Source organism: Episyrphus balteatus, chromosome 3, assembly GCF_945859705.1.
Source record: "Episyrphus balteatus chromosome 3, idEpiBalt1.1, whole genome shotgun sequence".
NCBI classification, from domain to species: domain Eukaryota; kingdom Metazoa; phylum Arthropoda; class Insecta; order Diptera; family Syrphidae; genus Episyrphus; species Episyrphus balteatus.
In genome coordinates, this window is record NC_079136.1 from 42,296,586 (window position 1) to 42,440,764 (window position 144,179).

The 144,179-nt window shown below is 28.9% G+C and overlaps 1 non-coding gene across 1 annotated transcript; it reads right to left on the reverse strand.

Moving 5' to 3' along the window:
* Positions 1–107,018: 107,018 nt before the first annotated feature.
* Trnas-gcu (transfer RNA serine (anticodon GCU)) lies at positions 107,019–107,100 on the reverse strand. Its single transcript has one exon. It is a non-coding gene; the product is annotated as a tRNA-Ser (tRNA).
* Between the last annotated feature and the right edge of the window lie 37,079 nt (positions 107,101–144,179).

Genomic DNA, 144,179 nt, shown 5'->3' on the forward strand with positions numbered 1-144,179 from the left:
AGGATCTTAATAATTGTGACCTTTGCTTTCATAAGAGTTCTAAAGAAGTTTATAGTTGTAATTGAAACCAAGGAAATACTTTTCATTAATTTCTAAAAATAAATTCTTCATTTTCAATTTCGGACAAAAAAAAAATGAATTGTACTTAAAACTGTCAACATGTTATGGATTTTTTATTGTTGTTGGCAAAATAAAAAACCCGGTAGCTTGTTTGTTTAGATGCAATGCGCTTGTTAACAATAAAAACAATTAAACAGCCACATTATTTAAGCTCCAGCAAATAAAGCAAAATAAACACAAAACCATCTGTCAGAATTCCAACTCATCTATCAACTTGTTGAGACGAACTCTTTACCCCTATCATCATGCCCGCCAATGTATAAAAGTACCCGCATTTGCTTGCTCATTAAAAAACATCAAACTCTTCGATTGTTTAATCGATCCATTAGATGTAAGGGCAAATTACGGCACGAAAATCAACAATAAATAATGATTGCTGCTCAAACAAGGCAATAACACTTTTTTATTGTTTGATTAACATTAAAATTGGTTTACTCTATTTACATACATGGCACTTTTAATTGATCTGATATATACGACGAGTATCTGCTATTATCTTATAGCTTGACAGTTAATTTATGCATTGGAACACTTGAACTTCTCAAGTAGATGATACAGACGACATATAGGCAAGACAAACCCCCTTCTGGCAAGTTTGCTATTCTATTGAAGAACCCCCGTTAAAGCTTGTGTGAGTCAGCTTAATGACTATCAACGTAATGTTTGATGTTAATTTCCCACCGACAACAATTGTATTTGTATTTCTGTTGACACAGATGTTTACAGTTAATACGCCAACAAATTACTATTTGCTTTAACCTAATACAAAAAATAATAATTACATGTGAGTTGATAGGTCTTTTGATATCTTTGGTGTTATTACTGCATCACTGTGATACCGCTTTCCACCCCTCTGCCCGCCGCCGTCAATAAATCACTTTTTTTTTTCCTACAACTTTACATGGTCAAGGTAAATTTATAGCTTTTATATTTTCCTCAAAAAGCAATAAAAGGAATTAGTGTTGGCCATTAAACTTTTATTTGTTTGTTTTTGTAATAAAAATCAAAATAAAATTTCATAATCATCCAAGATCAATGATAGAAATAATTAAAATCGTGTAATTAGATTTAAAATTAAAATACACTGAGTAGAGTAGAGGTCGAAGAAATTAAAAATGTCTGTAGTAAAGTTTGTGGTGGCAGTAAATTAACATTAACTTAATGTCAGAGATAGACAATTAGGAAAATATTTAATTTTTATAGCTTAGTATGACTGTTTTACGTATCCATTTTAGATACTTCAGAATTTTGGGTAATCAAAAATAGAAAAATAAAATTGAGAATTTAATGTGTATTTAGTGTGTAGTTTTCTATTTCTTTGTTAAAATTGTGTAAATAAGATGAGTTCTGAAATTCCTTGTAAAAATCTTCACTTCTCAATTCTATTCAATAGTGAAAAGCATTTACAAAATCGGTGTACATTACACAAGATTAAAAAGAACTTGTTTATGACCTTTCTCTCTATTGGGCTAGATATTGGATAGTTTTTGATATTTTGTTTCATTTTCTCCTTTTCTATTAATAGTCTATTTAATAGACCCGAGCTCCAGAGCAAAAATAGAACAAATTCGTTCAAGACTTTTTATTGGCGATTATGATTCCTTGGCATACAAGAATACTCCAGCCAAAAGTGCTACTAAATCCATTGGTGCATTTCTGAGAAAACGGTAACACTGGTCGGTTTTCAGTTTTTTTGATTTAACTCGAAAACCAAGCCTGACTTTGAAATGGTTCAAAGACACTTTTCATAGCAAATTAAATTGTCTGTCAAGTTAAGATATTTAAAAAATTTTAAAAATTATTTTTGACTAAAATTCTAACCTAAAATCAAAGAAAAAAAAGTTAAAAAATTGACAATTTTATTTTTTTTACCAAATCAAGGGGCATTTTGTGTATGTAGCCGGGACGTCCAAACTTTGTACTAATGAAATAAAGTAGAGGTAAAATCCTTTGATAATATGCAATTTTTAATATTTTTTGTCAAGAAACAACTTAAATGTACCTATTCAAAAATTAGCACTTTTTCTAAATTTTTGACTTTTTTAGTTAAAAGCAAGTTTTTAAAACTCGATAAAATCGTATTAATTGGTAACTTTAAGACTTTTAAAGTAAACATACTTCGAGGGATTGATTTAATATAAACTAAATATGACAAACAAAAAAAATTATTTGCATCCTTATGGCCTTTAGTGCAACTTTGTGTATGTGCATTTTTATAAATTCGGGTCGAATGGATGGACGGAGAGCCATTAGCTTTGGTCTATTGCATAGAAGAACATTAAATACCAACTCTTTTACTGTTTTCAATGGCCTGAAAAACAATTCTTGTAAAATCCGCGACCAACGAAAAGTTTCTCTTGAAAAACGAAAAAAATACTCTTATGAGTTTGAAACAAAATAGCTCAGGCAAATTATTAAATCAAATTGCACTTTTCGCGGGACAAATTTTTTTCATGGAACGTGTTTAGGTGAATGTCCTTAAATCATAAAAGTGAATTTTTTGGGATGATAAGATATCGGGAACAGCCGCCATCTTGGAAAAGAGGTCGGTGCCGTTTTTATTTTATAACTCCATTTTTACTCATTTAAACCAAAAATGTCCGAGGATAGACTTATTATCAATTAAATTATCTAAAAAATGATATACAAATGAATTCCGTGAGTTAGTTAAATTCAATTTTATAGTCGGTCAAAGTCCGGGTTCTTCTCGCAAGGTTAGCCACAATATGACATTTTTTCAAATATCTGAAGAACTTTTTATTTGTTTGGGATTTTCTTAAATAATGAATTATAGCACTTTTAATTTATCTATAAAATGAGCCCTTTATCGTAACTGTAACCAACATAATGTATAAGCCATCTAACGTCGAAGTTCACATTCTACTAGTCAAAAGTGAGAAAATAACAAGTTTTCTTCTATTAGACCGAGCAAATTTTTGAAGTGGAGGTATAACTAAAATATAAGTTAACAGTTTTTTAACTATATTCGTCTAAATATTGAATTCAAAGTTTGAAATCTTTAATGTTAACCTTTATATAGTTTTAGAGGTTTTCAATGAAGTGAATTTTCCAATTAATGTGAATAAGCTAAAGTGACACTATTTAAAATTCTAAATATAAGAACTGATGCCCTGTCATTTTTTCTAAACATGAACACCTCAATCTCAGCATTACGATAAGTATAACTCAAGATATGAGGTGTGTAAGCCGTTATGTTTTCGAGACTATTGTGTTTAATTTTTGATTGTTTATTTGAACTATTGAAATCCCAAATATGTTCAGTTTAAAAATCGTATATCATGACTTCGACGTTTGTTGCTTCTACAATGTGATGGTTACAAAAACAATAAAGGGTTCATTTTATAGATAATTAAAAGTGCTATAATTCATTCTTTAAGAAAATCCCAAACAAATAAAAAGTTCTTCAGATATTTGAAAAAATGTCATATTGTCTTAACCTTGCGAGAAGAACCCGGACTTTGACCGACTATAAAATTGAATTGAACTAACTCACGGAATTCATTTGTATATCATTTTTTAGATAATTTAATTGATAATAAGTCTATCCTCGGACATTTTTGGTTTAAATGAGTAAAAATGGAGTTATAAAATAAAAACGGCACCGACCTCTTTTCCAAGATGGCGGCTGTTCCCGATATCTTATCATCCCAAAAAATTCACTTTTATGATTTAAGGACATTCACCTAAACACGTTCCATGAAAAAAATTTGTCCCGCGAAAAGTGCAATTTGATTTAATAATTTGCCTGAGCTATTTTGTTTCAAACTCATAAGAGTATTTTTTTCGTTTTTCAAGAGAAACTTTTCGTTGGTCGCGGATTTTACAAGAATTGTTTTTCAGGCCATTGAAAACAGTAAAAGAGTTGGTATTTAATGTTCTTCTATGCAATAGACCAAAGCTAATGGCTCTCCGTCCATCCATTCGATCCGAATTTATAAAAATGCACATACACAAAATTGCACTAAAGGCCATAAGGATGCAAATAATTTTTTTTGTTTGTCATATTTAGTTTATATTAAATCAATCCCTCGAAGTATGTTTACTTTAAAAGTCTTAAAGTTACCAATTAATACGATTTTATCGAGTTTTAAAAACTTGCTTTTAACTAAAAAAGTCAAAAATTTAGAAAAAGTGCTAATTTTTGAATAGGTACATTTAAGTTGTTTCTTGACAAAAAAAATTAAAAATTGCATATTATCAAAGGATTTTACCTCTACTTTATTTCATTAGTACAAAGTTTGGACGTCCCGGCTACATACACAAAATGCCCCTTGATTTGGTAAAAAAAATAAAATTGTCAATTTTTTAACTTTTTTTTCTTTGATTTTAGGTTAGAATTTTAGTCAAAAATAATTTTTAAAATTTTTTAAATATCTTAACTTGACAGACAATTTAATTTGCTATGAAAAGTGTCTTTGAACCATTTCAAAGTCAGGCTTGGTTTTCGAGTTAAATCAAAAAAACTGAAAACCTACCAGTGTTGCCGTTTTCTCAGAAATGCACCAACGTATTTAGTAGCACTTTTGGCTGGAGTATTCTTGTATGCCAAAGAATCATAATCAGCAATAAAAACTCTTGAACGAATTTGTTCCATCCAAAAGGGTCTATTCAATAGACTATAAATCCTTAAAGCCGATATAATTTTTATCCGCTTTGTAGTAAAATTTTTAAAAATTAAAAAAAAAAACTATTAACCCTCTACTGCATACGAAGCCAAATATGGTTTTGTCTATTTGTATGCACTTTTCTCTTCTCTGTCACAAAAAAATTATAAAGATTCAATACAATCCTCTTCTTTGTGTTTCTGAGAACCCATAAGGATAGTTTTTTCGTGTGTCCGACACAAAATAAAGGTGTATTTTATGATCACAGGTGAGTCGATCAGTCGTGTGCATTGAAATCGAAAGTGTAGAATATATTCATACTTTAAGTGTTAATTAGTGCGTTTGTTTGGAAAGAAAAGTGGAATTAAAAATTTATTTTTGATCGATTGTCTAATTGTGTATGCTATGAACCAATTTTTGTTGAAAAAAAATGATTGGCCTGGTCTTGGGAGGGCAAAAAGTACGGAAGCCATATTTGGCTTCGTATGCATTAAGGGGTTTTAAATCTACACAATTTGTTAAATTTTTTTGTTGGAAAATTTTGTTCCTTTACATTTTTTTTTTGCTTGGAAGCTTCAGAAATGAAGCCCCTTCAATTTTAGAGACATTTTTTTTACGTTAACCCCATTTCCAGGGGCGTAACCACAAAAAATTTAGGTTGAGGGAGGCTTACCTATAATATTTTTCAATCATTTTATTACTTTTTAGTTTTTTTTAAGATCTGGGAGTGGGTGAAAATGTTGGAGCAAGACTAACTTTGACTTTGGAAAGAATGTGAACCAGAAAAAAATATATATAACGGAAAAAAGAAATTGCTTTTCTCGGTTCCATGGCTTAAAATGAGCCAAATTTGAATTAATTCTTAACCTTTTGTAATGCAATGTATTTATTTTACTTTATTTTGTTTTAAATTATGAATATTTATCTTTTGATTTTTTAAATTTTATTCTTTACATAATCTGAATAAATAAAATTAGTAAAATTTCTTACCCCTTAATGCATACGAAGCCAAATTTGGCTTATAAACAAATTTTTTAAACAAATTAATTTAAACAAATTTTTTAAATGTAAACCGTTTTGAAACAACCCAAAGAACCCATGTAAAGCATTTTTTAATTTTTTCGTCCGCTAATATTAATTCATGCAGTAGCGAGGGTTAAAACAAAAAATTCTATGCAATAAGAAAATAACGTTTAAAAAATTCATTGGTCCATTTTCAAAAAGTTGATTTTCCAAAAAACTTTAAATTTTTGTTTTTTATTTTTTTTCTTCATTTAACCATTTAGGTTACTAAAATATCTTGCAATTCTATCTGGTTGGCTGTAAGTTTGTCTATCTCTATCTAATAACTACACTTCTACAGTACAAACCACTGAATATCTTCTATATAGTTAAAGCAATCAATTTGATGTTAAGGAATTATTTGTAGAACGTTTAAGCCCCTACAAGAATATATGTTTCTAATTTGAAAATAATGAATTTTCAGTGAATTGGAAAATTTTAAAAAGTAAACAATGCTTTTATAATTTTTTTTAAACTTGAACCTCGAATATCTTTAGAATGGTTAGATAAATGCAAAAAGTTAATAACACCTTTTTTGTCGAACAATCTATTTCCTACAAGAATATGTCTTTGCCAGTTTCATTATTATAATTTTTTAATTTTTTACAAAATTAAGAACAAAAAAATGAATTTTTAAAGATTTTCTCGATTTTTGGACCTCAAATATCTATTAAACGGTTAGATAAACGAAAAAAGTTTAGAAGGCCTTTTTTGTAGAGCGTTGAATTTCCTACAATAGTATGTAAAGAAATTTGCTAAAAAGTCAATTAATAAAAAAATGATTTTTTTTAGTAGAAGCTTGATGTAAAAATGGAAAATTGCGAAGCGGAGGACCTTCCCATTATTATAAAGAGCTCATATTTGGTGTGTATATTCTAGGGGTGTCTAGCAATCGATTTTTTGGAGTACAAAATCAAAAAAAAGAATTTCGATTTTTTTGACCCACCCTAATGTACATGGAAAAAGTTGTTTCCTCAAAAACGACTCTTATAATGGGGAGCGAATGTCAATTTGGGGCTGGTGAAGATGTAAACAAACGTTTTTTTTTGTACTAAAAAACAGCTTTTTTTTTGTTGTAATTAGCATTGGTAAAAATGTTTATTTACCTCTTCACCAGTGTAAAATGACCAATCAGAGAGAAGTCGAAAAGCCCCAATGGTTTGAAAAATACGTTTTAGTACTGGGTCCTACTTTTAAAATTAAAAAAAAAATAGTTTTTGAACCCGTATTAACGGTACCTGCTGTAGAACCGTTTAACAAAAGTGTTTTAATTTTTAAATAAAAAAAAAATCAAGGCAATCATTTTTGGATTAAAAAAACATATCAATTTTTTTCCGTAGAGCATCAATATTTTCAAAACTATAGTGTCAAAATTTTCTTGAAATTTTGATTTTATGTGAATACCAATTTTTTTTTTGAAAATGTTTATTATTTTATTTAAAACACCTCCAAAAAATTTTTAATTCTTAACTCTTTTTTACTTGCGATAAAGGTACTGAAAGGCAAGTTTAGGATTCGTAGATAAAATCGAACTCGAGATAACAATGACATTACAATGATGGAGAATGCCGAAAAATTGGGTCTGGCAATTCTGTCTGTCTGTACCTCGAACTACCGCCTTAACTGGTGGAGCGATTTGCATCAAAGTTGGTAGTAAATAGCTAGTGAGAAATTCAAACTTTTTTAGGACCAAAAATAACGGTACCTGTCATATATAACGGAAATAGAAAAGTTGATTTATTTCAAAAACGGCTATAACGATTTTGATTAAAATTTTTCTCTTTAGTGTTACACATAAGTGCCTCCTTTAGGAATAAAAAAATATTTTTTGTACCGCTATTTTATTTATGAATTTCTCAACAAACATCAAAGCCGATTTCAACCAAAATTTTTACACACGTTAATATGTATTTTGTTGGAAAAAATAAAATCAAAAAACACATTTTTGGATTTTTAAAAATATTTCAAAATTTATTTTTTGAAAAATCAATATATACTTTGAAAACCGGTTGATGAATTTTATTAAAACTTCTTTTTGTTTTTTTAAATGTTGGAAAATTTTTATATACATAAACATATATGTATATAAAAACTATTTTCTTTATATATGTACATACATACAAGAAATCTTTTTTTGACTTGGTCCGTTTCAGCTGTGAGATGTTGTTTTTCTCAAAAAACAACATCCTACGTTTTCACAGCAAAAATATTTATTTTATATGAGTATTGTTTTCTTTTTTTTTTCTTTAAAAAATAAAGTTTTTTTTTTGCTGAAATAGTTAAAATAATTATGTTTTAAAATCTCATAGTGCAAAACAGCCTACAATCTATTCATAACGAATATAATACAGAAGCATTGAATTCTGTACAAATAATATAATCACAATGGCTTGTCTATTATACAATGGATATTTAAACAAAATTAAATTTCTTTTGATAAAAGTGGAAACGAGTGTGGCTGAATGATGATGCTTCGTATTGTGTAGTTGCATTATCTTATTTTATAGTTCTCATTGTTCCAATGTGTGCATTGGATTTTGGTTAAATATCCATTGTGAGTGAAATTCAATTATTATGATTAGTATTCTTAAATAATCGTGTCTAATAAAGAACGTGTGCCTGTTTCTTTTGAAACTTTTCAGTACATATTAAAAAAAAAGTAATAATAATAAAATAAATGCTGTCATTTTAAAATAATCACAACAAAAACATTACTGTTAAAAAAGGAGCCAAGTTCTTCTATGTTGAAATTATGCTGGCACAAAAAGTACTGAGATGTAAAAGTGTACCAAGTTCTAAAATTTGGGTTCAAATTCGTATCAATAAAATTTTGATTGTTCTCTTGACAATTTTTCTTTTAATTACCGATTTTTAAAGTTATTTCAAAAATTGCCAAGTAAACAATCAAAATTTTATTGATACGAATTTGAACCCAAACTTTAGAACTTGGTACACTTTTTACTTTTTGTGCCAGCATAATTTAAACATAGGAGAACTTGGCTCCTTTTTTAACAGTAATGTTTTTGTTGTGATTTCACTACTTTTTGCAATTTATGGCTGTAGAATTAAAAATCTCTATATTTGATGAAAATTCAGTGAAAATGGGCGGTTGCCACGCCCCCTGGCTGAAATTTTCAAACTTTAAATTTTTTTCTTTGTATAAACTACCATCTCTACCATTCTACCAAATTTCAAGATTCTACGATAATCAGAAGTGCTCTATTATATTTAATGAAAGTTCAGCGGAAATGGGCGGTTGCCACGCCCCTTGGCTGAAATTTTCAAACTTTAAATTTTTTTCTTTGTATAAACTACCATCTCTACCATTCTACCAAATTTCAAGATTCTACGATAAAATCAGAAGTGCTCTATAATATTTGATGATAATTCAGCGGAAATGGGCGGATGCCACGCCCCCTGAATTGAAAATCTCAAATTTGAGATTTTTCCCTTTGTATACACCACAAGCCCTATCACCGTGTAAAATTTCAAGTTTCTACGTTAACGGGAAGTTCTCCCTAATTTTGATGATCTGTCAGTGAGTGAGTGAGTGAGTGAGTGAGTGAGTGAGTGAGTGAGTGAGTGAGTGAGTCAGTCAGTTACGGTTTTTGCGATTTTTGAAGCCCTATATCTCAGAAACTACTCATCGGAAAAGGCTGAAATTTTGTCAGGAGTTTTGTTTTGACAAGCGCAATAAATGTAGCGAGTATGAAATTTCTAGCATCTTTGGTGTGGAAGTTAGAATGGGGTCAAAAATGGCCTGAGTTGTTTCCTGTAAATAAGGGTGTAGTGCCAAAGTTGCTAGAGAACTTGGCTGGGCACTACCGTGCCCCTTGATAACCCCTACACCCCAAAGTTTAATATACTACATTCAACCGACTTGTAGAAAAATAGTTCGATTTTTTCAGGAATATAAGAAAATCTTAAATCTTTTTTTTTTTTTTAATATGTACTTAATCACCGCTTTCAATAAGTTTAAGAACACAGACAAAATTGAAAATGTTAACCAATTCATTTTTTAAAATATTTTTTTTTAAATACAAAAATGTTCTAAAAATTTTGATAAAAAAAAGTTTGTACCTATGCCATTTTAAGAAAATCAACAACAATCATTTTTCACAAAATACAATTTGAAATATTTTTAAAAATTCAAAAATGTGTTTCTAAAACCTTTTATTACACTTACTTACGCATATCTTCATTTATTATTTTCATTAATTTTTTTTTTTTTTTTTGAAATCCTTAAAAATATCAAATTGTAATATTTAATGCAAAAAAAAAAAAATAGTTTGAATAAAAGCTTTAAAAATAGATTAGAAATGATAATGATTTGTAAATTTTGTAAATTAAAAAAAAAAAATAATTAAAAAAAAAATTATTATTACGCAATGAGGAAGCATCATTCAATAATATAACAATAATTATTGCTTAAATATTTATTATCCAGCTGTGACCTAAATACAAAAACCAAAATTATCGGTCTGTTTTAATATGAAAGAAATAATAAAAATAAAAGTACGTATTTTGAATCAAAAGAATTCTAACTGTAGACTTTTATTTTAATGCAAACACATCATGTTGACTTGAATTTTCTATATAAACAAAAACCACAAATCAACTAATATTTTTAATTGCCAAACAACAAAGAATGTTGTGTGACGACACGCAAGAAAAAATATCAAATAATGTAGTACATATTCAATTATATACATTAAACAAGGGAAGTAAATATGAATGCTCACAATGGCCGGGCGCATTGCTTTATCCATTTGTGTTGTTTATGTTTTAGTTTTATTTATGGCTCATTTTTATTCCAAAGAAATAATTTTTAATCAAACATTTTCATCAGTCCAATTTGATCATTTCTCATTTCAGAAAAATATAATAGACACACAAAAAAATATGTTTTCCGTTACGATTTGAATTTATTTGTTCTGGCGTTTAAATGTTGTCTGTTAGCAATAGGTACTTTCTAATTATTATAAATTATTACATTAATTACTTATGACATAAAATTGCAAAGACTCTTTTGCAACATATGTAAGTACATCTTCACGGTATTGGATGTTTTGGCACCAAGGACAAAGTTGTTATTTGCATTATTCATACGTTGTCCACGTACACTGTGGCGTATACGTGTTCTAATTTGAATACAAAAAAACACACAAAAAAAGATTGATACTTTTTATACTTTGGGTATGCTTATATATATTTAACGATCGTTTAAGAAAAAACAAGGAAATGTAATTTAATTTCTTAATTGAGAAGATATATTTGAGGATAATGAGAGGATTTGCAATTTTAAATTTTAAAATTGAACTGTACACAAAAATATCTTTTTATTTTATACATTTAGATTTTATTAAAGTAAAATAACAAGTTCAATTCCGCTTCTGTGGAAATTGTTAAGTTATTTACAAAGAAGTAAAGGTTCATGAAAAAACTTTTATGACAAATACCGTTAATAGATAACACTTTGCAACAAAAACGAACTTAAAAAAATAATGCTTTTCTCGAGAAACAATTTATATGCCGCATTACTTTGTCTACAAAATTTCGACCTTCAGCCTTCCAAGAATTCTAGCATCGTCAATTTGTATCTATTTTAGAAAGATATCAAGTAAGTATAAAACGTGCAGATTTCATAGGAATTTTTACGAGATCGTAGTTTTTTTTCTTTTGTCTAAGGAAAATCTAATTGTTTTAATATGATTTATTATTTGGAGGAAAACTAAATAGAAATCTTTTTGTTTTGAATTATTCCTATCTTCGTGACCTTTTTTAAATTCAAATTAAATCCTGAAGAAGACTTTAAGCACAGTTGAAACGTCGGAGAAAAGATAAAAGGCAAAAATGTATAACCAAAACCTCAAGCCCACTAAGGATCGAACTTTTCTTTTTGTTTAGTTTTTTTTTTTTTTTTTTTCTAAGTGGTCCATTTTTCTTTGTCTAGGAAACAATTCAAAACTCTTAAAGGACGGAACTAATTGTCGTCACTCAGGTTAGGTTAGGTAGTAGTGGCTGTCAGGCAAATTACCCGACACACTTAGACCCTTATGGATCCATTGTGATACCACAAAAGACTAGCAAGTTGGGACTCACTAGCCGAACCACTCGGTGCTTCTTATGAATGAAGATAGACTTTTAACGTCCGTTTTCACTAGATCACTAGTGTAATCGTAGAAGAATTCTCCTAGATAGAGTTTTCTTCTATTAGAGAGAGCAGGGCAGGTGCACAGAAGATGTTGAACAGTTTCCTCTTCTTCTTCATCCATGCAACTTCTGCAGAAATCGTTAGAGAACACGCCCATTCTTTTTGCGTGTCTACCTATTAGACAGTGTCCTGTAAGGACACCTATGGTGCAGCTAATATGCTTTCTGTTTAAATTTAACAAACCCTTTGAACGTTTCAAGTCTATACAAGGCCATATTTGTTTAGTAGCTAGGCAAGTATTACTCTGAGTCCATCTGAGGTTGGTTTTCTTTAAAGCGTCCTGCTTTAGCATAAGTTTGCATGTAGCGATAGGTGTTCCTATATTGTTCCTTTCTGGTTGAAGAGGAGTAATTGTTCCTAGTTTGGCAAGTTCGTCTGCCCTGCAGTTGCCTGGGATGTCTCTATGTCCCGGCACCCATACGAGGTGAATGTTAAACTGCTCAGACATCTCCCTTAGAGATGTTTGACAGTCGAGGACCGTGATTGAGTTTGTAGAGACGGAGGCAAGAGATTTAATGGCTGCTTGACTGTCCGAGAAGATCCGAATATCCGTGTTGGATATTACGTTTTCTCTGAGCCAAGAGAGAACCTCCTTAATCGCCAGAATTTCTGCTTGGAACACGCTACATTGGTCTGGTAAGCGGAAGAAGAGACTGAGATTCAGTTTTTCCGAAAATATGCCACTTCCTACACCTTCATTGGTTTTTGAACCATCAGTATAGAAGTGTAAAGAGTCATTATCCAGAGTACTAAGGTTCTCCCATTCAGTTCTGGAGGGAATGGAGTTCTGGAAATTATTATCGAACACCAGTTGAGGTGTGGTATAGTCTAGACGATCCGGAAGGAATCCGAAGTTGTTTAGAATGTTTGTGTGGCCAATATGATTACTGGTCCACTGAGAGGTTGCTTTTAGACGAGTAGCTGAGCTAGCTGCTACTTGTTTGCTGAAGATGTCTAGGGGTGTGAGATTTAGAAGTATGTCTAGGGCGTCAGAAGGGGTTGACCTCAGCGCACCGCTTATGCACATACTTGCTGACCTTTGGACTTTGATAAGCTTGTTTAAGTTTATCGTTTTGTCCAGTGCGGTCCACCAAACTACCATCCCATATGTAAGTATTGGTCTTATGACCGATGTGTACAGCCAGTGTGCAATGTTAGGAGAGAATCCCCATTTGCCACCAATGGCTTTTTTGCATGAAAAGAGTGCCACATTGGCTTTTTTAACTCTTTCTTCAATATTGAGCTTCCAGGTCAGTTTTTTATCAAAAATGAGTCCTAGGTATTTAGCTTGATCGGATAGAGTAAGTGTTACCTCTTTAATTGTAGGGAGTTTGAAGTCTGGAATCTTGTATTTCCTCGTGAAAAGGACAAGATCCGTTTTGTGGGGATTAATATCCAATCCACATCCTCTAGCCCAGTGAATTAGCTTGTTTAAAGCTGTTTGTAGAAGTTCTGCAAGTGTCTGTGGGTATTTGCCCGATACGGCAATTGCCACATCATCCGCGTAGGCGATAACCTTAAAACCTTCTCCCTCTAGGTCTAGCAGCAGTTCGTTGACTACTAAGTTCCATAGGAGAGGCGATAAGACCCCTCCTTGAGGGGTCCCTCTGTTGGCTGCTCTACGGGTTTTGAAGTTTCCCAACTCTGAACTGATAATCCTGCTACTAAGCATGATTTCTATCATGTTCTTAAGCGGGTCTTCTATTTTGAGATTGTCAAGAGCATTCATGATTGCTGAATTCCTGACATTATTGAAAGCACCCTCTATGTCTAAAAAGGCGACAAGAGTGTACTCTTTGTAGTGTAGAGAGTATTCAATGGTGCTAACCAGAGAATGGAGAGCAGTTTCCACCGATTTCCCTTTAGTGTAGGCATGTTGTGCCTTAGAGATCAGACATGGTTCAATTTCCTGTCTTAGATGGATATCTATCATTCTTTCTAGAGTTTTAAGCAGAAAGGATGATAGACTAATAGGTCTTAAATCTTTTGGAGTGACATGAGAGCATTTTCCCGCCTTTGGTATAAAAACCACCTTTGCTTCCCTCCAGGCCTTTGGAATATACGAGAAGCTTATGCAGCTTATCATTATAATTTCCAACTTTCGTAGTATGATATCTGAGACGTGTTGTCGTCACTCAAGTTGTGAAACATATTTTAACTATTCGCCTAAACGAAGTCGAAGTGATCACTCAAATTGATTTTTTTTTTTTCACCTAAAATTTTAATTTGTTATATGTTTTGCAGTAAACGAAGGAGTTTTACCCTACAAAAGGTCCGGTAGTTACAAATTTTTAATATGTTGTCAGGTATGGTTGGTAGATGGAAAATTCAAATTCACACGTTTTTGGAAGCTTCATAGCTTCGTTATTTTTGGTTGTACAAAAATATACTACTACTAGCTGACCCGGCGGACTTCGTTCCGCCATTTTTTGTATTTATTTTTAATTTTCGACTCTATAATTAGTTAACATTTTAAATGAAAAAGGGAATCAAAACTTGAAAAGTTCGTAAAATGAGTTTAAAAATATTCACTTTTAAACTTTTAGCAAAAGTGGCCTATGTAAAATATGGCCTATGTTAAAAACGGCCAAAAAACTTGGGACAAAAAAACTTGTTTTTCCCGTTATTTTGTACATGCAAGCGCATGATTGAAACCTATATTTCCTATAAGTTTGAGATTTTTTGCAGACTTTAAAAAATTCCAAAAAAAATAAAAGACTACTCAAAAATGTCCCTAAAAATTAGGTTGTTTTTAAAAAATTTTTATTTCAAAATACAGAGCCTATGAAAAAAACCGTTTTAGACCCCTAATTTTTTTTTAATATCTTTCTCATTGTGTAACTCAAATTTCTGTGCAAAATTTTGAGTAGCTCTAATTAGTCTTTTGTCAAAGGTCTATGACTGCAAAAAAACCTCCACAACTTGGTTTTGAAATTTTTTTGAATTTTTTCAATACCTTTTTTAACTATTGAATAAATTTGTCTATCATTTAAAAGAAAACTCAACTCTTTACGACTTACCGTTTAGAAAATAGCCTCTTTTTTCAATGTCGTGTTACTCCTATTTACCCTATAAAATCTTAAATTTGTTTTGCCTTAAACCTTATACCTCTTTGATTAAAAAAAAAAAAATTAAGAAAATAAGTCAGCCGGTGTGGCCGGTTAGCAAACGTACACAAAACCAAACTTTAATATATATAATAGATTGTTATTTTTGTAGGAAATTTTGTTTTCTACAAGTCGGCTAACAGTTTTTTTTCAATAAAATCCGCCAGAAGAAAGTTATGGGCATAAAACTGAAAAAAGTTCCAAATTTCTATGGTTTTTCGGTGAAGCTGAAGGGGGCGAAAGGGATGCGGTTGTGTAAGTTTGGATTTTCCATCTAACCAAACCTAACAACACATCAAAAATTTAGAACTACCAGACCATTTGTAGGGTAGCCCCAATTATTTTTAGCTTCGTTTATTGGACTATGTAGGTACTTGTAATCCAAAACTTGTGAGCACATTTAAGTTTTATTATCACTCGTTTAAAATAGCTATGACGAAGGACATTTTTAATTTATCTTTTTTATTTGTAAATATGTACATATCCTTTAATCGCGACGAACAGAAAATAAAACTAATACCGAATACTGATGGGTCCCTTAGATTTCAAGTTGCTGCAATATTTTAAACTATTAATATACAAAGTTGGTTAATGCATATGAAAAAAAAAAAAATAAAAAAAAACACACATTGCTTTCATCAGAGAATAAATTAAAAACTGAGCTTAAAAAAAGTGTACAGTTAATTTTTTGAAAAAATTCAAAATCATATCATAAGAGTCGTTTTTTAAAAACTATTTTTTTTTTTAATTAAAATTGTTTTGACATTATGAAGCAATTACAAATCGTAGCCAACTACCAAAAATATCGTTTTGGAAAACTCGATTTTTTGATTTTTTTTACTATTTTTTAAATTCTTTTTTTTTTTTGTTTCTTTTATGTATATAAAAAATTATTGAAATTGAATTAGTTGTTTTGGAGAAAATCAGATTTTAAAAATCAGTTCTATGGCAGGTGCTGTTAGTAATAATTTCGAATTTCTTTGATTTTTGTTTTAACAAAATCGTTTGAGCTGTTTTCGAGAAATATAAACATGTTCAAAGTCGGTATACGACTGTGGTTCATACGATATTTTATCAAAAAAAAAAAAATAATAATTTCAAAAAAATCTTCGGAGACTCTCCAAATAACGCTACATACAAAGTTTGGAATTCGATTTTTTGTTGTAAGTAAGTACTTTTTAGAACAATATAAAAAATAAAAAGAAAAAACAATAAAAATAAACAATAAACTTTACAAGATTTATATTCTTATTATTTTAATTTTTATCAAAAATTTGTTATTTGCCCGATTTATTATTCCAATTTTTATATTCATAAAAATATATTATTTGTTAGAAAATGGATTCACAAATGACCTAATTCAAGATCACAAATTTATAAAACAAACAAAATGTGTGTCTATATAATCAATTTATTCAAAAAAAAAAAAAAACATAAAACAAAAAAAGAAAAAACAAAGAAGAAAACCTTCCCACTAAACAGCTTCAATATAATTTGTTTATTAATTGCAAGAACCTTTTTAAATTAAAATTTCTTTATTTGCTTTCAAAGAGCCTAATTTGAATATTTTGTATTTATATTTAAAAAAAAAAAGATAAAAATATCACAAAAATAACAAAAAAAATAATAAACTAATTCATTCGTGAATAATTCAAATAACATTAAAAAAAAAAAACAATAACAAAGAAGAAAACACCCAAAAATATTTCTATATCGTTTTCACGTTTGACTTCATAAATTAATTAACAACCTACAAAACCCAACCAACCATCAAATCTAAAAACCCAAAAAACCATTATATATATATCATATATTATATATTATTATTGGTATCAAAATATCATCATCAAACCAAATCAAATCAATTTAAATCATATTCCCTCAACGAATATAAATTTTTTATGATAAAATAGATAGAAGAAGAGAAAAAAAAAATACTAATTGATTTATTATTAATTTTGTGTTTTTATGATGAATTGGATGGAATGTGATAATCAAATTGATTATCATAATTTGATAATTTATGATGAAATAATTTTTTTTTATTGCTGAAATTTTTAATATAACCACAGAAATGGACAAAATACGTAATTTTATGATAATAAATGGTTTATGTTATTTTTTGATGCGCCAAACAGATCTATTGAAATTTTAAACCAAATACCAAATAGAATCTAATAGATTGAATGCCTAATTGGGTATAATAAAAATGGATGGAAAAACTCTGGTGGACAAAAATAATATTAATTTCAATTATATACAAATAATTCAAATAAACTTACATTTATTTTCATTCTGATGATGTTTCTATGTGTTTGTGTGTAAATTATCCTTTTTATATTATGTATAATATTTTTTTTTTTTTTGTATAAGACTAATCCACTTATTCAAATATTCATATGACACTTGATACTTTTGCTGCACACGATATGCACACAGGACACTCAATGCTAATTTATTGGATTTTTTGGATGATATTAAGGACGAAAAAATCCTTTTTTCGCACACAGGACTAATATAATTTCACTATGATATATCAAAAATGCGAGAGAGAACAATGATAATTTATTCAATAGGACACATCATGACACGTGAAATAATAAATTTTTATCAAATTTATTTGTGTGTTGTTGAATTTTATAATTTTTTTTTTTGGTATAAATAGAACTCGCTCGTTTCGAATAATTGATTTAATTTTATTTTTTTTTTAATTAAAAATTCAATGGATATATCTATTTTTTTTTTTTTTTTTGTATTCTCTTCAACAAGATGGGTAACCACAAGCTGATGTGAAGGTGTATATCAACAACATCAACATCATCCTTTTTGGTCGTCACATTCAACTGAACTCAACAAAAAAAACTTTTTTCACACAAACAATCGATAAAAAGGACTTTTTTTTATTTTCCTCATTGTTGCTCCTCTTCACTCATACAAAGCTTGATTTTCTAATATTTTTTTTTTTTTTATATTCTCGCACTGCACTGATGCACACACTTGAGCACACTCGGTGGGATGCACTTATCCTTTTTTTTTTTTTATTTTTTTTTATTCATCATTTATCTCACTCACTATCTCACACATCAATCATCGGGTGAGATGAGAATGCGAAATTCCATTAGTATGACAATATAATTTTTTTGTTTCGTCCTTTTTGCAGGACTTTTTTTTTTCTAATTTTTTTTTTATGTTACAAGGATTTGAAGCTGTAGGCGAGTTTTCGTTTTTCTATTTTCAATTCCAAGTACCACAGAACATCAGGATTACAACGACCGACATTTTGTTGAAATTTAAAATTTAAATTCAAATGCAACAGGATATATATATATTTTTTTTTTTCTGTAAAGGATGTGTGTATCTACATTTTCACTTTGAATGAGGGTCAGTCGGCCATATGAAGAGGATTAACCTTTATCATTTAAAATTGAAAGAAAAAAAAAATTAAATCCCCAAATCAATTTAAAAAAAAGGATGAAATTTTTCGTTATCCTTTTTTTTTTTTGAAAAACTCAAAAAAACGAACTACATTTAGTTTTGAAATCCAAGAACACTCGTCGCACTCTGCGCCTTGGATTGTGCTAGATAGACGAAAAGAAGAAACTAAAGTCAAGGGCATTCGTAACCTTGCCTCACATTTTTCAACTTAAGTTGACCTAGGACTGTCAAGGAGCCAGCTACCAGCACGGTTATATGAGAGTGTGGGGGGTTATATGAGGGGGTGGTAGGTCGCACTATTATCGAGGGTGGTTTTTATATTATACTCTCGTATATGTACAATTTTTTAAGGGATGTTGAGTTTAGTATTTTTTTAAGTTTTTTTAGTCGTTTTCAGCTGTTTTGGATTTTTGAAACATTTTTTGAATTTTTTTGAATTTGGGATTAGATTTTTTTTTTAATTATTTTTTTGCTTATGCTCGCGCGCGTGCTAGCGTTCTGTTATTAGAACAGCATTCACTGAACGACTCACAGTATTCAACTGGCTTGACTATTGTTTGGTTGCTATCGCCAGTAGAAAACCAGCTACGGCTATAGAGTCATCGACTTGTAGTAGTAGCAGCCAGTATAGTGGCGGCCAACAGCGAGCATGGTGAATATCTTGATGAGAGAGGGTAGATACATTTTTATTTTTTTTCGGTTTTTGGTGGTGCGCACAAATTCAGCGTTGCTGAGTTGAGAATGTATCTTATGGATTTTTTGATAAGAATTTTTTATTTTGAAACAAAAATAATGTTGATAAGTGAGATTTGAGAGGGTGGTAAATGTAGCTGATGGTATTTTTGGAAAATGTCTACAATATTTATTAACTTAAGATACCGGGTTGTTGTGTAGAGATATTTTTTTAGTGGTGGTTGATAACTGAGTGTGGTGAATTTGTTTGTATTTTGTTTTTTTTTTGTTTTTGTTTTGGTTAGGCAAGATAAAAACAAATAATATATTGACCAAGTCATATCGGAAAATGATGTTTGGTTTTTCTGAAGTGAAGTGCTTTCAATCTCAAAGAAAGTGTATCTAATTTTGTGCAAGAATAATGATAAATAAGAAAACAATTAATTATTTTTTTTACGTATAGTGATGCACATCATACTTAGAAGCATTCAATTTAAGGTACCGATGCATATTGATTAGTGATGGGAACTATCGAATGATTCCAACTATCGATAGTTAGTAACTGAATGATTTGAAGTATCGAATAGTTCATTCATTTATTGGAATTAAAACTATCGAATAAAACTATCGAATAAAAACTATCGAATAAATTATCAAATAAACTATCGGATAAAAAACTATTCAAATGAAAAAACTATCGTTTTAGAAAACTATTTGAATGATAAAACTATCGTTTAAGAAAACTATTCGAATAAATAAACTATCGAATAAAAAAACTATTCGAATGAATAAACTATCGAATACAAAAAAAACTATTCGAATGAAAAAAACTATCATATAAAAAACTATCGAATGAAAATAGTTACTAAATGAATGATTTAAAACTATCGAATGAATGAATATTTTACAACTATCGATAGTTTGATAGTTTTTATTCGATAGTTCCCATCACTAATTATTGATGTCGATTTTTTTTTTATTTTACTTTTTTTGGAAAAGATAAAAAAGCAGTTTTATTGCAATAGGTTTGAATATTATGTCTGCAAAGTTTAATCAAAATCGTTAGAGCCGTTTTCGAGTTATTTGGTTAAATTGAAAAATATGTATGGGAGGTACACTTTCTTAGCGAGATATAAAAAAACCCAAAAAAAAAAAAAAAACATTCAGAATTCCATAAAAAATCATCTGTACCAAATGATGATGCCACAGATGCCACAGATGAACATTCATACATACAACATAGCGATTAGAGCTGTAGCAAATCGTATGTATTCGTTACTAAAAAGCGGGTATTCACTTCAGTAACGAGTAACGAAACGATACTTTCTAAACAGTATCGTTACTCGTATGTTTCGTTACTGGGTACTGAAGTAACGAAACATACGAAACATACGAGATACGAAACATACGAGTAACGACGCGATTCCAGTTTCAATACTAAATCCGATGTAAGAGATACGAAATGAAGTGATACACTCAATTTGTCGCATTTCGCATCTCGTGTCGGTATCGTAACCATAGTCAGAATGCTAAATGCAGATAATTATCTGGAGTTTACTTTTGTTTTTTTTGTTACTTTGGAGATTAAAACAGTAGTGCCAAGGTTCAATAATCATTGTGTTATCGATAATTTATACAGAAATATCAAAAGAGACGTTTTTGTATTTTCTCTATTTGGCCGAAATATGTATAGTATATCCACGACGCAACCAATCTGTTTATGGCCTTGGTGTTAATGGTATTGATATTTAGCTTAAGAATGTACAAAAGTTTTTTGGTTTTTCAAAAAATTAGTTTATTTTCGGTGCAAAATTTTCAAAACAAAAAAAGCAGAGAAAACTCTCAATAGAAAAAATAAATGAAAAATTGTTCGACATGGTTGTATTGAAGTGTTAATATTTCGAGATCTGCGCGTTGCACTTTTGAAATAAAGGTCTCTAAAGAATTGTGATAAGATTACTGAAAGAATATAAACAAAAAATTACCAAAGTTTTGTATAAAAATTTGGAAAAAAAAAATCAAAAAAGTTTCCATGTTTGATTAAAAAAGAAACGAAAAAAATTCAATATAACTACCTTTAAACTCTTATAACATGAGAATGCTGCAACTAATTTTAATGTTTATGACCTTAAAATGTAGCTTAGATTATAGAAATTGTTTTTGGTTTTTTTTCAAAAAAAAAAATGTTTACACCCTTATACCAATGTACGAAACATACTTAAAATACCAAACATACGAAACGTATCAAATACATGAAATATACGAAATGTACGAAACACACGAAGCATGCGAAAGTAACGAAACATGCGAAACACACGAAACATACGAAATATGCGAAAAATGCGAAACATACGAAAGTAACGAGTAACGATATTATTGATGCGGGTACTAGTATCAAAAGTAACGTATACATGCGGGTACTCATTTTGTCGTTACTTTTACAGCCCTAATAGCGATGAAACACGTTACTCTCCTTTTTCGATTGCAGATATTTTATAGTTGTTAAAAGTGCATCCCATGAGTATTTTTTTTTTTTTTTTTTTTTTTTGAAAAGTCAAAAAAGCAATGCCACCATAACAATGCAAAATACTTTTGACAATAGTTCGTGCTATAAAGGTTTTTTACAGAGAAAATAATTGCAAAATATTGTAAAATGGCATCCTTAAAGTAAATCTCTGAACGCAACATTAAGCAGTTTTAAATATTTCAACTAGAAACTCGGTACAAATCTTTAACACATTATTCAGCACAGAAACTAGCACAAAATCACTTAAATTAAGGTTGCTATTTTCTTTAAAAAAAGACCTACTACTTTTGTCAAATTAGTGGCAAAAACTGTAATTTTAATATTTTTAATCCATTTTTCAATACATTTTTACAAAATTTCAAGCTAAAATATTCAAAACTGTTGTTTACAAAGCAGGTATATTCACTGTAAGGATGCTATTTCATTATGAAAATATAATGAACATTTTTGTATTTACACTTTAAAAATGCCGTACTTAGCAAAAAGGGCATATGCGCAAAAAATCCAAAATTAAGTTAAAGGCATATTTGACATCCTGAAACAATGCCCTATTTATATGTTAACTGAAAACAACGCATTTGCAATTCTAAGTTGCAAAGAATAGTCAAGTTGCTTAAAATCATTATTGGAATTGATTATATTTCAAATTCTCAACTCTTTTTCCTGTTATTAAAATGCATTTATCTCAAAACTACAAAAATTGATATACCTACGCCCTTTTTGCTTAGCAAGGCAGTATAGTACCTATTCCCAAAAAATTGTTTCCTGCCACTTTTCTTTTAATAAAAAAAAAAGTAAAAAAAAAACACCCTTCCATCCAAAATTATTGTATCAGTTACCATTTTTTAAACAGATTTTTGGTATATTACTTCAATAAAAATCACCCTTTCAAATAAAAAAATTGTTTGAAGTCTCGTAATTTTTGATTTTTGACTCAAATGTTCTAATTTTCTTATTCGCAATAAAAAAAAACACCTTCTTTCACTCAAGAAAATTTAGCAAACACTTAAAATTCTTAGTTCTTAAAACAAACCCTCTTCTACATGAACTATACACTGGCCAACTTAATTTACACATCTTTTTTAATTATTTCAGATTAAATAGAGGGTGGTGATTTTCTCTAGAAGTTCATATTTTTTAAAATTATTCTACCAAACGAAATGCGAAAAATAGTACGCATACGCCATAGTGCACGAAATACAAATTAATTATACTTCAAGCAAGAACTATACAAAAGTGATAATTAGGCCCCTAAGGCAAAAAATGTTTTACTTATGTAATTATTTGTTCTCAAATATTAACTAATGGTTAAGTAAAATATTTTTGAAAAATAAAAATAAATTATGAGCAGAAAAAGCATATTACTAGACATTTCACAAGAACTTAATTTAATAAATTCGGGATCAACAAGTTAGCGAATTCTGAGAGGCTTTAAGTAAGCTTTCCAGCATATTCTGTTTGGACTATTATTTTTGGAACACCTTGTATGCATGTTAAAAAATTTGTTAAAATAAAAAAATGCAATGAACTGCTAGAGAAAATCACCACCATTGTAGGGAAGTTCATTTTGTTTTAAAGTTTTCTTATTAGAACTATGTAATCGGAAAGCAAATACATTAATTATACATTAAATTACAATTTCATTAATACACGAGAAAAAATTCACAGTGTTAAATATACTTAAGAAAACACACTAAATTCAAGAATATCATTTTAATCAGAAAGTATTAAAAAAAAAAGAAAAAGTACCACAGTATCATAAATTCAAGAAAAAATGAAGCACAGAAGATAACTTAAATGTTCGTTCATCAATTTATCTAACTCAAATATAATTCAAATTTTACTGACGTATTACTTCACTTAAAGATAAATCTAAAAAAAAAAATAATTCAAATCAAGTTTATAAGTTATCTTTCAAAAATATATCTTGTTTAATGTCAACTCGTTTAAAAATCTAGATAATTTTTTTTTTTTGCATCTCGAAAGCAATTTATAACAAAAAATTAAAGCTGTCCATTTCCACAATATTAATAACAAGCACCAGCTGTTAATATACACAAACATACCAGTAATAGCAGTCAGGCAGACAGAATTTCTTTTTTTTTTATTATTAAATATTTTTATCTTCTCTCTAATGTTTTTTCTGTCTCAGTTCAAGGTCGATTTCTTTTTTAGGAATCCATAATTTGTACATTGAACCTCTCTCTACTTACTTACCTTTCCTGTGCAAGTAAAAATATATTATTTGAGTTAAGTGCCAAACAAATTTCAAATGCAACAGGTGTTCTATTCTATTGGACCGAGGAATTAGATTTCTAATGTGAACAAAAAATTTACATACACACGAAAATAGGTACATTTTATTAATTTTGTTTTTGATTTATTTGTGAATATTGTTAAATGGATTTTTTTGTTTGTTTTCAATTAATTTTGAATGGCGTTTTTCCGTTTGAGTTATATACCTTTCATTTCAATATTTATAATTTTGAGAAACAAATTATTTTGTAGGTATTTATTTTTTAGGTATTTTTTTTTTTAGCTTTTGTGCAAAGTTTTCTAATTTCGCTTGAATTAATTTTCATGGTCCATTTGAATTTAATTGTCTCAAGGCTAAAACGAAAAAATTAAACTCAAACGAAATGTTTAAAAAAGTGGAAGAAACCCATTAGATTATTTTCTAAGGCTATTATCAACATTTTTGTCTTCAATTAGATTCAGACAAAACTGTTTTTTTTTTTTTCAAATTCTAAAAATATAAAAAAAAAAAAATGCACGGTATTGTCCCATGTTTTGCAACAGTTTTTAATCCAGTTTTAGGGGGTACTAAATTTTGTGTTTTTAAACTGTAAACTCTGACACTAAATTAATTTTTTTTTCTATTTTTTAAATGTGGTGAAAAAGTAAAGTTTCTTTTATATAGAATTAAGAAGTTAAATAGTCTATAAAAATATTTCTTTTTTTTTTTTAAGATGAAATTCAGAAGAAGTAGGGGAAGGTGGCCTAAAATGACCCCCCTAAGGAAAATGTCCTATATCTCGAAAAACAGTAGCATTCAAACTTAAATGCTATATACTTTTCAAAGTTTAATATATTACTCTCACATTTTTTTCATTTGCGAGTTGAAAAAGTTCCAAAAAGTATTTATTTTTTTTAATTTTCAAGACGTCTACAAATTTCACTGATCAAATTTACCCGGGTAAAATGGCACACTGTCCAAACATACGTTATTTTAAATGCAAAATTGAATCAAAGGGCTTCTTTTCCATTTTCTTTCAAAACCCAGTTCTTGTTGGTTGCTCGTCTCTTTTTTGTAGTTTTTGCAACTTTGAGTGTTTTGGAAGCCTTTTTCTAGGTTTTTGACGGAATCAAGGGCTTTTCTCAGTCCACTACTTCCTCTCTGTACATCGTTCATAAAAAGCAACTATTTTCACTTTAAAAAAATGAAAATGTGAAAAAAAAATTTAAAATGACATGTGAAATAGGTATGCCATTTTACCCGAGCACTAAGTAGGCCATTTTGCCCATTTTGAGTTTTTTTCAATTTAATTTTTACACCAAAAAATTTTAAATGGTTTTAAACCAACTTATTTCAGTTAATTAATAAGAAATACTTCATGCGTACACACTTTAAATTCTTTTTCCAAAATACAATGTTTTTTATACTTTTTTTTTGCAAAAAAAAATTTCACAAAATTTTAACGAGTGTACTTTTTGATGTGGATAGAGACAGTTTGACCTGTCAAATTTCAAATAATGGCTTGAAGTTCCTGAAATTTCGTATATGTTGGTTTTGCCTGATAAACTAAAGAATCGCGTTCATAAAACTTTCTAATTATTTTCGATTCTACGATTTCTAGCAAGGGGACCATTTTACCTTGGGGTGCCATTTTAGGCCACTTTCCCCTACCTATCTAAAAAAAAATAATACATATTACAAAAATGGTACCCCAGTGAAAATTGGTGTTTCCTTTAGGAAATATGTATGTCCGATAAAATAAATGGTAGAAATAGTACTCTTACCTTATTTAAATGTTGTTTTAACCATTGAAACCTAACGAATAAGCGTATACATTTTTTTTTCTTCAGATGATAGGGTAATTTTTTGAGGTGTAGAGAACATGTTGGTTTATTGCAATAACTTAAGCAAGAATCGATAATGTCTTTAAGAATATCAAGGGTGTTTTTTTTTTTTATAAAAAAAATGTACCACCCTAATGACATTTTTTTGCATTTTTTTTTTAAGAAATGGCATTAGTTTGAAAAAATTCTTTTGTTCCAAAAACAAAATTGGGTGAAAAAAGACCATAAAATCGTAAAATTTTATAATGTATTTCAAAATACGTACTTCACTATTAGGTAATTGTTAATCTTCACAAAAAATCTCAGCCCACTTTTTTAAAAACTGTAGGAGTTAGTTGGTCGCCCGATGGGAGCACAGCAGTTTACGATCATCCTGAACTACGCTGCCATTTAAAAAATTTCAATACATTAAAAAATTTTACATTAGCCTATTCTGTTACCTATTGATATACTTAAACAAACTAAACAAACTCCAAAACTTTGATGAAAATAGTGTAACGATTTCGTGTCTACAAAGTGTTATTAACCCTTAAGTTCGAATTTTGTTTACAATTTTTTGTAATTTTTTTTTTTTTTTTTCAAAGTCTTGATTTTGAATATAAAATTGAATTTAAACAACATAAAATAAAAGTTATAACACGTTATTTTAAGTGCAACCGCTGATTTTGAGTAATTTTTTTATCCAAGCTAATTAAATTTTTAAGAGACTATGAGAACAATAGTGGCGTAAGCCATAAAATTAAGTTTTGAGCTACGAGAGATTTAAGATACAGGTTTTTTAAAACTTCTTATGCCTTATTCCGTGACCTTTCTTTATTAAATAAATTGTATCTTCTTCGCTGGCTATAGGTCTTGTTTCGATTTTATCTAAACTTCTTTGTCGACGTTTCACGTGTGCTTACACGCTTCTTCAGGACTAAGAAAAAATAATTCTAAAAAATGCTAAAACGTATAGAATAAATACTTATCTTTAATCAATTAATTGGAGATCAAAAGATTAAAGATAAGTATTTATTCTATACGTTTTAGCATTTTTTAGAATTATTTTTTCTTAGTCCTGAAGAAGCGTGTAAGCACACGTGAAACGTCGACAAAGAAGTTTAGATAAAATCGAAACAAGACCTATAGCCAGCGAAGAAGATACAATTGGTTTTTTAAAACAACAATTTTTTGAGTGTCATCTAGTTTTGAGTGTATCTAGCTGCATAAATCTTTTTTTTTTTAATTAAAATAGATATATTAAGAGACCCATTTTTATGAAAAACTCATTTAAAAAAATAATCATTTTTATCAAAAAACTAAACCGACTTCCATGGCTAAAACTGGGTTTTAGTTCCTATGGCCAGAACTGAACGAAATTAAAATGGGACCACATTGCGGCCACCAGCTATCCAATTCAAAAAGAATTATCAAAATTGGTTCACTCAGTCCAAAGTTATGAGGTAACAAACACAAAAAAAAAAAAATTAAGTTTTTGGAAGTCGGTAAAAAAAAGTGGGTTAAGCGTTACGCCACTTTTGCTCTCATAGCCTCAATTGACCTTCCCTCCTATTAGACCTTTTTATTGTCACAACACAACTAACACTCTCAAACTTTTTTTCAAATTTCTCGTCAATTACCTTGTATACAAAGATATTCAAATCTCAGGGCGTTTTTGGATAACTTGATGACAGCATTTATTTCTCAAATTGATATAGGCTCCATTATTCTATAAATAACTTCCAAACCCTGTTATTTATTACTTACCCTTTTCTTCATATACCTAGCAGTTGTTTGACTTGGGAAACTTTAAATATCAATTTTTTCGAATAGTGGAGTAACTAAAGCTCAAAAATTGGCAATATTAGGGAACCCGGCCGAACAGCTTAGATTTTGATGATCTTTTTTTTCAAACGTCGGTAATTAAAAATACTTTAAAGTCTATAGATTAAAAATTGCCGGTGTTGCCGTTTTGATTTTTTAAATTTAATTGAAGATTTTTGTGAACAAAAACAATTTTTTTTCAAAAATTTTTCTAAAATTTCATAAATTAATTGATGCCAAAAGATTGTCTAGGAAATTTAAGGAAAAAAAAATAGATGGGTGTGAGGGACAATCTTCCATAGTTCAAGCGATAGATGCAATTTTCTTTTTAATTGACTTCAAACACAAAAAAATATATTTGAACACAACGGCAACACCTACAATATTCAAATATACAAAAGCTGGAAGCTTAGTCATATATGTAAAATTAAAATTAAGTTAATTGAATGAACGGCTTTTGAAAGAATGGTAATTGAACTCAGATTTTTGAAAAAAAAAAAATTATTGAAAAAATTTTAACATGTCGTTTTTTAAACTTGGTCGTAATATAAAATGCATTTATTTTCAAATTTTTTTGGCCGCATTTATTATGATTTCAAATTATAAAAGGAAATGTCAATATGTATTACGGTTTATGAAAAAAGTTAAAAAGTATTTCATTTTCGAAGAACTTTTTTTAATAAAATTTTTGAAAAAAAATGTAACTTATTTTTTTTTTTTTTTAAAGTTCAACATCTAAACATAAAATTATTTTTTATTCATTTAATAACCCTTACTGTTGAAAGTTAAATAGCAAAAATTTAAAGTTCCTATTTACCACAGTCTTTGAGAAAATTAATTATTTCAATGCAAAAATTCAGTTTTAATAAAAAAAAAACCATTAGAATTGAAGTAATTTTTCATTTTTTTTTTTTTTTCAAAAGTGTGATATATTTTACATTTTTTGCTTCGAAATTCAACTGATAATATTTATGGCCAAAATTTTTTTAAAAATAAATTCATATTTTATTAGAAAAAGTTTGGAAAAAAGTCATTTTAAATTTTTCTAATAACATTTTTTTTTCTGAGTTTGAGGACCATTTTCTTGATTAAATTTAGTGGATTTAAATTTAAGAGATAAGAATGAGCTTCTGGCTTTTTAAAAATGTATTTTAAAATATTGTAGGTGTTGCCGTTGTTTTCAAAATAATTTTTTTGTGTTTGAGGTCAGAATGTTAGAAAATTGCATTTATCGCTTAAACGATGGAAGATTGTCCGGTACTGCCTTTTATTTATTTTCCTTAAATTACCTAGAGAATCTTTTGCTATGAAATTTTATGAAATTTAAGCAAAAAAAAAATGGTTTTGTTAAAAAAAATTAATTTTAATTTAAAAAAACAATACGGCAACACCGGCAATTTTTAATCTATAGACTTTAAAGTATTTTTAATTACCTACTTTTGAAAAAAAAAATCGTCAAAATCAGAGCTGTTCGGCCGGGTTCCCTAATAATTTGTTTTAGTTACTCTACTATAACTATGTATAACTTCAAATCAACAAGTTTATTTATCATACAAACTCACACGTATTCCATCTATTTTCAGATTTTTTTTTTTATTTTTTTTCTGTGAAAAGATTCTTTCACACAACTCAAGTCCTCAACTTCTTTTCCCATTACAACAGTCGTCTTATATGTTGATTGCCTTCCTTATAACTGTCAACATTATCCATCTTCCTTCATGAATGTTTTCTGTATTAAAACTAATATCTCGACAGAAATGGATAAACCCCAGCATTTGATAAACATTTACTAGATATTTTGTCTGGTAAGAAGTTAAAAAGGGGAATATAACTAAAAGAATGAGGGTAAAAGCACGTTCATATGGGAAATAGATACTTTATTAAATATGTCACGTATTCAACATTAGCATAGCAATGTCTAGTAGTAGATTTTTTTTTCTTTTTTTTTTTTTGTCTATCGAACTCAAAGAAAATGCGTTCGAGCTTAAAGCAAACATATCTAAAGGGAAAATTGTTTTTCCATCTGTTTCTTGTCAATAAAATTATGCAAGAATAAACACTTTTTAAAGAAAAACAACTTTTTTTTTTCGTTTTTGGAAATTTGAATATTTTTGTTCTTATCTTTTTTAGACAGAAAACAACAAAGTAAAATCAATCCCAACAAAAACATTACTGTTAAAAAAAGAGCCAAGTTCTCCTATGTTGAAATTATGCTTTCACAAAAAGTACTGAGATGTAAAAGTGTACCAAGTTCTAATGTTTGGGTTCAAATTCGTATCAATAAAATTTTGATTGTTCTCTTGACAATTTTTCTTTTAATTTCCGATTTTTAAAGTTATTTCAAAAATTGCCAAGTAAACAATCAAAATTTTATTGATACGAATTTGAACCCAAACATTAGAACTTGGTACACTTTTACATCTCAGTACTTTTTGTGAAAGCATAATTTCAACATAGGAGAACTTGGCTCTTTTTTTAACAGTAATGTTTTTGTTGGGATTTCACTACTTTTTGCAAGGTAAGGCTGTAGAATTGAAAATCTCTATATTCACCTTAAAATTAGGTGAAAATGGGCGGTTGCCACGCCCCCTGGCTGAAATTCTCAAATTATAAATTTTTTCCTTTGTATAAACTACCATCTCTACCATTCTACCAAATTTCAAGATTCTAAGATAATCAGAAGTGCTTTATAATATTTGATGAAAATTCAGCGGAAATGGGCGGATGCCACGCCCCCTGAATTGAAAATCTCAAATTTTCGATTTTTTCCTTTGTATACACCACAAGTTCTATCACCGTGTAAAATTTCAAGTTTCTACGATAACGGGAAGTTCTCCATAATTTTGATGATCTGTCAGTGAGTGAATCAGTCAGCCCCTCAGTTGAAAATCATGAATTTCATATATTATTCTTTGTATCTATTGCACGTTGTACTTGTATGCCAAATTTCATGATTCTACTGTACTCCAAAGTGCTCCATATAATTTATACTAATAATATAAAAGAAGGCGGCTACCACGCCCCCTGATTGAAAAATTTCAAATTTTAGAATTTTTTCTTTGTATGTACCACATGACTTATCACTGTCCCAAATTTCATGATTCTACTGCACTCCAAAGTGCTCCATATAATTTATACTAATAATATAAAAGAAGGCGGCTACCACGCCCCCTGATTGAAAAATGTCAAATTTTCGATTTTTTCCTTTGTATGTACCACATGGCCTATCACTGTGCCAAATTTCATGATTCTACTGCACTCCAAAGTGCTCCATATAATTTATACTAATAATATAAAAGAAGGCGGCTACCACGCCCCCTGGTTGAAAAATTTCAAATTTTCGATTTTTTCCTTTGTAGGTATGTACCACATGGCCTATCACTGTGCCAAATTTCAAGTTTCTAGGACAACGGGAAGTGCTTCATAATTTTGATGATCTGTCAGTGAGTGAATCAGTCAGTCAGTCAGTCAGTCAGTCAGTCAGTCAGTCAGTCAGTCAGTCAGTCAGTCAGTCAGTTACGGTTTTCGTGATTTTTGGAACGTTGTATCTTAGAAACTACTTATGCTAAATATCTGAAATTTACTGAGGTGCTTCTTCTTGACTAGCTTAACAAATAATGTGAGTTTGAAACTTTTGGCTTCTTTGGTATAGAAGTTAGAGGGGTGTGGAAAATGCCCTGAGTTGTATCCTGTAAATAAGGGTGTAGTGCCAAAGTTGCTAGAGAACTTGGCTGGGCACTACCGTGCCCCTTGATCAAATATTCTCAACTTTGGAAGACTTCTTAATCTACTCATGAATCTTGATAGAGTTTGTGTATTTTTTTTTAGTCCATACAAATTTGTTTTTGATATTGGATATTGCAAAATAATAGAAGATCTTTTTTTTTTCTAGAATAAACCAAAGCCAAAAATTAGAAAATGCCAGTCAAAAGAAAACAAAATGTTAAAAGTCTAAGTACTGCGTGTATGTGGCATCATGTGCGAGTGATGTGTTTCATGCTGCCATTTCTTTGTGACCTTCTTCAATCCGTTACGACCAAATCTTGTCAATGTCACTCCAAATAATCTTTTAATACACATCAATCATTTGATCCTAAAGGACAACATTGTATATGGTTATTGCTTTGGGTGAAGGGTACCCACTTGGACATGGATATCATGTTTTGTAGGGGAGAATGGGGTGGCAATAAATTTGGAGAAGATTATTGCTTCAAATAATTTAGGATCTTTTATAGATCTTTTATGGTCAAAAAATTGAGGGAAAATATATAGACTATGTTCATCCTGGAACCGAAATTTATATCTTGACTTTTTTATCACATTGTCCTTACAAAAAGAAAAAGTTTTTTTAGTTTTTAATATTAAGTTAAACGAGAGCTAAAATAAGGCAATAAAAAATAAAAATAATAAATACAAAATAAGTTTTTGAAAAGAATTGAATAAGAATTTAAAAAATAAACTATGATTCAATTTACCCTTGTGTTCGCTAACCTAATTTGAAGTATGAGGAACACTTTTCAAAAAGATGACAAGAACAATGCGTGTTTGTGTATGCTTTCATCCCCGCTTTCACTACTTTAAAATATGACTTTTTGATGACTTCATACTGTAAACCGAACAAAGTGGAAGAAAATGACAAAAACAAATAGAAAAACACAACACCACACCACAAAATATATGAAAAAAAAACAATACAAGTTGTTTTTCCATTCTTGATGGTCGTCATAAATCTTGTACTATCACAATTTAGATTTTTGTGGAAAAAAAAAAAACACATGAATGGAAAATATTTGCATCCTAAAGGACTTTGAATCTTAAAGCGATATGTTTCAATAAATGTTTTATTCTTTAGAATGATTTTTCAGGATAAGTAGGATGTATTACATTACTGTATATCAATACGAGTATGTTATCAAATCAATATTATTTATTTGAAGTAAATAAATTTTCATGAAAAGTGTTTTTCATTTTCAAATCTTTAACAAATTCTACTGGTTTTAAATGTTTTGGTTTTATTCAAACAAAAATTGATAACACTGGTTTACCAAATTAATTTTTTTTTATCACAGAAACAGGAGCGTACACTCCATTGGGGCAAGCGGGGCGGCGACCCGGGGCCCCCGACCGACCCCAGGGCCCCCACTGGAGACAATGCAGAGAAGGAAACTGTTAGCATAAATTGATTTACGAAGTAAATTAAAATGTAATTGAATCACTTCGGATACAAAGAAAACAAATTATGTCATTAGTGTAATGTTTAATCCATTGGTAGCCACACAATTGTATGTATATTGATTTAATAAAATGGTTACTTTTTAAAAGGAAAATTATAATTTTATCTTAGGAGCCCAAAAAATATTACTTGAAAAATCTTTGCAACCACAAATAAAATATTAGGGGGCCCAAAAAAGCAAAAAACAACTTCAGGCCAGGGGCCCCAAATGCCTTTACTTCAGGGCATCAAAAAAAATTAAATTAAAAAAAATTTTTTTTAAATTAAATTACATTTGTTGATGGATTACTAATTACTAAATATTACTTAGGAACCATAAAAAATATGACTTCGGGGCTCCAAAAATATTATATGAAGGGTCCCAAAATATAATTTTTCAGGAACCCCGTTAATTTAGAGGCAATCAAATATTAATTTGGAGCCCCAAAATCTATTACTAAAGACCCCAAAAATATTCATCAAATTTTCTGATGGCATGACAAATATTATTTGAGGATCCTCAAATGCTGTGGTGGTTCAAAACAATCAAATGGAAAATTAAATATCAATTCAAAATAAATACATCAGGGCCCAAAATAAAAACATTACGTTATTGGTGGCATTTGGAATATTACTTCAGAACAGAGGCCCCAATACCTATTAATTCTTTGCTCTAAAAAAATTATATTATATTAAAGGGGCCTCTAAGCACTTAATTTTGAGGCCCCAAAAGAAATAAACTATGTTTGATGATGGAAAATCAAATGTGTACAATGTACATATGTATTACTTCAGAACAGAGGCCCCAAGAACTATCAATTCTAAGCTAAAAATAAATTATTTTAGGGGCCTCTAAATATTTAATTTTGGGGGCCCCAAAATTAATCTTTCAGGGGCCCCAAAATAAAAAAAATTATGTCTGATAATGGAAAATCAAATATGTATTTATTACTTCAGAACAGAGGCCCCAAAAAGTATCAATTCTAAGCTTCAAAAATTTTTATTTTAGGGGCCTCTAAATATTTAATTTTGGGTTCCTCAAAATTATTTTTTCAGGGGCCCCACAACAAAAAAAAAATTATGCTTGATGATGGAAAATCAAATATGTACAAGTACATGTACATATTACTTCAGAACAGAGGCCCCAAAAATTTTATTTTAGGAATCTCTAAATATTTAATTTTTGGGGCCCCTATGTACAAGTATTTATTACTTTTATGATAGAAATTTTTAGTAAGTATAGCATATAACATATTAAAACATTAAAATATTAAAATAAACCTAAAATTAAGCAAGCCAAACAAAAAAAAATGTATGGCGTATACGTACTTTTTTTGTATCTAAGGGGCCCCCAAATATCACCCTAAATTTAGTCTTGCCCCGGGGCCCCGGCTACTCAACGTACGCCACTGCACAGAAATCAAATTACATTTTTCTTAAGTTTTTTGGTGTTCTAAGCTAGAATCCGAATTTAGATTTCTTAAAGAAGAAAAGAGATATTGAAAAGATTCAAACGAATTTTAAAAGAAGAAATTTATTTTTTATTTTTTTGGAAATTGTCACAAATTTTTTTTAAAACAAATTACCACGCATGAAGACATAACCTCAAATACATTAATTTAATTTTGTTTCTGTAACATAAATTTTGTTGACTACTTTAACCAATTGAACTTTTTTCTGTTTATCTAGCAGTTTACGTAAATTTTTTTGTCAAAGAGGATTTTAATCTTTTTTAATTTTTTTCTAATTTCTTTTTTATTTTATCTAAAAAATGCCTTTTTTTATTACGAAAGATTTTTTTTGTATTGTAAAATAGAAATACCTATTTCAATTTTTAAATAAGTAATACAAAATTAAGTAAGACACAAAAAAAAGATAATTTTTCAAAAATAATTTATTTTTAACTTCTTTAACAATTTTAAAATTGATTTCATAATTTTAAGTTTCTTAGCTTAGTTGTATCGTTTTAATATTTTTTTTTTTTAAGAAAAAAATTGAAATGCATAACCTCACTTTTGCAAAGCCAAAAAAAAAAAGTTATTATTGATAGCCCTCACGTTTTGTCATCTGTTTCATAATAATTTCTCATTTATTCATCGTTGTAAAAAGTGTATCGTTGAAAGCGTGTAACTTTTCTGCTGGTAATGAATTATGTGACTTCCTATTAAATTGAGTATGGTGCCCTTTAGAGGCAAAAATTATAAACTTAACTACATTGTTGAAAATAATTTTGAATTTAATGTCGTTTTCGATTGGCTCTCCGGAATGGAGATAGTGTTTTATTCGCACGAATTTGACAGCTAGAACGCTTCTGAGAAGAAAAATTCTCTTCTCGATTTCAAATCAGAATTCAAATCGGAATTCACTCACATGTAAAAAAAAAAAAACACTCAATCAATGTTTTTTGTTTTTGATTCAATAATTTATTGTTTTCTGAAATTTAAATTAATTACAAATCAAAAATTGATACAATAATGGATAAATTACCACTTTCTTCGAACATTATGTCGTTTTCGATTGGCAGTCCGGAAGCGTCCGGAATCATTCAGAAGCCTTCTGAAAGCGTTTTATTCACACAAAACTGACACACAGAACGCTTCTCAGAAGAGAAATTCTCTTCCTGATTTAAATTCAGAAGCACTAATACATAAACACTTAAATGTCAACAAAAAAATACTCAATCATTCTTTTTTTGTTGTCATTCAAAATTTTTTTTTTTTTGATATTAAAATTAATTAGATAATTAAAATTGGTACCTTAATGCAATGGAATGATTTGTTTACCATTTTCTTCTTCATCGCGGTCTTCAGATTTATAATTTTTATAATTTTTTTGTTTGGAAGAAAAAAACTAAAATCAATATTTGACATTTGAAAAATTTCACAAACACAAAAAAAAACAGAATTAAGTGGAAGCGACTTGACCTGTTTCATTGGATTTCAGAATGAGTGGATTCTTGAGTGAAACCAATCGAAAACGACATTAGTTTATAATTTTCCAACTCTAACGCCATGATTTTCATTTGCAAGAAAAAAAAATAATAAAATTAAAAATATTTGACATTTGAAATTTCACAGAAATAAAATAAAAATAGAATTGAGTGGAAGCGATTTGACCTGTTCCATTCGATTTTATAATGTGTCAATTCTTGAGTGAAACCAATCGAAAACGACATAAGAAAATACATTTTTTTTTTTGAAAATTAATTTTTTTAAAACGGGTCAGTAAATTTTTTGAAATTTCGAAATTCTCTTCTCAATTTCAAATCAGAATCCACTCAAAAAGTACTAATACATAAATATTCAAATGCAAAAAAAAAAAACTCAATCAGTGTGTTTTTTTTAATTCAAGAATTAGGTACATAATTGTTTTCTGAAATTAAAATTCATTAAAAAATAGAAATGAATGCATTAAAGCGATGGAATAATTTATTACCATCATCTCCTTCGTCGTCGTCCTCATAATTGAATCGTTTATTTTCAAAACATGATAAGTCCACTTTTTTTCAAAATTCGTTTTTTTTTAACTGAATATGTTCTTGGGGGATAACCACACCTGCCTTCAAAATATGAAGCATCTAATCAGTCTATATTCGATTTTAAAGCTAAGCGAAAAAATTTTTTTCTGTCAAAACCTGATAAAAGTCCCGGACTTATCTTTTGAAAATAAAAAGCAACTTATTTATGAGTAATTGACTCACATAAAGAAGTTGACTATTCACTCAAATTCTTAAGTTGAAATCGCCTTTCAAGTAAAATAATTCTATTCCCAAATGCAATTGTTTGATAGACTGCGGCTTTAAAAAAAATTTTATAATCATTTTAAAACTAATTTCACATTCGTTTATTTTCAAAGTATGATAAGTCCAAAATCGTTTTTATTGAATTGAAAACTTCTTTAGTATCGTAGTGATTTGAAACAAGATGAAACGAAAACGCGACACGACTTCAACATGTTATAACTTTTTTGTTTTAATAGATAGATGAATGAAATTTGTACTGTAGATAGGTAATTAAATAAATTATGATTGTACAAAGTTTCAATTAATTTCATATTCAAAATTCTGAGATAACGGTACAAAGATGTTCTTTTTCTACACACGTTATATCTTTTGATCTAGAACACACACAAATTTTATTTAACTTTAATACGCATGCTGATAACATAACCTTTTATTTGATATATCACACATAACGGTACGTACTCTACAAGTTACACAATCTTAAATTGAAAAATTGAAAAATACCTCAAAACACCTGTGAAGATCTGTTGCCGATGACCAGCCACCAGTGTAGGAAGTACCGTGATCTCAGTTTTAAATTTCGAGATGGTTGACTTTTTTGTAGGCATGGTAGAAACATGATTGAAAAGCCAAATAAATGGTGAAATAATAAGCTTTCAGATGATTTAAAATTTATTATTTTTTAATTTATAAGGTTGTCATATAAAAGATATGGATTTAAAGGTGATAGAATAAAAAAAGGTAAATTTTTTCGATTTTTATTTTATGCAAGAAAAATAATTTTTAAGGTTTCACTTCTACCACGTGTGAATTGCACACATGAATGTTTTTTTTTTTTGTCTTTTGAACTATCGGTCCAAAAAGTAAATACCAAACGATATTCTGTAGTTCTACAAAATACATTTTTTATACATTTAGCTACACTTAAAAAAAGAAAATAGAACGTTTTTTTCTTCTCCTGAAAAATTTGAAATCATGGACTTATCATGTTTTGAAAATAAATGATTCAATTATAGTTTATCAATTTTAATACCATGTCATTAGTTTGCCAGAAAAAAAAATTAATTCAAAATTTTGACATTTAAAATTTTACACAAACGCAAAATAACAGAATTGAGTGGAAGCTATTCAAACCGTTTTATTGGATTTCAGAACGAGTGAATCCTCGAGTGGAACCAATCGAAAACGACATTACTAACATATTTTAAAATAGTAAAACTGTTAACACAAAGGCGGGTGGTAATGGCGCAGTAGATGTAGTGCTTGACTTGAAAAAAAAAAAAAAATTGTAGAGTGGTTGATTGCTAACCTGAAAGTGTGGGTTCGAGCTTTACCTTAGGCAGCATCCTTTTATTTATCCCCAGATTCAATTGGCCGCAATCATGGGATTATAAAGATGATAATAATCTTTTTATCAATTCGCTGTACCTACAAACCAACATTCATTCCCTTCTTTCTAGTGTCGTGCAAAACTTTGGTATTGAAATGTACAAATCGCTCATCATCAACTTGTAAAAATATGTCCTCAGCTACAGATTTTCCAAAAAAATCACTTTCTGCTGGAAACGTATACTTTGAGTTGAGCGACACATATTGGTCTGAGTTCTGTTACTTTACGATGTAAGCCAATGATTCTAGGAGGAAATACAATTATATCAACCAAAAAGTCTCAAAAAAATAATACAGAATCCTTGAAACTTTTATATCATTCAAGACAAAAATTAAGTACTAAGTATGCCTTTTTTGTTGGGGAAACTTCTTATCTATTGAAATTTTCAATTCAATGCTGTCATAACATACATAAGTAGTTTAAAAAAATCCGTTCAACATCCGTTTACTTTATTAAAGTACACTTAGAAACTGAGAATTAATGTTTTAGCACCCATTAAATTTAACGTTACGATTCCAATATTACACCTTAATAAAACGTATATTTTTGAATTGAATAAAAAAAAGTCTCGTAATCTATGTATATGAAAATTTTAGTCGTCTCGTACAGAAAAAAAAAGTCATGTCTGCAATTCACACGTGGTAGAAGTGAAACCTTAAAAAAAAATTTCTTGCAAAAAAAAAAAAAAAAGAAAAAATCTCCTTTAAATACATGTTTTTTTATATGATAACCTATATTAATTTTATATCATCTGAAAGCTTATTGTTTCAGCTCAAAATATTTATAACGTCCATGTCTATACAACATCTACAAAAAGAGCTTATTTTTTTCAAACCAAATCACTTTTCATCAAAAAAGCAAAAAAATCAATCTTTTTTCTCTTTTAACACCATTTAATATATTTTTTTAAATGACAACTTATATTAAATTGTATATCATCTGAAAGGTTATTTCACCTTTTATATGACGTATGAATCATATTTCTACCATGCCTAGAAAAAAAAATAAGAATTTTTTAAAGCCAACTATGTCGAAATTTCAAGCTGAGATTACGGTACTTCCTACACTGGTCATCGTCAACAGATCTCCACAGGTGTTTTGAGGTGTTTTTCAAGTTTTTCAATTTAAGATTGTGTAACTTGTAGAGCTCGTACAGTTAATTGTGATATATCAAATGAAAGGTTATGTTATTAGCCTGCGTATTAAAGTTCAAATTTGTATGAGCACTAGATCAAAATATATAACGTGTGCAGAAAAAGAACATATTTTTACCGTTATCTCCGAATTTTGAATAAATTTTGTAAATTTATAGTTTATTTAATTACAAATTTAAGTACAAATTTCATTTATCTATCTATTAAAACAAAAAAATTATAACAAGTTGAATGTTCGTGTCGCGTTTTCGTTTCATCTTGTTTCAAATCACTACGATACTAAAGAAGTTTTCACTTCAAAAACTCGGTTTTTCAATGCAATGCACCATTCGTAATTTTCTGCAAATTTGTTTTTACGGTAACTATGAAATTATCGCAAAATAGATTACAAATTTTGATATGACACTTCTCAAAAAATTGGTATGTTATTTTTGGCTTATTAATTTAATCTTTTTTCCTTCTTTATTAGGCATTCTTAATTAATTCTTTTTATTGAACCGGCGCTACTTGTAAGTTGTCTACTTCATATTATCTTAAATCCTTCTTAAAGAAGAATATTATAAACACTTTAAAATGTTTAATACCTTCTTGTATTTCTGTGGTTATTTGGTAATTCTTAATTTATTTTTATGTAACGGATGAAGTTACACTCATTGAAAAATATTATGTTCGAGTTAACATATAAAGAAAATGGAAGATGACAATGTAGCCCCATTTGTAAACGTCTGACTTTGCTTCGAACTGAATTCCCCAAAATTTCCTGGAAACAGATAATGATAAAATCAACAGTTGTAATCTATTACATACAAAAACCTGTGACGATGCGTCACAACTTATATATCCATTTCTAATAAAGAAATGAAAATTGTATAAGTAAATTATACACAATCGGCATACCCGCAATGCCCACACATTACCTTCTCTAAAAGGCATACGCATGCCATGTGACGTAACCCCATTATTTAAAACAAAAGAACCAAAAGAACCAAAAGAATAAACAAAGAAAATAAGAATTCATGTTTTCATATGAATTTAACTTTTGACTGCGTTACAGTTCACAGTGAGTTTCACCCGCCGATATCATATGAGGAAGCAAAAATTATCACAAAGTCGTCGATCTTGCGATTCTCTGTTTCCAAGTACCTATTCATTTAGTGTATAGATACAGAGCCAAATAGACCCGGAAAAAGACTTGGCAATTAGAGGCAGCTCTTCTTGATCGTCATTTTCTTGAATTTTTGGTCCTAAATAGTAATTAAGTAGCTAGTTGTATTAGGGAATCAGAAATCAACACAGGTAGTTTACAATAGAATTTACAACAGGAAATTATTATTATACTAACAAATTATACCGGAATTATCTCCACATTTTGGGGACATAAGGGTTTCCATTAGGATCCCATAGACTACTCCTTCGAGCTTCTCGTTGGACATAGGTTCTCCTGCCGAGTTCCGATCAGACTTCTCTCCGTATTGTGGGATATTATATAGGATTCCATTTGGATTCCAAAGACTTCTCCTTTGAGTTTCCTAGCTCATTGGACATAGGTTCTCCTAGCGAGTTCCGTCCAGAATCCTCTCCAGGTTGTGTACTGGGAACTAAGGGTTTCCATTAGGATCCCACAGACTACTCCTTCGAGCTTCTCGTTGGACATAGGTTCTCCTGCCGAGTTCCGATCAGACTTCTCTCCGTATTGTGGGATATATAGGATTCCATTTGGATTCCAAAGACTTCTCCTTTGAGTTTCCTAGCTCATTGGACATAGGTTCTCCTAGCGAGTTCCGTCCAGAATCCTCTCCAGGTTGTGTACTGGGAACTAAGGGTTTCCATTAGGATCCCACAGACTACTCCTTCGAGCTTCTCGTTGGACATACATAGGTTCTCCTGCCGAGTTCCGACCAGAATTTTATTGTGGGGACATAGGATTCCATTCGGATTCCATAGACTTATCCTTTGAGTTTCTTAGCTCGTTGGACATAGGTTCTCAGTGTGAGTTCCGACCAGATTTCTCTCCGGATTGTGTACCGGGGACACCAGAATATATGAAGTAACTTGTTATAAGTAAAGATTAAGACATTGTATATATATAATAAGCTTGAAGTGAACAATAAATAAAACCGATTGAAATTAAGGATTAAAAGGCTGTTTCCTTGAGTTTGGAACTTTCAAAAACCCAAGTTTTGTTGCTTCTTTGGGAAGAATCCTGGAACCCCCCTGAGCTTACCTCAGCATAAGCAAAAAAAGCATCACAAACCAATATTGCATTGCATCTCAACAACAATACAACTCTACTTCTCAATCTATTTTCCAAATTCTAAGACATCATCACTATGATATCATTATTGCACTTTGTGGTTTTACTTAATTATTAGATACTTCTTCCTGAAACCGTACATTAGTCGGTTATATCTATACGAATTCCTTAAGGGGAAATTCTTTTGAATAATACGCTCTTTGTAATTAATTTTGATTAATGCAACTCATGTCTTAAGTTGAGTATAGTAAGTGTTTCAGTTGAAATTATACTTATTTGCTATTCATTTTTGTATTTATTTATACGCGTAGGTTTCTAATAGGTTTGAAGATAATTTGTGTGTTGTTTTTTGCTCTGTGATAAGAGACAAGACAAGCTTACATTCGAATAATTCGATAGAAAATTGTTGTTTGACAAAGTGTGATTTATGTTGTGTTAACACTTAAATTATACGGATGTTGTATACCCTAATGATGCCATTAAGTCTCGCTAATGACTTAATGACACTATACAAAATGCTACATTATTACAAATTTATTCGCTTTATCAAGTAGAGATAGTGTGAAAGAGAGAGAGAGAGATTATTATATTGAATTTTATAATTAACAAAGGTCAATAAGCCAGGCATATCATCGACAAACGATGTCCCGAAAAGGGTAAAGTTTAGATAATTACTTAATGAGCATGTAAAGAGATTAAATGAATAATAAGTCTCTTTTTCACTCAACACTTTCAATGAAAATTGATTATATTAGAAGTTTGATGGCACATTACTGATTTTGGTGATATATGATAAATATGATGGTACAGATAAAATAGTACATAAAATCAATAAATTTAAAAAAAATTGTTACACTCATGAAACTTGGCAAAAAGATGGCTTTTGGGATAAGAACAAAAAATAATAAAAGTCCATAAAAAAGGGGTGAAGTTAAAAAATATAGTGAAAAAAATTGTTTGTCGAATATCATCATGTGACACATGTTTTTAAAGTATTTTTTTGATGCTGAATCTAATGACGTAAAAATAAAGTCAATACGATTGCTCTAAGAAAAGTTATTGGCGATTAAAAACAAAGGTGCTTGTTTTTTGACCTCAACAGGTAAAGTATAACCGAAACCCATATAAAAAACATTCTACACTGATGAAATTCGGTATGAAGGTTTAAAATAAAGCAGGGACAAAGATTTCAAAAAGTTCTTAAAAATATTTTTGGTGAAAGGGTGTTTTTTTGATGGGTTGAGTTATGTGTGAGAAAGGTATCATAACAGCTGACTTATATTTTATTAATTTTTAAAACTTGGTGAAAAAATTTTGTTTGGTATAAGAATTAAGAATCTATAAAGTGTACAAAATTATCTTGAGCGAAAGGGTGTTTTTTCTTAAGAAATGATGAAATTCAGAATTAGTAATATAAAAACTGGGAAAAAATTGATACATCAACGAAAATTGGTAAAAATATTTCATTTATAACAGAAACCAAAATCCAAGCAGTCTATACAAATATTTTTGGTGAAAGGGTGGTTTTTTTTTTTTTTTTGGGAGATAGGGAAAATCCGCGATAAGTCCGATAAAATCAATGGAATAACCCTTACGCAATTCATCAAATGTGTTGTCTTTCCCATGGGAATTACGAATAAAAGTAGTTTACCAATTTTTTTCATGTAAAATTGTATTTTTTTTAAGGGGTAGAGACACGGGCGTACACTCCCTTATGGCAAGCGGGGCGGCGCCCCTGGGCAAAAAATATTACTTCAAGTCAATACGTTAGTTGCCCCAAAAGCCTTTACTTCAGGGTGTTATTACTTAAGGAGTCCCAAAAAATATGACTTCGGGGCTATACAAATATTATATGAAGGGTCTCAAAAAATAATTTTTCAGGAACCCCGTTAGTTGAGAGGCAATCAAATATTAATTTGGGGGCCCCAAAATCTATTACTTAGGATCCCAAAAATATTCATCAAATTTTTTGATGGCATGACAAATATTATTTGAGGATGCTCAAAAGCTATTACTTCAGTGGTTCAAAACAATCAAATGGAAAATTAAATATCAATTCAGGGGCCCCAACATAAATACATCAGGGCCCAAAATAAAAACATTACGTTATTGGTGGCATTCCGGATATTACTTCAGAACAGAGGCCCCAATACCTATTAATTCTTGGCTCCAAAAAAATTATATTATATTTTAGGGGCCTCTAAGCACTTAAATTTGAAGCCCAAAAAATAATATTTCAGGGGCCCCAAAAGAAATAAACTATGTTTGATGATGGAAAATCAAATGTGTACATATTACTTCAAAACAGAGGCCCCAAGAATTATCAATTCTAAGCTAAAAAAATTGTATTTTAGGGGTCTCTAAATATTTAATTTTGGGGCCCCTAGTACAACTATTTACTATTTTTATGATAGACATTTTAAGTAAGTATAGCAAAGTGGATTACGAACATATTAAAACATTCAAATAATCCTAAAAATAAATAAGCCATACAAAAAAAAATGTATGGCGTATACGTACTTCTTTTGTATCTAAGGGGCCCCCAAATATCAAAGGGGCCCCAAAATTTAGTCTTGCCCCAGGGCCCCGGCGACTAAACGTACGCCACTGGGTAGAGAAAATACCTATGGGTAGGTATATTGAAAGAAGTGACTAATAATAGTGAAATTCAGCAACTAACTTACTTTTAAGATTAGAAACTGTCTATAAAAATATTATAGTTAAAAGGGTGTTTTTTTTTAGTGAAATCAAAAATTATGGGCCACCCTAATTAAATTTGGTAAAAAAATTGAACTTGGGATAGAAACAAAGAATAAAGAGTTTTCATAAAAAAACTTACATAGGTAGGTGAAAGGGTGTTTTTTTTTTTTGGAGAGTAAAATCTGTAATTGGTCCCAAAAGGCCAATGATTCATTTTATTTTTGGTTTTGATGACAAATTGAAAGTTTATACTTAAGTTCTTAGACGTTTTACACGAATCATTGGCTTTTTGGTGCCAATAACCGATTTTACTGTCTCTTCGAAAAAAACACCCATTCACATAATTTTTTTTTATAGACTTTTTTTTATCCTTGGTTCTTATCCCAAAAGCAAACTTTTTGCCAAGTTTAATGAGTGTAACAATTTTTTATTTTTTAAATGCCTATTTTACCTAAACTAATATCAGTACCGAATGAAAAGTCGTTAAATTTGCCATATCAAGGGTATTTAATTTAAAACTAATTTTAAGATATTTAGGTATTTGAGTCTTTTTTCTTGAATAAAAAAAAAAAACAAATTAACCTGATACTTTTCGATCCTGGTAGGTACAAATCCACACGTAGCTTGAACACTATTTTATAAGAAAATATCTCTCATAAATCTCAGTGTCAGCCAAACTTCTTTGATCTGATGGTTGTGTGCACTGGCTGATGGTGTCCTCCGCCCGTTTTTCTCTTTCATACAAACACAAAAGAAAGCAATAACTCTGAAGAGTTTTTGCCCATTCATAAAACTTCTTCGCATGAATGAAATGAAAAGTTTGCGAGGAACAAAATTAAACACTAAATTGCCCTGCCAGCTGTGAATAAATCCACCAGACTTCGTTATGGTCATTTTTCTCTTTTTTTTTTCTTTTTTCTCAGAAAAGTAATGAAAACGTAATGGGAAAATCTCTTCTTAGCATCATCACAAGGTACACTGATGGGTATTTGAATTATTGAATAGTAAAAAAAAAGAAAAAAGTTCATTCAATTCTATCGAATTTGGCTACAAACGAAAGGACGAGTGTTAACTTTTCTCAATTCGATTTTTAAATGACAATTCAATAAAAGAAAAAAATAGAAGAACCTAATTCAGTGAACAAGGTAGTTTCTTGGAATCAGTTAGAAACTTTTGAAACTATTGTGCTCAATTCAATTTGGCGATTTAACAATCCTTAATTAAGCTCTAATATTATTAAAGTGAGTTATTTTCGGTAGAAGGCAATAGGACAGTTTGAATTTCCGGGGAATTTTTTCATTTTCTTAGAACAAAGTCGTTAAAGGTAATTTTTAATAAAGTGGAAATCGTTTGGTAAATTTATTTACACCGAAAACAAAGATTAGGAATAAAGCTATTGAGCTCTTAGCAAAGGCAAACGGGTTTACTTTGAAAAATTGAAAATTTAAGTGGACTTCAACATTTAAATACGTACGGCTTAGGGTGGGTCAAAAAAATCGAAATTCTTTTTTTTGATTTGGTACTCCGAAAAATCGATTGCTTGGCACCTCTAGAATATACACACCAAATATGAACTCTTTATATTAATGGGAAGGTCCTCCGCATCGAAATTTTCCATTTTTACTAAAAAAAAATATTTTTTTTAAATCGACTTTTTAGCAAATTTCTTTAGTTCTTTACATATTCTTGTGGGAAATTGAACGGGATCGGGTCAAAATTCTGGCTTCAAAATTCTGCTTTTTTAAAGAAAATTCTGTTTTTCAAAATTCTGCTTGTTTTCTATTCTGCTTTTCAAAATTCTACTTTTTAAAATTGAACAAAAAAATTCTGCCAATTATGTTTTTTTTTATAGCATATGCGTTGACTAAAGAAAAATACACCTCATTAATGTAATTCAACACTGGCACTTTCCTAAATTTTTTTGTTTAAGTGTCGCAAATATTTTTTAAAATGCATAGACTGACTTTCTTTCAAATAAAATCTATAACTTACTGGAACCGATGTTGTTTGATACAAGATATTCCTTTACTTATGGCGTTTTCGATTGGCAGTCCGGAAGCGTCCGGAATCATTCTGAAAGCGTTTTATTCGTACAAAACTGACAGTTTTGTGTGAATAAAATTTTTTCAGAATGATTCCGGACGCTTCCGGACTGCCAATCGAAAACGCCATTATTAAAATTTTTGAATATTCATCTTTATTTGGCAAATTAAAAAATTTTGAATTATTTTCGGAAATGTTTAGTATTCAAAACCTTTTCTTAATATTTTCAAATTTATTCATTTATAAAACAAAAATTAATATACATTCAAAGAATGCAAATTATGTAGGTAAGTAATCAAATAAACAGATAATTTTTCAAGAAGATAATTTTACAGAATTTTGCAAAAAATTAAAAAAGGGTTTGGAAAATGTTAAAAAGCGCGCGCTTTTGAACATTTTCCAAAAACTTTTTTTATTTTTTGCAGAATTTTGAAAAACAGAATTATGAAAAGCAGAATTTTGAAAAACAGAATTTTGAAAAACAGAATTTTGAAAAGCAGAATTTTGAAAGCAGAATTTTGACCCCGGCAGAATTTTGACACAAACCCAAATTGAACGCTCTACAAAAAAGGCCTCGTACACTTTTTTCGTTTATCTAACCGTTTAATAGATATTTGAGGTCGAAAAATCAAGAAAATCTTTAAAAATTCGTTTTTTGTTCTTAATTTTGTAACAAATTGAAAAATTATAATAATCAAACGCCCAAGACATATTCTTGTAGGAAATAGATTGTTCCACAAAAAATGTCTTATTAACTTTTTTCATTAATCTAACCATTCTAAAGATATTCGAGGTTAAAATTAAAAAAAATTATAAAAACTTTTTTTTCTTTTCAAAATTTTCTAATTCACTGAAAATTCATTATTTTCAAATTTTCAAAGTTATATTATTGTAGGGGCTTAAACGTTCTATAAGCAATTCCTTGGAATCAAATTGATTACTTTAACCGTTTAAAAGATATTCGTATACAAACCAATGCCCACTGATTTCAGTAGTTTTCTTATGACTCGTATGCATTGCGATTATATTTTTTATATTTTTGTTTAATGGAAAAATTTTTTATATGGAATAAATTTTTATTAATTTGTAATAAAATACAAATGCATTAAAAAAATAATTTTTAACATAATGTTTGAAATAGAATGAAAGAAACAAATTCTGGAGGCGTAGAGTTATTGATATGTGAAACATTTTTTTTTTCAAAAGATCTTTTAGTTCCTGAGAAAGAACTTCTCAAAATTCTGAATAATGCATATAGTAGAGTAACTAAAGCAAATTATAAGGGAACCCGGCCGAACAGCTCTGATTTTGACGATTTTTTTTTTCAAACGTAGGTAATTAAAAATAATTTAAAGTCTTTTTTTTTTTTTTTTTCAAAGTTTCAAAGTTTATTCGTTAAATACTAACGATATACATAAGTACATTTTCTTAAAATTAAAATTACATATATAGGTATTATATTATTACAAAACTAAAAGAAAAACTTACATATAATGTACATTATGGGTTATTTTGAATAAAGAATATTTTTTTAAAGTTAAGTGATTTTATATTTTCAATGCTGGAGTTATTTATATTTGAATTTTTATTGTAAATATTGATTAAAAGATTTAAAGGGCTATTAGCACCGTAGTTTGATCTACTGAAAATGTTAGAAATTGGCAACTGCCTTCTCAAGCTATACTGACTAGCAATGAAATTTAATCGACAGAGGATCGATGGAGCTGAAATCGATCCATTTATTATCCCGACAATAAAACAAAATTGTAGATACGCTCTGTGACTGGTAAGAAATGGAAGATTTATTAGATTAATACGTTGAGCGTAAGGTGGCAAGTTAATTCGATTTGACCATGGTAGAAATCTTAAGCAAAATCTCATAAATCTTCTTTGAACGGACTCCAATCTATTTATATGAACCGCATAATATGGCGCCCATATAACGCAACCATATTCTAAAATGGATCTTACGAATGAGACATAAAGAGTTTTTAAAACGTAAGGGTCACGAAATTCCCGAGCAAATCTTTTGATAAAACCAAGAGTCATGTTAGCTTTTTTAATAATGTAGTCAAAATGGTCAGTAAAAGTTAATTTTGAGTCCAATACTATCCCAAGGTCAGTGAAACTAGACAAATTAGTTAGTGGTGATAGATTAATCGCATAATTATAGACAATCACATTTTTTTTGCGTGTAAAACACATTGTTTTACACTTGTCAATATTTAAAACTAAACCATTAATATTGCACCATTCCCAAAAACGTTGAAGGTCTCTTTGTAAAAGATCACAGTCATTTGCAGAGTTGACTGTACGAAAAATTTTTACATCATCAGCATATATAAGAGACAAAGAATTTACTAGGACAGACGGAAGATCATTAATAAATAGTACAAATAATAACGGGCCAAGATGGCTACCCTGAGGTACACCAGAGTTAACAGTAAAACATTTAGAACGTTCACTCTTAAAAACAACACTATATAACCTATCTTTTAGATATGAAGATACCCATAAAACAAATCTGTCGTTAAGACCCATATTTTGCAGTTTTTTTAAAAGTATATTGTGGCTTAGTTTGTCAAATGCTTTGCTGAAGTCAGTGAAAATACAGTCAACTTGTTGTTTTTTTTCAAACGCGTCAATACAGTATGTAGTAAACTGTAACAAATTTGTAATAGTGGATCTCTTTTTAACAAAGCCATGTTGGTTGTCACATAAAACGGAGGAACAGTGAAAAGACAAAACATCACAAATAATAGATTCAAACATTTTGGGTATAGCAGATAGTTTAGCTATTGGCCTATAATTTAGAACTAAATTTTTTTTACCTTTCTTATGAGTTGGAATAAGGAATGCATTTTTCCAAAGTGTCGGGAATTTACAGGTAATTATAGACTGGTTAAAAAGTAAAAACAACGGATACGACATATATATATATATTGCACATTTTTTTAACATAAAAGCGGGGAAACCATCAGGACCAGGATTTAAACAATCGTCTAATTTTTTAATATATTCTAAGATAGTTGCCTCAGAAATAGAAAAGTTAATATTACTAAGATGTAAAAACTCATTAACAGTAGAGGTATTGTAAGTATCACAAGAAGAAGATTTTTCAAAAGCAGACTGGAAATATTCGGCAAACATATTTGCAATGTCCTCTGGGTAATGACTTTCTGCATTTTGGTAGCTCATATTAGTTGGGTAACCATCACATTTTCTTTTACGATTTACATATTTCCAAAAATTTTGTGGATTAGATTTAAGATTATCTTCAGTTCTAAGTATAAAGTCCGAATAAAGAAAATTGGAGTAGTTGATAAATTCATCTTTAAGTCTAGCAGTGGCGTATTGATGGGGGGGCTCAGGGGGCTCAAGCCCCCCCCCAAGCCTTCAAGATCATGTTATTATTTAGCTGATTTCAACATAATGAACATGATTTACTGAAACTTTTTCGTAAATCTTAAAGATTAAGAGGCAGCTCAGATGCTCGAGCCCCCTCCAAAATCTGAAACGGATGTTTATGTTTGTTTGAATAAGAGCCTCAGCTGACGTTGAGGGTTGGCGTAATTTTTTTTTCGGATTTTAGTTCGATTTGGAATTCTTCAGATAATTTTTTTTTGGTATTTTGACGTCGAATTACATCACCGTTAAATTTTGCAAAACTTCTTATGCAAAATGCAATCTCAAAACGCCGTCTTTTAAAGATATTAGAAATAGAAATTTTTGATATCTCAAAATCTTAGTGGCCAACCTAACTAATGGTTTCTCTTAGCAAATTCCATTTTGCGCTTTTGATTTGGATTAAAAAAGCAACATATTACGAAAAAATAATATGTATTTTGGATTAAACATCAACAAGAACTTCATTGAAAATTAATATTTGAGACTTTCACATACTGCATTTAACTTTTTGGGTATTCACTTGCCGAAAGTGAAATTAGGTGTTCTGCATTTTTTCACTCATTCAGATTTTCTCATCGAATTCAGTTTACTTTGAATTTAGTGCCTTTTTCAATGAATTTGCAATTTTGGACAAAATATTATCAAAAGAAACAAAATAAAAATGAATGATCCATTTAGTTTTGACAGTTTGAAGCAATTTTGAAGTTTTCGAAATCGATCGAAATGAAAAATATGATATTTCATTTCACGTGAAATTGAAAAGTGATTTTAATTCACTTTCGGTCAAATTGCGGAACAAGAGCATTTATATCGAAAATAATAATGAGCCTATAGCTCAATAACTATAAACGTGATAGGAATAAATCTGTTAACAGTTTTGAATTCAGTACATGACAAAGTTCGAACGAAATAAAGTGTTTTTTTTTATGGATGACTGAACTCCTTGCTCATTGTGTAAAATGTTTGCAGAATAACAACTTTGAAAAAACACTACTTTTATTATGAAAGGAGGAGACAGAGTACGAAGCTGTCGAGTAGTAGCAGTAAAATGCTACTTTACCACTTTCAGTACCACCACAGCTCTTCACTTTCGATCAAAGATGGATAAAAAAGAGAAACAAATTTTTTCGTACATTTTCCCTCTAAAAAAAATTTGAAAAATTTTCTAGCCCCCCCCCAAATTTTTTTCTGGATACGCCACTGAAGTCTAGTATATTCATTTTGAGCTTCAATACTCCAGGATCGATTTAACTTCACCCACGCTTTGTTTCTTTTATTTTTAATAGTTTTAATATGTTGATCAAACCACGGTGGAGTATTACTTAAATTTCTTATTTTTCGTAACGGAATGGTCTCTAAAAAACAATCAAACATGATTTTATAAAAACGAAAGACCATTTCATCGAAACTAATATTTAAAAACAAGATGTTCCAATTAATACCATCCAATAAGCGGAAGAGTTCAGAAAAATTACATTTTTTAAAGTTGAATTCATGCATATTCTTACAATGATAACTTACATTATTAATATTTAAGTTTAACGAAATAGATAATGCAGGATGATGTCGATCTTCATCAATGAGCTTCGTATCGGCGAGTAATGTAGTTCCATCAGAATTATTAAGGTCAGAAAAGTATACCAGGTCTAAAATTTTACCAAATCGGTTTTTGACATTGTTTAATTGATTTAGTCCGAATGAAGTCATTCCATCGATTAAAAGAACTTCGTTGTTGCTCGATGCATTGATGGCATGATAAGATTCATGTTCCGATGATATAGCCCATTCAAGATTTGGCAAATTAAAGTCGCCAATTACAAGAAGTTCATCTGCAGGTTCAATTTTTTCATTTATAGATTCTAAGCAATCAAAAAGTTTGTTGTAGACATCACTGGTAGAAGAAGGCGGTATATAGCAAGCAACCACATATAAATGACCAGACGAAGTTGATATTTTTACACAAATTATTTCGAGGTTGGAGTCCAAAAAATCATCGACGAGATTACAAAACAAATTATTGCGTACGGCTATTAACAAACCTCCTCCAACAGTAACTATATTGGGGTCATTATGACGATCACGACGAAAAATTTGAAAATTGGAATCAAATAATTCAGTGTCAGCAAAAGATGAATTCAGCCATGTTTCTGTTAGTATTAGAACATCATGGGGAATATTATTTACATTATTATAGACCTTGTTGGTCTTTGTCCGGAGGCCGTTTACATTCTGGTAGTAAATCAGTAGTTTTTGTAGCTGCTTTGGTTGAGGCGCATTGTCAATCGATTTTGAAAATGGTGAGAGTTATAATTGGATCGTCTATTTTGATACTCATGCATGACTATTCCATTCGGCCAAAACGAACTCGAGTTTAGAAGGTAGAAAACTGAGTCTGGAAGTTTAATTTTAAACGATGAATATTTAGAATAATTGCGATGGAGTATTTTTTCAACGGCTATAGAATTCAGTGTTCCAATCTTAGATTTAATATGACATTTCACATCAAGAGCATTTGTAGATGGAGTAAGTTTAGAAATAAAAAGGGTTTTGTGTCCTTCAACTATTTTTAAACCTGACTCAAACGGTGATACAAAGTTTCTGTCAGTTGTAGAAGCCGTAAGAGGAGATGTGTGGACTGGAGAAGTAATCATATTTATAGGATGCTGGTCAATCATTGTCGAAGGAGGATTAATTGTTGAGGTGGTGTTTGTGGCAGCTAAGCAAGATGATAAGGAATTACATTCATTTGATGTAACAAATTCCTTAGGAGCTTCTAGGTCAACAGGTTGCTCATGGTGAGGAGTATTTGTATTAGATTGAGTTGGTAACGAGAAAGTAGTAGTTGTTGATGTAGTATTTGCAAATACAGATGAAAAATTACATTGATTTGATGTTGAAAGTTCTTTAGAAGCATCAATATCGACAGATTGTTCTTGTCGTGTTGTATTATTATCAGACTCTTGGGATGAATTTATGACAATAGCTGTGGCAGGTTTTTTTGTCAAGTGACTGGTTTCAGAAATGTCGGTATCTATTTTGTCAAGTTTTCTTTTTAAGTGTGAAGAATCAGATGTAGATGGATTATTTACTATTAAATAATCAAGATTTTGTACTACATTTTGTAAAGATTGATGATTGGAGGTAATATCATCAATTTTCTTATTAAGTTGAAGCAATTGATTATGAAGATTGTCAAGATTTTGCTTGTTTTGTAGTACATCACGTACAATGTTCGTATATGCAAACGGGTCACAATCTTCACAAAAGAAATAAAAAGATTTTCTCTGTTCGAACAGCTTAATAGAGCTGAGAGGAGCATTAATACATTTTATGTGCAACAATTTGCGACAGCTTCCATGACAAATAATAGCGTCAATGAGGTAATCTGCGATATTATTACACAAAGCGCAAGCAGACATAATAATTTGTGTTATTTATAATTTTTTTGATAATTTGAATTTACGGCGATTTTTGATTTATAAATTAAAAATTGATATTACTTGCCAAAATGTTCGCTCTTAGTGTACTCCGTAATGTAATGTAATGTATTTAGTAGGTACACAAACCATAAATCAATGTATCGGTAATGTAGTTTAAGATGACATCAGACAAATAGCAGATGACAGATTACAGATGATCAGCAGAAAGTCCAAAAGGCAAACAAAAAAAAAATGCAGCACCAACAAAATTGTTATTGTAATTTATGTATGGCAATGAATACAAAAAGCATCATCTAGTAGGTAAGCAGTCTGCGGCAACAAATGTCCAATCATTCAGGTAAAGTTCGGTTGCAGTATGAAAGGTAAACAAAAAGTTTGGAATCAATGCAGTATCCACGAAGCTTCAAGTGCAGAACATATACAAAAATTTTCACTCACCGGGAGGGGGGAAACAGAAAATCTGTATGAGAAGCGGTGGCAAAATCCAATTGTAGCAGTTATGTTCTCTTTTTTTTTCAGCAGAGAATGCAAAGCAGTTATATAAAAACAACTTTATGTCACAGAAATTATGATGGAATTAAATTTTAATAATAAATTATCACTTTTAAGAATATCACTCCAATTTAAATTGATAGTTTATAAGAAAAGTTAGGTTTGTAAGCAAAACACCACAGTTTATAATAAATTATCAGGGTAGAAAATCAAAAGAAAAAAATAATAAATGCAGAGCGAAAATAGAACACTAGTGAACAGGTTGGAGATTACTCGGATTACAAAACCATTTTTTGTTTGCTTCAATTTCATAAAACAAATGATGGTAAAAGATTCTCTAGGTAATTTAAGGAAAAAAATATAAAGGAGTAAGGGACAATCTTCCATCGTTTTAGCGATATATGCAATCTGACTTCAACACACAAAAAAAATATTTTGAAAACAACGGCAACACCTAAAATATTTTAAGATACATTTTTAAAAAGCTAGAAGCTCATTCTTATCTCTCAAATTTAAATCCACTTAATTTAATGAAGAGTTTGTGAAAAAATGGTCCTCAAACCCAGAATTGAAAAAAAAATGTCATTACACTGAACCAAATCCTTGCGTAAATACAACGAAAAAATTCGTTGAGCCAACGAAAATTTAATTAATTTTCAGCCGATGAAAAATTTAATTGGCTCTACGAAATGGCTTTCATACCTTAATGAAGAACTTCATCAATTAACGAAAACTTTCGTATTTTAATGAAATTTTTCATAAAAATTTTTGATCGAGAATTAATGAATTTATACATCATTTTAAGAAATTTTTTCATCAATTAACCTAAAATTTAATTAACTCTTTCGTAAGCTAACGAAGTTTTTCGTATATTTTATGAATATTTTAATTAAATTACGAAAAAATACTCGTTAGCTAACGAAACTTTTCGTTGTATTAATTATTTTTTAGTAGATTATTCTTACATTCTTTTCGTAGAATTACGAATTTTTTCGTTAACCTACGAATTTTTTCATTCATTTTTCTTCCTATATTTAATTATACTTGTTAAATCATTGATTTAATAAAGCTTTTTATGGCCTTTAGTCCAAACAAAAAATTGGCGTTTGTCCCGTTGGAACTCACTTGGACTCATTAGTTGACTGACTTATCGTGAGACACCTTGTCAATACGCAAATATATTTAATATTCAGCTCAACTTACATAGATTTTTAAACAAAAACCTAATGTGAACTATATCCAGCAAGATTAAGTTTTTCATCATTAAAACAGAAATGCACCCAAGTCTACGTTTTTTTTTGTAAGGCAGGCAACGTTTTTTTTTCGTTAACTGACGTATTTTTTCATAAGCCGATGAAGAATTTTCATAAGACAATTATTTATTTTCATAAACTTATGAATATTTTCGTTAGTTAATGTTGAATTTCATAAGTTAATGAATTTTTTCGTTACTTAATTAAAACTTTGATAAAGTAAGCTAAAAATTCTTATTTTTATTCTTTAAAATGGGTATGAAATTTTTCGTTAAGTGATGAATCTTTTCATTAAATTGGATTTTTTGGCACTAGATAGGGAGAAAAAGTGTATGAAACGTTTTCATTAATTGATGAAGGTTTTCATATTACGAAAAATTACATATTTTCGTTGAGCCAACGAAAGTTTCGTTGGGCCAACGAAAATGTAGTGTATGAAACGATTTTCGTAATTTTACGAAATTTATTATTTTCAGTGTAAAAAAATTAAAAATCACTTTTTTCCAAACTTTTTGTAATAAAATATGAATTTATTTTTAAATAATTTTTATAAATATTATCCGTTGAATTCCGAAGTAGAAAAGGTAATATATATCACACTTAAAAAAAAAAAATTACTTTAATTTCAATGGTTTTTTTTGATAAAAACTGAATTTTTGCATTGAAATAATTAATGTTCTCAAAGACTTTGGTAATTAAGAACTTTAAATTTTTGCTATTTAACTTTCAACAGTAAGGGTTATTAAATGAATAAAAAATAATTTTATATTTAGATGTTGAACTTTAAAATAAAATAAGTTAATTTTATTCAAAACTTCTATTAAAAAAAGTTCTTCGAAAATGAAATACTTTTTAATTTTTTTCATAAACCGTAATACATATTGGCATTTCCTTTTATAATTTCAAATCATAATAAATGTGGCCAAAAATATTTGAAAATAAATGCATTTTATTTTACGAAAAGGTTATAAAAACGACATGTTAAAATTTTTCAATAATTTTTTTTTTTTTCAAAAATCTGAGTTCAGTTAGGTACCATTCTTTCGAAAGCCCTTAATTCAATTAATTAATTTTAATTTTACAAGTAGGACTAAGCTTCTAGCTTTTTAAAAATGTGTTGCCGTTGTGTTCAAATATTTTTCAATTATTAAGAAAATTGCATCTATCTCTTAAACGATGGAAGATTGTCATTCACTCTCATATATCTTTTTTCCTTGAATTTCCTAGACAATCTTTTGGCATCAATAAGTTTATGATATTTAAGAAAAATTTTTGAAAACAAATTTTTTTTGTTTACAAAAATCTTCAATTAAATTTTAATAATCAGAACGGTAACACCGGCAATTTTTAATCTATAGACTTTAAAGTATTTTTAATTACTGACGTTTGAAAAAAAAAAAGATCATCAAAATCTAAGCTGTTCGGCCGGGTTCCTTAATATTGCCAATTTTTGAGCTTTAGTTACTCCACTAAATAATGTCAAATGGGCTTGACTCTTTATTATTCTGAACATATCAGATATCAAAGGGAATTTCTGAATTTCTGCGAGTGAGAAGTATATTTAAATAAAATTTCAGAAAAATTCATTGATGTTTATTTTTATTTAATTTAAATTTTAGTTTTAAATATATAATTCAAAATTGATATTTTTTTATTTTTCTTAATTTAGGTTACTTAAATGTTTTGTACAAGAAATTTCGTTGGAATCGATAAATGGTTTACGAGAAATTCAGAAATCAGTTAAACGGCCTTATGGTAAATACTATGTTAACATAAAGAATTTGTTTCATTTCAAAAGTACGACTTTCGGTGTTATGTGCGTATTTTTTAATCAAAATCGTTAGAGCCGTTTTTGAGAAAAATGATCATTTAAAGTGTCTTCATGATAAATAAGGATTTCACGGACTAAAAAGTATACCCTAATACCCATTTTAAGATGCGAATTTATAAAGGAAAAAAGTCTTCATGATGAATTAGGACTTGACGGAGTAAAAACTAAAAAGTATAATAATTATACTCATATGTGAAGTACATTTAACTCTAATGCTTAAATTAAAATTAAATATCCCTTTTAGGCAAACCAACATATAAGTGGTTTAAACTATAGCTCGAGATAGGAACAGACAACATAATGGCCAATATGACACTGGTTTTTCTGCTCTATCTTTAAAATTTTGTAAACATCATATTTTTGCCTTTTACACTTTATGAACGTGTATATTTTAAAGTTGCTTATAAGTTATAACTCAACTTCACTTTTAATCTAGCGACTCGAGTGTACAAGGTTTCTCAATCTAAAGTGTTTTTCCATTTCATTTAAACAATTAATTTTTTAAACATTAAGGAAAATCAAATTGCATTTCCCTTAAAAAAAAAGTGATATTTATTCTTGATACAAAATATTATCTTTTATTAAGTGTTTGTCTAATCCACTTCGATCACTTAAAAGATTTGAAAAGTCAATCAAAAATATTAGTCTGTCTCAAGAATCTGAATTATGAAAAAAATAATAAATATTAAATTAACGTCCCTGCAGAGTGTGTCCTTTTAAATTGTCGATTTAATGACCATTTCCCTAAGCCATAACAGAGAGACTCCCTTAGCTTCAAATAAAAATATACTTCCAATACATAATAAGAAATACAATAAATGTCAATTCCAGAATTTATATTGCAAGGATATTTAAATTTTCACACAGCTTAGTATAGGTACCCTTACCCAACAGCAGTATCCAAGTATACAACAAAATCGTCTTCGGGATAAAGGAATATAAAGAAAGAGAAAAAAAAAAATACATAAATAAAAATAAATAAAACAGACTTGATAAGGAGATCTTTGGAACATGGTTATGATACACGAGAAAAAAAAAATAAAGAAAGAATAAATAAAACAGAAAACACAACAGAGTTTCTCATATTTTGTGTGTATTCAACCTCCCCTCAAGCCCCCAAAGTTCTTTCGGTCAGACCATACTTTTTATGAATTATTTAAGAACAGCACTCTCCCTATTATCATTTTTGTGTTTCCTGGGAAAACGGAAATTTGTGACCTCGATGCTGAAATTCCGGAGGCATCGCAGAGAAAATAAAGTATAAACCAAAGGCATTAAATTAAATTCTTTTTTTTTTTTGGTTGTGTATTGCTGTCCGGTAACGAGTAAGGACATTTTTATGCTTTCTTCGTTAAATATTTATCTTTGTGTATATATGAGAATAGGAGATGATGTGTATATTGACCCCAATCAGCTTAAAGGGCATATAACTTCTCAAAGGTAATTGGATATTTTGATACTTTAAAATATTTATTTAATTTTTTTGTATCAGTTTTTTAACCTTTCAAAAAAATTTTTGTTTTTGTTTAAAGTCAACATTCGTTTTTAACTATGGCAATTTAACTATCGTGTTTCTTTACCCCAGGTTAAATAAACTTGTATTGGAAATCCTCACACAATGTTGAAGCACACAATATGTTTGCAGTTAATTTGTAATTTCGTGTCTTGTTTCTTGTAAATCTTCTGTATCGAAATTGTTTCCGTCTATTGTGGCATCCTCTACACGTTTTTCGAAAATGACCATGGGAGTATTTTGATGCATAGCCAACACAATACTTGTGAACAAATTAAGTACCTACTTATCTTTAACAGGATGTCCTTTAGCAGAGCGAAACAAATAAAAAGTGTCCTTTGGGGAAATGATGAGTCGATCTAAATATAATAGGAATGAAGTAATCAATTTTAAGTAGAAATGTTTGGTAGAAGAGTGTTGGTTAGGGTGTCCTTTATTTTGATCACGGTTGAATTTTGATGAGTATACGGACTCAAAGGGAAACCGACGAAGTTACGAATAATAGAGATACGGGCGACAGATTTACGAGCTTCAAAGTTACGCGAAACCGAAGTTATGAAAAACTAGAGTTACGAATTCTAAAGTTATGTTAAGCTATGACATGTGATTTTTGGGTTGGCAACAGTTGCGAGGAAATACAAATACAAACAAGAGATTAACATTTTTCTCATTGGTCAGAACTAAATGAGTTAAGCGAAAATGGGTGTTATTTAATCTTGTAAAATTTTGATTGGATAGGTTTAGATATACAAAGTGGGTATTACAAAATACGCTATGAATAATTATATTAATTAATAAAAAAAAAAAATAAAAAAATACGTAGGTGCAATATTAGTTGGACAAATAAGAAGTTAATTTCAATTATGTCCCCCAAACTTACATAAGTATACTTATGTTTTTTTTTCTATTTCAACGTTTTTGCGATCTTCTCACAAAAACAAAACCATAACACCCATTTTCGCTTAACTCATTTAGTTCTGACCAATGAGAAAAATGTTAATCTCTTGTTTGTATTTGTATTTCCTCGCAATTGTTGCCAACCCAAAAATCACATGTCATAGCTTAACATAACTTTAGAATTCGTAACTCTAGTTTTTCGTAACTTCGGTTTCGCGTTACTTTGACGGCCGTAACTCTGTCGCGCGTAACTCTGTTATTCGTAACTCCTTTACCATTTCGGACTCAAAAGTTTCTTAATAAATTTAATAGGTAATCATTTTTATCAAAAAAAAAAAATCGACTTCCATGAATCAAAACTGGGTTATATGGTTTTTTTCCTTGTTTATATAGCCAAAACCGAACGAAATTAAAATGGGACCACACTGCAGGGGCCAGCTTTCCAACACAAAAAGAATTATCAAAATTTGTTCACTCAGTATAAAGCTATGAGGTAACAAACATAAAAAAAAAAAAAGTACAGATGAATTGAATACCTCCTCCTATTTGGAAGTCGGTAAAAAAATACATATTCTTAATGTTTCAATTCTCTATCATTCTTTTTAGCCATGCAAATAAATTTTGAATATTTCCATACAAAACATGGCTAAATTACAGGTAGTTTTGAAAGGTTTTACTTAAATATTCGGTAAAACTGTAAAAATAGATAGAAAATTTTTAAGCTAAAATAAAAGAAATGCACGATAAATGTAGGTACTCAAAATTTTCCAAAAAATTGTTTAGCCAATAAAAAATAACCGTCAATTTATATGAAAACAACGAAATTGACAATGTTTTAAACTGTGATTGTTTCCTTTTAGTGCTTGATTTTGATTTTTCTATAAACTTTTACACTTTTACCGCATTTTTTAAGTTAAAAGCAACAAAACAATCTGTAATTTATCGATATTAAGACATTTGAAACTTTGTGAATTTTTTAAAAATTTATTTAGAAAATTTTATTTTAAATTTAGCCTTGTTCAAAATAAGGGACACCCTAGCTAACAGGTATAGTTTTTATTAGTTCACTCGAGCGTCGCTACAATGTTTATTAATGGCTTTTATCTTTTTTGGCTGAGAGGAAACCTTTGACCGATCAGAGCAGAGGTCTGAGCAGAATATATTCAGAGCTACAAATTTAAAAAACAAAGAGCTCTAAAGTTAGCCTATCAGCAGTATATTTTGTGTGAACCTATGAATTTTTAAAAATGAGTCTGAATCATTAGATTTTTGTACCTACTCACGATATTTGAGTTATTTCCGTTTTTTTTTTTTGTATTAATATCAAATTTCTAGAGGGAATTAATTTTTTCGGTAAACCAAAATTATACTTTTTTAATACTTAAATTTTAATATTCTAAATTCAAATCCGAAGTCAACAAAAATCTATGACGTCACGTTTTTGAGACATAAGAAATTCAAAAAGAATTTTTCGGATTTGAATTAAGAATATTAAAATCTATTAGAAAAGTATATTTTGGATTACCGAAAAAATTAATTCTCAGTTTTATTGAACATTGTTCTCTCATATTTACTTAAAAAAAATTGTTGGCACTCATAAAACCCCAAAATATTCAATTTTGTATAAAACACAAATAGAAGAGATGTCAAAATTGTGCAAATTTAAAAAATTAATCAATGAAATAGCGTCTAAAAGTTTGTTTCAATAATTTAGAACTTTTTGGACTTTGTTTTCAACATTTTTGATTTTTTTTATGAAATATGAATCTATGAATTCGAAATCTAAAATCCAACACCTTTTTTACATGAATTTAGCAATGTTTTTAGCTTACCTTTAAATTATTTTGAAAAATAAAATTCTATTTAAAGGCTTATTCTGGTCGCCATTTTTGAGCCTCCATTTTGAATAAAAAAAAGTTGGCACTTTTTTCGTATTTTTTGTAATATCCTTCAGAGTACCTACCAAATTTCATGACATTTCGTCATGAAATGGCCCTGCAAATGAATTTTGACGCCAAAAAGCACCAAAGACACCACTGTGCGGCGTCAATTTGTTGCCAACAAGGTTTTTGCCACAAGAATCAAAATATACTTTTCTAGGAGTTTTTTGGGTGCTGAATACGATTCTGAAGACAAAAAAGTTTGATTGGCCTTCGTTTTTTGAAATATTACCATTAGAAAATGTCAAAAAACGTAATTTTGGCTGTTTTCGAGGTTATGTTTTTATGTGGAGTAATTCATTATAAATAAATTTGTAACGTTGCCTATAAGAGCTAGTTTTATTCTCTCAAAAAATGTTTAAATCTTTCCGATATCTCTTTTATTGCAAGAGATATTTAAAATTTAAGTAGCGGTCTTTGAATCAGAAACAACGCACTGGCCAACCAAATTAAACTTTTTTTGCCACAAGAATCAAAATATACTTTTCTAAAGGTTTTTGGGTTGCTGAACTCGAATCCACAATCAGAAAAATTCTATTAGCCTTCGTTCTTGAAATATTACCGTTATAAAATGCAAGAAAAGATTTTTTTTTATAACGGTTATATTTCAAGAACGGAAACTTATAGAATTTTTCCGATTGCGGATTTGAGTTCAGCAACTCAAAAACCTTCAGAAAAGTATATTTTGGTTCTTGTGGCAAAAATTCTGTGACCAGTGAGTTATACTTTAGATTAAGTTTAGTTTCTCTTTGGCTTATTAAATGAAACCTAAGATATCTCGAGCAATAAAAGAGATATCGGGAAAATTTAAACAGTTTTTGAAAGAAGAATATATGTTGTTATAATAACCGTTACAAATTTGTTTAGGTATAATGAATTACCCCACATAAAAACAGAATCTCGAAAACAGCCAAAATGACGTTTTTTAGCATTTTATAACGGTAATATTTAAAAAACGGAGGCCAATCAAATTTTTCTGACTTCAGATTCAGATTCAGCACCCCAAAAACTACTAGAAAAGTATATTTTGGTTCTTGTGGAAAAAAAAAGTTAAATTTTGTTGACCAGTATAATTATTATCTAAAATTGACTGAAAACGTCGAGATATTCACATTAGGGGGGTCCTTAACTCATAACTAATGAAGACATCGTCTTCTAATTAATAAAAAAAAATTTCAGATTTTTATCAGTTTTTTGTTCATATTGTGCACAATTATACTACAAATTATCCTTAATAATATTGCACTCTAAGATATTATTAAAAATATATTCTTGAACCACACAAAAATCGAAAAGGAAATCCATTTTTTTAGTACCTACCTATTAAGTTTATAACACTTTTCATAGATTTCTCAAAAACAGCTAAACTAATTTTTTGAAAACTTCTTCTGATTCTTTTTACAAAAGTAGGTACGTACTCTTTGTTACATTCTAAGTTTTAAGTTTATAAGTTTTAAGCAATATTTGTAGCTTTAATTAAATCGAATAAATATCACTTTTTCCTCCACTAAAATGTTGTCTTCAAGACATTACCTACACAATTTTTAGCTGTGATTAAAAACTAACGCTCTTTAAATCAATAAAAGTGAGCACCACGCAATTTAAAATTTTATTAAATAAAATATATTCTTGTAAATATAAGTTCCAATTCCTCGAATACTCCCACGTTAAACACAAATTGATGCTTTTCTATAATAATAATTTTCTTTCAAATGAAACCTTCTTTTAATTGAAAAACCTTTTCTCATTATTCCATCCTTCCTTCAGTTTCGTGTCAAAATCGATATTAATTTATAAAACTTATTATGTGAAAGAGGTTAACTTTTGCTCAAGTTCAAATAACCCTCAACTTGTATAATTATTATAGATCTTTTAAAGTTCTTTGAAAATATGCCCTCTCAAATAAAAGGTTAAGAATCCAATTTGTGTCAATACAATATTATATACCAAAAACCCTTCACTTAATTAATTTTAAATAACCACTTAACCCTTATGTCTGTCTACCTGCCATGTTTTATTTTAATCGTTGTCATCCTTTATATTATGTTGGTCTTTCTTCGTTCTTTTTCATTCTCTCATTCTATTGTAATGGGTTTTGCTCTCTCTTTTTTGTGTTGAAAAAAGGTCTCTATCAAATTGAAATAACTTTTTCTTATTCTTGGTCTTCGAAAAACCACTTCAACCATACTTGAACATTTACCACCTTTTTTGAGTTGTACCTCGCTCTCCTTAAACGTCTTTTCTTTGTTAACACCCTTCCAAGCAATTTGCCATTTCAGGAATAGGATTTTTCAGGCCCAGAAAGAATGAAGAACCAAAGGAAGCAGGTTGCCCATTTAGATTGAAAGGAAATAAGACTTAATGACAAAAGGAAGTAGAAACATATTTTATTTGATGGTTATCTTTTGTGGTAAAGGTAAGGTCTTTTAAGTTTTGAAATTATAATTTTTCGTAGACATTTTTAAATCATGATAAGATATCAAAATGTTGAAATATAATTCAGAAAACAAGATTTCTTTTAGAGAAACTTATGAATTTTGTCTTTGGAACTTTCTCCAAAAGTGATATTATTTCAGCTTAGAGAGCATCTAAACTTCTTCTTTTTTAATACAGAACATTAAATTTAAATCGAATTGTAGGTATTAGAAATCTAATGCCCTGAGAAAGTACCTATATAAATATTTGTTCGCCAAAAAATGCATTTGGTAACCTTTTTTTTTTTGATAAAATAAAAAAGTAAACATTTTGAATTTGTATTCATTTGAATTCGTTTTGTATTTTTTCGAAATAAAATGTATGAATTACTGACAAAATTTTATCAACAATAAGATTTCACTTCACGCAGTTTTCAAAAAATATAAAGTAGATAAAATAATATCACCATTATTATGTTAATGATCAATAAAATCATTGTCAGTAATATTTTGTTACATTTAAGGCTAGGCGCACACATGCGATTTTCAGTCGTTGCAACTAAAAAATCGCAGTCGCAACATAAAATTACCGTGCATACACTTGCGACTAAAAAATCGCGCGACTATTTTTTATTGCAAGAAAAAACATTATGTTTGGTCGAAAAAAAGTTGACCGTTTTTCGATAAAGGTCAACTCAAGATCAAAAAAACCAGGAGATACTCACTGTTCAAATCTAATGGTCAAATGCCCGCAAAGAAAACAATCACGAAATCCGTTCGTAATAGAAAATTTCATACAAATGGTATTTACGATCGGATTGTATGATAAGGTGAATTCATGAAACGGTGTAAGCTCTGATAAAAGTGGTAAAGTGATAAATGGGTCAAAATTTGTTAAGGGTTTAACAGCTTGTTTACCAGATTAAAAATAGATTTTCTGCAATGTGTAATACACATTGTGTATGTTTGTATCATATTTTACGCCCCACGAGTACCATTATTTCACCAAGAAATATAGTACTGGGTAAATTTCTGAGGGTCTTTTCCTAATTTTTTATGAATTTTATGGAATTGTCCTTTTAAATTTCCTATCGTTTATAAAAAAAAGAGCCACTATACTACACTTTCTAGTAATATCCATTATTGTACTTAAAACATGGTTCCAAGTGTAGCAAATGCGGGCAGGTACATTATATTCTGTAAAATATATCCTTATGTGCAGCAAAAAAAAATCGCGAAAAATAGAACCGGATCCATTTTTTTAAACATTGCGATTTTAAAATCGCAAGTCTGTGCGCTCTCATTTAAAATAATGTGTTTCATTTCTTGCGTCTAAAAAATCGAGTGGTTGAAAATCGCATGTGTGCGCATGATTTGGCCTCTTTGCGACTGCTACTTTTTAGTCGTTTTCGGTTTAGTCGCAAGTGTGTGCATAACTATGCTGGTCCATTTGTTCCATTTTAATTTGCGACAATCGCGTCGCCAAAAAAATGGGACAATTTTCAATTTTTTAATCGCGGCTATTTTTCAGAAGCATGTGTGCTTACCGGCATTGAAATGCGTGTGATCCATTTTTGCGACTGAATAATCGTGCGACTAAAATCGCATGTGTGCGCCTAGCCTAAAAGTAGTAAGAAAGAAAAGTAGGAAAAATAATAAAAATAAAAATAAAGAAATATTATTATAAATAAACCAAACTTAATATTTAATAGAACATCCTTTTTTTAGTACAAATATATTAAATTTCAACAAATCGTCAGTTAGACTATCAGAAGAATTAATGTCAATATAAAAAAAAAAAACTTTTATTCCTACGAATAAGCTCTAACTGAGGACAAATGAAAAATTGGCCCTTAGAAATGTAAAACAATCAAATATTAAATTTAAATAAAATTTTGGTGTTGTACAAAGGGACATGCTTATTTATTTAATTTATTGATAATTTATTTATGATAATCATTTTTTTTTTAACTGCTCCAACGATTTGTATTTTTTCTAAAAATGCATTATTAATTACGAATTACTTTAAGATGTTTGTTTTTCTTTGATATTTTAAGGAAACATTATTTGCTAAATTTGTACTCATAATATATCTGAAAAGTTTTTGAAAATTAGCTTCATCTCTAAAAATAATTTCGGGAGATCCAATCGTGCATTTTATTTTCACTTAATAACATTTTGTTTTTCATTTCAAAATTAGAAAAAAAAAAAAAAATATTTGTTACAAATACAAAATTTTTGCACTAAAAAAGAATTTATTGCAATTGAAAAAAAACTTGCATAAAAACAATATTTGTTGCAAATAAAAAAAATTGCATTAAAAACAAATGTTTTTGTGACTGTGAACTATTTGCATTGAAATAAAATTTTTATTGCAAATCAAAATATTTTACATAAAAAAAAATTTTAGGTGCTGCAAATAAAAAACTTTCTGCATTGAAATATATTTTTTCAATATCAATGGAATTTCTTACAATTTTGACAGTTTGGTTCAATATTAAGTTGAAATCAATTTACTTACTTACTTATTTACTTAAATTTATAGTTGAAATAGCTATTGTATGGTTAAATTGCCAAAATTGTATTAAAAAAATATTTTAAAAAATGTGTTTAACGTACACATTTTGCACAGAAAATTATTGCCGTAAATTTTTTTTTAATGCAAGATATTTTTATTTGCAATAAAAAATTTGTTTCGATGCAAATATTTTTCAGTTGCAGTGCAATATTTTTTTTATGCAATTTTTTTTTTTTAATTTGCAACAAATATTTTTTTTTTAAATTTCGACTCCATTTTTTTTTTTTTCAATTGATATTTTTACAACCCTGTATTTTATGATACAGTTTACGCTCGGGCCCTATTTCATAAACATTGACAGGAGACAATTCTCCAAATTTGTCGCACTTGTCTGACCATAGGTCTGTTTAATGAAGAAAAACTGGAACAGAAAAGATCAGAACAGCACAAATTCTTAAAAACTGTCAAAACAAAAAAGATCGGAAAAGTACACCTTCCTATTTTATAGGGTTTACTTTTGCCTATTAGTTTTGAAACTTAAAATTAAAATAATATTTTTTATTATGACTTTTCATTCAAATAAATTATAAAATCAAATTATAATTAATCAGGATATTTTTTCACATTTTGAATTTTTCTTCATATAAAGAATATTCTAAACAAATTTTCATTATTTTGAATTTATTTAAATATATTTTTGTAAAAATAAAACAAATCAGTTGCTGTTTGACACTTCTCCCTTTTTTGCTCTATACCTCAAAAGTAGGAGCAGAAAAACTTGAACTAATCTGTGCTGGAAAACTTCATGGAACACAAAATGACAGTTTGTAGAACAGTTTAGGGCAAGGTGTTTCCTTATGAAACACACAAACCTGTACTTTTCGCATCTTTTCTGTGCGGATCAGATTCATTAAACAGACCTCATATTTCATTTCGTATTATATTGACAGGTGATATATTTGTCAGTTAAATACAACGACAAATTTGTCTTGACAATTTTGTCACTTTTGTGTTTTCACAAAATTATCGAGACAACTTTATCAACGTCACGCTTTGACAAAGTTGTCGTTAAGTAAGAACGCAACAGATCGGATTAAGGTACAGTACAAATACAACACAACAACACTTTTCATTTTAATTTAATTTAAGTTCGAACCGGTTTCAAAAGCAGAGGGCATGGTTCCTTTTCCTTTTTGTTGGGTGCTGTAAGTGTCCATCAACTTTTAACAAAATATGTTCCGCTGTTGTTTTCCCGATGTGAAATTTTTCATTAAATTAAATATCACTTAATACTATAAAATTATTGTTAATTCTTTCCATCAAAATTTGAGGGGGTCTTTCACGATATTCGATTTGAGAATCTTCATCACTTCCACTTGAGGAAAAAATATTTAACCTTTTTAACCGTATTTATCACTACAATATCAACACTTGACCGAAACTTGATTGCTTGTCGCAATTGTCACTGAAATACCGACAAATTTGTAATTTTTATATTTTTTTCTATCCCTCAGAAAAATTGTCACGACAAATTTGTCGGAAAATCTGTGACAATTCTCGGAAAATTGTTGACAATTCACTGTGGTATTTTTTGTATGATCCGAAAACTTGACAATTGTCACGAATTTTCCGACAATTGTACATAATTGTCAAATTATTTATGGGACTGAAATTAGCCAATTGTCAAGTTTGCACTTTACAAATGGTCACATGTCGCACTTGTTAATTTTTATGAAATAGGGCCCAAACCAGTGAAATTTTAAAAATGGTTTTCCAATCTAGTTTTTTGTTACAACTTTTTTAATATTACGTCTTCAAATTACTAAAAAGAAATACAGTAAACAATTTCATTAAATAGTCTATTTTGAAAACTATGAGCAACAACTTAAAATTGTACGTTTTAAAATTTACTTGATATAATTACTTTGCCAACCTATTCAAGGCGTGTAAATATTTACAAACTTAAAAATAAAACCTACAACATTTTTTTAATTATAATTAATTGATAATCATTTCTTAGTGTCATGTTAGAATTTTTAAACATTCATTTTAATTTCTGTAGGTTTTTCTAGTAAAAAAGCAAAAGTTTACATTTAAATTTAGCCCTCATTAATTTTTTCTCACACAAGTGGGATGGGAAAATTAATCAGATTTCATTCAGGAAATTCCAAAAAAAAAAATGCTTAAACATATATTTCCCTGTTTATTTTTATTGTTTTAAGAAATTTTTTTTTATTTGTTTATGTTCTTTTTCTATTTTTGTGTTAGCAATTTGTCTTCACTGAAAAATTATCGTTTCTTTATAATTTGTTTCAGAAACTATTTCCGGCAAAATAGTTTAATGATTTTAATTTATTTAATCATACTATTTACTTGAAATCTTCTTTATAAATACAAATCGTCTTAATTCACAATATTTCTCTTAACTTTAATTTACCAAAAAAGGTCAACTAAATAAACATTCCTTGTAGAAGCCATATTCTTAGCAAAAGATATCTTTCTAATCCTTTTTCAATGAAGAAATTGCCTATAGATATTTTTACTATTGCTTCTGCAACCAACACAAATATTATATAATAGAACATTACTAAAAGGATTATATGTCTTTATTTCACAGGATTCAGGAATATAATAGGAAAAAGGCTTTTTAACCGGAATCTCTATTCTGAAAACCACACACAAACATATTCCTATGGGCATTTACAAAGAGAATTATATACTAACGAAGAAAAGCTATACAAATAAAATAGAAACCCTTCATTAAAATCTGACACAAGAAAAGGCAAACTAAACTACATACATATAGAAATTCTGAAGGACCATTTTTGATGAAATAAAACGCACCTGGTTTTTGTTATGACGATCGATAAAAATGGGAGTTGGGGATGCTTTGAATAGACTATTTTTTCATAATCTTATCGTTGAGTAAAACTTTATTTACCACACTTATAAATTTAATCACAAATCAGTGCCTTGGAGAAAAAACTTTATATTAAAAAAAAAAGTGGGCTATTAAGTCGGTTTACGTTTACGGACGATTGTTTTACGTGATAACTTCATAAGAAAATAAGTTGTGCGCTTTTGTTAAAAAAACTATATAAAAATTATTTATTTGTCAACTTTCTTGTAAAAAAATGTATAAGATAAAAATTTTTATAGCTAAGTACTTAAACTAAAGCATTACATATATCTGTAGAGAAATGGATTAACCTTTTTAATCCAATCACAATCTACAAGAAAAAGCTAAACAAAAATTCCTTTTTTTCTCATAATAACAATTTTTTTTATATGAAAAGCTTACGAAAAAAAAAGACACCATTAAAAAGTTTAATATTTCTTCTAAAAAATAAAGCCATATTTTATTTTTGTTTTAAATTCGTAAAAGGTATAAAAATAATTTATTAAAAACAAACATTTTTCATGAAAAAATCAAACTTTTTTTCTTCTAAGATCATTAAATCCATTTTTTTATATCAAAATCTAAAAAATTTTATACTTGTTGTTTCAGCTCAAAATATTCATACATATCAATCATGTCTGGATGACATCTACAAAAAGACTTAGCATTTTTTTTTACCCAATCAATTTTCATCAAAAAAGTAAAAAAAATCAATCTCTTTTATCTTCTAACACCATTAAATACATTTTTTTATATAACAACCTATAAAAAATTTTATATCATGCGAAAGGTTATTATTTCCCCTTTTATATGACACTTCAACCATATTTCTACAATGCCTACAGAAAAAGTCAAAATCACTACTTGGCCAAAGGTCTAAATTTTAAAAACCATTTATAACTTGGTTTTAAAATTTTCTAGAATTTTTTAATGGAAGATTTTAGTATCTCCAATAGCTAAAAATTTTAGGTGGATGGGGAGAAAATGGCGTCACTTTTTCGTGGATTCTGCTCAAAAATATAAGTAAATTATGTAATAAATTATTTGTAACTTCGATTTTCCTCAAAAAAATAAAACTAAACAATCACCCTCTTTTTAAAAATTTACATAATTTGTGTAGACAAAAAATGTCAAACGTTTCGATACCGAAGCATAAAAATAAAAAAATCTTTCTTATAAATTTCATACTGCATGCGATTTTGCTATCTCCACTGAGTGAACATAATTTGTAACTGTCAACGGTAATCCATCGGCATTTTTAACAAATTATCCCGTCACCTTTCTGTGTATTCATAAAGTGAAAGCTAGTACACAAGACTCTTTCTATAGGGCGGCAAGTACAGAGGTAATACAATATCAAAAGGAACTTTTTTGCAGGACAGGAAACACAACTTTCAGTTTTCCTTCAGCTGTATATGTTGTATGTGCTACACAATTTGTTTTGTATTTTTATCGCTGTCATCTACTAAAGCAGAATTTCAGTTAATTATAAAGGTAACGCCCGCCTGAGTCTCGACTTGTGTTTTCATGGAAAATACAGTTACAAAAAAAAAAACTATGCAAAAAAAAAGAAAATACTTCGTTGAAATGGTGTGTTCCTTAATTGCAAGTGGACATGCTAACACAACATTTAATTTCGATTACAAAGAACGAAAGGAAAAAAAAACAGTGGAATATAAAGAGAAAACAAAGACTACAAAGAACTACTGTACTACGACGAGTTGTTTTGTAGTATATTTCCCATGAACAAATAAACGCCACCTTCGCAGTAAAGTAAAACATTTCCGGCTGCACCCCCATCAACAATTTCACATTTGAAGGAGAAAGTACTTATACCAACCTACAAAGAGTCGAATTAAAGGGCAGGCGAATTGAATGTGGGGGTCGCAAAGAATTTTAAAGGGCGCTTATTTAAGTTCATCCAGAAAATTTTGAGCTGAAAAACTCCAGACGGTGAAAAAAAACACACAAAATCCAACGTGAGGAAAAAATGTAGACTTAGACAACCTACTTGTTGCGTTCGACCAAAGCTCGAAGTGTATAACTCAAAAATGAGCTTTTAAGTGAGAAACCTGCTTCGCTGTCCCGATATTTCGTTCAGTCTTCTGTCAGGACGCTTGTCGGCTTGTATAAGGAGCGACAGCCTAAACGGATGGGCCGATGTACTTCAAACTTGGTGTGTAGCAGTTTTTAGAATTAATTTTTTGGGCCAAAAATAACGGTACCTACCTGTCATATACAAATTTTGGAAAAGTTTAATTTTCTCAAAAATGGCTCCTACGATTTTTATTTAAAAAAAATCAAGTATAAGTTTTTAAATAAGGTCTATCTTTTGATGAATCCTTATTAACGGTACCTCACATAGAACCATTTATTAAATTTCAAAATATATATTTATCTTCCAAATTACTAAATCAATTTTAACGATTTCTTGTATGAAAAAACATTTATATTTCAAAAACAAATTTTTGAATTTAAGAAAAAAAAATTGAAATTTTTTTTTTTTTGAAAAATCAAATTTTCAAAAACGTAACATTTAATTTTTTTTAAATTTTTGTTTAACGTGTTGATTAAATGTTTCTACAAAATGGAATACCAAATTTTTTTTCACAAAATTATTTATAAAAAATTACTTTTTTAAAAAACGGCTCTAATGATTTTGAAAATTTTTTTTACTAAACATGCATCTTTCTAAAAAAAAATTAAACTGCATCCTTTTTTTGGAGCTCAGTCGCTCCCATAAAATCACGATTAACTTCAATAAAGTCACCTTTTTACTTTAGGTAAAATCCCGGATTGTTCATGATAAGATCAAGGGTTACTTAGTTAAAGTCATGACTTACCCCAGTTTTTCAGTTTAGCTCAGTTAAAACACTTTCTTGTTCCTTAAAATACTAAATTTCTGGATAGAACCACGAGTTACGTCGGTAAAATCGCACGGGTTAAGCGGTAAAAAAAACACGGGTCGATCTAAAAAATTTCGAATAACTTCGATAATACCATTTCGGTTCAATCATCGCTCCTGTAAAATTACATATTTACGTCTTGTTCCACAAAAATAACCAGGTAAAAAAGATAAGAAGTTATACTCACTAAATTCAAGGATTTTCACGATTCGTATCGGTTAAATTACGGGCTTTTCACTTAAATCAATTTATAGCTTGGTTAAAATCAAGGATTTTTTCGTCGTTGTAAAATTTTTGGAAAAATCACGGGATTCCCTTTGAAAAATTATGGTTTGCATTGCGAAGAACTGCGAGGTGGGCGGCGCCTCTTCAACCAAATCTTGTCCTGCACCGTTGAAGGTTCTTTTCACTTTTTTCTACCAACGTACTGTCGATACTTTATATGTTTAAATCTGACAAAGAATTGTTTCTTTGTAAATAAAATGCAGTTGTTGCAAATCGTTGCACTTCCAGAGGTTATATATGTTTGTATTCTTTGTGTGAGTCAGTCAGTCGTTTTGTGCACAGTTGAATTTGGATCCTTCATCGCAGGATTTTCTTATATAGTCCGCTATTGTCGACATCCAGGAAATACGAGACACACCTACAACACTTAAAGACCAGAGTTCAGACTTTTAGTGTTCTTACTTGACTGTGCAATATACGAGCTTGAGTATAGTGCTATATAAAAGTAGGTGGTGTAATTTATTACATTTCCAATTTTGTTTCACCTTCTTTTTCTTTTTTTAGTATCGCGCATATTTATACCTTGAAGTCCTCTCTCCTTGTGATGATTACATTTTTGTTTTCTTTTTTTATTTTTAAGTGCGAATTTTCAGAAAACGTTCAAATAAACTTTTCAAATCAAAGAAAACCCTTGAAAGAAGAACTTGAAAGGATTTTATTGTTTTGGCCTTTGTAAGTTGAAATGCAATTGAAGTGCATTTTAAGTTGATGGAAGTGGGAAATTTTTCAAAAGCGTCACTTTTGAATTTATGAATTTATTATTATTATTTAAGTGTGATTAGTCTTTTAGCATTTTAAGATGTGTTTTTTTTTTTTGTTTTGGAATAGATTTGTGTATATAGAATATACTTAGTAATAAATAATAATTAAGATAAATAGCAATGACTATCAGAATCAACAAGGTTTTGAAGAAACCTTTGATAATCAAAAATTGAGAATTGAGGTTTTCAGCAAGTGAAAATGTTGGTTGTTGAAACAGATGGAGTTGGAGTGTTTAAACTACTAGAGTAAAATCAAACTTCATAGAGTATTGCTTTGAATACTTTGAATAGAGGTGACCTGCGACGCGACGGGTACCTAAAGAATATCGCAGACATTGAACCAAGGGCGTACAGACCATTGGGACAAGCGGGGCAACCGGGCAAAGTTCCCAAAAAATATAACTTGCATAATAATTAGCAACCATCAAATAATACAGATATATTTTAAATATGTATATAATAGACCAGTGCCAATACAAAAGTTGTAGATAGTAAAAGTGTCTACAACTTTTATTCAAACCATTTTTGTATATAACCTCAAAAATATTTTTAAAATGTTTTTTGAGCAAAAAGTTATTTTTTTGGATTTTTGACGAAATTAATTTGAAAAAATAGCCTATTTTTAAATCAAAAAATTGTGTGGAAAAACTATACTTTTGTTTTAGAAAATATTGAAAAAATAAAAAAAATACAAAAAAAACGATTTTTAGATCGATTTTTCCGTAAATGACAGTAATTTGACGACAATTTTTCATAGAAACCAAATTATACTTTTCTAATGGCCTTTGACATTCCTAATTTCAGCCTCTAACGAGCAAAGTTTTTGAGATATTGACTTTTCAACGTCCAAAACACTATTTTTGTGATGTTTTGGCATGGTAATATCTCAAAAACTTGATGTGACAGAATTTTTCTGACTTCGGATTCGAGCTCAGCACACAAAACCATTAGAAAAATATATTTTGATTTCTATACAAAAAAAACTTTTTCACTAGTGAAATCGAACAAGGCATTCGATTTTTGTCTGCCCTGTTCGATTTAACTAGTCAAAAAGTTTATTATTGCTGAAACGAAATTAAAGAATTTACATTTTTAAATACATCTTCACTTTTAATATAAAAAATTCATACCAATGGCCTCGTCTTCTTAGCAAATACAATTAATTTATTTTTCCGAAAATTTTTCAAAAAACCATTTTTGACTTTGCTCCGAAAATTGCATTTTTTTAATGTTCAAGGTTTTATATGTTTATTTCATCAATGTTTCAATTTTTGGGAACTTTAAAATCCCTGTTTTGAAATAAAGATGAAAAAAAGAAGCCTTTTATTTTCAGATTTCATAATTATTATTTTTTACTGCACTTTTGAAAAAAAAAAAAAAATAGTGGTATAATCTGTATTTTTAAAGATACTTATTGATTTCAAAACATTAAAAAAAAAAGAAGTGGAATATTTAAATACCATATAAATTATTCTTATATACGGTACAAAGAAAAACCAATTGATAATAAAATACTTTAAACCAAACCAAAAAATAGCTAAGATAACGAATAAGAGATTTAAACTTTTAAAAAATCGATTTTAATAATTTTGTACCCCCTAATTTCTCATCCTCTGAAACGTCTTGAAATCTTATTTATTAAAAAAAAAATGGAAAAATAGTGCCATGTATGAAATTATTTAAATCAAATATTTCGTACCCTTTTTCAAAAATTTTCAAAATTTGTTTGCACTGTATTACAGTAAATTTGTAAATATTCCCCTTTTATCCAAAAGATTTTCTAAGTTTGATATCACTCAAGTCAAAAAAATCCAAGGATTCATTCATTTTTTTTTTTTTTTTCAAAAAAAAAGGGATTTTAAGCCATAATTTTTATGGGAAATCATGTTTAACTTTTTCTGTCTCTCTCACCCCTTTTCGAATTCCAAAAATTCAAAACTTGTTCCAGGTTTTCCAAGGGCTATTCTTTAAAGTTACAGACTTTTAGTAATACAAATTATTTATTACGAAAAACTTAAAAAAAAGTCCTTCTCACAAAAATCTTAAATTCAAAAGTTTTTCCAGAAGCAAAAGCGCTACAAATACCTACTTCTAAAAATATTGAAAAATTAAAGATCGTAAAAATATCATACCAGCTAGAAAAAAATAGCTTTCTTTTGGCTCTAAAACCCCTGGTTTTGAACATTTTTTTCTAAAAAAGTTAGGAGTATTCCAGAACAAATTGGGAACAATCTGAAACAAATCACCCTCGACTGTCGAAATGTCTTCGGCTCTTGATTATACTTACTTTCAGTGAATTTGGATCATTTTCAAGATTCTAGTTACCTTATACTGTATACTGTTTACTGGTATTTATACAAAAACTACAAAACCCGGAAAAAAAAGTAATAAAAAAGCAATACAATCCGCCATTTTCTTTTTTGTCATTAATCTAACTATCATCATCGTAATTTTCTCATCTCAATGAAGTTTTTCTTTTCTTGATTGTTGTTTTCTTTTCATTTAAAATCTAAAAAAAAAAAAACTTTCCATGAAAAAAGTGAAAAGATTGTTATTTACAAACTTTATTTTCTCTGTTTTCTTTTATTTTTTATTTTTGTTGTTCGTAACCTCCTTTTAAATCTAATCTTGAGTACCTACTCGCCAATCAGTGGTATAATGAAAATAACTGAAAGGCAAGCTTCCCTTAATTAAGTCGAAAAGAGGCTCCTTGCAACTTTTTTTCTTCCTTCATCATTCTATCCTCTAAAAACGGAGCTCCTCTATTCGTATAGCTTCACATCATTGTAGAGTAGCGACAGTTAAGAAATATATATACTCTCCTTATTGCTAATGTTTGGCTAAGAAGCTGAGCGAATTTGCCTCGCACAAATTATGGTGTGGCATGAATGAAAAGTTGCTCTATCAAGAATGAAAGAAACTCCAAAGTCAAGCAAAGTTTCGCAGCAGGAAGTTGTTTTTTTTTTTTTGTTTTTTTTTTTTTGTATCTTGCTGCATATAAGCGTTCAAATACAAATTTATTTTTTAACAGAAGTTTAACTAGGTTTTAATTTTATTTTATTTTTTCTATTTTTTTTTTTTTTGGGTTTGACTTAAGATGGGACAGCAATTTCAAAAATAAATGATGTGCAACACGCCAAACCTATTTGTTGGGAAGTTCTAAACAAATTATGCAAATAAGTTTGTGTTATGGCTTCACAAAAGAAAGAGATACCTCGCACGTGGTTTGGTATCATGAGAAATTGAAAATACTAATTAGTGGTGTAGAGTAGAAAATTTATTGAGGTGCAGAGTGAGTTGCACTTGTAGGTGATAGAATGAGAAAGAAGTTAGTGGCACTTAGCAGCTACTTAATTTGATTGATTATCGAACTTTATTTCCAAAACATTGATTATCTTTTTTACAATCACCCTTAATTTCTGCAATAACCTTGGCAATTCATAAGAAAAAAGCTTCAGAAATATGATTTCTTCACAGAAATTTAGTCAAGCTTCGAGAAGTACTGATAAATTAGGAAACACACAGAAATGCTTCTTCACTTCTGCAATGGAATCCAAAGTATCTCAAAATAACAAAATTGAGCTCAGCCAACCATGTAAAATGTACGCTTTTAAAAAAAGCACAATTGACTTATTTAACCAGCTCTCTAGAATATATATCTACCAGGCTATGTGAAATTGGCACCCCCAAATGCTATTTTTTTTGCCGAAGGTTAACCCAGGATAGGCCAACTTTTTTTTTCTTTATTCCACTATTTTTTCAAAAGATACAACAAAAACTTTTTTTCATATCAGAAACCGAAAAAAAGTGTGATTTTTTTTTTCGTGAAAAAATTGCTAGTTTAAAACCGTGGTTTGTTTGCCCAAAGTTTGCCCAGAACAGCCCAACTTTTACTTTCGCTATTCTACGCTTTGTTTAGAAATAATAGAAAAATTAGTTTTTAGATACCACACAAAAAAGTACTCATACACCATAGTAAATTTTTTAATTTATAATTTAGAAAAATTATAGCCACTGGTGTTTGGATTGCACCTCAAATATTATTTATTTGACTTAGAATTTTTACTTGATTCATATAATATTCCTGTTAAGAAGCTTAAGTTGATTTGTTTCATTTCACCTTAAAAACCACAACATACAAATATTTTTTCAAGTGTAAAAATCATTAATTTTTTTGGTTTGCCGTATATAAGCACCTAGAAAAGCTACATGCTTAGTAAAATCTATCCAAACATTTTTTAAAACATTAACAATAAATATAAAATGGTGTGAAGTGATTTCTTTTTCAGTACACGAATAGAAATTTTTAGACCTTTCTGAAATAGCCTTTGTAAGTACAATAAATTACATCACTTTTTCTGTAAGCCCACCCTTAGTTACCAACCTCTTAAATGAAAATTTTTGTTCAGTGTAAAAATTGTCCTTTTTCCAATTTTTCACAAATTACCATGCTAATTCCAACAAATTACATCATTTTTTTTTGTTAGCCCGCCCTTAGTTCAAAAATTATGAGAAACAAAATTTTTTTTGACGTGTTAACATCTTATAAATCGATGAACCATGGCAGCCACCACAAAAAAGTGACGCCATTTTCTAACGTTACACTCTCGCACTTTCGCAGTGCGGCAAAAAATTTCAATTAAAAATTAAAAATAAACTATTAGAGATACAAAAATCTTCTATAGTTTATTTGAAAGATTATAATCTTAAGCTTAATCCAAATGAAGGATTTTTAAAAAATCCGTCATTTCATAGGGTAAATAGGGGTAAAACGGAAAGATGAAATTTCGACTAAAATCTAAACGCGATGTCGTATAGAATTAATTTTTTTTCTATAGATAGATGAGATTAATTTAAGAATAACTGCATTTAAGAAAAAATTCTAAAAAATTCTGAAACTAAGTTATAAAGTTTTGTTTGAATGTTGTACATGTGTTGGGGCTATGACAAAATGATGATTTTGGGTAAAGGAATTTTTTTTTGAAAATTCTAAAGGTGCCAGGTGAAAGACGATTAAAAAAAAATTAGGCATCTGATATGAATTTTTTTCTAACACTTTTGACTGATTAACGGAAGTTTCTAAAAAACACGTTTTTTTACCGTTTTTAATCGATTTTCATCGTTTTTTATTTTTCTCTATTTTTCTTTAATAGATACAGGAATAAAGTATATGGAGTAATGATAGACCATAGACTATATGTGTGCGAAGTTTCAATCATTTTTGTAAACACAATTTTGAGATAACGGTAAAATAAAATTTTAGAATTCAACAGGTTATAACTTTTGACCAAGAGCAGATAGAAATTTTATTAAACTTTTATGAGCATCCTGATACAATTACCTTTCATTTGGTATATCAAACATAACGGTAGACTAACTACAAGCTACACACTGTTAAATCAAGAAACTTACGAAAAACCTCAAAACACCAGTGGAGATCTGTTGCCCCCCGAACAGCCACCAGTGTGGGAAGTACAGTAATCTCAGTCTGGAAATTCGACATGGTTGACTTTAAAAAATTCTTACTTCTCTTGTAGGCATCTTTGAAATGAGATTGATACGTCATATGAAAGGTGAAATAATAAGTTTTCACATGGTATAACATTTTTTATAGGTTGTCAAAAAAAATGATTCCATAGCCTGAATCAGAATATAATCATAAATGTTTTTTTTTTTTTTGCTTTTTTTAATGAAATTTGATCGAGTTCAAAAAATTTTAGCTCTTTTTGTAGATGTCTCATAGATCTAATCGATATATATATTTTGAGCTAAGACAATAAGCTTTCAGATTATTAAACATTTTTTACAGGTTGTTAAGGAAAAAATGGAATTAATGACATGAGAAGATAAAAATTCATGTTTTTTTTTGCTTTTTTTTATGAAAATGATTGTTTTCAATAAATTATTTTTATACTTTTTGCGCATTGTAAAAATTTAAAAATGGTTTTATTCTTAAGAAGAAATACTTGGCTTTTAAACTGCATATTTTTTTTGTAAGCTTTTAAAATAATGATTGTTTGAAAAAAGTAAACGCTTCAATTGACTCATTTTAAACAAAAGCACACAACCTATTTTCTGACGACGTTATCACGTAAAATTATCATCCGTAAACCGGCTTTACAGACAACCTCTTTTTAAATTACAAACCTCTTAAAAATCAAAATTCGTTTTTTTTAGTGTAAAAATTATCCCTCTTACACATTTATTTAGTATTTTATTAATACTGAAAACAAAGAAGACTGAGTGCAAGAATATATTAATTTTTACGTGCACTCTGGCGTATACGTAATTATTTGTTTCATATATTGACGTAATGTTAATGAATTTAAAAATAAATCTTTCTTATAAAAATCTGGAGGAAGGATTTAAGAAATTAGTTCACAAATCTTAAAAGCAGGTTTAATGTCCCTCAAAATCTCCTTATTGTCTTTATTGCAAGTGCAAGAGGAAGAGAGGAGATGGCAGTAGTAAAAAAAGAAAATGTATTTTCATGGCAATATGCCAAAATGACACATTGGATGATATGAATAAGAGGTTTTACTATGCACATTTTGTGCATATCAAGTTTTAGTTTGAGCTTAATTTATTCTATTGTGCAACTAGGTATTTTTACTATTTTATATGCATACGGGTACGGGTCAATATTTCATATAAGTATTTTTGGAATACTAAAAAACTTATTTGGAGAGTTTAACAAGTTTTCTTAACAAAATATCTACTCAGTCAAAATAAAAACTTTTATCACTGATTATTTCTTTGATTTCATCCTTTTCTTTATTTGTTTTTGCAAACAAATATCCCTCTGGTAATATACCTCTTCAAACGTTATTAAACTTCAAAAATCAAAAAAAGAGGCACACTCAACGTATAAAATCTTTGTTATGCTTTATGTTATCCGTATATTAATTACGTGACAGATTGATAATAGTATCCTTATCACTTCAAAGTAGGTAATATAAAACACGCATGTTCTTATAAGGCCTCTTACTCCTGAGGGTGGACTATAATCTACAACTCAGATAAGGCATTTATCATTCTCTCCATGTCGTATTTTCGCATTTCGAACATCAAACTTACACTCCTTATACAAGACTTTGGCAATCAGCACGTGACGATATTGCTACGTGTCTAACAAACAAAATGATTTTAGAACCTCTGTATGGGTCGCACGTACTTGTTTTTAAATATAAAGTATCAATCATTTCGGTGGAAATTTTTGTATGCTTCAGAAAGATTTGCACATTTTTTCGTCAATATTCCAGTTACTTTATTATCTCTTTCGCCTTCTAACTAGAAAAGTTGCTATTGAAAATCTTGTCAGATTTATATTTATCATGCACAAAACCAATACTTGACCAATAGACCAGGAAAAGTAGTAAAATTCAATAAAGAGCTAACTTCTGTTTCGCTATGTTACTTTTTTTTTTTTTTAAGAAAAGATCGAATACTACCAACGACTACCAATGAAGAAGAATACGATTTTTAAATTTTTTTTATGCACTGATAAAACTTTAAGAAGATGAAACTTTTATTTCAACAGACAGACAGAATTTCTTGAAAATAGAAAAACTTTTAAAAACAAACGCAAAACGAAGAAGAAAGAGTTTGAAAAAAATAAAAATAATAAAAAAAAGCATCAAGTTTCCTGCTTTAGTGCAGAAGCTGAATGATAGCCAGCACAATTGAAAACTTTATTTTCTTTAGCTGAAGTTGAATGAAAATTATGTTCTCGCATCCATGACTGGCAGACAGGCAAAAATAAAGGGAAAAAGCTTTTTTTTAGAATTTAGTGGCGAAAAAAAAAACTTACAAAAAATATTTCAATTTAAAATGCTGACATTTTGCGCGGAAAGCATTTAAGGAATTGATTTCATAGAAAATATATCAGAAGTCTTTTGACAGCTAAGAGGAGATAGTTACTTGAGTAATAAAAATATGGACGCCATTTTTTTTTTAATAGAAAATAAAAGGGTTGGGGTCAAAATTCTGCCGGGGTCAAAATTCTTTAGTCAAAATTCTGCTTTCAAAATTCTGCTTTACAAAATTCTGCTTTTCAAAATTCTGTTTTTCAAAATTCTGTTTTTCAAAATTCTGCTTTTCAAAAATCTGTTTTTCAAAATTCTGCAAAAAATTAAAAAAGGGTTTGGAAAATGTTAAAAAGCGCGCGCTTTTTAACATTTTTTAAACAGTTTTTTAATTTTTTGCAAAAATTTGTAAAATCATCTTCTTGAAAAATTTTCTGCTTATTTGATTACTTACCTTCATAATTTGTCATTCTTTGAAAGCAAACTAATTTTTGTCTTATAAATAAATAAATTTGAAAATATTAAGAAAAGGTTTTTAATACATTTCCGAAAATAATTAAAATTTTTTTAATTTATCAAATAAAGATGAATATTCAAAAATTTGAATAAGAAAAGGAATATTTTGTATCAAACAACATCGGTTCCAATAAGTTAAACATAGATTTTATTTGAAAGAAAGTCAGTCTATGCATTTTAAAAAATATTTGCGACACTTAAACAAAAAAATTTAGGAAAGTACCAATGTTGAATTACATTAATGTGGTGTATTTTTCTTTAGTCAGCGCATATGCTATAAAAAAAAACAGAATTGGCAGAATTTTTTTGTTCAGTTATAATGCTGGCAGAATCTTGAAAAGCAGAATTTTAAAAAGCAGAATTTTGAAAAGCAGAATACAAAAAAAGCAGAATTTTGAAAAACAGAATTTTCGTTAAAAAAGCAGAATTTTGAAAAGCAGAATTTTGAAGCCAGAATTTTGACCCGATCCCAAAATAAAACTATTAAAACTATTATTCTAAGTCTTAAAAACCATACCTAGTAACAAAATTCGCCGTTTTCATTGATAGTCACACAGCCAACAAAGCTATTGATGGTGTTAACTGAAATTGAAAGCGTGCACTTTTTTACATTATCAAAACGATTTTTCAGTCTTTTTACAGCGTTTTAAAATACAGAACAGAATACAATTTTTTAAAGATTATGATAAACTTCACTTAAGCCAATTACAGTTTTATATATTATTTTCATCTTTTTTTACTTTTCTTTTTTATCCATCTTACATACATTCCTTTGATCAATCACCAACTCCATCAAATTGTATGATCATTCAAAACTTCCAGTAATACGACCCGCTCCTGGCCCATATATTTGAATATGCTTATATCGATCAAACCGAAGGTGAAAAAGTGACAAACTGCAAAAAATTAAGAAAGATATGACCCCAAAAAAACAGATCTAAGAAGCTTGTTTCCGGTAATGCCTTTAATCACAGGGCACTGGCCGATGAGTTAGCAAAGAGCTAAACAAAGTTTACTGTACGACACCCATTGTCAGAGAGGTTGCAAAGCAGAAAGAAACGGTACGTAACGTTACTGTACATAACGTAACGTAACATCACGTTACGTAATGTAAAGTAAACAACATAACGTTACGTAACGGCAAAAAAAGAACAATTCACCGAAACCCTTTTGAGCATAAAGGCTTTTTATTTCAGACAGTAGCCTGTCACTTAGATGGCTACTATGTACCTTGTGTGATGCATAAAATCCAACGAAACTATATGTCAAAGCTATTTTGGAAATATGTCTTATAACTATAGTAAATTAATAAGACTTAAATTGAGTGACATTCACATGAACTCAACTCAATCGCGTATGGTCACCGAAATCTGGAATTATTTTCAATTGGTCAATCCAAAAAAAAAGTCTATTGTTTATTACTTTCTACTACAACAGTCCACCCACCGGACAACATGCTCTTTTACCTTTTGTGAACTCTTATACCCCTTTTCACCATCATAAGCTTATAAAGGATTATTATTTATGAAAAATTAATATTGTTTAGTATCTTATTTTTTTGACATGATAACTTCTTATAAATCGATGAACCATGGCAGCCACCACAAAAAAGTGACGCCATTTTCTAGCGTTACACTCTCGCACTTTCGCAGTGCGGCAAAAAATTTAAATTCAAAATTAAAAATAAACTATTAGAGATATAAAAATCTCCTAAAGCTTATTTGAAAGATAATAATTTAAAGCCTAATCCAAATGAAGGATTTTTTAAAATTCCGTCATTTAATAGGGTAAACAGGGGTAAAACGGAAAGATGAAATTTGGGCTAAAATCTAAACGCGTGATTGTAGAGAGTTGATTCTTTTTGTTATAGATAGAGGAGATTGATTTAAGGATAACTACATTTAAGAACAAATTCTAAAAAATTCTGGAACTCCGCTATAACGTTTTGTTTGAACATTGATCAGGTGTTGTGGGTATGACTCTGCGTTTTGAAACATTAATTTTTGAAAAATACCTACTTTTTTAGGGGTATTTCTGGGTAGTTTTTGATTTTGGAGTGTTAAAAAGATCTCAAGTTATATGGGACATGTAGGGCTGATAAATGCGCATACATGTGAAAAAATTGGAATCGTTAAAAGAGTTTTGATTGAATACGGAGAAAAATAAGTTTTTAAAAAACATGTTTTTTGGCCGTTTTTAACCGATTTTCATCGTTTTTTATTTTTACCTTTTTTTCTTTAATAGATAGAGGAATATTATATATGGAGTAATGATAGAAATAAATTATTATTAAATAAATATTTTAATACTTTTTGCTCATTGTAAAAATTTAAAAATGGTTTTATTATTTAGAAGAAATATTTGGCTTTTTAATGGTATAATTTTTTTTGTGAACTTTTAAAGTAAAAAAAATTAATATAATGAGAAAAGAAAAAAGGTAATTTTTTTTAGCTTTTTCTTGTAAATTATGATTGTTTGAAATAAATAAACCCTTCAAATGGCTCATTTTAAAAGCACACAACCTGTTTCCTTACGACGTTATCACGTAAAATCATTGTCCGTTAACCGGCTTTACAGACAACCTCTTTTTTTTTACTCGACTGCAGCATAGAAAATAGAAAAAAACGCAATGTTCTTAAACGGTTTTCGTGCATGTATGTTTACTCACAACTTCAAAACAATTAATCATACTTCAGTAATAGAGGCATCGTTAGAAGCGTCTTAATTTTCCGCTGATTATAGGGTGAAAGGTACTTCCTAAATTGACGCCCTCTACGAAAAAAAAATCGATATTTTCAAAAATAAGAAAACCTCTCTAAAGCTTTCATTTACAGTGATTGAATTTTTGTGAATAGATTGATTGAGTCATCGTAAATATGAAAACCAAGACTTACATAATCTTCTTGTTTAACTTGTATTGCCTACATTAAAGTTCAACTTTTCCAGGTATAAGTTACCCTATTAAATTTTTTCATGACCCAATGAACAAATCTCTTAATCACTATATACTTCCTTGCTAGACCTTTCAACATTACTTGACATTTTCTAAAAAAAGCCTTCTATTGTATGACTCAGTTTCACCTTTTGTTACGTTTTTTTTTTTTGTTCCACAAAAATGACACTTTTCAACTATTATTATTTCTCTTGCCAATCAAATCCACACTCTTATAAGTTTCACTTTTGATACGGTAATAATACGCATTCAAGTCTCTGTCTAAGTGCCCTGACTCGACTCGACTCGAAACCATTAAACTTTTCCATTTGAACAAGCATCATCACAATCCACCCTCCACAAACACACACACACAAAGCAACTAGGTCATGTCATGAAGTGAAGAGGAAATAATTCTGAAAGTTCTCATGGGGAGAGTATATGTAGGTTTCCCCCAGTGGAGAACACAGGAACGAACGAATCATTCTATTGTTTCTTATTCTGGGTTCAAGGATATTATTGTTTCCCATATTCGTACGTTCGTACCGTATATACACCTTCGCAAAAGAGGACTAACAAAAGAACAATAAAGGCAAACAATAAGAGAAGACAAGAGAGTATTTGTTTCAAAACTTTTCAATACTCTTATGGTCTTACGTGTGCCAATCTTCCGGAGAAGTTTATAGTAGAGGAAGCCAGGACAGAATACAGAAGTCGGGTGATGGAACTTGGTGTAGGTATAGCCTCATGACGACGACCGACTACGACGATGGCGGCGACGACGGCGGTGTAGGTTTATAGACCTTTGAAGTGTTTTTGCCAATGATGCTTCCTTTTCAAAGTGATGTGTGTCCTTTTGTTTTGAATACTGTGCTACCACACACAGAGCAGAAATGATGAAAGTTTTCAATTGGTTTTGAAAGAATCTGGATATGTGAGCTATTGGAAGGCTTTCAAGAGGAAACTATTTATGGCATAATCCAAAGGATATATTGTCGATTTGTATATGAAATTTTATGAAGAAATTTTGTGATTTTCAGGGTTTTTTTTTTGAAATTTATTTGGCTAAGATGAAAAGATTTAGCTTTGTTTCTAGGAAATCAATTTTGAAAAACAGAGGTATTTTGAAACAAAACCAAACAACCAAGTCTTGAACTTTAATTCTGTTAACAACATTACAGACGCAAATAACAAAATTCTGAAATAAAAAGGATATCCAAGAGCCTTACCTTTTTTTTCAATTGAATACGTGCTCGGAATAAACAAGTGCTTTGATTTTGTTTAATCAATGAAAATGCCATGAGAAATCTTTTGGATTCAAGAAAAGTATGAATAAAATTAATTATAAATCTTTTTTTTAGGGTCTACTTGACTTTTTTTTAGCTTCTTTTTTATTTGCATTTCATTTCTTATACTATAGGTACCTTCTGTAGATGAACTGACTTATTTGACTAGATTCAATCTTAAAAAGTTTTTCCTAAAGGTTCTTTCATAAGATTTCTTTAAATGTTCTAACTAACTTTGGTTATAAATTAAGGGATTAGCTTTTAATGTCGCTCGTGTCTTAACATACAAAAGTTTTAAATGGGAAGGAATGAACTTTCAACACCTTCTTTCTGTCATTTCAGAGGATTGAAACTTATATCTTAATGTCGATTTAATTCAAAGCTGTATTAAGATTTGACATTTTGAATTTTAAAACAAAAGATTCTAACTTTGTGGTCAAATTGAGTTAAATAACGTGAATACATTTTTAAAATTTCAATTATAGAATCATAATGCCGGTCGGTCTGAAACGGATCGGTTGTCGCTATCGGTAAATCTTTGTATCCCCGTGGCAATGGTTAGTATGATGAACTATCAAGCCAGCAGGCTGAAAAAGCCTAAAAGAGTATCATTGTCATCAAAAAGTGCATCTACGTGCTAAGGCTTTCGGGTTCGGTGGTAAATCATGGGTAAAATTGTCTTCTTCGAGCTCAATGCAAATGGTACTTTTTCTAACAAAGTTTTGGATGAAAGAATGGGATTTCCAAATTCAGACTTTTTGGATTCAAATCCCGATTTAAAGTGAATTCTTCAAAATGCGTCTATTTTTTTTAGTGCATTTTTTTTTTCATTTTTTGTCCATTTATGGTAAATTTTGAATAGTATAATTGTATAATTATATTTTTGTGTTTTCATATTTGGTAATTTTTAGTTTCCCGTGATAAATTTAGTTCCCCACAGATTTTTTGACAGACACACCGAAATTATGACTTGCAGCAGAAGATGTACTAATTTCAATGTTAAGTTCCACCCTTTTGCCCAATTTTTTAAAAAATCGGAGCCTTAACAAATCTGTCAGTTTTATACGTGCTTGAAGCACGTAAAATGCATTACCTTACCTTACCAACGTTGATAAAGAACGTTTGTCAAAATATTTAGGATAAAATAGACTCGAAAACAGAATTTACTTTTATTCTTTTTTTTTTTTGAAAAGGATAGTCAAAGTTGTGCTTTAAATTGTAAATTCTGGAAGTAAAATTTATTCCCGAGTTTATATTATTGTAAGAGGTCTAAAAAGTACCGAAGACTCTTTTTATGTAATTTGGAGATAAATTTTGGGCCTCCGCGATTTTGTTTTTTTGTTTTTTCAAAAATTTGTCGGAGTTCAAATATTTAGTTCTCGTTGCCTTACATTTTGCTATTGGATGTTTTTCAGACGGTCTTCTTTTTTATAGCTGTAGAACACTAAACAGACTTACATTCTCAAAGAATACTTTTTTTTAACCAAACCTTACCTTACCAAACCTTATTTAGTTTACTTTTTTTATGCTCTAACAGCTCTGGCACAATTTTTGGTTTGGAAATATTTACCGATACTGAGTTATTTGATAAAATCCACTTTTGTACATCTTTGCATCAAAATGATCCCTCGATTTCTGAAACGAAAAATGTTTACTGACTGACCTACTTGTGTTAAGGGGGGAAATTACTCTGGATGACAGCTTTTTCAATATTTTTTTTTTGGAAAACTGAAAGCATTTATTGAAATTTGGAAAAGTATGTGATATTATTGACATTATGAAGTATTGATACAATTTTTTTGAAGTACAAAAAAAAAACAAAATTGTTAAAAAAAATATTTATTGTGAAAATTTTATTGAACTTTTAGGTTCATGCAATGGCCAATGAATTAACGAGTAATTTGCAATTTATTTCAAGTCGATAGCTTCATTAGTTTTTGAGTTACGTTGCACGGCGCGGAAAAAAACGCGTTTCGAGAAAAATGCGTTTAAATTTATCGTTTTTGTACTGTGGTAGGTTCGGACTTTTGAGGCTTAATTTAAGGCTAAAACCACTGAAAATAGTTTCTTCAGTTGATAAATTAATGTACAAGGCAAAAAAAAATAATGCAAAAATAAAAAATTCCAGAGGGATTTCCCCCCTTAAAAGTATCAAAAAATTCTCGATTTTAACTACTAAATTCTGAAAAAAATTGGTTATTTTAACAATTTATGAATTTTTGACCACGAATCGATTGACATACCTCTACAAGACTTGGGTAGGTCAAGCCTCTCTAAGTACTAACACACACACAAATTGTTGTCGTTTCATTCAAAAACTTAGTTACTCATTTGGCAAAAGAAAAAAATAATCTAAAAAAAAGGCAAAAAAAAGTTACGCATACACCACAGTGACCGTTTAAATTAAATTTTTAAAAATATCAAATTTCTTACTTTCGTAAAAAACATAAAACAAAACTGCGATGTTGCAAAATTGGTTTATTATAAAAGACTTTAAAATTCTTTAAAGCATTCAATTTGGAGTGTAAAATTATTAAATCCAATTCAAAACTTTAATTACTTTTAAAATCTTTATATATTACCATATATTTAATTAACTAAACTAACCCACTTTTGAAGTGTACCTTCCAACTGCAATTTCATCAAAGGATATCAAACCCAATGCCTTAAAACCTGGTGATGCCAAATAACACATTCAGGACATACCACACAGTCATTCAGCGTCATAATTCAAGGTTCCTTTAAAACTAAAAATAACAAAAGAAAAAAGCCAAACTCATCTTTATTCTCCCGGGATCAAAACTATATACCTATGAAGTTTTACATTCTTAAAACTCGATTGGCACAAACAAAAGAATTTCCAAGGATTTGCTTTCGGAAGCTTAATAATAATGAAAGCCAGGGCAATCCTTCTGATACAGATACACACACACACACATACACACACATTTAAACCAAAGCCATCAAAAGTTTCTTGAATATTCTCTGAGGTAAATTTTATTTATGAATTATTCCCTATTCCCTATAGCGCCCAATTCAGCAGGATTCTTTTCTTTTATACGCGAGTAGTTGTGTGGTTAAATGGAAAAATATAAAAGAATACAAACGATTTCTGTCTTCAACGACTGCAATAGCGTTTTGTGTTTTCTTCTGGTGTTGAGATAGAAAGTTAAGAAAAGAAGGTGAATTTTATATTCGTCTTAAAGTTAAGAAATATATATTTTTTTTTAAGGACGTCGGATGTGTCGCATTAAATTGCTTAGATAATAATAATTTTGTACTTTAAAAAATACTTCTTCTTCTTTTTTTCGTTTTCCTTCTTTTATCTCCTCTTCTTCCTTTTCTTTTAATTCTTTTTCGGTTCTTCTTGTTTTTTTTTTCTTCTTCTTTCTCCTCTTCATCGTAAAATTCTTCTTCTTTTTCTTTTTATTCTTTTTAAATTTTTCTTCTTTTTCGGTTGTTTTTCGATTCTTCTGAAAAACTTTGACTAATGCAATTTTTTAACAAATCCAATACTTGTCTTATATTTTTGAACAATAGGGCAAGTAGAAGGAGCTTTAAAAATAGACAGGATTAAAACCTTGAGAAGTTTTTTTTTTTAAATGCAGCAAACGAAATAAGAGCGCTAATATACCTATATTGAGGTATACGTGGATATCATTTCTGACAAAACAAAGAAAGGATCATCATGATGGTTTATTATTTATTTTATTTTAGTGAAAATTTAAATGCAGTGGCAGGAGCACGGTCATTTGAATGCGATACTACTCGAAGTGTCTTGCACTCCAGATTTTTTGATGCAGAATTGGCTATTTAGGAAATTCAATTAGTAGTAATTTTTTTTGTAAATTTATGTGTGTCCTAGTGACAGATCAAACAAAATATTGTTTACTATTTTGAAATAATTTCATGGTTTAAATTTCTATATTTCGTCGCCTGAGAATTGTTTTGTCGTATACGCCAATTTTGGAATTTTGGGAAATCGCATTTTAAGGTTTGAGCTTTTATAAAAAAAAAACTGGCCTATAGATTTTTTTCAATTTTTAATAGAACATTTTTTGCGATATCTTCTTCTTATTTTTGTTGTCAAAATTGTCACATTTATTTTAGTTTTCAAATTATCAAGGTTTTTATCCAAAATCAGTTTGTCGTAAACGCCACCAAAATCAACTTTTTTTTTCCATCCCGTACACGTACGACAAAGTAGGCGCACGTACAACATTCCAATACTAAAAAATAAATAAAAAAAATTTTCACAGTTCGTTTTTATTTATTAATTAAACATTTAAAAAAAGTTTCTTATTACATAGAAGTAGTATTGGTTTGACTTAGAGGCTCAATTATTAAAATAAATAGATTTAAAATAAAGAAAAACCAAAAACTATGACCATACACATAAAAAAAAATTAAAAAATGTCTTAACAAAAAATAAAAGTCATCCTATGGCTATGAAATATGAAAGAAATAAAATAAAAATAAACCAAGTTTGGTTAAATTAATAAATTAATATATGGTCATAAATAAAAGTAAATTAAATAAATATCAAACTAAAGAATTTATTCTAATTTTTTGATTTGAATAACGCTTCATAATATTCTTGGTCTGATTTAGGCATAAATATGAAAAGGCTTTTAATATCAATAATCTTATCCTTAGTTATCGAGTTAGATTTTTTTGTAATTTGAAGACATTGGCTGTACAAATTTACAGGAGTTGCTATATGTTTTAAATATTATATGTTTTAAATATTGATGAGCTTTTATGTTCCACTTTTCTACCGCTCGCTTTATAAAATAGTGTAAAAGTATCATCAGTATCATCAATTTGCAAAACAATAACGCAAATTTAGCGAAGAACAATGGCGCCTTAAAAAAATAGTTTTCGACCAGCAGGTGTTTTTTGCGAGCGGGTGCAATAACAAAACTCACAGCAACCCTTTTTCGCTTCGTTCACGACAACGCGCGTGAACGAAGAGGCGCCCACGAGTACAGTCGACTTCTTGATCTTGTGTGTTCCATACAAGATCAATAAGTATACAGCAATAAAACAGCAAAATTATTTTCACTTTACTTCGTTGAAGACAGCGCGCGCGAAAGAAGTGACAAGATCAATAAGTAATAAAACAATAAAACTGCGACCTTTTTTCACTTCGCTCAAGACAACGCGCTTGAACGAAGCGGCGCCCGTGACCGACGGTCGACTTCTTGATCTTGTGTTCGATAGAAGACCAATAAGTGTACATAATTATAAGCTGTACTTGCGACCGAGGATGAGGCCAAGTATCTAGCGGCAGGAACAAACGACAAGAACCATGGCAAAATTAAATACAACATTTGAGATGTCTCTCAGATGCACTTTTTTCTTTCTTGCACCTCAAGTAGCGCAAAGCTTAATGCAGCCCTTAGTTTTTAAATTCGTTGTCCTTACAGCAGATGAAGTCCTTATTTTCAATAAATACTTTTCTAGTAGGTTTATTATATTTGTTTATATTCTATTTGGGTCATATACCTACATACATGTAAGACAAAACAAGTTCGAAATCTTCTACCCTATCTGTTTTGTACGACGTACGACAAACCAATACTGAAGAAAAAAAAGCTGAAAAATACATAGAATTTTTGTCGTAAACGCCAAAAGTTGGCGCTTACGACAAACCAACGCTAATCCGATGCTTATTTTGTGGATATACGACAAAATGCACACTAATTATCTAAGTAACGGTAAACGATAGGACAAATCTGATAACAGAAATGAAAAGAGAACGTTCTAAAACCTATTACTACATATCCAGTTTAAAAAAGTGCATTTTGGCGTTTACGACAAAACAACTCTCGGGCGACGATTTTTATCCAATAAAGGCTCTGGTTCAATTAATTTTGTTTTGTCTCAAATTATAGTTTGGTTTGACGTTTTGCAATTGTATATTGTAGTGTGTGTGAAAATGTATGTGAATCCGTCTCAAAAAGAGATTTGAAAAGATCGAATCTTCCGGAATCTTCCGGAAAAGTAGCAATTTTTTTCAATGCAGATTGATTCGACTGCAGATTGAATTTTTGGTTGTTTGGAATTCGAAATAAGGTTCTTAACACATTTTTGTAAGTTTTCATTAGTATTTTAGTTAGTAAAATCAGTTTACTTTTAAACTTTCACTTTAGAACTTATGTAAGTAAGATTATAAAAATGCTCACTTCTGTAGTGCACCACAAAATTAGTTTTCAACTCCTTCAAACTTTTTTCAATAAATATTTCAAAATGGCCTTTTAAAAATTCGGCACTTCAAAAATTAGGCTTTTAAGAAATACGGCTATTTGCCAATACACTTGTGGCGACATCTCAAATTTCATCGCTGAATTTTCAATTTATTTGACATTACTTTAAGTCACTCATTCTTTTAAATTTCATTCATTTCTTTTAATTTCTTTTATTTCCTTTTTCTATCAAAATATTAAATGTATAAAGAGAAGGCTTAACCCAAAATCTTTCCTCTTGATAATCATATACGCCTCGTGGCTACAATCGAAATTTGTATACTTAGTTAGTAAGTTTAAATTTTATTAAATTGGATTATTTTTAGATGAAAGTTCGCATCTTTTTATCAAATTAAACGACTCCACACACTTAAAAAATACAACTCTTTACTTTACAAATTTAAATAATGTGTACCTATGTTAAATTTTAAATAAAGCTGATGAATTGGGCAGTCATTACCCGTTAGCAGTGTACATTAGATTATAATTTCATCTTAAAAGCCAATTAACATGAAGTCAAGTCCAACTTTAGACAGTTGAATGATTTTAAACCCCAAATATTGAATTTGCATATATTTTGACATCAGCGTCACCTTCCGGGTCCAAATATAAAAAAAATTGTCTCGAATGAACCTTATCACACACACAAAAATTCACAAAAATCTATACAGTCTTTCGGACTCCAAATATGGAATTTCACTATAACTTGACAACAGCGACACCTACCGGGTCCAATTATAACACAAAACCTGTCTGGGATGGACCTTATCGCACACCCGAAATTTCACAAAAATATGTTCAGTCATTCGACCCCAAATACGCAATTGCATATAACTTGACAACAGCGCCACCTAGCGGGTCCAATTATAACACAAAACCTGTCTGGGATGAACCTTATCACACCCACCAGATTTCAGAAAAATCTATCAAGTCGTTTAGAAGGAGTAGGGTCACAAACAAACGCACAGGAGAATTATATATATAAGATATAAAAACATTATGATGCCTTTGAACTTGTGAATTGTGATACATATATGGAAATTCCATTGAATTTTAACGAAATTTGATTTTTTTCATATGAATCTGATAGAACCCATACTTTGTAAGTACGTTTTACGAATCCCTAATGCCGCATATCACTTGAAATCAAACAAAGTCTATGGGTCAAAATCATAGAGGTGAGATATTTCTTTTATTTGATTTATGGCAAAAATTTCATTCTTAAATGTTCGGTACCTATTTTAGGTACTATAATAGCTATCCAGTTCAAAAGGGGCAGAGCACAAAAACGAGTATTCTTCAATTTGCCCCAAACACTACTACTAGGTCAACTTTCTCTGAAAGAGTGGTGATCATTGTTAATTAAGGTCGTAGCTCGTAGGCAACAAACAAATCAAATATATGACTTAATACCTGTGCACAAATACCTGTGTGATTTGTATAGTATAGTGTTTTGGTTATGGGTCAAAATCATGAAGGTGGAAAATTTGATGTCATTTATCAATAAAAATAGTAGGCACGCATCTACAAATATATTTGTTTCGGTTAGAAAAGTTTCCATTTCTTTTTTATTGCATCTAATATACCCAAAAACAGCGTTCCCGGACATGTACATAACTCAAAAACTGATATTCAAATGACCTAAAAACACATTACAAACAATTATTTTTAAGTATTTCTTTACACAATACTTTTTATAAATTGGTACATCTCTTACAAAAAAATTTAGTAGTGTTGTTTTTATACATTAATAAAAGTTGTCAAAAGAAAAATGAGGTATAAAACCAACATTTCTTAACGTATGGTGCTGCAAGAAGTTTTTAAAGTTGATTTTATATGATTTATCATTCCACACCTATTTTTATGGATAAATATATAAAATGTATGTAAGAAGCAAGTTTTAGTTTCATTTTTAATTAAGGTCAAAACATCATTTCCGGGAACTCTCTTAGAATCTGAATAAATAATGTAGGTAGTCTTACCACTCATAATTTTGCATTTTTTAGGTTTTTTTACTCAGGTTTCTTTCTGAGTATGGCTGTAATATACACTTTTATTAAAAAAGTTAAAAAAAATAAAAGAAAAAATTACTCATGGCCTAAGTGTTTCGGACGTGCATAAAAGCATTTTTTTGTAGAAATATGTCTCTGCCCCAAGAAATAAAGTTACATTTGAATTATTTCAGACCCACTATCTTAATATAATATAATATCATTCACACTGATACTATTTCTAGACCCCTAAAGCCGTTTTGAAATGATCATCACCATTTCCAGGAACGTTTTTCTAGTACTAATTTTTGGGATTTTGCGGTAAATTAAAAAATATACATTTTTGTGCTCTGCCCGTTCATGAACCGACAAATTATGGCTAAAGCGAACATTTGAGCATGAATTTTTTATCAAAGTTGATTTTTTAAGAATTCGGTCACCTCCATGATTTTGACCCTTATATTATTTTTAAGAGTTAATATTCCAGTCATACATGGATTGAATTCTTTTTAAATGTCCCAAAACCAGGCATTATTATATCTGTAAAACTACAGTTTTCAAACTGAATTTTAAAGCCTTTTCGGAAATGACTTTTTGACCATACTGCCCATAATCTCGTAAAGGTCATAACTACATTTTTCTTACTTCTGAGTTATAGAGGGAAACACTAAATCTAATATCGCAATTTGCATATAAAAATGATAAAAATCAAAAGTACATTTTGAATTTTCTGACTTATTTGAAGACCTAGGCTAAAATAAATAAATGAGGATAAATCAGAGACAATGCCCTAACTCCAAATATGCAAACAATCAAAATCGAAAATTTTGTAGTTAGAGCCTTTACGAGATTATGGGCAGCATAACGTAAAACGATTTTTTTGATATTACCTATATTGCACCTAGTGGTCTCGATTTTTGATCACAATATCACAAAATTAAAAATAATCTTAATATAACCCAAAACAAGCGTTCCCGGAATGAATGAGACTAGAACTCAATTAGTAGTAGTAAGTAGTAGTAAAATGTTTTTTTTTTCAACATAACAAAAAGGTTACAATTTTTTTTTAATATTAAGATTTTTTTTCATTGAATTTAGTTATTATTATGTGCAAAATACAAAACTTATGACAATGACTACTTGTAGAACGCAATTATAAATAAAATTAAATGAATTTACTTATGCATATAAAAAAAGGTAAATCCATATAATGCCAGGAGTGGCAGAAAAAAGAAGGTCACCTTTAAAATAGTCAAAAAAGGCAGGAGACAAACTCAAAATAAAACTGTATATGATTATTTTGAAAAAGAAGACGTCGCAGACTGTATTTGTATCTTCTGTCTGCAATTGTTTTCTTAATCCAATCCAAAAGATGGGTGAATTAAATGCACCAAGTGTACAAAATGATCCCACGAAGTGGAAACTGATGAAGATATAACATACGAGTGTGATTTTAACAAATAGATTACATTCTTTAAGAAAGAAACGGTCTTACTATTAACAAAATTTCGGGTTGGGGTCAAAATTCTGCCGGGGTCAAAATTCTTTTGTCAAAATTCTGCTTTCAAAATTCTGCTTTACAAAATTCTGCTTTCAAAATTCTGTTTTTCAAAATTCTGCAAAAAATTAAAAAAGGGCTCTAAAACGTCAAAAAGCGCGCGCTTTTTAACATTTTCCAAACCCTTTTTTAATTTTTTGCAAAAATTTGTAAAATCATCTTCTTGAAAAATGTTCTAGGGGCAGGTGGCCTAAAATGGCCCCCCTAAGGAAAATGTCCTATATCTCGAAAAACAGTAGCATTCAAACTTGAATGCTATATACTTTTTAAACTTTAATATATTACTCTCACATTTTTTTCATTTGCGAGTTTATAAAGTTCCAAAAAGTATTTAATTTTTTTAATTTTCAAGACGTCTACAAATTTCACTGATCAAATTTACCCGGGTAAAATGGCACATTGTCGTGATTTTAAATGCAAAATTGAGTTTCTTGGAACAAGTGGTGCTTAATCCCCCCAGATCTTTCTTCGAGTCATTCAAAACCCAGTTCATGTTGGTTGCTCGTCTCATTTTTGAAAGTTTGCAACTTTCATGTTTTGGATGCTTTTTTCCAGGTTTTTGACGGAATCAAGGGCTTTCTTCAGTCCAGGACTTCCTCTCTGTACATCGTTCATAAATAGCAACTATTTTTACTTTAAAAAATAGAAAATGCGAAAAAAATTTGAAATGACATGTGAAATAGGTATGCCATTTTACCCGAGCACTAAGTAGGCAATTTTGCCCATTTTGAGTTTTTTTCAATTTAATTTTTACACCAAAAAATTTAAAATCGTTTTAAACCAACTTATTTCAGTAAATTAATAAGAAATACTTCATGCGTACACACATTAACTTCTTTTTCCAAAATACAATGTTTTTTATACTTTTTTTTGCAAAAAAAAATTTCACAAAATTTTAACGAGTGTACTTTTTGATGTGGATAGAGACATTTTGACCTGTAAAATTTCAAAAAATGACTTGAAGTTCCTGAAATTTCGTATATGTTGGTTTTGCCAGATAAACTAAAGAATCGCGTTCATAAAACTTTCTAATTATTTTCGATTCTACGATTTCTAGCAAGGGGGCCATTTTACCTTGGGGTGCCATTTTAGGCCACTTTCCCCTACTTATTTGATTACTTACCTTCAAAATTTGTCATTCTTTGAAAGCAAATTAATTTTTGTTTTATAAATGAATAAATTTGAAAATATTAAGAAAAGGTTTTTAATACATTTCCGAAAATAATTAAAATTTTTTTAATTTATCAAATAAAGATGAATATTTAAAAATTTGGATAAGAAAATGAATATTTTGTATCAAACAACATCGGTTCCAACAAGTTAAACATAGATTTAATTTGAAAAAAAGTCAGTCTATGCATTTTAAAAAATATTTGCGACACTTAAACAAAAAAATTTAGGAAAGTACCAATGTTGAATTACATTAATGAAGTGTATTTTTCTTTAGTCCGCGCATATGCTATAAAAAAAAAAAACAGAATTGGCAGAATTTTTTTGTTCAAGTATAATGCTGGCAGAATTTTGAAAAGCAGAATTTTAAAAAGCAGAATTTTGAAAAGCAGAATAGAAAAAAAGCAGAATTTTCGTTAAAAAAGCAGAATTTTGAAAAGCAGAATTTTGAAGCCAGAATTTTGACCCGATCCCCAAAATTTCATATAGTTGCAAAACCGTTTTTTTGTCATAGATGTTTTTTTCAAAACGTATTAGGTATCTCTTGTTCAGTATTTTTTTTTTTTTTTTTATAGGTAATAATGAGAGTTCCTACAAAAAATAATAAAATTAATGAACTAGGACTTTATTTTAATTAAGAAATGTTTTTTTTATTGATTTTTTTTTTTTTGTTTTAGTCAAAAAACGATTATTTCAATTACAAAATCACCTTCAATAAATAGATTTCCGTTCATGGTCCTCACATTGCTTCGTAAGCAGTTCGAGATAATCCCAATAGATTCATTTGATATGTTATTCAATTTCCACCTGTATACTTCTGCTAACATCGGAAAACGTTTACCTTTTATTTGTTTTTGTCCGTATTTTAAGTGCTCCTGGCTTAGCTCATAAATAATTACAAATCATAATCCTATTAGTGTGTCGGTAGTCAAAAGACTAGCTAAATTTCGAAAAGGCTTTTCCCCATGCCTCTAAGTATCAACACACACACAAATTCCTACACATTCAAATATCAAAATGTGACATTTGAATGCTTCTGCTGATTGATTGCTAATCATTTCAACCCATCGAGGTTATCATTCACCAAGCCGAACCGCAGCCATGTCTCATATGCTTGTCCAGATTAAATTGAGTTTTGCTTTCCATCACTCAGATTCAATCCTCCTCCCTTTTTCGTTCCAATTATATATCTCCGCAGGCGGGGAATTTTGGGATTAAGTGTTAATGTGTGATAGTGATAGTATATCGTTTGATTGATTCCCTCATACTTAGGGCTAGCATTTTGTGACAAGACAAGCGGAAGGACATCAATCAATGCTTCAAATATGGCCAAACATAAATAACGCTTTCGTTTTGTTTACTCTTTCCGCCCCATCGAATAACTTCTAAGGACATTTAAGGTTTAGAGGTTGCTTATGGTTGGTTGGTATATCCTACGCAAGTTGCAACAGAGGGGGTTTACAGAAGCGGAAAATGGGGGGTTGATGGCTGGGCGTGCTGAATTTTTATTTTTTTTTTCTCTAATATCCGTCTAACCTTTATCGCTCTCAACTGACAAGGGATGAGAGATTGATTTGTTTTTGGCCCCCAGAATAGAACCCAGCCAGTCTGCATCCCGCAGGGAAAAGACGGAAAAGTATTTGAACAATTTTTCTTAGAAAAGAAAATAATTGACTGCCAACCTTTGGTTTCCTTTTTGAATGAACTTTTATTGATTAAGTTCTGCGTCGTCGACGATGACGATGCTGACGATGATGGTCTTCATTGGAGTTGCTCTATGTTTTTTTAAGTTGCTCCTTTTAAGGTCAAGTATTGGTTTTTTCAGGAGGGAAAATTCACTACACAAATGATTTCCTTGGGAAGCTAGAAGATCAAGGGAGTTTGATTTCTTTTTTATGATACAACTTTTTAACTTAGTGTCTTGGAATACTATCTAAAAACCTTTGTTGCCTAGTTACGATTTGAAAAATCAAGAGTAAGTACATGCGACCGAGTGGCATAGTTTATTTATGATATTTTTTTGCCTTAAAGTCTGTGGAGATTTTTGAAAAGGTAGAAAATTCAATGAATAAATCTTTCGAAGAAACCTAGACGAGTTTCAATGAACAATTTAGTAACAGTGATGTAAAGCAAATCTGTAACTTGAGAATGGGGAACGTTGAAATTTGAGCCATCATCGGTTTTTTTTTTATCTTAGGGCATTTAAATATTATTGATATAGATTTTCTCATAAAGACTTTAATGTATAGGTGTCTGTAACGCACTTTATATTAAACACTTATTTGGGTGTAATAAAGATCTTAATTTTAGTTTCAAAGACCAAAACGTTAAACAAGATGGCAAAAATATTTATAAAAGCCATGAAATTGTAAATATTTATAGGTAAGTAGTGTTATTATCTCAGAAGGCCAAACTTGATGTGTCAAAATTATGGAGGTTTGAAATTTTCAGGACCGAATTCTTAAAAAATCAACTTTGTTTTATGATAAAAATTTCATGCTCAAATGTTCGCTATAATTTGTGGTTCATGTACGGGCAGACAAAAAAAATTTATATTTTTCAATTTAACGCCAAAACCCCCAAAATTTAGTACCTAGAAAAACGTTCCACGAAATGTTGGTGATCTCTTCAAAACGACTTTAGAGGTCTAAAAATTTTATCAATGTGAATGATGTATCATTATATTGAGATAGTAGGCTTTAAATAAATCAAATATAACTTTATTTCTTGTTTCAAAGACCAATATTTTCAAAAACTGCTTTTTATGCATATCCCAAATTCTAAATCCATAAGTAATATTTTCTTTAGTTTTTTGGTAACTTTTTTGATGAAAGTATATATAACAGCCATACTTAAATATGATACTGATTAAAAATACGCAAAAAAATGCAGACCACATTATTTATTCAGATTCTGAGAGCGTTCCCGGAAATGACATTTATCTTTATTTTTTATGTCATAAATTAAAACGAAATATTTTTGAGATTATATTTTAGTGGCCTCGATTTTTTTGTAAGAGATGTACAAATTTATATATAAAGAGTATTGTGTATAACTGGTGTTAAGAATAGAAATAATTTAAAATAATTGACTTGAATGTATTTTTATGCCATTTGAATTTCAGTTTTTGAGTTATGGACATGTCCATGAATTTTTTTTTTTTTTAGAAGGTATATTAGATGCAATAAAGAAATAAAAGAAATGGAAACTTCTTAAAAATCAATTTTCGAAATTTTAATGGGACACCCTTTCATTTTGTTCTTCGTGCCTTAAATATAAATTGGGTAAAATTTGGTACAGTTTAAACACGTTCTAGGGGTCGCTACCACAATTCAAAGTTTTGAAAAATAAACCAAATTTTGTTTTTTTTTCTCAGAAAATTTTAAAATTTGTTATCAGAATTAAGTACTTTATATAAAATCTTTAACTGTTTTCAAAGAAATTTTGATAAAAATACAGTGGAATAAAAATGAAGTTTAAATTTGAATATTTTTGAATTTGACATTTTTTTTGTGTTATTCTGTAGAATAGTTAACTGAGTGATCTTTCTTAATTGAAAAATTCAATGATTTTATCTAGTTGTTTATGAACCTAAAATCTTTATTCGACAGACAGTTAACTGACTGTTTATTAGAAGATTGAAAAATCGGGTCTTAAGCGTACTTTGTATTGTAACAAAAAAAATTTTTGTTGAAATTGATCTTTTTTTTTTACTTAAATCTTTAGTGAACGGTAGCGACCCCTAAATTTTAATATTAAAATCTGAAAAAAATACCATATACTATGCTTATATGGTAGAACATAATGCAGGGGTGTCCCATTAAAAAATCGAGAAAAAGATTGTTTCGACCATATAAGAAGCACCCTAATATGCATTCCTAGATGCGTGCCTATTATTTTAATTTGTAAATGAATAAAAATAAAATGCACGACTGGGGTCGCACGTACTTGCTTTTATGCTTTAAGTTACTCTAATGTTAAAGCTTTTTATTCAAGAAAATTAAGAAAATTTAAAATTTGATATTTTCAAGAAATTAAAAAAAATAAAATCTGTTTTTTATAATTAATTGAATATCGTTTTAAATGATCTTTCACAAAAAACCAAGTATGCCAATTTACTTCTTGTATAAAAGGGAATTTTTTCGTTGGAGCCGTTTTTTAAAAAAAGAATTTTTTATATATAAAAATTTTCTAACATTTTTCAAAAAAAAAGTTGGTATGCCATTTTGAAGTAATAATTTATTTACGCATTAAAACGAAATTTCAAAATTTTTCATAAACACGTTTTCAAAAACTTGATTTTTCAAAAAAAAAAAATTTGAAATATTTTTTAAAAATCCAAAAATGAGTTTTTTGAAAATTTTCTAAATTTTTAACATTACCTTTACCCAAACGATTTTGTATAAAAATGTTCTTTGAAATCGGGGTATTCTTGAACGAGATATTCATAAATCAAAAAAACCGTTATATGACAGGTACCGTTAATAACGGTAAAAAAAATATTTTTTTAATTTAGAAAGTTGGCTCTTATGTGTACTACTACACTCAAAAATTTTAATGAAAATCGTTACAGCCGTTTTTGAAAAAAATTAACTTTTCTATTTCCGTTATATAACAGGTACCGTTAGTTTTGGTCCTAAAAAAAAAAATTTCAATTTGTCCTCTAGGGAATCACCCAAAACTCTTAACTACAAAGTTTGAACAAAATCACTCGAATAGTTTAGGCTGTAGCTCGAGGTACATACAGACAGACAGACAGACAGAATTGCCGGAACCACTTTTTTGGCATTCTCCATCATCGTAATGTCATGTAAAATTGTTATCTCGAGTTCGATTTTGTTTACGAATCCTAAACTTGCCCTATAGTACCTATATCGCAAGTAAAAAACGTTTAATTTAATGTTATTTTGATTTAAAAAAATGCCTGGACATCAAATTTTTCACCTCCATATGATTTTGACCCAGGTACCCTTTTTTTATTTCTCCTACTTTACTGCTATTTATTTGGTCGCCATTTTGACGTCAGGAAACGTCAACAAACCTCCCGCTTTTGAGTTATTGGTCTAGTCCCTTCTTTTATACCTAATATTGTTTTTTCAACTGGGTTCTTCTTATTTTTGCATTACCAGTTGCATAAACAGTTTTATCGGTGTGCTGTATTTCATCCAAGACGGTATTTTGGAAGTTCATGTTACTCCTGCTGTCATGTATAGCATCTTTATTTCAGTTGCTCTCATACATTTTGTACACTGTTCATAATTTTAATTAGTGTTTAAGCTTATATCATTTGCACGGTAATTTCTTGACATTTCGTCCCAAATCGGACGTGTACATTAGACTGGGCCAAAAAAATAAAATATTTTTTTTTTTGAAAGTTACTTCGAAAATCTTGTTCAGGATGATGAAAAAAAAATTTGGTGAAAATTTGAGCCGTTAAAAAAAATTTTAAGAGGTCTATCATCGGTGTTTTTTATTTTTATACATGATATGATGTTTTACAACAGAACTGCTAGACGATCAAAGTAAAAAAAATTTCTGTTCATTTTTTCTTATATAAAATTAAATTTCCTACAAAAAAGATTTAAGTGAAAATTTTCGTCAGACGAGCCGTATTCGAGTAATTAAGCTTTTTAAATCGAAGTGTTTTTTCAATTTGACTGTTTCACTTTGGAATTTTGTGATGAGCAAATAAGTGAATAGAAAAATAAAACCTCGACAGATTCTTATAGGAAATTTAATTCTCTACAAAAAAGGTCTCCTAGTAATTTTCCCTAAATTGGGTTCTGAAGAAGTTATTCACGATTTAAATCGAGAAAAAAATTAAAAAATCAATTTTCAATTTCAAAATTTTCTAATTCACTGAAAATTCAATATTTTCAAATTAGCAATATGTTTTCTTGTAGGGAATTAAACGTTCTATAAAAAGTTCCTTGGCAGCAAATTAATTGCTTTAACCGTTTAGAAGATAATCGTATTCAAATCGCAAATGCATACTTGTCATAAGAAAACTATTGAAATCAGTGGGCATTGGTTTTGATACGAATATCTTCTTAAAGGTTAAAGCAATTAATTTGCTGCCAAGGAACTTTTTATAGAACGTTTAATTCACTACAAGAAAACATCTTGCTAATTTGAAAATATTGAATTTTCAGTGAATTAGAAAATTTTGAAATTGAAAATTGATTTTTTAATTTTTTTCTTGATTTAAATCGTGAATAACTTCTTCAGAACTCAATTTAGGGAAAATTACTAGGAGACCTTTTTTGTAGAGAATTAAATTTCCTATAAGAATCTGTCGAGGTTTTATTTTTCTATTCACTTATTTGCTCATCACAAAATTCCAAAGTGAAACAGTCAAATTGAAAAAACACTTCGATTTAAAAAGCTTAATTACTCGAATACGGCTCGTCTGACGAAAATTTTCAATTAGATCTTTTTTGTGGGAAATTTAATTTTATATAAGAAAAAATGAACAGAAATTTTTTTTACTTTGATCGTCTAGCAGTTCTGTTGTAAAACATCATATCATGTATAAAAATAAAAAACACCGATGATAGACCTCTTAAAATTTTTTTTAACGGCTCAAATTTTCACCAAATTTTTTTTTCATCATCCTGAACAAGATTTTCGAAGTAACTTTCAAAAAAAAAAATATTTTATTTTTTTGGCCCAGTCTAGTGTACATACTGTTTTGAATTCTATTAAAATGCTTATTATGTCACCATTTTGAATACAAAACCAAATTTCATCTTTTTTCGTCAAGAAAAGGACGTGCAGATGATTTTTGAGACCAAAAATTCTCAGTATTTTGACCAACCTGAGCTAATATATTTTTCGAAATATCTTGAAAACTGACCAAATTTATGAAAAGCACTCTTTTAACAGCATTCTGAAAGCGTCAAGGTACATTTTCACAACTAGTGTACTATTAAAAAGGCTAAAACTTTATATAACTCTGTACCCAGTAATTGATCTTCTAAAAAAAACTCTAGGTGTCCATCTTGTATCTTTTGAATTCCTTCCCGATTACACCACAATTCTAAGAAGTAAACTTACCCTTGCCCTCTACCTTATAATTTTCAACTATAACAAAAATATGATTGCATGTTCTTGTACCTGTCTTCACGTTGTCAATAGCAGCTAAAAATCTAGATGCTAAAAATTACAAGAAAAAACAAAAAAATTGATTTCGTTTGCACCTTCAACTAAACTTAAAAAAAAAAAAAAAATACGCCTTTCAACGGCACGCGGACACCAATCCAATATTTCATTTTAATGTGTTTTCAATGTTTTCGTTTTTTTTTCTAAAATTAGACTCCAAATGTATTAACAAAAAATTAAAAAAAAAATTAGCCAAACTATAAACAACATTTAACATATTTTCGTGTTTAAATTTAGAAAATAATATGGCAAATTGTATTTCATTTATTTATCACTACATCTCTGATGAAAATGCAAAATGAACATCAAAGCCCCATCAGCCCCGTGGCTAAACAGTAAGTGCTGGGGTTAGCTTTTTAATATTTTTTTCTCCATCAGCTGAGAGAAATGAGATAATGTTAATGCAGGCAGGAGGTGGGTAGTTTTTTTTTGACCGGAATTTTTAATTGTGTTTATGTTGAAAATATAATTTGACTTTTAATAGCCACAAACCAAGGATACACAAATAATTTTTTATGAACTGTTGTTTTTTTTTTTTCTTTTTGGATTTTCATTTATTTCGAGAAATTGCGGTTTTTTGCGTGCCAAACTTAGATAGATGGTATTTTTTTTTTTGTATTGTTGTTTGTGGTTTAATCAAAGGAAATAAAAGTGATGCTGGTAGTATAGCTATGTTCAACCAATTTTTAATTTAATATATAAATAAATAAATAAATAAATAAATAAATAAATAAATAAATAAATAAATAAATAAATAAATAAATAAATAAATAAATAAATAAATAAATAAATAAATAAATAAATAAATAAATAAATAAATAAATAAATAAATAAATAAATAAATAAATAAATAAATAAATAAATAAATAAATAAATAAATAAATAAATAAATAAATAAATAAATAAATAAATAAATAAATAAATAAATAAATAAATAAATAAATAAATAAATAAATAAATAAATAAATAAATAAATAAATAAATAAATAAATAAATAAATAAATAAATAAATAAATAAATAAATAAATAAATAAATAAATAAATAAATAAATAAATAAATAAATAAATAAATAAATAAATAAATAAATAAATAAATAAATAAATAAATAAATAAATAAATAAATAAATAAATAAATAAATAAATAAATAAATAAATAAATAAATAAATAAATAAATAAATAAATAAATAAATAAATAAGTAAATAAATAAATAAATAAATAAATAAATAAATAAATAAATAAATAAATAAATAAATAAATAAATAAATAAATAAATAAATAAATAAATAAACAAATAAATAAATAAATAAATAAATAAATAAATAAATAAATAAATAAATAAATAAATAAATAAATAAATAAATACATAAATAAATAAATAAATAAATAAATAAATAAATAAATAAATAAATAAATAAATAAATAAATAAATAAATAAATAAGTAAATAAATAAATAAATAATAACAGATTATGGCCAACGATAGATTTTGTATTAATTGTTAATAAATTATGTTTAAAAAAAATATTACGTATACGCCACAGTGATCCAAAAGAGCATTCCTTCTTCTCCACAATTAATTCACTTTAAAATGTATAAATAAACTAAACTACATTACAAGATTTCTTTAAATTGATTTGAAAAATGACTTGGAACTTAAAAAAGAACCCTCAACAAAATTAACTTAAATTTTGGACCATTATAACGTTCAGTAGTATTATTACACTTTCCACTAAGCATGGTAAATTATTCAATCCATTATGAAATAAGCTTCACTCTAACACCAATCTTTAAACCCTCTTTTGTTCAACACGCTTGATTGCTTCGCATCAAAAAGAACATCACGTTATGGTGATAGAAAAATGAGAAAAACCAAAGAAACACCTTACATCGTCGTTGTCTGTCGTTTTCCTACGAAATAACAGTGGAATTATGCATACTAAATTGTTGACCTAAATTGAAAAAAAAAAAAAAAAAAAGGAATATAAATTATCACTCTAAAAACCTTTTTATATTTTTATTTATACCAATCAAATGTAATTGGTATAAAGAATGTTAAGACCTCGTTAGAAGGTTTGAAACAAAAATTCTTTAACTTTTTTATTCCTCAACCAAGATTTTCATTTCTGTACCACATGCAAATAATTACAAAATTGTATTTTTTGATTGGTATAAAACTGGTCTAACAACAAAATAATCCAAAATTTAATAAGATTTAAGATGAAATTTGAGTGCTTTTAATGGTTTTTAAGTTGAAAAGATCTGAGAAATAATACTAATCTCATTTTTGTCCAACTTATTATGCCCCTTGTTTTACTGTATCCTTGCACAGGATAACGATGACAAAGACAGAATTATTTCGCTGCGATTTGAAATGACAAAAAGATCCTGCTTTTTAAAAAAGCGCACATAGAAAAGATATTTTTGTTGTTTTTTTTTTTTTATGTTTTCCGTCTTTTATCACTTTGTTGTCGACATCCATCATCAAGGGAAGAGCAACAATACGAAAAAAAATATCAAGTAACACAAAATACGGTATGATGATGACACCAGAATGTAATCTGCACAGAAAAAATATAAAAAAAATGGAGGAAAATTACGTTCATGGATTCAAAAATCTATTGTGTCTATAGAAAAAGGCCAACAATACAACATAAACAACAACACCAACAAAAGATCAACGAAACAACTAAAAATAACAACAACAACAAGCAACGGAATGTAAGAACATTTTTTTATCATCTCAGTACTTTTCGCAAAGCTTAGATTCAACTTTAAAGATATTTTTGTTGTTTTTTTTTTTATTTTTTGTTTTTCTTCTCTCTTCACTTTTCAGATGCATATCCACATCCTGCCAGAGCGATAGCACACACAACAAAATGCACAAAACAATTCTCCATGGCATGACATGGCTTTGGGGGCTTTTGTGGGTAGGAACGTACAACAAAAAATGAGAGATACCAGATACCACCCATCCGGAACAAACAAAAAAGCCATACACCACACCAAATATGTGCACAGCGCACAGTTTATCTATGGAAAAGCCTTCAGGGTGTTAACGTATATATATATTGAACGAGGGTAAATATATAAGCGTGAACGTGAACACTGCCATAGCACAGCTACCCTCCATGTTTTACTTTCTTTCCGCGACGCTCTAGCTGTTGGGAATTTTTTTTAACACTGGTGGAATGTGAAATTTTGGTTCACAAAATTTGTTCGAGAAAGGTAATTTTTATTGGGGATAAAGCTAAGAGTTGGTTGAAAAAATAAACAATGTTTACCAATCAGTCACGACATAACAATGTTTGATAGCTCGAAAAAGAGGATCCTGAATTTCCACAAGCCTATATTCAGATGTAGACAGTTATTTCAAATTTTTAAAACGTTTTGGATAACACCAGTGACCTGCTTTTTTTTAAATTCCAATACGTTATATTTTTTTAAAATGATAACAGACAAACTATGAATAAAATCGGTTCAAATGTGAATTTGTAGAAATCAGATAAAATTTATTAATTTGAAAAATATGTATTTAAAATTTAAATTTTTTCAGAAAATTTTAAATTTCATTAAAAAAGAACGAAATCGCTTTTTAAAGTATTAAAAATTTGATATTTTGAAAAGTCTTATTTTTTTTGGCAAAAATTTAGGACGACGAGGATGGGATTCGAACCCACGCGTGCAGAGCACATTGGATTAGCAGTCCAACGCCTTAACCACTCGGCCACCTCGTCAGTCAATCCTGATTTTTGTTCAATGTTTGTCATTGACTATTTCTTTTAAATAATTATGATGAAGTATTGAATTATAAATTATTTGTGTATAGGAAATAAATAAACAAATTAAAAAAAAAAAATGAACTTATGTTGTTTCTGCAAAAACAAATTTATTAAAAGAATATTAAACTGTGAAGAAAAAAATGCAATATATTAAAAATAAAATGAAAAAAAAAACCTAGTTGATATCTAAAACAGACAATATAAGTTAAATTCGGGAAACCGACGAAGTTACGAATACCAGAGTTACGGGCGACAGAGTTACGAGCGTCAAAGTTACGCGAAACCGAAGCTACGAAAAACTAGAGTTACGAATTCTAAAGTTATGTTAAGCTATGACATGTGATTTTTGGGTTGGCAACAATTGCGAGGAACGATATGGAATTATGAAAATACAAACAAGAGATTAACATTTTTCTCATTGGTCAGAACTAAATGAGTAAAGCGAAAATGGGTGTTATTTAATCTTGTAAAATTTTGATTGGATAGGTATATATATGGTTTTGTTTTTGTGAGAAGATCGCAAAAACGTTGAAATAGAAAAAAAAAACACAAGTATACTTATGTAAGTTTGGGGGACATAATTGAATTTAACTTCTTATTTGTCCAACTAATATTGCAAATACGTATTTTTTTTTCCATTAATTAATATAATTATTCATAGCGTATTTTGTAATACCCACTTTGTTATTATTTATATTAAAATAATAACCAAACCACCCCTTTTTTTACAGACGTTATTTTGGTGTGGTGAACTGTTGTTTCAATTGTTGCCAACCCAAAAATCACATGTCATAGTTTAACATAACTTTAGAATTCGTAACTCTAGTTTTTCGTAGCTTCGGTTTCGCGTAACTTTGATGGCCGTAACTCTGGTATTCGTAACTTCGTTACCATTTCGTTAAATTCAAATAAAATCAAAATACAAATATCTGCCATACCTATCGTAATTTAAAAAGTAGAAAAAAAAATAAAATGCACGACTTGGTTGCACAATGCACATTCTTGTTTTTTTGCAAAAAGTTGCTTCAGGGGGAAAATCCCTCTGGAAGACGGCTTTTTCAATAATTTTATTTTGAAAACCGAAAGCATTATATTGAAATTTGGAAAAGTATATGATATTATTGAGATTATGAAGTATTGATACAATTATTTTGAAGTAAAATAAAAACAAAATGGCGAATCTATAGCTCTTTAAAGTTGGCGTCTACAGTTTGTGCCGTGCAATGCCCAAGTCCAGAAAATTATTTATAGTCAAAAAAGAATTTTTTTTTTCCAATAAAATATATTTATGCATTGCATGAACCTAAATTTAGTAAAAAAAAGTGTAAAATAAAAATTAGAGACCAAAAAAACGAAAAAACACAATGTATTTTTATATAAAAAAAATATTTATTGTAAAAATCATATTGAACTTTTAGGTTCATACTATGGCCAATAAGTTAACGAGTAATTTGCATTTTAATTCAAGTCGATAGCTTCATTAGTTTTTGAGTTACGTTGCACGGCGCGGAAAAAAACGCTTTTCGAGAAAAATGCGTTTAAAGTTTACGTTTTCGTACTGTGGTAGGTTCGGAGCGCATGGGATTCGGGACTATCTAGGGATTTTAAGGCTTCATTTAAGCCTAAGACCACTGAAAATAGTTTCTTCGGTTGATAAATGAATTTATTAGACAAAAAAAATAATTCAAAAATAAAAAAAATCCAGAGGGATTTCCCCCCTTAAAATACGTATGCCTTTAACAAAAAATCACTGATCCATTTCAAAAAAAATGATTTTTCAATTTTTTTTTACATCCGAAAAAATTTTTTTTTTAATTTGAATTGAAATTATTTTTGGATATTTTTTAAATGTTAAAACAATAAGTCTGCTAAAATATTTTTGTACAAACCTTTTTAGTTTAAATAGGTAATTTTGTTAAAAAAGTGAGACATCAAGAAAACGGTTCTATTGGAAATACCCCTTTTTTACCAAATGAATAGACTTAAAAATAAAAAAATTGCAAGTCTTGAATTTTCTCTTGTAAGACAACACTATAAAACTCACTAATCATTTAAAATTCAAGATTTGTTTGAAAAAAAAAAGAATTAAGAAAAAAGTATTAAAGAGAGACAAAAAAGGGCATTTTTAACGAAAATGCAGAGTTATAGAGAATTTTAAGGTGAACAATATTTTTTCCGATGGTTTTTTCATAATTTTGATAATAAGTGCTCAAAACTTTAAAAAAAATTCATATAAATTTAATTTAATTGAAATTTAATTTGTATAACCAACATTTACGAAGTATGAACAGAAGTCGAGATATAATAAAAACTAAAATCCAAGATGGCGGCTAGACGGTGAATGATATTCACCTTATTCTCTATCGAATGAGCAAAAGAAATTTGGGGTTGGTACAAACTGCTGGGTCGCTCATATATGAACATCATAAATGCACTGGACTAAATGTGTATGAATTAAATGGAATATTGTGTTAATTTTGTAATCATAAAAAATTAAACAAAAATAGATTCAAACTTGGTGCATTGTGCCATAAAATCTAGGGTAAATAGTTTTTTTTTAACATTATTGTACTTTTCTGTTAACAAATTTTTAATTTCATAACAATGGGGTTCCTGATTTGATGTTTAGTATTTTTTTTAATTTAATTTAATTAATTTTAAGTCCATGAGCCTAAGTTTAACCTTTGAAAATTAAATCACAGTCATTGAGTTATGATGTACCTAGTACCTACCCAGTGTTGTGCTGGTTTTTAAATCAAGTTTATTACAGGGTTTTTTACATGTAAAAAACTCGATGTAAAAAACTTCAAAAATACATGTAAAAAACTCACTGATGTAAAAAAGGTAAAAAATTAAATTTCTTTAGAAAACCAAAATTTAAAGTTCTTTTTATGCTTTTTTCAATTATTTGGAGGAAGATAATTTTTGTACGATGGTTACTTATTTAATTTCATTAAATGTTAATGGACTTGCAGCAAATTTAAATTTTGGACTAGCTATTTGGGTTGATGAAACGGACAAATTTAATAACCTCAAAGCTAATTTGGAAAACTTACCGTGTTTTATTTCAGTCGTAGTTCTTAAGACATCACATTTTTCAATTAGTCCACTTTTTTGCTTTAAATAATGACATTCTTCAATGCTCTCTTCTGACAAGTTTCTTAGAAGATAGTTAAAGTTATTTGATAACACTGGTCAACAAAATTGAACTTTTTTTGCCATAAGAACCAAAACATACTTTTCTAGAGGTTTTTGGCTCGCTAAACTCGAATCCGCAATCAGAAAAATTCTATTAGCTTTTGTTCTTGAAATAGAATCGTTATAAAAAAAACCTTTTTTTTGCATTTTATAACTGTAATATTTCAAGAACGGAGGCCAATAGAATTTTTCTTATTGCAGATTCGAGTTCAGAAACTCAAAAACCTTTAGAAAAGTATATTTTGGTTCTTGTGGCAAAAAAGTTTTATTTGTTTGGCCAGTGCTATTTCGGAGTCAAAGACCACTCCTTAAATTTTAAATATCTCGGGCAGTAAAAGAGATATCGGAAAGATTTAAACATTTTTTGGAAGAATAAAACCAGTTCTTATAGGTACCGTTACAAATTTTTTCATAATGAACTACCCCACATAAAAACATAACATCGAAAACAGCCAAAACGACGTTTTTCGTCATTTTCGTCATTTTCTAACGGTAATATTTCAAAAACGGAGGCCAATAAACATATTCTGACTTCGAGTTCAGCATATCAAAAACATATAGAAAAGTACATTTTGGTTCTTGTGGCAAAAACCTTGTTGACCAGTGTAATCTGTTAGAATTTTGCTGCAGAAAATAGGATACAAATAATATAAAGGGAGAGCATAATTCATTTTCTGAAAGGTTTGCAAAAAATTTTGTATTGGATTTGAGGAATACAAAATCCAATGTTTTCATGTTCATGTTTTCACTAGAGCCCAAATGACACATAATTCCACAAATTAGTTCATTTTGGATGTCAAATCGTAAAGGAAATTTCTTTTAAATGAGATTATTTCCTAAAAAAACAGACCATTAATGACTTTGGAAATATTTTAAATATGATTTATAAACGTTTATTAGAATTCAATGCCGCAAAATGAAGTGTTCTATACAAAATATAATGTAGGTAGGGGAGAAGGGGGTACATTTGACACTTAGTTTTTAAAGGTCTGTATTTTCGAAAACTGTTAATGTTTTCCAATGTTTTGTTTTGTATTTGATTTATTGACTATTCAAGATTATACTAACAGTAATTTTTTTTGTTTTACAACATTACAACATTAAAAAAAATTATGTTTTCTAAAAAAAAGTCATTTTGTCAAAAGTGCCCCGATCCCGGGGCACTTTTGACTTTCAAAGGGGTACATTTGACAATGGTGGATTAAACCCCACATCGTGTGCATTACATTTTTAAAACTATCAGCGGATCTTACTCGTCTATTATTTAATTAGAAAAAAAAAATACATTTATTGTTTTAAACAATCTACTAAACAATATAACGAAAATAATAAATCAAAAAATTTATTTTCTAAAAAGAAGAAGAAAAAACAAAAAACCATAAAATATTTCAAAAAATCTCTCCATTTCAATTTTAATCAAAATTAATCGATGTCGATTTACTTTTAAATAATATATTAAATAAATAATTCCCCAAAATCAACGTAAAAATGTGCCCAAATTGCAAAAGTCAAAGGTGCCCCGAAGGAGCTTCATAACTGTTTTTCTTTTTTTCAATAACTAATACTATTTTTTTACAAAGCTGGTTTTAATTAACTTAACTTTAAGCATAGTGCTTTCAAAATATTGATTCAGCATTGGCAAGCTGTCAAAATCAATGCGTTTTTTAAGTTTTGTATATAATTTTTTACAGTTTTTTACCGTTTCATACCATTTTTTACGTTTTTTGCATTATTTACACATTATTTACTATTTTGTACGGTTTTTTACACAAAAAATGTAAAAAAAAAAACAGTTTTTTTACACGAAATCGCTCATCATTGTACCTTTACCAAATATTGCCATTCTACACACATATTTTTATGAAATTGAAACTTTTTCTTAAATATTTATGACCTCAATTTAACCAATTATTTAAAGTTAGTTTTACAAATTCTAACTAAACAAAGCCGTTCAATAAATTTCACATTTTACAAAAAAAAAAAGGAAGCTAACCAAAGCCCAAAATCTGAACTGAAACCCAGCTAGAAAAGCACTTTACAAAAGATTAACATAATATTTATGGTGAATATGAACCTTTATGTAAAACATACAAGGCATATCTCTTTGTTTCATATGATGATAAGCCTCTCATCTTCCGGACTTCCGGAAGGATTCTCTCAAGAATTTAGGACGAAAATAATGCAAAATACAAATTTTTCTCCTATCGAACCCGAATAAATATAAAATTGAAACGATTTTCATGCGCCAAATACATCACAAGGCTGCCTTTTCGACTTCGGGTTGGTCGGTGGAAAGCCAAATAACTATGCTTTGCCAAAAAGCCTATCTCTCTTGTTAACCGCTCGAATGAATATCCGTACTGAAATGATAAAACCCTTTCGAGTGATAAGTTACTTCGCCAAGCAATATTAATGACCAAACTTTGAGGTCCTTCAAAAGGAAATACAAAAAAAAAATAAAGAAAAGGGATGATTGCATGGCCTTAACTTGATGACTGTGTATTTGTTTAATGTCTCAAAGTAATCTCGGTTGATCGATGTTTATTTTATGTGAGATAATTTAAAACTTTTTCTAACACGAACTCAATCAATATTTTTTTCTTTTTTTTTCAAAGTTAATCATTCCTATGTATTATGGGCCTTTTTGGCATTGGCATGCGACGAAAAGAGAAACTTATTGCAGCTAAAAGCAGCTAATAATTTAGAAGCAATTAATTTTTCATGGTCATGATAGGAGCTTAAGGAAATATAGGGACTTGAGGCTTTTGCGGAAAGGAAATGATGGATTTGGTTGAAGACATTTTTATTTGTTTAGTGAATGCAAAAAATTGTTTATACTTGGGGCGGATTAAGGAAGATTAATTAAGTTTTGATAAGCACGAGCCCGCGATTTCTTGTTTGGATATAAGGTCTTATAGTAAATTAATGGAATGACGATGAAAGGCTAAAAGTACTTAAGATTTTGGTTTTAAATTAATATTCAGTGACCTGAAACTTAATGCAAACTTGATTTGGAGGTTTTTTAGGTCCTATGCAAAAGGGGATAGCTGTCTGAGAACATAGATGCTAGAAATGAAGCTGTGAAGTGCTTGGTTTAGGAGTTATGATCGCTTAAAGTTCATAAATTTATAAGTTTTTTTTTTTCAAAATGATTGGTTTTTGGTCCCATTTGTATCCTATGTGAAGGTGATCTACTCGCATGGTTCAAGGATGTGTTTTCTATAAGTTTTCTGTTTTGTTTTTAGAAGATTTTAAACTTTTCAAATTTTTAAAAATGATGAAAACCTTTCTTATTATGTAAAATTTCAAACACTCTTACATAACTTTACTTCTACAGACACCTTTTTAACTTGATTCTGTCTCTTTCAGTTTTGCCTTTTATCAATTCTGTTGGCAGCCTTTTTAAGCTTTTGGTTTTGTGTTGTGATTTATAACATAACAAAAGCCTTTTCCGTCTTCGCACATAAAAACACATGTGAACAAGCCTCAAAGTCATACATAAAAAAATATTATAAAACAAGAGAGAAAATCTCTTTTGTTGGTGGATGTATAAATGATAAATGATTTTTGTGTTCTGATGGATGTATGTTTTGTAATATTGCAGCAAACTCACGTAAAACGTTTTAGTTTTTTTTTTTTTTGAAATAAATTATCACCAAAGGGAGCTTTGGGATAAAATTGTCTGTTTATGTGCTAAGTCCTCGAGTTGACAGGCCATTTATATAAAACAAACAAAGTCTCCAGGTACATATTATTAAATAGCGCAAAAAAAAAAAAAACTTTTGAGTGCATATTTTTCTCTTGAAATAAAAAAAATATAATATTCATTCAAAAGACAGGTGCTTTTATTTTTTTTTTTTTTTCATTATTCGATGATTTCCAAAATAGCTATTGATTTTCAAAAATCTTTTAATAGAGCTCTGTTACTCTCATCACAAAAACAAAATTTTCTTTTCGATATTGAAATAAAAATAGTAAAAACAAATTTAAGACCAAATCTCAACACTTGGAACACTTTTATATCTGAGTGGTTTTTTTGAAGGAGAAAATTTGGCAAATTGATAAAAAGTTAATAAAACGCCTTATAGTCTTGTTTAATTTTATATATTTTAATTTATTAACAGTCTTGTTGGCCGAACTTCTTTAATTTAATTTAAGAAAATTTTGTGGTTGCGACACTTCCTGAATGGAATTTTTTATTTGCTCTATAGGGCAAGTATTGTGGTTTCGTCTGTGCATCCATCTGTACACATTTCCACAGCCTAAACGTTTGGATAGTTTTCCTTCAAATTTGGTACAGATGATTTTTATAGAATTCTGAAAGTTGTTTTTTTTTTTTTTTGTTTTTTATATCTCGCTTAGAAAGTGTACCTCCCTTTCAATTTAAACCAAATATCTCGAAAACGGCTCTAACAATTTTGATTAAACTTTGCGTACGTAATATTCAAAGCAATTGCAATAAAAATGTATTTTGAGTTTTTCTCAAAAAAAGTCAAATAAAATTTTTTTTTTTCATTTAAGAAAATTTTGCCCTATGTAAATGTCGGCTCTGTCCCAACATCAACAAAATTTCTTTAAAATTTATATAGAGCCAACAGGGGCGGATCCAGGATTTTTTTCTGGGGGGGGGGGGGGGGCACAAGGGACGGGTTGGCAAAAAAAAACAGCAATAACAGTTAGAAATAAAGTGAAGTACCATACGACTGACTAACAAGCAGAAAATTTTAACGACCCACAGTGGTCTAAAACCTGGCCAAAAATATTTAGGCACATTTTCCACATCAAATAGGTACCAAATGACCAAAAAGTTATTCGGAAGGAAAAATTTTCATTTTCTTGTTACAGTAAAAGCCACTTAAGTGCTAACCCTCTTACTCCTGGATTAGCCGGAAGAAAAAAAATATAAAAAATCAGAAAATGCACGTACAATTCTTTATTTAATTTTTTGACTTAAGTTATTTCACCAAATAGTTTTTGAGAAATTAAGTTTTAAAGATGAAATTTTGAAAAAAAAATTTTTACGTTTTTTAATTGATTTTGTGTAAAATTTTGCAATATTATGGACATAATTATACCATTAGTTAATGACCTAGTAGTTTTTAGTCAAATACTAAAGACTTCATTCTAATAAATATAAAAGTTCCTAAGAATAACAAAAAAAACTGAATTATACTTTTTTGCCGGGAAACCCAGTTTTGTTTTTTTTTTATTTGCATTAACCTTTTGTAACCCAAGGTCGTAAATTTAAAAATTAATAAGTCAATCGATTGGCCTTTATCTTTAATGAAACACGTATTTTTTAAAAATTCAATTAAGCCATTATTTACTTAGTTATTTCTATATTTTGGGAGTAAAAAAAAAGTTTAAATAATTTATTTTTATATAAAAATGCAAAAATTCAAGCAAAAAACTATCTAATATTAATTTTTAGGCACTTTCCTAAAATCGAAAAATAAAACCCCGTGGGGTTTACTAACAAAAACTATTGTTTTCTGAATTTCGTAGTTTTTACACAAATTTGCTTATCTTCAAAAAAAAAACCAACTTTCAACATTAACTGTCAATTAAAAAGTATTGGTGCTATTTATTAGAAATTTTAAGTACTATTTCGATAAAGCAATACTTAAAGATTATAATATTAGAAGCTTCAAAAGAAAAAAAAAATAGTTTGTAGAGCTTTTATGCAATCTTTTTCGGTTTGTTACAGAAATGTCACATGTGGCTACAAGGGGTTAAATTGTTTTATACCTCAAGAATATTGTGTTCAAATTGTAGGTCTCTTGGAGCCAAATTGACCAAGTTATGAGTATTTTAATACTTCCCTTAGGAACGTTTTAGTCTTTTAGTCCAGAGTTCAAAACTTTAAATCGTTATCCCCACAACTAATGTTTTCAACGCCGGTGCTCCTCGTAACTTCAAAACTACTGCACCGATTTTTTTGAAATTTGGAACACTATTTTTTTTACATATTTTTAGAGGTATCCCTGGAGAAATTTTCTCAATAAAATAATATTTATAAAAATCTATAAGTAAGGGTCGCTTTTGAGGAGTTTTTTTTTCAAGGGGTCTTTATTTTCGGGGTGCAAACTTGGGCAAACTTCTGAAATGCAAGTTTGTTCTACATATCCAGCAGTTCTATAATATATATTACACTGGTTTACAAGGGTTTTGTTGCCGAAACAAAAATATACTTTTCTGAAGGTTTTTGGTGTGCTGAACTCGAATCCGAAGTCAGAAACAACTTATCAGCTCCCGTTTTTCAGATATTACCGTTAGAAAATGCAAAAATACGTTTTTTTGAATTCTTCGGGCCTTCTTCTTTTGTATAAAGAAAATTGTTTGAGCATATTTAGTAACGGTTTCTATAAGAACTGTTTTCCATCTTTCGACACCTGTTTAAATCTTTTCAATATCTTTTATATTGCCCGAGATATCTTAAACTGAAATAAGTGGGTTTATCTTCATATATCATATAGAAGATAATGACGTTATAAAATTTATAAAAATACCAAACAACTTAGGATATCTCGGGCAATAAAAAAGATATCGGAAAGATTTAAAAAGATTTAAAAAGGTGGTAAATAGTACTTATGAAAACCGTTACTAAATATGTCCAAAAAATTTTCCTTATATAAAAGAATAAGGTCCGAAGTACTGCAATTTCTAACGGTAATATTTCAAAAACGGGAGCTGATTAATTTTTTTTGGCTTCAGATTCGAGTTCAGCACACCGAAAACCTTCAGAAAAGTATATTTTTGTTTCGGCAACATAAAAAAAGTTTAATTTTGTTAACCAGTGTTATTTATGCAATTTTGTGACGTGTTCCGCTATTTTAAAAACACTAATGTTAAAAAAAAAAAAACAACGAAAAAAGTGCAAATTTTTTGACCCCTCTGTATGAAAAAATAGAGTTGCATATACAATTATTTTTTTTAAATCATTCAATGTCATTCGATGTCCATATCAAAATTTTTCACCAAAATCACTTTGAAAATTCACTTTTTTTTAAATCGAAAAAAAAATTCGTGTGTACACAACAAATAGCCCCGTGCCCCCCCTCCCTGGATCCGCCTATGAGAGCCAATCTACAAGTAAACTAAAACAAAAGTGTTTTGAACTGAAAGAGCAAGAACATGCCACCTCAGTCGTGCATTTTATTTCCTTTTGAAGCTTGAGTTGATTCCTGTAAACAAGGATTTAGGGGCACTAACTATTCCCCTTGATCGAGAAGATCGGCAAGATCGGCAAATAAATATGCGTATTTATTTTGCTTCTTCGTTGGCGAGGTATTGTTATTGAAGGTTCTTCACATACTGCCTTATTATACACTAGCCCACAAAATTAAAGGAAATATAAAAATCGTGACTTTCGATAGGCTGTAATAGCATAAGCATGGGAAAGCTACAATCTTCTAATTTTAAGATTTAAGTACTTAATATTTTATTCCAAATAGTAAAATATCTAAATCAAAATTTTCCCATTTGTTTGTGCTTTTATTTTTCTCTTAAGAAAGTGGGAATATTTTTAGAAAGGCTATTTTTATTTACATAGCTTCAAGATCTTTTTCATTTCAAGCTTTTACGATTTTTTTTAGACTGCAATATCATCCATCAAACTAAAACCATACTCTTGACTTTGACTATCAATGTCTCAACAACGGATCACTTTACAGAAAATTCAGAGATAAATTTAAAAACTTCATTTAATTAGTTTAACTTTGTTTTCTTACAAAAAAGAAAAAAAAGGTGGTAATCTTTTCCCACTTCATTTTCCGACCTTGTTCAAAAATCATTCTTTGGAGTAAGTGTTTACCAGTTTATCCAGAAAATGCAGTTAAATTTGTAAAATGTCAAAATTACAATTTTTTTTAGCGCTAATTTTGATGAGAAGTGAAATCAATATCCTACTAGGTTAATTTTCTCTGGAAATTTTATACTGTCATAAAAAAATATTTCAACAAAAATAAAAAAAAAAAAAAAACAAATAAAACATGTTTTTAAAATTACAAAAACATCTTTTTGAACATTTCGACCATACCATTTAATTTTTTTCATGACAAAAAATTTTTGATTTTTTTTTTTTTTTTTTTTAATTGTTGGTATTCTTTATTAAAAATTTTTTAAAAATTTAAATTTTCAAAAAAAACAAAAATTTTAATCAATTAGGTACTGTGGCCTGGATTTCTTTACTAATTTCTTTACTTATAGCTACTTAGGTAATGCCAGTTTTGAAATTTGGGTTCCATTAATCCATTAATTCTTTTATTTTCAAAATGTTGCCATAAATTAAACTCAAAAATAAAACCCTTAAGTACCTATTTTTATTTTCGTAGGAATAGAAATATAATCCAAAAAATCTTAAATTTTAATCAAACCACATTTGAATAACAAAAAAATATATATAACAAAAAATTGGAATTCTGTCTAGCCATAGGAATTGAATTTTTCCTACTGAATCATTTCTTTCTGTTATGAATTTTGGTAAAAGAGAAACAATGTCACTAGGATTTAACGCCACCAAGCGTAAAAAGAGCTTAGCCATATTCCGGTTAAAAACAGATTCAATGCGACGTCCTTGCAATACCACAAAGCATAACACAAAACAAATCCCTTCTGTAACAAAAAATACAAAAAAAAGCAAAACAGAAAAAAAAAGGATTAAAACAAAAAAAAAAATAGAGAAAAAAAAATCCTTCAAAAATGTTTTCCTTTTGCTGTGGATGTTCAAAGCTAGTCACAGTCAAAACAATTTATCTCTGACAATAGCGAAGCAAGTTTCCGAAATGAAGAAAATCCTCTCTCTCTTATACTTTTATACTTTTTAAACAATGTGTAAATAAATATATACGAATATATATATTTTTTTTACTTGGATTCAAAAGAACTAAAGGATTCAAAATGAATAATGACAATTGTTCAATGTTCATGGTTAGAAGGATTTTTTTTTTTCTTTTTGCTTTTTATGCTCGCATAGAAAGAAGAAAAGTAGCAATTAAGCTTTTGCTACTAGATTTCTTGTTCCGCTAAAGCGGTTGGGTAATTCAATGTAAAATTATAAACATGTCAGTATCATGCGAAAAAGAACAAAAAGGTATCTTGAGATTATAGGAAAGTGTATGTTAGTGAAAGAGACAAATAGTGAAAGAAGACTTCTTAACATACTTAAATAGTGTCAACTTGATAAATTTTGACTTCAAGAAAATTATAGAAGAAAAATCGAAAAAATGGAGCTGCTGTTGACAACTAGTTCAAAACTTCAGGCAAGCTGCCTGTCGTCAAGTCGTCTGTGTAGCTGCATTTTTTAAACTTCAAATTAAAAAGAAAATGACTGAGGGCTACAAAATTAATTAATTTCGAGAAAAGAAGACAAATTTTAAAATGCAACTTTTTTGAAAAAGTCTTATTTATAAGCGGAATCTTGAATAACAAGAAAACTGATCGAGCTACAAATTTGAGGTTTTCTAGGTTTCTTTAAATTTCAGCAAAAAACAATTTTTTTTTTAATTTCGTATTTTTTTTGGATTTTGAAAGCTCGTCTATATGAGCTCACTTTTATTAACAAAACCTTCAATATTTTGAAAGTTTTAAGCTACAAAATTGGCATTTGCATCAAAAAGCTATTGTTTGGCGGAAAATTCAACGACTCAAAAACCATGCGAGCTAAAAATTTTTTGGTTTGCACAACAAATTGGCATTTAATTTGCTACAGTTACTGAGATTAATTTTTATGATTCCACCAGAAAGTGTCCGCCAAAGTAAGGGACGGAAGAAACTGATTTTATGATTTAAATGCAAACGAAAGAGGTTTAAAGAGTTTTGAACAAGAACTAAGTTACCAAATTTGGAATATTGAAACTGTTTTATTTTCATTAAACAGAGTCAATTTGTGGATATTTTATCCAAAACTATTATTTGGTCAAAAGTCTACCTAAATATGCGTTTTTTAACGAGCAAAAAAATTCAAATGTTTTTATTGTTTCCATTTTTTTTTGCTCGCTACTGTAGAAGCATATTTGAAAATGAGACATCAGCGTAACTTTCAAAAGCAAATTTTGATAAATCGAACTTTGGGTTTTTAAAAATCTGAAGAGAAATGAATAAACTTGGAAATTGAAAAATTTTTTTTTTTCATTTTAGAAAACTGATAAAGTAATTTTCAAAATTTGGGGCGAGTTTTCGAAAGATATTTCAAAAGTTTTAAAAAATCGCTTCGATTTTGGAAAAAATCAAACCTGAGTGATTCCACAATGTTTACAAATAAAATATTTCTTAAGCACCTCCAACTCCAAAACACATTATTATTTTGAAATAAAGAAGTTCTGGCTCACTTTTTTGTGGATTTTTGGCACGTTTGGGTGTGTTGCAAGTCCATAATTGATGTGTGGACTTATAACCCATCTAAGTGGGCCAATATTCCAATATGAACTACTTATATAGAAATAGAATGCACGACTGGGTCGCACGAACTTGCACTTAGGGTAAAAGTTGCTAAAATGTTTAAAAGTTTTTATATAGAATTTTAGTGTTTTTCAAAGGTAAAAAACAAACTGAGCTCCAAAAAAAAAACACAAAAATAAAATTGGTATCCCAAGTTTTTAATATTAATTTTGAAGTTTTATTTAAGATTTACATAATGTTAAAATTATATAAATACTTTTGTATAAAAATTCGTTTAAATTGAATTATCAGTTTGGTAGAAAATCAGATTTGGAAAAAACAGTTTTATGGAAGGTACAATGAATAATAATGATTTTCGAAAAAAAAAAAATCCATGGAAAGATAGACTTTCCCTAAAAACTAACATTTGAATTGTTTGCCATTTATAGCCGGGGTGGTGCTAGATATTATTGGATTTTCATATTCTGGCGTTAATTTGGTGGTTAGTAAGTAGTTCGGTTTTAGGTTTTGTGGACTTAATACCATATACTCTGCTATATACGAAATAAAAAGAAAGGTAGGCCTTAAAACTCCTGGTACAAGCAAATGCAAAAACACCAGCATTCAGTTGGCCTCAGAAATGGAACAATACAAAACCGGGAGGCTTGCCGTCAGAAGTCTGCTATTCATTAGTGAATAGAGGAAATAAAGTGTGACGCTTCGTTACAAATTATTCATCTTTAATAAATATTTCAAAATTTGCATCCTCATTAGAAGGAATGAAAACTTAAATCACAGCTCAAGTTATAAAATTTATATTTTAATAATTAAAGAGAATAAAATTGTTCCTAAATCCTTATAGCTGCATTTCAACATTTCAACAATGCTTAAATTGAGTGGTGAGAAAACATCAGCCATTTTCCCCAAGGAGTGCTTATAGAGTTAATACATTTGCTCGTTTTCTTGTCAGCGTCATATAGTTGATGGCATTTACCTGGCGCCTACACGCCTTCGCATAAATCACTCTGACGACAGCACCAAATAAATCCTAATAGCTTCATTCAATTCTCTCTCCCATCCTCGCTCTTCCTTACCCCCTCCATATCTCTCTTGGATGCCCTCCAATTTACCCCCTCTAAAATATATACTTTGCCTCCAAGGTGTACTTTACCCGTCCCGTGAATGTAATTAATGTCACGTATGCATCTGAGTCACATATTTCTCGTGGTAATAACCAAAAGTGTGCTGATGACTGATGAGGTAGTTAAAGTACCTAAATGGGTGTGGAATGGTGTAAGGGGAGGGAGGGGCACTATAGCCTTTCTGTATGTGCGTTCATCAGAAGTTAAAATTAAACAAGCGTTTGTTCTGGTTCATTTCTACGCAAAATGTTCGTCTGTCACGCGTTGTTAGTGGAATCTACTGTTCGGTTTCGGTTTTATAATATGTTGCCTCATTTTGTTGAATTTATAAAACGAAGCACCTCTTCACAATATGTATGAGAGACTATTTCTGTGGAAATAGCTGTACGCTGTAATGTACCACACTGGTGTGTTACGATCTGGTGAGCTGGAAAACAACACACACATACTTTCAAACAGTCTTGCATTATAGCTATTTGACTTCATGATGTGATAGTGTCTAATGTCAAGGCTATAGCCCTGTGACCTCTCTTTCAATATGAGCGAGTGAACAGCGAAAGAGGAGGAGAAAAATATGCGCAAAAATCACACATTAACGATAATTTCAGACTTTTGTTACATCGAGGCAATATTACGAAAGTGTTGGTGAAGGGCGAGAGGTTGAGATTAGGTCCTTGCATTTAATGATGCTGAATAGGATATATGTGCAAAAAGGGAGTATAATCGTTTCCTCGGAAGGGTTATTCAAGGGCTCGTTAACATTAATCATTTGTCATGTCATGTTATGTCTACATATAAGTAAATGAATATGGTTTTAGTTAACTTTGAATGACCTTCAACTAATTAGTGGGGTTTTTATTGAGAAAAGAACTGAATTTTTATGAAAGGATGTGGTGTGTTAAATAAAAAATTTAACTTCATGGCCAACTCATTATGACTTTGAGGTAAAACAAATATCGATATGCTCTTCTAGAAATAAGATCCCTTAAGGTTTAGGACTTAAAATAATAGGTATCTACCGGATGCAATTTTTAATGGTTGCAGTAACATCATGGTGCAATAGACTCAAAAGTGTATTAGTTATCCTATGGTCCATCGGAACTTGGGCAGTCAATATGTTAACTCAATATGAACAAAGCGATAGTCAATATGAGATCTTTTCCAATAAACAATTTCTAACCTCGGTTGCAAAATAACCGAAGTTGTAAGATAACCGCAAATAACCGTAGTGATAAACCGGCTTTAAACGGGTTATTAAAATTCTCTGCTTAATTTTAAGATCTAAAAAAAAAAACAGTATTTTCTTACTTTTGTTTTGGCTTAAAATACCCAAATACTCAAAATAGATTTTTTAGTCATAAATTGGTTTCAAAAATTTCATTTTTAAACCAAAGTAATATTTTGGGTGTTTATAGTTACTTTGATTAAACCCAGGTTACTTTCTAGTAGTTTTTCAACGCATTTTTATTGGTTATATAATAACTTAAGTTAAAAGTTGGTATTTAAATAACCAATTTTTTTTTTTTTTTTTTTCAAAAGTTTCAGAAAAGTATTTTAATAACTCTTTTTTGATCCAAACTTTTAAATAAGTTTTTAAATAATTTCTTTTTTTATTTAAGGGTTACAAAATAACCAAATTTGTATTCCAAGTTTCAAGTACGTTTTTGTTATTTAAGCTATTTTTAGGCTTGAAATTCACCAAATAAGATGTTAGGTTTAAAACGAGATTTTAAAATTACTCACTTTTTTCATAAAAGTTGTTTATCGGTTTTAAATTAACCTATTATAAATCCTAAGTTATAAGTAAGTTTTTAAATAACCTCTTTATTTGTGTTTAATGGGTTACAAAATAACCAAATTTTGATTGCAAGTTTTAAGTAAGTATTTAAATGACTGCTTTTTTACACAAAAATCTATTTTTAGGCTAGAAATTAACCAAATTAGATCTTAAGTTTGAAACGAGATTTTAAATTAGGTACTCATTTTTTCATGAAAGTTGTTTATTGGCTTTTAATAAACCCATTATAAATTCTAAGTTTAAAGTTAGTTTTAAATAATCTTTATTTTTGTGTGTTTATGGGTTACAAAATAACCAAATTTTGATTCCAAGTTTCAAGTAAGTAAAAAAACTTTTTTTTTGCACAAAAAAATGACTGTAAATTTAAAAGACGGGTTATGTGTTTGACTGATAGTTATGCAAGAATGTATGTTCATCTGTTCCTCATAACTTCTATACTACTTTACATAATTCGACAAATCAGGTATCTTTGGAACCGTTTTATTTGCTCGCTTAAAATATGTTTTGTGTTGTCAAATTAAGTATATTAAAGCGACTTCAAGAGACAAAAGTTATGAACTATTTTTTTTTTTATTTTTAATGTACAGAAGCGTTATTATAATCCCAAAATAATAAAAATCAAAGATATAAAATTATTGTTCGTTTTGAAATACATATATAAATATAACGCATTCATCAGTTTAAAATTAAAAAGCGGATGTAAGAGAAAATTGACATGATCCATTATTATTATTCTGAACGCCTCATTTGAAAATAAAAGCGGAAAAAGAATATCAATTTTAATTATTTAAAGTTCCTAAGATTTTATTTTTTTTTTTCTGAGATCAAAGATATTATTTTTTTCTCAAAAACAAAGACAAGAAAATATAAATTCTCAAGAAATTTTGTTTTGTTAATCAATCATCAGTTTTCAGGTGTTGTTCTAAAAATTCATTTACATACAAACAAATCTTCATTCAAAATATTACTTCAAAAATCATCACCGGTTGTACCATTAATGCCTTGGCTCTGTGTCAAATTGACTGCTAGAAAACATTTATTCACTTAATAGTATTTGGTGCATAGAATAGAAGACACTAATGTAGTGGCAAATAGATTTTATTTAATTTTTTGATTTATTTTTGGTAATTTACAAAATTTGAAAAAAAAAATTAAAATTTATTTATTATTTTTTTTCTTTCAAAAAGACTTGGGCGTGACTGTTTAAGACATTTTGACAGAATGAATGCAATGTAAAAATTTATGTATAGGCAAGGTTGGGGCCAGAGATGATTAATTTTGTGTACAAGTTCAACAACTGAATATTGACAGTGAGGAAACAGTTTTGTTAATGAAAAATTGAGAAATGTGTAGAAGCTGCAAGGTATGAGTAATGAATTGCTTACAACAATATAACAGGATGAATTAGATTTTAACTTATAAAAATCAAGAAAAGTTAAAAACAAAAACAGGAAATTGTGCATTTGAGTGATAAATAAATTTAAACCAATTTATCAAAATATTTTGGATTTTAAAAGTATTCATTCGAAAATAAGTTATCTCATTAAAAAACATATTTTCAAAATGATAATACTCTCATAAGAGATTTACAATTTTGATATAATTTCCTAACTAAAAACTTTTTTTGTTATTTTTGGATGGAATTGCATTCATACTTCAAAGCAATGAAAAAGTTTTGATTTTAATTTGTATCAAATTGTAATTTCCGGTTTAACTCTTTTGGCAGAGCAAAACTATATAAATAAAAAACTTTTAATTGATGTTGTTGAACTTTGTTCAGGTGCAAAGAAAAGAGAGGTTGTAAGTTTATAACTATTCAATTACAATTAAATTCGTACACCATGAGCTGAATATAACACATATTAGAGTTTCGAGTTTATTGGGATATTTTTCAATCAACAACTTTGGTTTCTTTTTCAATAAAAAAAAGTTCCTCAGCATGAAAATAATGGAAATTTTAGCATTACTAACATGGCGGAGAACAAAGTGTTTTGATGTGATGATTCGAAAACATAATTAAATTTAAAGCAAATACAAATACGTACCTTCGCATTAAAATATGCTAATTATTCAAAAATGATCTGCCATAAACTAATTTTAGAAAAGAATAAGTTTCTCAAAAGCGGCTTCAACGATTTTATTTAAAAAAAGTCAAGTGTTGGTTTTGAAATAATTTCTATCTTTTGTTGAAAAGTTATTTTTTTGAAAATCCAAAATTTTTTATGAAAAATTTAAATTTTTGAATACAAGACAAAGAATTTTTTTTTTGAAATGTTGGTTTTAGGTGTTAATTAATAGTTATTGCTACAAAATGTTAGTCATTAAAGAATAATTATAATTTTTTGATTTTTTTCATATACCTATTTGCATTCAAAAATGTATGTATAGATATTGTATTGCAGTTTAGCAGCAGGTATATAAAAAGATAGAAAATAAATTTCGAAGTACACTGTGGTGTATACGCACTTTTTTTAATGATGTGTACAGTAGTTTACAAAAATATAAAAAATTTTTGGACACCAAGTGCCGTTATATTTTTCGTATAGATTTGAGCATAGAAAACTCGAAAATCTTTTCTTAAAAAAATATTTATGGATAGGTTTTCGAGATCTGATTTTTCAAAGTTTTTTGTCGTTGTTTTTTCCAGCCTACTTAGTATTCTGGCTATATTTGAGTAATAAACGACTAATCTGAATCAAAAATACAAATCTCCTAATTACAACTTCTAAAACGTGTTAAAAAAAATTGTTCAAAAAGACCAAAAATAGTAGATTTTGATAGTCCATATTTTATCCAATTTCGTATTCCATTTTTGTGACCATTATGTTGAAAGATAAAGTATCTTCTTTTCTAATTTTACATGTTCAATATTTATAAATGCTCAAATGATAAAAATAGACCATTTCGTAAAAACATCAAAAATATTGTTTTTTCGTTTTATGAATAGTTTTTCTTAAGTTTTTTACAATATTACAATTTAATTTTTTTTAAAGGAAACAAATCGATAGGTAATTTAATTATCTATACAAAAAATTACTTAACAAAAATTTTCAAATTCGGCTTGCTTTTCATGTTATAGACAAAAACTCAAAAAGTAACAGAAAAAGTCGAAAATATTGATCGTTAAAAAAATGGTCATATCTTTATAATTTATCCATATATTTTGAAGAAAAAAGTATCTTTTTATCTTTGCAATATAGCGTACTATACACGAAATTTAAACTATTTTAAACTATGAGGATTCGAAAGACTTTGATTTTTTCTTTTAGTAATAAAGTTTTTTTTGCAGAAATTTTCTTTAAAAACTCGATTTTTTTTAAATGTTTTAGTACATTGCACTTAAACATCTGGAGTGACCCAAAAAAGTTGTTCCAGCGTTTGTTGCTTATTTACTTAGCTTTCATACGCCGGAATACTAAGTGGGCTCTAAAAATCAACGACAAAAAACTTTGAAAAATCGTATCTCAAAAACCTATCCATAAATATTTTTTTAAGATAAGATTTTCCAGTTTTCTGGGCTCAAATCTATACGAAAAGTATAACGGCACTTGGTGTTCAAAAATTTTTTAATTTTTTTGTAAACTAGTGAATCAATAAAATTTTTGTTTTTGCATAAAAATCAGTTTAACCAGTTTAAATAATTTTTTTGACTTTTCACCAACACTGTTAACAATGTAATTGACATATCGATTTTCTTTTCTTTGCATATTTTTTTTAAATAAAATTCTTATTCACAGAAATGGAACACTACTAATGATGGTAAAAATTCATTCAAAATTCTGATCTCAACTCAAATGCAAAATCCGCTCGTTCGTTGGATATAAATGAAATTTATGTAGTTTTTGAAAACGAACATACATAAAACCTATTTATTGACAAAAGGCGACAGAGAAGCTTCTGAAAGTAGGTATAAAAAATATTTGCTGTTACACTTTAATAATTATTTTAATTTTATAAACACTTGCTAAGTGTTTATAATTATAAAATCGGTAAACCTTTCTATGCTATTAAATTGACATGACACTATCACGAGTCTTACAAACTCCTTAAAAATGGGTCTCAAATGAATAATTTAAATATGTATTTATATTAGTTATTTCTCAAGAACTGATAGACTCAAAAAACGCATTTAGTATTTATACACACTTGAATGAAACCTATAAATTAAATTGTTGCTTTCGTAATACTAAACGTGTGTTATCAGTGTGACATCCGGCCTAAGAAATAAAAAAAAAAGAACAAAAGTTTAAATTTTGTTTTCCCCTAAGCAAATTCACTTGTCGCATTGTTGTCATGTTAAATTAAACTTTAATTTCATTTCCAAGTAAGTTCCTCATGAAAAAGTAAAACTTTCCAGAGGTTATTTTAGTGGCATTGAGAAAACAAGATGAAAAATCTAGAAATTGAGAAAAAAAACGATTTAAATTTCCTTACAGTTGATTTGAGAGCAAAACCGATATTTGGAATCACATTAAAAGACAGGCCAAGCCAGATCAAGTCAATAAATAATGAAGTTTGACATCCATGAGGGAGCAGATAATGTCCGATAGCGATCTCAGACAAAGAATAAAAAGAAGCTCTAACGCAATGGCTCCTAAAAGAGAGCAATAAAAATAAATAAGGATTCCTTTTAATAAAAATAAAAACAGGGACTACGGATACATTATATCCAGGGTATTATCAACTTTGTCAGATGATTTGAAGGTAAACACATACACAGGCTTACTTACACTGTACATGGATTTTTATATTAAAGACGCATTTTAGGCGTAGGATTTTATTAACACGATTCGGTCAAAGCATGTGGAAGACTCAAGAATTTTCGTGTGTGTCATTCTCAAAACACAGGTTGACAGGAATTTAGTCATGGAAGAATTGTATTTTTTATTGTTGCCACGTCTTGTGCATACATATGCCAGGACTTTATTCATGTCCTTAATCCTTTTTCTTACGACCTTTGCCATCAAAGAGATGGTTAACCATGCATATTAAATACTGGGCAGTATTTTATAACTTTTGTCAAAACGACAAATCCTGAATACCTATTTTCGTTTTTAAAGGTGTGACTAGGGTAGGTGCATAAATAACAAACATGGATGACATTTTGACGGAAAAAAATTACACCCAAAGATATGTTAATCACTAAGTTTTCTTAATTCAAGTCAGCCTTAAGCTTTCTTATCCAAAATATGTTCCTTATTTAAATTGGCAAAGTGTGTAAGAAAACACTCAAAATAAACTAGGTGATGTTGTCATTTCCTAAATCCCGTACACAGCAGCTGTTTCAAATTTATATAAAGCAACGAAAGTTTCTCAAAAACATAAACACAAGCAAAATTACCTATACCTCGTATACCTCCAGCCTGGGTGATGAAATATTCTAATTCCTCGTTGATAGTTAGGCTTGAAAAACTTTGAAATTAACTCATTTCATGAAAAGTTCAAGGATGTGCTGTTGAAACTTTAATAATATGCTCATTCGTCTTTTGGCATTTTGTAATGTTCTTGTGCTGCTTGCTTGTGTGTGTGCCACATTCAAAAAGCGGAAATAACTTATTAGAGAGAATGTTTCAATGAAGCAATTATCAAACTATATACTCTTCAATAGCTTTTCGTATTATCGTTATTATGATGAATAAGTACAGTTTATTTTTTGTTTCTTAGTTTTAAGTAGAAGAGTATGGAATAATTTCATCAAGAGTGTGAAGATTTATGTGCAATTTAAACTATTTTATTTATGAATTTGAATAGTTAAATTAAGTATGAAAAGTTTTGAAAATTTTAAAAAAAGGAAGAATTATGGGAACACCTTTAAGGATGTTTTAATAAAAATTAACAAATTCCATTGCACAATTCAAACTTTCTAATAAAAGACTAGATTGTTATGGGAACGGGTCGTTATTCTGTATTCCAAAATTCTGTATGAGCAAAATTCTGTATCTGAAGAAAAAATTCTGTATGAACATAATTCTGTATTCCATTATTCTGCTTTTCTATTATTCTGTATTTCAAAATTCTGTTAATCCAAAATTCTGTTTTTCAAAATTCTGCAAATCCATTATTCTGCTTTTAAAAATTCTGTAATTCTAAATCTCTACATTAAAACATGTCCCTCAAGTAAGCAGAGCAAGTAGGTACCCCAAAATTATATCAAGTGCTTTTTTTCTGTGATCGTCGAAATTTTTTTTTTTTTTTTAAATTATCTTGAATAATTAAGTGCTTTGAGTTAAGTACCCAATTTTCGAAAAAATTTTACATTAAAAAAAATATTTTCATTTTCCATACAAATTCATGTTCTACCAACTTGAATTCGTTTTTTTTTTTCAAAAAATTCCACTTTTTCGAAAAAATTGTATACATAAATAATTGAATGTTCGACTTATTTAAATTAAGCGCTTCATTTTCCGATAAGTTTTCCGAGATTTTCATGTTCTGCTGGCTTGAATTTCATTTTTCTCAAAAAATTCAATTTTTTTCGACAAAATTCGAATGGAGTTGTCATGCACTTTTTTTTTGTAAATTGTTCTTTCTTCGTTATTAAACATAAAACCATCGACACACAATTTATCCTTTCCTTTATTAAGGTTTTAATAATTTAATATTTTCCATTTTTCTGAATTCATTTAATATCACGATTAACTCATAACACTTTACTTAAGCTGTCGAACGCAAACTGCTTCAAGGTTCTGCATATAAAATATCAAAAATCTGTGCTCCAAAATTCTGTATTTTGGAGTACACAATTTTGGAATACAGAATTTTGAAATCCAGAATTTTGTGCTTACAGAATTTTAGAATACAGAATTTTGAATTTACAGAATATTAAAATACAGAATTTTGGAATACAGAATTTTGGAATCCGAATTTTGGCCCATACAGAATTTCGACCCCCACCCGATTGTTATTCTTAAAGAGGGTTGCGGTCAAAATTCTGCCGGAATCAAAATTCTTTTGTCAAAATTCTGCTTTCAAAATTCTGTTTTTCAAAATTCTGTTTTTCAAAATTCTGCTTTTCATAATTCTGTTTTACAAAATTTATGCAAAAAATTAACATTTTCCAAACCCTTTTTTAATTTTTTGCAGAATTTTGTAAAATCATCATCTCGTAAAATTTGCTGCTTATTTGAGATAACTTACATACTACGAGTATGTTGTCAATTTTTGTAATACATGTTCATTTTTTTTTTTTTTTTTTTTGATAAATCAATAAAATTAATAATATTGAGAAAAGGTCTTTAATTATTGAAAATTTTTTAATTAATAAAATATAAATTAATATACTTACTACAAATTTAATAAGAAAAGGAGTATTTTTTTTACAACCCAACAACATTGTTTCTAATTAGTTTTCAACGGTATATAGAATTTTAAAAAGCAGAATTTTGAAAAACAAAATATAAAAAAGCAGAATTTTGAAAAACAGAATTTTGAAGTCAGAATTTTGACCCGATCCCTCTTAAAGATCCTTAAAGAATCTAGAATTGATTTGGGTCCCTTCGTGAACAAATAATATTTTTTTAAATAGCTTTTTCACTGACAGAGTTGCGTTCAATTTATCAGTTGCTTGTTTCTTAACCCGAACTGGTCTTCAGGTATTAAGACTTTTTATTCTTTTTATATACTGGCTGATGATGGTACAAATATTCTTCCAAAGACTACATAACTTAGCAAAGATTTGTCTTCGTATCGTTGGATAAAAAAGGATAAGTTATTCTTTAAAACCCATTTCAATACGAAAAAAATAGGCATCTGTCTTCCAAAGAATAATCCTTCATCAAATTCTTTTTTTTTTTATATAGATGATGTATATTGTTTGGAAAAAAAAAAGAAACAAAAAAAAAAAAAAATAAACGGGTAAAATACAAATTTCGTTAACTTGCGGGGTTTAATTTCCTGTCAAGCAGGAAATAAAACAATATCAAACATCCTTGTTAAAGTAGATTTTCTGGCATTAATTTTGTGGATTTAAATTAAAATCAGCTTAATTGTGGTTGGGAATGTTTCAATTTATTTATTTTTCGATTTTGGTCAGAGATTATTTTTGAAAATATATTTGAATACGAAATAATAATACCCGAGTTGAGTCTTTCGTATTTGCTGGTAGAATAGAAAAGGTTAGTATTTTATTAAAAATAAACACAAATTTAACTAAACGTTTGGAGAAATCGCTTTATTTTAAGATTGTAAGTAAATAAATTATCTTAAAGTTTGTTATACACTTTGTTCTGTTGGTTCAAAAAATGTGCGATTTATGTGAAAAAGTAAAAAAAAAGAAAAATGTAGATTTTGCCTCGTGTCTTAATACTCTTTCGAAAACTGACGTCTTAATGCATTTCCAACAAAAGTATAACTTTTCCGTTCTATTTTCGATGTTTCTTAATATTTGCTACAAAATTGCAAACAAACTTGTTTTTTATTTTTTCAAAATATTTTTTTAATCAAATTGCTACGTTTTTTTTTAGATCAAATTCCTTACAACAAACGGTGAAAAAAATGATTTTACTTTTAATATGAGTCAATTAAAAAAAAAAAAAAAACTGAACGTAGAGACGATTCTGAATCAAATAAGATTCATGGACGCTCAAAACTAGTGATGGGAACTATCGAATAAAAACTATCAAACTATTGAAAGTCGTAAAATATTCATTCATTCGATAGTTTGAAATCATTCGTTCATTCAATCATTTACTTACTATTTTCATTCGATAGTTTTTTATTCGATAGTTTTTCATTCGAATAGTTTTTTTCATTCAATAGTTTTTTCATTACAATATTTTTTTTAAACGATAGTTTTTTTATTCGAATATTTTCTTTTTTTGATTTTATATTTTATTCGATAGTTTTTATTCGATAGTTTTTATTCGATAGTTTATTCGATAGTTTTTATTCGATAGTTTTATTCGATAGTTTTATTCGATAGTTTATTCGATAGTTTTTATTCGAATGAATAAATGAATGAACTATTTGATAATTCAAATCATTTAGTTACTAACTATTGATAGTTCAAATCATTCGATAGTTCCCATCACACAAAACACGGTAAAAGAAAAGTTCTATGTATCAAATGTTATTCATTCGACGTAAAGTAAGTGTCTTTTCTTCTAATTTAAAATTATGAACGAAACGACATTTTTCAGTTTGTTTGGGGTTAAGATGTTATTTTTTTCCTTTAAAAGGACGAATTTAATATTTTTTTATGCATTTACTAATTTCTATACCTATAAAATATTTTTAAAATTTTAGCAACTTTAATATTAAGAGCAAGTTCATACGACCCAATTGTGTATTCATTTTTTTTTTGTCACTGAAGAGATTTCTCTTCGAAAAACACCTTCAGCTAATTTAAAATTTTTTGCTATAGGTACAATTTTGTATGTCAAAATTTGGGATTTTCTATCTGAATTTATTCTTTGCTCAGAATTCATATCAAGTTTGACCATCAATTTTTGTGCCAAATATAAAAATAAAATATAAATCTATCCAATTGACATATTTAAATGCAGTAGGTATTCATCCTTCTACAAATATAACGAATCGAAAAAAAAGCTCAAACTTCAAACCAACTGAAAGAAAGTAAGAAATTTATAGACTAAAGTTTGACTGCCAAAAATTGAGTGTTATCTTTGAATATCATCTGTTTCCTTAAAAAGAAAAAAATAATGTACAACCATAACTTTTTCTTTACCTACACACTCAATATCAATGGAATTTGAACAAAAAAAAAAAATCCAAACTTCATCATCTATCTTTGCCTGCCAATTTTTAAACTTTTCATCTGAGATAAGTTTTTTTTTCTCTCTCCTGTATAGCTGGTTATCAACTTTTAACTTATTTTTTTTTTTTGAATTTCTGACTGACAAGGATGAAAAACACAACTTACAAAGTATAGATATTGGTTTTGAGAGTATTTATACTTTATGGAATGGAAAAAGTAAGTTATACCTGGTGTGTAAGAAAATTATTCGGTGCTTAAGTTCAGCTTCAGAAAAAGTCTTGAATATTTTATTAAAAAGTTTGGTGTTCGATTTGTAATAAATATAAAAGTGAGTTAAGAAGTTTGTGGGAGTAAAGTAATCATAAAATTTGTCACCAAGGTTTACTTTTTTTGTGCATTTTTTTTATATTTTAACTTGGTCAGGAGTTGTGAATTAAACATGGAGACAAGAATAGTGGTGAAGAGGCTAATTCCAATCTCAAAGTTATGTTAATTCTTATAATGAATCCTAGTAAAAATTTATCTTCAAAGTTTTCACACTATGAGGACTCTAAAAAGAACCTCCTTAACCAAAATATATATATAAGGACGTTTGTTATACAGGTTTTTTTCGGCAACCCAGTTCCTAAGTAGAAAAACTATTTCTACATATACAACAAAAAAAATCCCCTAATTTTTTCAGATTTTTATTTTGACGCATCTAGCGTCCCAAGAGGGTTAAAGTTTTTTCATATTTGATATAGGTATGTATGTATATATTGACTTACGAGGTCTTAGAAAAATAGTTTATACCATTTTGAAAACGTTGTTTAATGTAGACAAGAACCTCATCAAAAATTTTTACTTTAAACCTATTTACATATATCTAAAAAAAAATGGCCTTATAAGTCAACATATACCTATTTCAAATGAAAAAAAAAAAACTTTAACACTCTTGGGGCGCCATCTAGCATCAAAATAAAAATCTGAAAACAGTGGCGTACGTTGAGTCGCCGCGCCGGGGCCCCGGGGCAAGACTAAATTTTAGGGCGCCTTTGATATTTGGGGGCCCCTTAGATACCAAAATGTACGTATACACCATACATTTTTTTGTATGGCTTATTTATTTTTGGGTTTATTTTAATGTTTTAATTAGTTCGTAATGCACTTTGCTATACTTACTTAAAATTTCTATCATAAAAGTATAGTAAATACTTGTACTAGGGGCCCCCAAAATTAAATATTTAGAGACCCCTAAAATAACAATTTTTTTAGCTTAGAATTGATAGTTCTTGGGGCCTCTGTTCTAAAGTAATATGTACACATTTGATTTTCCATCATCAAACATAGTTTATTTCTTTTGGGGCACGTGAAAAATTATTTTTGGGGCCTCAAAATTAAGTGCTTAGGGGCCCCTAAAATATAGTATAATTTTTTTTTAGCCAAGAATTAATAGGAATTGGGGCCTCTGTTCTGAAGTAATATTCGGAATGCCACCAATAACGTAATGTTTTTATTTTGGGCCCTGATGTATTTATGTTGGGGCCCCTGAATTGATATTTAGTTTTCCATTTGATTGTTTTGAACCACTGAAGTAATAGCTTTTGAGGATCCTCAAATAATATTTGTCATGCCATCAGAAAATTTGATGAATATTTTTGGGCACCCCAAATTAATATTTGATTGCCTCTCAACTAACGGGTTTCCTAAAAAAATATTTTTTGGGACCCTTGATATAATATTTTTGGAGCCGCGAAGTCATATTTTTGGGGCTCCTAAAGTTATACCTATTTAGTAATCCATCAACAAATGTAATTTAATTTAAAAAACAATTTTTTTTAATTTAATTTTTTTTTTAAGCCCTGAAGTAAAGGCTTTTATGGCCCCTGGCCTGAATTATTATTTGTGGTTGCAAGGATTTCTAAAGTAATATTTTTTGGGGCCCTAAGATAAAATTATAATTTTTCTTTTTAAAAAACAGTTTGTTTTTTTTTGGGGCCCCTGGGGTAGCGTTTTTAATAAATCAATATTATGTGGCTATCAATGCATTACACATTACACTGAATGACATAATTTGTCTCCCTTGTATCCGAAGTGATTCAAATACGTTTTTATTTACTTCGTAATTCAATTTATGCTAACAGTTTCCTTCTCTGCATTGTCTCCAGTGGGGGCCCTGGGGTCGGTCGGGGGCCCCGGGGCACCGCCCCGCTTGCCCCAAGGGAGTGTACGCCCCTGTCTAAAAAGAATTAGGGTACTTTTTTTTTGCAATTAAAAACTTGATTCAAAAATAACGAACGCCCTAATATATATGCCTTCATTAACCCGCTAGAAAACATACACACAAACATATTTTCCTCATATTCGTGATATGATTTTTTATGACAACATTCTTAGGACCCAATTTATGTATTTTTACTACAAACTGTGGTTCAATTTCAGGAAATCAAAATTGGATATGAAGTTCATCATTTGATAACTATTTAATAAATATTTTGTCAGAAATGCTGTCAAAGTGTCTTTTTTTAAATTATTCAAAAATGTTTGTCCTTAAAAACTTCACACCATTAGACCTCAAAAATATCATCAAGCTATGCCTACCCAATTTTGTTTTAAAAGAATTTCTAAATTAATACTCTGCCAAAATCAAAAAACCCTAATAAATCCAATTAAAATTCATTGTTGACAGTTGTGTTGTGTTGTTGACAATCATTTCGATTTTAGAGGATAACCAACCCAAAATCGATAGCCAAACAATGTGTGCGGTAATCCTATAAAAGTCAATATTTTTTTTTTTATTTCAACCATCATCCTGTGAAAGCCTCTGTAAAATCCAATGAATTTAACCACACACAAAAGTTATTATGTGTAAGGCCTGACAAATTTGCATAAAACACGATTTTCATCGTATTTCAATTCAAATTTCTACTTTTTTTTTAGTCGAAAAAAATAAACATACATACCTATTTGGGAAATTTTTGTATATATGTATCACATATCGATGTAATTTTGTTTATTTTTTGTTACCATTGTTGAAAGGTTAGATTACAGTTGGAAAAGTTTTTTAAGGAATTTCAAATAATTTTATATAGATTTTTGTGGGAGGATTTATATTACTTTTACTTTCTAAAAATAAAAATAAAATATGTAAGAAAATATATTCAAGCCTTCAGCATAGATAAACACATTTTTTCCATTTTATTGAATTTTTTTTCAATTTTGTTTTATATTGAGCTAAAAGGTATTGGTTGGTTAGAAATATAATAAAATGAGGATCTTCTTCCTTGAGATAAAGTTACTCAAAATACAAACAAATCTAATTTACGACTTAATGCAGTCTAAGAGCTTGCTTACTGCTTCTTAAGATGCCTTTCCCTATATTTGCAGAAAATTCTAAAAAATAGTGATTTTTGAATATGTTTTATTAAGCCATTTGAGTTTGTATGTCAATAACACGGTGTTACAAAAATGAGGTTTTAAAATATACGCGGGCGGAGACCTATCAGGTTTTGTAGAGCTAGTTGCACTGAATACGAAACGGTATTTGAAAATCCCCTAACACCCCCAAAATCTGGAGTTACGGGCAAAAAACGGTTTTTTGGACCTCCACCAATTGAAAAAATTCTAGCTTCGACAATTTTTTACCCATTTTCGATTTTTTTACAGTTTCTGATAGAAAATAAATATACCTTTTTAACAATGTATAAAACATGTAACTCGGTTAAACCACTTAGAATTTATAAGCTGTCAAAGTTCAAAAATTCAATTTTTTTTGTCATTTGCCCAACTTCGGCATCAATTTAAAGTATATGTTTTCAAAACAACATGCTATTTAAAAAATATATTGTAAAACTATATCTATTTCCCAATTAATCGAGGTATTTTTTATGAAAATCACTTCAAAATTGGCTTAGAAAACAATTTTTTTCAATTTCAACCCAGATACAGAAATTCGAACTTTTAGGTATAGAAAAAAAATGTTGTTTCGGCACGTAGTAGGATAACTTGGGCGCCAGGATTTGATAACGGGTTTTTGTAGAGGAGCTCAATAAAAACATTTTTTTCTTTGAGAGGGGGGTCTATCTCTCCCCGTTTAGGTGGGAGGGGCATTTTTCTAAAAAAAATTTATCAAAATAAAAAAAAATTATTAAAAAACAACGGCAACCTTTACAGTAATAAATAATACCATTTCCGAAAGGAAAAATTGTACATTTGATTCTAATTTTTAAATCAATATAATATAACCAATAGTTTTTGAAATAATTGATTTCAAAGTTAAAAATAGGCGAAAATTTTTTAAACTCAATTTATACTATTTTTGTCCAGACTGTGAATTTTAGTAAAAAAATTACTCACTCAGAAAACTGCCTCAATTGATTCCTTATCGAACCGTGAAAACTATATGTTTCTATGTCTTCTAGTTTACGAGAAAATTGAAAAATAAAAACAAAAAATATTTTGAAAAAAGAAAAATCTGATAAAATAATTTTTCAATTTTCTCAAAAACTAGAAGACATAGAAACATATAGTTTTCACGGTTCGATAAGGAATCAATTGAGGCAGTTTTCTGAGTGAGTAATTTTTTTACTAAAATTCACAGTCTGGACAAAAATAGTATAAATTGAGTTTAAAAAATTTTTGAACTTTGACAGCTTATAAATTCTAAGTGGTTTAACCGAGTTACATGTTTTATACATTGTTAAAAAGGTATATTTATTTTCTATCAGAAATTGTAAAAAAATCGAAAATGGGTAAAAAATTGTCGAAGCTAGAATTTTTTCAATGGGTGGAGGTTTAAAAAACCGTTTTTTGCCCGTAACTCCAGATTTTGGGGGTGTTAGGGGATTTTCAAATACCGTTTCGTATTCAGTGCGACTAGCTCTACAAAACCTGATAGGTCTCCGCCCGCGTATATTTTGAGTGTTACACCGTGTAATTTAAACGGCATATGAGAATACAATTCATTATCTTGGATTCTATGGGACTACATTTTGCAAAGTTGGAACATAGACCGAAATATTTTTAAACAAATTTAATGATTTTTTTTCAGTTTTTAGCTAAAAATGCTTTTTTTAGAATATTTTACAAAAAAAAACACTTGTTGGATTAAATCAAATTTTCGTTTTGTTTTAAAGATTAAAAACAAATCTTGAAAAGTATGGACATTTTTTTTTTTCGAAATCCTTAAAGGTTTTTGAATTACATTGTTTCCTTCTGACAAAAGATTCTATATTTCTTTAGTCGTAAAACTAAAAATTGCTGTAATCAGGACCTCTCCCTAAATTCTCCTTTTACATTAAAAACCGCATTTACAGTAAAATTCTTGAAATATTCTTCAAATGATTTCCAAAAATATGTCCCAATTATGTAGAATTCAATTCGATAGAGAAATCAACCAAATAATTCTATTGGATATTTCATGCGAGAAAACATACGTCAGTACCCAATTTACGACAAAATCTGATTACCTATTATAACAATCTGCCTGATAATATTCAATATGCAACGATGATGATGATGCTGGTGGTCCTGATGATGAGGATATGATAAAATAGATTATATCGCTCCAGGGTATTTTGCGTCGTCGTCCATCATCCAGCAAAATACTAAAACTCAAAATTTATTGTTGTTATTATAAAATTTCCCAAAATATTTAAACGTTCCCCAGTGATATTATGGAAATTCATATAGACAATAATGCAATACTCTTGTGATATTATGAGCGCGCTATAATGATAGATATTCTAATAGCTTACTATATTTATGCACACCAGCACCAACACTATTCCAAGTCGAATTTTGTATCGATAAAATAATTTTCGTGAGTGCAGCAAATCGACATAATATGTTGGTGATGGGTCATATCATATCGATTTAAGTGAATTAAAATTCAATCAGTTTGTGTGTACGAGTACAGGTAAAGTTTAGTGTATTAAAATTTTTGTTGTTGAACATAATTTAAGTTTTAAATTATAATTCATATGGATGGATGATAGTAGTTATTCGATTATGAAAATTAAAATTTCATAAATAAATTAAATTTTAGATCGGAAAATATAGAAAACCCTATAAGAGTGTGATTTCCGAAGTTAAAGTCTAGTCTGAATACAAAAGAAACTAACTCTATAAGCATATTTTCTCAAAATTTGCAGAGTGAGGAATTTTTATTTCTAATCTAAGATCAAATTGGTCAATTAAAAATGGATAATTTTCAGTTTGGGTTCATTTTCAAATAATTAAGTACAAACTTCACGTAGAATACGAATTTTTGTTTGAATTTGAAATTCTGATATTTTCTAATTTTTCGAGAAAAATCATGAATCAGATTTACCTACTACAAATTTGAAATATTAGAAAATAACAATTTTTAATTCAAAAGGAAGACTTTTAAAATTAGAGTTATTTCAAACAATATATGTAAATTTGTACTCTAGTTTTTTTTTAGAAAATTATTTTAAAATTTATCGGGAGTGGATCAAAATTCTGTATGACAGAATTCTGTGTGGTCAAAATACTGTAAGATTATAATAATTCTGTATGTAATTATACTGTAAATGCAAAACTCTGTGTGTCAAAATATTGTATGAACAAAATACTGACTTGCAAAATTCTGTTTTGTTAAATTCAGTACTGCAAAATACTGTATTTTCAATACAGTATTTTTTAAAGAAATTTCTTTTTATAAAAAAACACTAGTTTTGAATATAACACAGGTCAACACGAAATTTGTGCTTGGGTTGTGACTATGAAATTATGATAGAGATATTGATACTCATCTGGAAAATATTTTTTTTTTTTTAATTTGCTTTTGAAGTCAGCAGAGCAATTTCCAGTTTTCAAGTAAATCTGTCTTTTACAAAAAATTGTCGTGCGTAATTTTGGCAAAAACTCGAGAAAAACTTACCCGTTTCGGCTGATTTTGTTTTGTTTTCTTCATTTTAATGCTGTTTTCATATTCATATTCATATTCAGAAAAATAAAAAAAAAGGAAATTTAAGAAGAAAAAAGAAAAATTAAATCGAAATTTTCGTTTTTTTTTCGAATTTTTGTCAAATGGGAGCTTGAGGCATTATTTGACACCTTCTATTTTCAATATTTATGGTAAAAGTAATTCACTTTAGCCGTGTTTTATTGGTAACTCAGTACTTAGCTCAGTAAAATTTTAAACGGTAAACAACAACAAATGATTGCTAAGGATAAACAAAAATTTTTTATTTGTTGGTTTACGGAGAAAAATTTTGTCTAAACCTATACATTTTTTAACCCTTCAACAATAAATGATTACTAATAATAAATAAAAGTAATTGTTTGTTGTTTTTTACAGCATTAAATGTTTCCTCAGTAAAATACTGAGTACCAATAAAACACGGCTTTTGATGTTATTTTTATTGTACAAAAATAACTGCTTACACAAATAACTGTTTCCAAACTATAGCCAAACTAGTTCATATTGAAATGCTTTATTTATTGAAAAGTTAAATTAATTTTCTTGCATATTTTTTTATTTTATATTTTGTTGCATGTACGTACAGGGTGTCTAAAAAGTAATGGATTATGAATCTTGTGAAATTTCGAAAAATCCTTACTTTGCAACAGTATTTTGCTTCCTCTGCCCATAAATAATTTTTGTTTTTTACAATTCTTTCACTAAAACATTGCCTAACAATAAGAAACAATTAATTAATAAAAATATTTTTGAAGTGAAAACTTCTTTAGTATCGTAGTGATTTGAAACAAGATGAAACGAAAACGCCACACGACTTCAACCTGTTATAACTTTTTTGTTTTAATAGATAGATGAATGAAATTTGTACTGTAGATAGGTAAGTAAATAAATTATAATTTTACAAAATTTCAATTAATTTCATTTTCAAAATTCGGAGATAACGGTTAAAAGATGTTCTTTTCCAACACACGTTATAACTTTTGATCTAGTGCACATACAAATTTGATTTAACTTTAATACGCATGCTGATAACATAACCTTTCATTTGATATATCACATATAACGTTACGTGCTCTACAAGTTACACAATCTTAAATTGAAAAAAATTTAAAAATACCTCAAAACACCTGTGTAGATCTGTTGGCGATGACCAGCTACCAGTGTAGGAAGTACCGTAATCTCAGTCTGGAAATTCGACATGGTTGACTTTAAAAATTCTAACTTCTCTTGTAGACATCTTTGAAATAAGATTTATACATCATTATACAAGGTGAAACAATAAGCTTTCACATGGTATAAAATTTTGTATAGGTTGTCAAACAAAAAAATTGATTTAATAGCATGAGAACATAAAAATAAATGTTTTTTTTTTTGCTTTTTGGATGAAATTTCATCGAGTTTAAAAAATTCTAGCTCTTTTTGTAGATGTCTCATACACCTGATCGATATATATATATGAGCTAAGACAATAAGCTTTCAGATGGTGTAAAAATTTGTATAGGTTGTTGGGGAAAAAAATGTATTTAATAGCGTGAGAAGATAAAATTACGTGTTTTTTTCGCTTTTTTTGATGAAAATTATTGTTTTGAATAAATTATTTTTATGCTTTACGCATTGTTAAAAATTAAGTATGGCTTAATTCTTTAGAAAACTTTGTAAGCTTTTAATGGTCTATTTTTTTTTTTTTCAAAAAAAAAAAATGATTTTTTAAGGTTTCACTTCTACCACGTGTGCATTGCACACATGATTTTTTTTTTTTATTTTATACGCCATTTTTTTGCAAATTAACTAACAGTTCCGAGTTTCATAAAAACTCAATTTCTTACTTTTATTTCAGAGCAACAAGACGACAAAAATTTGTATTGTGTGACTCTGGTTTATTATTTTTAAAACTCATCCCGGTATTGCAGTTTTCAAAAAAGTATAAAAGTTTCCAAAGTTGGAGTTAGATAAAAAAATATTACGGTTTGAACTCAACAAAACAGGGTTTTTCGGAGCAAAAAACCCTTGTGTTCATCATAACATTTTTTTGTTATAATTTAAGTCGAAAAAAGTGCTTTGGCAAAAGTGTAGAACTTTAAATTATCTACATTTTATACCTAAACAGTTTTTATTTTGTACAAGGCACGGTTCTTGCACTATAGCTCATAAGACTCGAGTTAGGCTCACAGGGTATGAAAATTGTATTTTGCTCCCAACACTACAAAAGCAAATCCTAGGAGGGGAAAGGGTGATTATCTATTGTTTTGGTTTACCATGAACCCAAAAAGTGCAAATTAAACCCAAGCACAAAAAATATTTTTATTTTTGTCGATTTGTCAGTCTAATTATGTTGTTTTTATTGTTACAAAATGGAAATTTTCTTTCTTTCTATGTTTCTTTACTCTGTAAAAAAATATCGTTCTGATGCACTCACTTTTTCAGAACTTAATTTTTTTACAGCATTTTTACAGAATTTTGATGTACAGAATTTTGAAAAACAGTATTTTGACCAACCAGAATTTTGCTATACAGAATTTCGATTTTCAGAATTTTTCTCGTAGGTACAGCATTTTGCACATAAAGAATTGTGACTAATACAGTATTTTGACATACAGTATTTTGAATAGGGAATTTTGCAACATACAGTATTTATCATTTTTTGAAAGCGAAAATTTCGAAATGTTAGAAGAAATCGAAAAAATGCATGTAGTAATTGAAGCTTCATTCATTACCTTTAGAACTATATACATTAGAGTGGTCCACGCTTGTATGGGAAAAATAAAATTTTCAAATAAACGTTTGGCCACCCTTTAGTTTGGTTCCACATCCTATTAGTATCATACTGTTGAATTTTCAGCCCTCTATCTTATATAGAAGGGGGTTCTGATCTATATTGAAACATTTTATTCTGTTGGGAAAAAAAGTAAAAATTTTTTTTTTTTAGTTAAAAATTGCTTAAAAGTTGTGATTGCTGTACTTATTCTGAAAAAATATCGAAACAATAATTTCTGGGGGCACATCCAAGTTAATTTCGTCAACAGGTAGTAGGTACACAGACTTTTTTTTTTGCACATTTTGCTTATTATTTATTATTTTTAATTATTTCTCACTTTTTTTCGAAAAAAAAAAAATATTTTTTATGTATAAATAATATATTTATATATAAATATATTTATAAAGACAAGTAAAACATAAATAAAATATAATTTAAGTAGTTTAATTGGGCTTTTTTGGTCAAATTGATTTGTTTATGTAAATAAAAAATTAAAACATAAATTTTTGTCCCGACGTTTCGCTGGAGTTTCTCAGCATCTTCAGGGGCGCTTTATTATTACGTCTACATACATATATAAAGTAACAATTCTTTATTCGTTTGAATTTTAAAATTAGAATATTTTTAACTTACATTATTTTTTTATTTTTATTGCATTTTTATATTTTTTTTTTTTTTTTTTTTTTTTTTTTTTTTTTTTTTTTTGTATTTAATTTTTAATCAAAATTTAGTTTTATACTTTTAAATAAATTAACATAAGATTTAATAAATTAAAAACATCACAATTTAACAATAAAAACATTTTTAACATCTTAACGCACAACATAAATATCACAGAATGGCGGTGTTATATATCGAGTTGGTACTGTCGATGTCTTCTTTCAAATTCATCGAATATGCTCTCTTTTGTTGTATTCTCAGACTTTCTAGTGTAAATCTCGTACTGCTCTTTCTTTCTTTGTCCAAGATCTTTACGTTTTCGATGTCTGCAGCATGTCCCGTTTCCAATATGTGTTGTGATAGTCCAGTTGATTCTCTTTTATTTTTAATGTCAGCTTTATGTTCAGCAATTCTCTTATCTAATGCTCTCTTTGTTGTGCCGATGTAAACTAGACTGCATTCTT